This window comes from Cavia porcellus, unplaced genomic scaffold (genome assembly GCF_034190915.1).
Source record: "Cavia porcellus strain 051 isolate PalLab524CR breed Dunkin Hartley unplaced genomic scaffold, mCavPor4.1 scaffold_15, whole genome shotgun sequence".
Taxonomy (NCBI): Eukaryota; Metazoa; Chordata; class Mammalia; order Rodentia; family Caviidae; genus Cavia; species Cavia porcellus.
The window spans coordinates 22,915,259-23,059,437 of NW_026947498.1; the positions used below are offsets into that span (position 1 = coordinate 22,915,259).

The 144,179-nt window shown below is 35.4% G+C and overlaps 1 protein-coding gene across 3 annotated transcripts; it reads left to right on the plus strand.

Annotated features, from left to right (window-relative positions):
* Positions 1-25,105: 25,105 nt before the first annotated feature.
* Positions 25,106-102,367, plus strand: Nrip1 (nuclear receptor interacting protein 1). 3 transcript variants are annotated; one of them, XM_005003428.4, is made up of 5 exons: positions 25,106-25,480; positions 42,872-42,952; positions 58,547-58,654; positions 91,027-91,143; positions 95,171-102,367. In XM_005003428.4, exon 5 carries the CDS (start codon positions 95,513-95,515, stop codon positions 98,984-98,986), a length of 3,474 nt encoding a protein of 1,157 aa, XP_005003485.1. In that variant the 5' UTR covers positions 25,106-25,480; positions 42,872-42,952; positions 58,547-58,654; positions 91,027-91,143; positions 95,171-95,512; the 3' UTR covers positions 98,987-102,367. The 3 variants fall into 3 exon arrangements, with proteins under 3 accessions (XP_005003485.1, XP_003469373.1, XP_063080800.1); XM_003469325.5 differs by lacking the exon at positions 91,027-91,143; XM_063224730.1 differs by lacking the exons at positions 25,106-25,480; positions 42,872-42,952 and adding an exon at positions 55,694-56,903.
* Positions 102,368-144,179: the final 41,812 nt, after the last annotated feature.

Below are 144,179 nucleotides of genomic sequence, written 5' to 3' on the forward strand. Positions count from 1 at the left end.
CTCGCAAGAAGGATTTGGCTTGTTCTTCTCCCCTGCAGTCTGCGAATGGCACCGAATCACAGGAAAGGGCTGGCATCTGATTCCTCCCCTAGTGGCCTGTGCATGGTGCAAACTCACAGGGAGGGCTTTTTCTCCTCTGAAACATGTTTATTGTAGGACATTTATAAAATAGAAATGAATGAATATCAAATAAAAATCATAAACTAGAAACTTTTAAAATTAGTTTCTCCATATATATATATATATTTGCATTCATATTTTATAAAGTGGTATTAGTGTATTAGATATCTACTATATTATTTCCACTGTTTTCCTTGAATGAAAGCTATTGTGAATTTTTTTCATGCAAATAAATATGCTTCAATAATATTATTTTGATAGCTGCAAAGTATTCCATTTTTAATCATTGTGGGCTATTTCAATATATGGACGTAATGACAGTAATTTGTCCATCTCACTGTTGTACAGTTAGGCTGTTTGTAGTGGTCTACATTATGAATAAGACTGCTGTCAACAATTCCTTCATGTTTTGAAATCTTCTTTATGACAAGCAATCGCTAGAACAGGAAATACAGTGCTTTTAAAAGGCTCATGACGCTGGCAAATTTTCCAATTCATATTCTCCCAGCAGTGAGCAAAGTGCCTGTTTCCCCACCTTTGCCAACACTGTGTATAAGATTCTGTCAACAAACAGCTTTAATATGTGATATTTTGCTAACTTGGTGGAGTGGGGCATGTACCTAGAATATGTTTAGGATTAGGAATGCTAGACCCCAAGGAGATGAATTTTCCAGTCATATTGATACTAGATGCCCAGAGTCTTTCTATTTTCAGGTGATCTTAGGCATGAGGGCGAGGGTGGTATCCACCTGGCATGATTAGGTAGGAACCAAGAAAAACCTGTGCTAGTCATACCTTGCTTTTGACAAATTTAAGAGTGTGAGTCCTCTTTAATACTAAAAACATGCCCCCTCATCCCGTAGGAGGCAGTATCTGATGATCATCAATCAGCACCCCCAGAGCCATTACACACCATCACTAAATCTTATGTTACTCTCTCTGCTCTCCCTTTTACTCACCTCAAAACAAATATTTTGTCTATTTCCCTGACATTTTTCAGTACAATTTAAGCACATGTATTAAGATATTATGAAACATTAACACAGGTAACTACAGATATTAATACAAGAAATTATCCCTTAGCATCTGCAAGGGATTTGTTCTAAGAGCCCCATCCTACAAATATGATGCCTGTAATGAGCATCATTGAATATAATTGTCATCTTTGTACCTAACAGAGGCTGGAATTACTTACAGGAAAGATGCACCTTTAAATGAAATAGATATTATTAATCTCCAAAACAGTCAAACTACTCTACAGTCTCCTAAGTGCATGAAAATGTCCATCTTTCCAGATCTTCTCAGTTGTATAATTCAATAACTAATTAAACTCCAAGCCCAGTTCATGAGAAATTAAAAAACTAAATTTCTCTTTCCTCAAGGATACAATTCGTTTTTCTATAATGCAGAAAAAGACAAAAGTCACATATGTGTACTGTATCCCTATACTAAAATAGACTAAGCTATCATAGTCTTTGGCAAATGTTTTAACTTTTTAGATTAATACTACTAATTTTTTCCCTCTTAATAGCCAATCCAATTGCTTCTCACTCACACCAGAAGCAGATACAAGATTGATGACTCTTGAGATGGGCACTAAACAGAAAGGAACTTAATATTTAGAAAAGAAGAATTGCTTTTTTACTGACACATAAAATCAACAAAATGTAACGACAGTAGGAAAACCGCTCACTGATCCTCACCAAATTACTATGGTTAAGGAGACAGTAAAGCCATTAAATATAATAAATATGATGACCAATACATAACTACTTGATTAGAGTTATAGAATTAGCAGAAGTGAAAATCTGGAACACCCTTCAAAAATGAAATAAATTCTGAATACAAATTACAATGTTCAACAATAAAGCAATATGTAAATAAACTATGGTCAATACTATGATGACTTTAAATAGCCTATAAAATTGTTTTTCAAGATTATTTGATATAGATACATGCCTATCACACAATGTTTTAATGTTTTTTGGTTTTGTTTTGTTTTTGTTTTTGGTACCAGGGATCAAACTCATGACCTTGCACTTGCCAGGCAGGTGCTTATGCCACTGAGCTAAATCCCCAGCCCTTAATGTTTTAAAGGTATAAAAAAAGAATAATAAATTAAACATATAACATCCATTATATATACATATTCAAATTGATATAATTAAATAAATATGTAAGATATATAGATAAGATCCACTTTCTGTTTATGTATGCATACTTAATAACACCTACTTATACTTACATCTTAAAAAAGGTCTAAATTTTAAGAAATGAACTAAAATATTTATAGTTATTTGAATAATAGAATTACAATTGACTTTGTTATTTTATTTTCCCAAAATTTCTATCAACTTGTTTATATAATTATGTTAAATAATTTTAAGTGTGTATGTGTAGGTATGGGGGATTATAAAGAAGAAAATGAAGCTTTGGAGATAGGCTGACTGTTTCAGTGAAATTCCGTAGTAAAGGCAATTTTCCATTACCCTGGCAATTTGAAAGCAAACCAGCTCAAGGGAGATCTATAATCTGTGGTCTAAAATCATGAAAGCCAGAAAACTTCTGGTACATTTAAATAAAAGACTATGTTGTGAGTTTATATGAAGAAAGACTCGTGTATGTGAAAACAACTAATTTCCAGATTCCAATGGACTTTTCACTGAATTGTGTTGAAAAGGTTACCAACACGATCCTCTAAACACAAGTAAATGGCCAAGATTTAAAAAAAAGAAAAGAAAGAAAGAAAAACAAGGAAAAAAAGAGAGATTCAAGTAAAAGTCATTGATCTAGTGGCCACAAGTAGACATAGAATCAATTTACAGGATCAAGATAATGAGAACATCAAGGTAAATACTTATTTTGTGACACTTACTCAAATATGCTTGTGAATAGTAATAGATACTCTTGTTTTTCCTTATAGCAATTACTTTGATTATTTTAAACCATATATAGTTTTTGGTGGTAAATAATATGTTTTATACTTCTTACTTCAATAGGTTTTATGGTTTTACTTTACTTTCTTCAGTTTTGGATGGTTATTGAGTGTTATCATTTCGGCACATTCAGTGTTTCTCCTTTCTTTGCTCTCTCACCATATAATCAGCCTTCTCATTTCAATCGCTTCTCGTATGTTCAGATTAGGTAAATAAGGCAAAAAAAAAAAAAAAAAAAAAAGATGACCTGCTCAGGTTGTGGCTAATGATTCCTAAATCTCAATGTATTCTTTAAAACAAAGTGAAATTAAAACAGCAACAAAAACCCCAAAAGCTTGATGACCGTCATCCTTTCTGTTCAATTTGAATGCTAAATCCTAGGCAAGCAATGTCACGCAAATATCATCATATAAACCGCTATGACTTTAGAGGACAGACACCTCTCTGATAGCTTCTCCAGCTTGAGGACGCTCCTCTGGTTATCCGGTCCACACTGTAACTGACCAAGACAATTTAGTTTGGACAGCAGGTGAATCAGATGATGTATATTTTTTTAAAAAGACCACTTAAAATCCAATTGCTTTAGAAGGACTTCTTTAATATTGGAGTCCACCATAAAACTGGTGATTATTGTATGTCATTATAGGAGGCCAACTTTTATGTGAAAGATCTATTTTGTTGATTAAATGAAATTCTTTTTTGTGCCATTGGGTCACACATATGTTCAGTCAATTATTTTAGGAGTAGTTGAAGATTTCTCTTTTCACAGTAATAGTTTTTTTGGCAATCAGTGGAGATTTGAAGAACCATTTTTCTTAATAATGACCTAGATCCTTTTTATAGAATTTTTTTCCCTCCAAGATGGATAGAGCTAGGTCATGGGAAAGAGTGGTTAAACATACTTTATTGTGATTTTTCCAGAAAGATGGATCATTTTGCATTGTAATAGTATACAACAATAGTTTTTAACAACTTAGGATGACTAAAACTAAATGTGGGTTTGATTTGATAGAAGTCAAATGCAAATATTGATATTAAAAATTAACCATACATTTTCCAAGACATTTTATCTGTTTTATGTTACTAGATCAGTAAGACAAATTTAAGCTATACAGTAGTCAATAATCAAGCCAGGTAATACTCAGTGTTGGATATTTGATGGTTTAATTATAGGTCTAATTGTCATACAATAATATTTTATGAAACAATCTTTTTAATACCTTCACAAGTAAACTGTTTACTTTTAGCAATCGTTTGCATTTTATTAAAAAATAATTGTTTACTAAAAGAAATGTTTGCATTCATAGGTGGTTCTTTGCTTCCAGTTTATGCTCAAATTAAAATCAGGAAGTCTGTTGACTTATTTCTTAGTTCATACATACACATTACACAAAGTGCCATTTTCTCCTGAGAGGGTAGGAGGATTGGCACTGAATGGCCTAATTAGCACCCCTTGTTGACATAAACAATACGTAATCGGTGATTTGGTTAAGCATTTCTGCCAGTCTTGTTTGAGTATCATTACTTGCTCTGTGATCCAGTGAACCCTTCTGCCCTGTCCCTGTCCTTCTCATTCACCAAACAAGATACTTGAGATTTTAGTTAATCCTCATGCCTGGTACCTAGAGAATGTGGCAGTAACATACAAAATTTAAAAGGTCAAGATTGCTAACTACTCTCACTGCCTAGAATAAAAATGGGCAGACTAGGATAATGGACCTCTTTGTGTACACACACTTAACCCAAGACTCAGCTCACTGAAGAAGGGAGCAAGCCATGCCCTGTGTCATACCTGTCACACCCATGTAGTGAAGAGAGACCAATGCTCCATATCCCGGGGAGTTAAAGGTACCTGCAGCCATGTCCGGTTCTGATCCCTGATAGACTTACAGTCATCAGACAGTTATTTGGACAAACACTGACCAAGCAAACTAAGCAACAGTCCTAAAACAAATCTGTTCCCAGGCAATGACCTTGGAGATCCAAGTTGGGAAATACAGTAACACAAGCTAGGTATGAGGACGACTCTGTAGCTGTTGTTACTCTTCATACATCTGTGTCCTCAGCAAGTAGATTCATTTTCTACATATTTAAGGTTATATAGATACAGATTAATATAGAAAATTCACTAGGTCTTGTGGTACCACTTCTGCAAAAGAGCAGATATATCTGTTTTACATATTCCATATCTTACTGAGGTTCATTTTGGGGGATTTTATTTGCTAGTATCAACTTAAGGGTGTGCTGGTTGCATCACATGACATCATCCTATTCATGAGTCTGCAAACTAAGCCCCTGATCTCAGGGGATGGCAAATAGGTTACAATTTTCTGAATAGATGCACTATAATTCCGTTAAATGTTCTAATGACTCTGGAACAAACCATGTTGACATCTTGAAATACATTACTAAGCTCCTTTCCTAAATTTGGGATTATTGTAGGTATAATGTGAATGTACCATCTTGGCTCTAATACCAATAACAGCTATATTGAAGTATAGAGGTGGAATTCATAGAATGGCACAGGTCTCACCTAACCTGCAAACACTACAGCTGATACTACAAGAGCATCCTGGAAAAAGGAATCTCCATGCCCACATCCTAGAAACATACTTTTGTCTCAAACCAACACCTTTTATAAAATAGAAAATTCTAGCTATCAATACCAATCTATAATCAAGTCTTCAAGCAAGTGATGGCATGGCAACTAAACACTGTTGCTTTGAAAGGCCTAGTCAATCAGAACACTCCAGATAGCATAAATGAGCTCTGCCTCTTAAATTTTTTGTGTGTTCATACTGTCTCACTCTGAATAGTCAGCACAAAACCTTAGTGCACAGTAAAACAGATATCTCTCTAAACACCCTTCAGACCTGCGGACTTTTTGCCCAGGCAGGCCATAGTCCAACTGACCAAGACAATTCAGTTTAGACAGCATATAAATGCCTGGTCACATTAATACCTAACAGACATACTACCTGAAGTCCTCCCCAGACTTCACAGTATCCATATTATCTTAGAAAAGTGTCAGCATATCCCAGCAGAACCATTAACAATAGCTCCTTATTCTGGGCATGTCCTGGATTCCTGCCCAACCTCTGATCTATTGCTCTGCTCTTTGTCTCTACGGGTCCATTTTCTACTTTGGTATCTGTAACCCTTATCATTTGGCAGCTTTCCTTTTTTCATTTTGGGCTTTAGGTTCATTCCCATTGTAGAAAATCGAAGGAAAGAAACCAAAAGTGAAAATAATACCACTTTTCCTTAGAAATAATTATTGTAAGAATTTTAGGATATAATCTACTAGACTTAGGTCTGTTAGTAAACATGCACATACACATCATGCATATAAATTTGCTCATATATGTTAGTTAACATGCATATACATATCATGCATATAAATTTGCTCACTTATGAGATCACAAATTAAAGGTATGTATCACTGGCATATACTGGCATATTCTAGACATTCAGAAAGCATGGCCAATTACTATATTTCTATTTGTAACTCAGTAGCATCATTCAATAATGTATAGTGAATATGCTCCAAGTTGGTAAATACTTTTCTATGTCATAATTTTTAATGGTTACACATGATATACCATAATTTAATACTGTCTTATTAGACATAGGTTGTTTATACTACTTTACTTATTTAAACATGGCTACAATAAACATTATTCTAGTTAGATTGTTATTTTCTAAGATAAAGTCCTCACAATGAAATTGATGATTCAAAAAAAAAAAAAGAAATTTATGATTCAAATTGTGCAGAGCTAAGACCTTTGGTACATGAGTTATAAAGTCACTTTCAGACAATGATCTCATACCAGTTTGTATGCACCATATCCACCATGTCAGTTCATTTATTTATTCTTTAATTTCAGAATTATGAGAAGTGTTATAGATACTTTTGAGCAAATATACAATGCTCTCACTCTCTTTGGTATGCTTTTTGAAAGAGGAGAATAAACATTAAGAAATGATATAATTCAAAACATAACATGACAAGGGAAAACAAGGATGTGTAGTTTATATATTACTGCATAATGTTACTCAAACCATAGTAGTATAAAACAATAAAAATTATTATCTTAATATTGCTGGGGGGAGTGATTGTGGACTGGGAGGAGAAACAGAAAGTGCCCTTCCTGTGAGCCAGCCAGCACACAGGCTGGGAAACTAGAAGGGCAGAGCCTCAGCGCCTCACTCTACCTCCAATAAGCAACCGGCTAACTCAGAACACAGACTGAGTTAATATCAACTGAGGCACAAAAGCAACTTGATGCTTCTATTGTTAGATTTACTTTACAAGCCTAAAGCCAGTAGCTTAAGCATCTATTTAAAGTATAACAATATGCAATATAATAATTAGAGGGGATTTTCTTCTGTCTTGGTTTTGAAATCCAATGATGTTCTCACTGTTTGGGTTTGCTTCATTTTATTGTTTTTGTTTTATTCAATGCTTTGTTTTGATTGGTTTTATCCTGTTATGTTTATTCTGCTATGTTTGATTTGATTTTATTATGTCTGATGGTATGGGCAATAGTTTTGAACAAGAAGCATTATGGTAGCAATGGTTGATTTTCTATTATCCTGTTTTAAAGTCCTATGTCTTTCACTATTTTGTTTTGATTGGTTTTATTCTGTTTGGTTTTATTCTCTTTTATTTTATTCTCTTTAAAATAAAAAATATTGCTGGGGATCAGGAATATATGGAAAATTTAACCATTTCTTCTTGAAACAAAGCATATATATGTATATATACATATACATATATATATATAGATATATATATATATATATGGATGGATATATATTTATATGTATGGGTTTAACATAGTAAGCCTTATTGAGATACTGAAGCATTATTGAGATCAAGACTGAAATATGGATGAAAAGAAAGGAAATAAAAATGATTCTCAGATTTTGCCTTCAACAATTGATAATAAGTATTATAGGTTTTATGCTGCTATTTTATTGTTATTAGTATATTAGATATATCACATATTTGTTGATATTTGTTGGATTGATAAAAATGATTTTCTGTTTGGCTTTTAATTTGCATTTCTTTTCATATATTTATTGTCTAAGATGGTGATTTAGTTCAGTAATTTTATGACTGCAATCAGAAAAATTGTAGTACTATTTTTCCAAATGTTAGAATATATATTAGAAACTTGGTCATAAATACATTGTTGCTAATTTAACCATTATAAATTTTAACATATATTAATAATTTTAAAAGTTTGAGGAGCCGGGGATTTAACTCAGCAGTTTAAGCGCCTGCCTTGTAAGCGCACAGTCATGAGTTCAATCCCTGGTACCAAAAAAAAAGTATGAGATTATGCATGCATATCCTACATAACATGTGTGCTTGTAAATATTTGGGTTGTAGTAGGATATTTACTAAATAAGTACACTTTTTTCTAGAGAGAACTGGGTAGCTAAGGGGAAAAGGTTTACTTTCTCAGTATACACTATCTTTTGAATTGAAAACCATGAGCAGACATGAGTTTCAAAAATTTCATTCTACCCATGATGGGTATACATGATGGTATTGTGTAAATACATATATGACAGACCTCCCTATTCTTGTTGTCTGATGATATTTTACCCTGTGGGGGAAAAAATAAGCATTTTGAAAGATTTCCAAAAGTATCATTTTGGAACATACTATCTCAAAACATGCATTGTATTATTATCAAAACTAAATAAAAACATTATTGTTATATAGTAGTTGGTAACCCGAGATGATTAGTAACAATAATGTTTTGCTCTGTGTATCAGTGTCCTCTGTTTGTGTATTGAATGCACCCATGTATCAATTACTTAGCACTCATTATTGAGCTTGTGCATTATCTAGACTCTGATTCATGTCCTTAGCTCTTCTGCCACCTGCCACTTAATCATTTTTCCAGTTCATTAACAGGTCCAGTGGGCATAGTCATTAAGGGGAGACAAAACTCAAATAAATTTATTTGTTATTGTTAATTGCACATATAAAAAGGCTTTGTGAAAAAATAGTTATGTTGCAATTAAAATGAATTATTTTAATAAGTTTAATTTATTATTTTTCTTTCCATTCCTACCTCTTTCACATCAACGCACTTCATTTATTACTAAGCACTGGATTTTTTTCCCTTTGCTAACCTCCAAAGGTATTATTTGTATAAAGGACTATTCATACGCTTACTTGCTACTTATTCAGCTTTCTGAACTTAATGCTGAAATATGGGCAATAAAAAAGAGAAGAAACAAATAAAGTAGCAAGTATTGAACTGAAGTTTAGGATTCAGGATAGTAACCTAACAAAAGAACATCAAACTTAATACATAAAAAAAACACAAAGTAAAATGGTATGTGCATGACCCAACAGTAAATATAGAAAGGCCAGATGTAAGATGACTGCTCAGAACAGAGTAGCAAACATAACAGAGACCAATTGTTTAATGCACTCCTTAAAAGTACTGGAAAGAAAAAGAGATAATGCCCAAAAGATATGCATACATAAAATAGATACTTGAATTGGCACTATAGTGGACACCTATTATTCAGTAGGTGCTCAGAATTTGTTAGTCCTATTTTGATAACTGTTTCTAATTTATCTGTTTGAGGAATCTGTTCTTTTCTCAGATCCCGCTACTCACTGATGTTCGTAGAGAAAATGAAATCCTGACTGCAGAGGTGACACTCGATCTGCAACTAGACAGTTGGAACATCACGTTTTCCTGGTAAAAAGATTTGGCAGTGAGCTTATGGCACAGATAGATCACACTGACTTTAGAGAATTTTTATTTGCCACTTTAAGAATCAGATTTTTTTCTTTTCTGCCGGACTAGGAATTTGAACTCTGGATGAAGTTTCTGCCATCTTGTTTCTGTGAATAAGACTGAGAACGAAGGTAACATGACAAGGATAAAGATCTGGATTCAGCCCAGGGATTTAAAAGAAAGTAAAAACTTCAGGACACCACTAGAGCTCTCGCTCAAGCCATGCCCATCTAAAGCCTCCCTTACACTTGGAATTCTCAGTTACATAATCAACTCATCCCTGCAACCCCTCATACATCCATCCCTCCCACCCATTCAGATAAGGTTTTATTGTACACAGAAGAGTCCTAATTCATAGCTTTTACTCACAGAAGATGGTGCTCCCATTGTCTGACAAATCAGTAGCTAGAGACAGGGGCATCTTATTGGTATAACGTGCCAGATATTGTTTGTGAAGAACCAGCCTGCTCATATGAAACAACTTCTTTTCTATCTGACAATAAATGTTAGTGTTTTAATTTTTTTCAAATTTTTCAAAACTGGTACACTCTATTTCTTTGGAGTTTCTAAGAAAAATATCTGGCACAGGCTTATCTAAAATTTAATAATGAGAAAATAGAGACAAAAAATAGAATAGGTTTAAAATAATAAAAAGTTAAGTAGGGGATTGATACAAAGAGAGGTGGTAATAAAATTGAGAGAAAAGTTGTGAGAAATGCAAAATTAGCTCCATAATCATATAATTGAAATCTCTGTGAACCTGGAGTGTAACTGATGCCTGGGAAACATGGTAGATTCACTGAGACATTGAAATTTGCAGAGCCAAAACACTTTTTTTCCATCACATTTTGAAATCATCATCCCACACTTGAACTCTTGGGGAAAGCTGAACAAGATCAAAACCTCTGAGTCACTAGTATGATAGCTCAGTGCCATAACTGAATGCCAGCAAATGGTGACCTCATCAGAAAAATGGGACAGTGATATCAGTTTGGAATGGGTCACTGAATTATAGCTCAGGGTAACAAGTTTTTGTGTACTACCCTATAAGATGCTTCTTATATGACATACGAGACCTCTAATTGTAGTAATGTTATAAACAAACCGATGCAATTAGATGGATGACTGAAAGCAGAGATAAGCTAATAAGATTGTGCACCACCTTAAATAGAGCCCAAAGCCATATGATGACGTCATGAAGTTTCAGATAATAGAGCGGGCTTCTAGTGATAGTTTTGCAATTGAAAACAGGTTGCGATGGTGTTTTGTTTATTATTCTTTGCTGAAGTAGACATCATCTTAAGGTTCCTTTTATCTTGTAGATGTATTAAGTTTAAAAACAATATTAAGAAAATTTGATAGAGCATGCAATCTACAAGTAATTTCAAATAAAAAATAAGCAAAAGTCAGTTGCTATTTTATAAACAAATAGTTTATAAGGATATCCAGTGTCATAAGCCTTGCCTTAATCAGTTTTGTATTCTTAAAGCACTATTAACCTAAATAATGATTGTCTCAATGTGTAACTTTCAATCATTTGTTTGTGTGGTGTTTTTGGTATAGAAGGTTATAGAAATATGTATTAAGAGTTATGGCACAGGATATAGATTTCACTGGTTCAAATTCCAATTTTAACTCTTACAAGTTGTGCAACTTTTAGCAAGTTATTTCATTTCTCAAGTTTCAGTTTACTTAACCATAAATTAGGAATCTTAGTACTTACAATGAATTACTACAATATCTGTAAGGTATGTATAACATATATAAACCCCAAGTCAATATTATTCATTATTATTCACTCATTTAACAGATATTTATTGAAGCTTATTTGTGTAGTGGGCCCTGTGCTAATCCCTGAGAATACTTGACCAAGAAAATAGAAATAGTGTCTTAACAGTTAAGTGCTGGGTAGGGCTATTCTTTAACATGACATTAGTATCTCTATTAGATTAATGTTAATTAAACTTTGATGTTTTTGTTTGATACTAATATAGGAGCCTTTCTGATCCTTAATTAAGTAGATTCCCAGGAAATTATTTTCTTAGTATTAGTGGTAAACAGAGATTTATCCAGAGCAATAATGCTAAATGATAAATTTTAGTTAGCAATTCCTTTATAGCCTAAAAGTGTATTCTCAAGTTACATGATTGCGTGTTAATTTCAAAAAGTTAAACCTAGAAGTTGGTAATGAAATGAAAGGAGTCATGGTAACATGATCTAGCATGAGTCTGTTCCTTAGGAAACAACCTACCCCAGTCCTACTGACCAGTCCTCTGACACTGCTTCTCTTCATCTTCTCTGCTTATCCAACCCTTTCTGTGCTTGATGGCAGTGTTCCCTTTGCCACAGCCCTGCCACCCTGACATGTGTCATCTCATATCCTTTATAGCACCTTCAAAAGTTATCACCTCTGTAACTTTCCGTTGCTGTCTCCAGATCAAAGTGCCTGATTTTTAGTTCCTTACAGTATAAATGGACAAGGGGCATGTAGAAATGTGACCATATTTTAGCCTGGACAAAGTAAGTATTGATAAAAATGTAAGTAATACACTATGTAGAATGACAAATATTCTCCAGAGATTGTTATTTGAGCTGGCTCTCTAAGAAGAAAAGAAGACTTTCAGAGACCCAGAATAAAAGGAAGATCATCTCGGGCTATGATAATGGCATAATGACTAAAAGGGTCATAAGTCTGTTGTTCTTTTGATAGTACAAAACCCAAAAGCAATGAAGGCTTTGAAAAGGATGACACTGTTTCGAAGTGCACGTGTGTGAATAAAGCATGGTTTTACAGTGGCAGAGAAGCTGAAGGTACAGTCCTTTTGCTTTGTTTTATTTATATTCACTAGTCATTTGCCTAACTTATAGCAAGTGATAAATGTTAACAAAAGCACATCATATGTGTGAGTGTATACACATAAAGTATAGACAGTAGTATTCACATAAAATATAGACAGTAGCTTAGAAATGGGAACTGATGTGAATTCTAACACTATTAAATTTTTATGAAATAATAGCAGGTACATTGTGGTAAATGTGTTCTTTCTATTTTATACTGTTACTCTCTACAGGATTTATTTTGTTTCACATGCCAAAATAATTGTGTTTTCATAAGAACTACCATAAGACAGTTCAAAAAAGCATTGACAACATATTAGAACATTAATTAACAACTTTTTGAGACTTCATTAATATCACTGATCCTCCTTCCTCAAATACACTTAACTATAAGGTGTATGTGCCTTTGATCTAAAAGATATATAGAAATAAAATGATGAAATGAGACAGTGCAGACTCTCGGTACTTAGATGTCAGTGAAAAACCTTTAATGCCACCACAATAACATTTCTTATCTCTCTTCACCAGAGTAGAACACAACAGAGCATGAGAAATGCATATGCCCAGGTTTCAACAAAGAGCCTATTTCCATTTTAGACTTAGCTGTGCGCAGTTAACTCTGAAGGCTCAAAATATAAGCAAATGATCCACTGAGTGCACTTTATTGCCAAATGTTGTCCAAATTAAAGAGATTATTTTAGCAAATGCTTCATTAGTGTTTGACTTAACAGACAAACCACTATTTTCCCTGTGAGCATGTTTTCATCAAAATGGAGAAGGCACCAGATGCTGTTTGATTTTCAAACCTATATTAGAATTTCTCTCAGCATCAAATATATTTCAGGTTCCTTTAAAGGTGATATTAAGAATACTTATGTCCAAATTATATAGCTCAGTACACTTCAGAGCTTTTCTGCTACTTTATGTCAATTTCTTTTCACACATCATTCAAACGGGATTAAATTATACATGCTTTAAACATACAATGCATTGAAATAATGAGTCTGCCTGGCTTCCTGGAAAGATTAATTAAGTGCATCAACTCTTTCATGGGCAGAAAAAAAAAGCTGCAAATTTGGTTCTTTGATGCAGGATTGAGCTTCCCCCTCTAAAATGGGCTGGGAATAGTATTGATCACGGGTAGGACTGCCTTGAAATTAGAATGTCTTGCTCATATTATGTAATTGAAGACATTTTAAAAAATCTGGCTAGTAGGGCTGGGGATTTAGCTCAGTGGCATAAGCACCTGCCTTGCAAGCAGGCGGTCATGAGTTCAATCCCCGGTACCGAAAAAAAAAAAAAAAAAAAAAAATCTGGCTAGCAAAAAGAATAACAACTATTTTGTCTTGTGGAGTATCACAAATTCCCATTTCCAACTCATTCCCTGTGAGTTTTCTAAAGAGTCTTAGCAGTTTAACGATGGTTTATTAACAGGGATTATTATATTTGAATCATTGAAATATCTGTGAACCTAGAAGAGACTTAGGCTTCCCAAAGAAGGAATGAAATCAAGGATTATTATTTAAGGAAAAAAGACACTTGTAGCAAAGCTTTTTGCACAAAACTCTGAAATGTTAGTACAATACATTAAAACTGAGGCATTTATAAATCCGATACCATATGAAACAAGATTGTAAAATGAACAAATGGTAGAAAAATTAGGATTAAAGGAAAATACTAGAAAAATTTATTTAGAAAATGTTTATTTATTTAGAAAATTTATTTAGCTGATTTTTTTCCTGCAAATTAGGGAATAATTACCATTATGTCATTTTGAACAGCAAAAAATCTCTGCAGAAACAACACTTTTACAGCATAGTTTGTGAGCCATTGGATTAAACTTGCCAATAAATAGAAGTTGAGGATTATAGTGTAGATGAATGAACGAATAGGAAATATGATAAAAATATCATGAAGTAGTAGAAAAACACTTGAACTATGAATCAAATGTCCCATCAGTAGCAATGATACTTTCAACTCTATTAGTATTCTTTGTATTACTGACTCAAGATTTTTAATTTGGGGAAATACCCGATATTTCATCTGTAAAATAAGAATTGATGTCTACCTGAATTATCTTACATTATGATGATGATACTGAAGAGACACCATGTATGAAACAACACTTTGAAGTTATCAACTAATGTTAGATGTCCATGTTTGATTCTGTGCCATATGCTATTGATTCATCATCTGAATTTTGATTTCCCCCTGAAATGGGGGTGCAACTTGTCTGTGGTATCATGAGTCAAGATCAAAAGATGTCTACTGGAGGCCATCATCTAGAGGAAAAAATCCCAGAGACAGTAACAGAGTGATCTTGAGAAGCACTGCACCAGCAGCGGCACGTTTTGATGGCATAGATGATTAAATTATGTTTTAAAAAATAATATTGATGACTAAGTCAAAACTGACTCTCAGATGTACTCACTGTGAAAATGTTCAGGAATGCCTAAATGTATTTCAGTTACATTGTCCTTTTATGCACACATAAGTGTGACCTAAATTTTAAAAAATCTATATTATATGTTTAAAAGGATTTTTTTCAGTAAGTGCAAAACTAAATTCTATATTAAAAGAAAATGTTGTGCCATTGATAGACTAGTTGCAATCTTCTTTTTTAGGCCTCCATGAGACAATTGATAATGTATTAGAATCAAAGAAATTTTGTATATAAATGCAAAAAGTTACTGGGCACCTGCAAGGGTGTTACACTAAAAAGTGTTAGGGAAAAGACATGCATTATTATCAAAGGTAAGGTTGGTACCTTTTATAACTTTCTTTAAATCTAGCCTTGATACCAAGGAAGAGTTCATGGCAGTAATGACAACACTCTTGGTAAACACATTTAAACATTTCTGACATGCTTGTAGCTCATGAAGATTTTGTATTATAAAAATGAATTTTACCCAATGGGAAGAATCTGAATCTGCTTCTAACTGACAAAATTCCATTGTATAGCACCTGCTTGGCAAGGGCGAGATTGTGAGTTCAATTCCCAGTACCAAAAAATAAACATAAAATAAAATAAAAATTCCATTCTCACACTATTTATTGATACATTGAAGGGTAATAGCCCTGCAAAATATGACTGGATAACAGGAAATTGTAGTAAGTCCAAAGAAGTTAATCAGTTATGACCATAAGAAAAAAAGAGTGTTAGTAAATCCATCACCACAATCACAACAAAAAATATTTTGTCTAAGAAAAAATATCTTTCTTTGAATTACCAAAATATAAACCTATGCTTTTTTCTCTGCAAGATCCACTTTAACTCTTCTGTAAAACTGAACATATTTAACTAAATATTAGCTGTTTCCTCTTGTGGGGCCCACAAAAGAAGTAACCATGGAAGACCAACGTCAAGAGATTTTTCGATAGTGTACCCCAGATGCTTAGTAGGTAATTAGTAAATAACTGGTCAAAGAATAAATATGCTTAATGTATTTGAATATAAAATGACAGACATTAATTTTAGGTAGTTCATAAATAAGATTAATAATGCTGTTGTAACATTACAAGTCTTAATTTATGTGATGGAAAAGACAGTGACTATTAGAGACATTAGTTTATTGAGCTACCACACCCATCTTACCTTTCTAGTTTTACTAGCCCTATTCACAAGCTTGGGAATGTCAACTCTTTGTACTAAGTGAATTTTCCATAACCACCATTGGGTATGGGTAATGAGACCAGGATGGAACCTGTCTATAAAAGTAGTCGTCACTGGTTGACCAATAGTTCTATTTGGAGAACTGGACAAATGGGGTTTAAGAAATGAATCAAGGCATATTATTGGTGGAGAACTAGTATCAGAGGCTACAGTCTCCTCAGGACTCATGAAACAGCATTTCTGTGATTTCACAAATTTCTTACTTTAGAAATTTCTATTTTAAGTTAATTTGTATAAACATCTCTTCTTTGCAACCAAAGACATCCTATCAAAGAGTAAGCACATCTTTTCTCCAACAAGCTCAACATATAGTATACTCACTATCAGGCATTAGCCAATTTTCTCAGATCTAGAGTAAAATGAAATATAATTAATGTGAAATGTACCCAAGTTTAATGATCCTTGGATGAATTATTGTTCTTTTTATAATCTAATATATATCCTGTATTTCAGAAACCACAAGTCCTGCTTTTTTTTACCAGATACTTGACTTTGCATTCTCTCTTGATTTTTATCCATCTTTTAGATCCAGATGAAATACTTTTTCTCATTAAGAGACAGATCTAGGCTTCTGACATACATGCCATCTCAAAACAGTCCCACCTACCAGAACCACTGCGGCCCACACCATGTTCCACTTCTCTGTCTCCACTAGAGAGGGTAGGTATCTTTCTACACTAGAAAAATATAGGAATGAATTGAGCTATTATTGATTCCTCTGCAGAAAGGAATATACATCAAATAATTTTGGATTATTGTTAGTGGCTTTAAGCTAGAATGGTAGGCCAAACACGTTATAACAGTAGCAAAAACATACAAAAAGAACCCTAGAGAAAAAAAGTCAACCAAATTCATGCTTACTAATTTTATTACAAATACAGTCATTTTCTCAAATTTAATATATGAATATGGTTAAAACTCAGAAATAAACATGAGGCTACTGTGACAGATGCTGTGGAATGACACACTACAGAACAATATATTCTCTTCTTATGGTGTTTTCCTGGTTTTTAGTAATAGGAAAAGCGAATATTACACTCACTTCTCAGATTCAGGTGACACTAGGTTTTTGCATGGTGCCTGATTTCCATCTACCTGATGCACATACATAGCACATGGAAAGTGGATATGAACGTCATGAAGCAGAATCTACAGTACTGCTTGGCAGGTGAGGTGACTGCAGCATTTGGTTCTATGGTGCTGCAATGAAGACCTGTGTGTTTAGCTGTAATTCATTAGTGCTAAGTGAAAGATGGTTGGGTGGTGCTTCCAGTTGAATCATCCAAGCCTGGTTGGTGGGTCCCAGAAGAACTGTCTGTGATGTTACAATAAACTCATTTCTGCTTAAACTACTGAGCACGAAATAACTGGTAACAGAAATGGGATGCCGCATAGGATACATATCACTAATTTAGGGAAAGCAGTTGGGCTTTGTGGGATGAGGGTTTACTTTCAAATGATAAGTAGTAAACTGGTTAGAGTGCTATTTCCTTACTTTGGAAGCAGGCTATTTGACAACAGAAGCTACAATATTAAGGGGGAAAAATTCATTACGTAGGTAGTGGTTCATATTTTCTATTTGCAATAGACTTATGAGTTAGACGAACTCCACCTGACATCAAACACTTGTTTAAAAAGTTATTCTCTCTCTATGCCTGCTAAAAACTCTCATGGAAGGTCCAGTGATTTGGGACTAGCAGTGTTAAAAGTTATCTGCTATATCTCAAATTGAAGAAGTTTCAGACTGTGACCATGAAACTGCAGGTTTAGCAGGAGGTAAGACTCTTGCCTTGTCATAAAGCAGCAGTGATATTGCTAGCAAGAGGTGATAAATTGTATTGCCACCCTACCTAAGCCTATTATTTCAGATGATCTCAAGGTAGCCACCATTAATTTAAGGGCCAGGAGGATGGACAAAATACAGAGCCTACTAAATAAAAACTGAGACTGCAGGCTTGAAAACCATGTCTGGCAAGACTTTCAACTATGGTAGTTTGTATGTGAAATGGAATGGAAACAAATCAAGCTTGGTACGTGCTTGAAACAATTGACAAACCTGGCAACAGTTTGTGATTGTGGAAACGTAAAACAATCGTGTGTTGTAATATTTCAAAATCCATGGCATCTCTCAGAAGGTTATTCCAAGGGCGGAGACAGGAATGGCAGAAGGAAAGGAATAAGGGGAATGGGAAGAGGAGGTGGAGGGGAAGAGGAGGAGGGGACCCAAAGAAAGTGGGGGAAGAGGAGTGGGAGAGGAGAATGAATGTGAATGCGGTTGATTGACCAAGGAGCTTCCTATAGGTCTAGGGCAGGAAGTCATGGCTATTTCTGCCCAGTCTACTTTGATCATTGTTATTCAATGGTGATACATTCATTTTCCAGTGTACATATTCAGTGGAATTATTCTAATTCTTCTTCATGGTTAACATTTTAAATGCACAGGTGATTGAAAACATTTTACTTACTGGTCATCAGCCTACAAGGAGTCTGGATCTGGGCCTTTTGGAAAGGGCTGCACACCCCTCTGAAACCTTGGGCAGTGGAGCTGATGACAAGTTGAGATGAGACTTAGGTCTTTTTACTTTGTGTGTATGTGGTGAGGCTAAAAATAGCCTGTTCCATGCATTGAAGAACAGTGTATATGTTTGTTTGGGAAATGGAAGAGGCAGACCTTGGCAGAAAATGCTAGTCTACTAGGGTGTTTTTAAAACATCTCTACAAATTATTCTATACACCTCCCTTTCAGAGACCTTTCCCCTTAAGTGCAGAATGAGCCCAGTGATTCACTTCTAATTAGAATGAAATGGAAGTAATGGTGCATGAGTTAGAGACTGAGTCACAGAAGACATTGCTCTTTCTTGGATTGCTTCTGTTAGCAGAAGTTAGCTACTGCTGTATCACTGTGAGGTAGTTCAAGCAATCTGCGGAAAGCCTCATGCAGTGACATCTCCAGGCCTTCTGCAATAGTCACTGGAGGGAGGCTTCCTAAAATTTTGTCTTCCAGAGACCTAGGAAAGCCTTTATGTGTCCACAAGCCTTGCCAGCTTGCTTCAGGAACATCTGGCTAGGCTGATTCTGCAATTTTTATTCTCAGAATCTTTGAGGGAATAACTTTTTCTGGCTTTGAGTCCCTAAGTTTTGAGGTGACTTGTTAGCAGTGAAAAAGAATAACACAAATAATTTTTTTATGTCTTCCCCTTCACCTTTTCCCTACTTTTTTCCCTTCTTTCTCCTGCTCTACCTTTCCATTCCTCTTGAGCATAAAATAGTATTGCATTGTGTTAATAATTTGTATTTTCCTGATAACTAATTATATGGAACATCTTCTTATGTCTCTCACGGGTATCTTCTTTAAAGCAATCCTTATTCAGAAACATTGCTCATTTTTTAAAAAAGGCATTTGTTGTTGTATTATTGAGTGGTAAGAATTCATTCTAACTACAAATCCCTTTGTAGATATATCATTTACAAGTTTTTTCTCCTTTTTTGGGGGGTTGTCTTTTCATATTCTTGATGGTAATCTTTGAAGCCCAAAATAAATCCAGTATAACTATTTTTTTCTTTTGCTACTTGTTCTTTTGCTGTCATATCTTAGGAGGTTCTGCTTAACCAAGATCATGAAGTTTTACCGCTATGTTTTCTTTGAAGAGTTGTCTAGTTTAGTTCTTACATTTAGATGTCTGATCTGTTTAGAGTTAGTTTTGTATATGGTGTAAAAGATACCAATGTCATCCATTTCCATGTGTATATCTAATTATCGGACCATCATTTGTTGAAAATACTATTATTTCCCCACTGAATTGTGGCAGATCTTGAGGGTGCTGGTCTGGGGGGTGTATTAGGTTGTTTGCATGTATATTAGGTTGAAGATGCAGATCTTGAGGATTCTAGTCAGGGTGTATTAGGTTGTTTGCATGTGTATTAGGTTGAAGATAATTTTAGTTTGGCTTCTGAAAAAGATAAATCATACAATATTTTTATGCTTCTAAAACTAGAAATCTAAAGTAGATAATGTCTATATTTCTTTTGAGAATCAACTGCACAAATACTAGACATAGAATTGGTGGTCAAGTTAATGCCAGCTGGATTATATCAGCATGGCATTGAGGGAAGATGCTCCACCTGAGGAAAGTTGCCAGGATAAATAGGTGGAGAAGAAGGGAGGTGTTGAGGGTTAAGGAGGCATTGTGGGTTCTCCTATGAGTTGCTGTTTGAGCTGTTGGTTCTCCTGGAGACGCTCTGGTCCTCACTTGAGCATTGCTTCCTGGCTCCGGAGGGGAAGACATGTGCCACTTGGTCTCCAGGATGAACTCGTCAAGCTGCTTCCTGGCACATACCCGACTGTGCTTTTCGGAGGAGGAGCTGGGGCCTCCTTGTCGCTGAGGATGGCTGTGTTGCCTTTCTGGACAGCCTTGGTCTTGGTTGTGAGTGTGACTTCTGGGCTCCAGCGTAGAACCCTCATCCCACCAGCACAACTCCTTCACCCCGCTGGCATGGACTTTCTGGCTTCTACCACTGACCCTTGGGGCTTCCCAGCACAGATCTGTAAAAGAGACTGGCGTGAGTCCTTGTGGACTCTGGACCTCCAGTTGGACTCGTGGGAGGCATTGTCCTGAGCTCTGGGTTTTTATCTGGACTCATGTGGGACATTGCTGTGGGATTTAGGCTCTTGACTAAATAATCTATGTCTCTGGTGCTGCAGATAGATTAACTGCATTTTCCTGTGTTAACTCCCGGTGACTATTATAAAAATTATACATTCCATGTCCTAATCCTAATTTTTCTCTGTGTACAACCCCTAACTACAACACATATATCGTATTTTCGTTATAGTTTTCTTCCCTATAGAACTCTGAATAACTTGAAATACTGATGTGTTCATTGCTTTAGTTGAAGGCTGAGTAAATCTGCAAATACAGGGCCATCCATTCATAATACAGATGTGTTTTTTGTGGAAACCTGAACAGAAACTTTGGTACTCATTTCTGACAAAACTTTTTAATGGAATCTATTTACTCCATTCTACATAGGATAAAGTTTGTGTAATAGTCTCAATCATTAGACATATTCAACTGATACATTATCAAAACTGACAGATTGGCATCTCTTGGCTTTTTGGATCACTCTAGATATTTTCTTGTTTTGAGAAGGCATCATTCACATTTGCATTTCATTGAAGTATTTGCCTTTCTCTTTCATATTTTATCTCTGTGTACACAATCATTGTCAGACTTCTTTCTTCCTTTTTTGAGACTTAGTTTTCAAGATTCATTTTAGTGTAGAAATCGAATGCCCTCATTTTGCCAATCCTTGGCATGCAAGTCCTACCAAAAGTAAAAGGTCTCCAATCTCATTAGAAAAAAGACTGCACAGTAACCTGCAGACAGGGTGTCTAAATATCTTGAGTTTAGTTCCTTAGACCTTTGTCAGCACTTATGGAGCTGCCCTACATCTTTAATGCTGTAGCTTCAGATAGGTGACTCCCCCAAATCAAGGCTCCAGAGGCTTTATAGTCCTTAAATGGATGTGAAAAAAATTAAAAAGCAATTCCTTGGGCTTCCAACAGCTAGGAAGATGCTCGAATGTAACTAGCAGAGAGGTAGTTTCATGTTATAGGGAAATCTTTTGTCGAGTTAATCAACCCAAATTTATAGCATTTTATTTCTGCCATAAAGACAGTTTACATTTACAGTCCACCACTGGAGTTAATAGAAATAGGAGTAGTTGTAACTACAGTATGGTTAATGAAAACACAGTACATTAAATGTAAACTTTGCTGATTCTGTAATTGGTATGAAAGCCCAGACATATGAAAGTGAGCTTTACAACACAGCACAGTTGAACAGTGGTAAGTGATACAAATAAAATATTGGGGCCTGGGATATAACTCAGCAGCATAGCGCCTGCTTGGCAAGCCCAAAAGGTCCTGAGTTCAAATCCTGAAACAAACAAACACAAATCTTGGACTTAACAAGGTTTAGATTTCCATTTTCCTTTTTTTTTTTTTTTTTTTTGAACCAAGGATTGAACTGATGAACTTGTACTTGCTAGGCAGGTGCTTATGCCACAGAGCTAAATCCCTGGCAGGTTTCCATTTTAAGAAAATGTCCTTTATATCGTTAAAGATTTCATGCATTCTCTATAGTGTCTTGAGACAATGGTAGTCAGTAGTCACCTGTATTAATATTAGTCCAAATCAAGTTTTCAAGGGTATTGGATTAGTAGTCTTCAAAAGAATAAAATAATGTAAAATGTTGAACTAATTATTGTTTATGCCATACACACTGAAATATTTTGGCTATATTGGATTAAAATGCACTATTCAAATTAATATCTATTTCTTTGTACTTTTTAAATGTGGCTGTTCAACATTTTAAAGTTACACATATTGTTCACATTAGTGGCTCACTTTACATTTTTACTGCATCACTGTTCAAGAATCTAATAATACCATGACTGTACTGGATGCCTAAGAAAACAATCAGTTATATACATTTCCCCCCTTCAGATCATGGTTTGTTCTATGGTACATAATATAAATTCACTATTTCTTAATGCATTTTTGTTACATCTCATTGTTGTTTAATAGTCTGTTTCCTCTCCTGAGACCTCCTTTCCACTTGGTCCACTTGGAAAACTTTTTTCCCTTTGGTCAAATGGTCAGCTAAAGTATTACTTTCTCCATAAAGTATTCTCTGGACTCCTTTATCCTACATCTGCACCCCAAATGGAAATAAACACTCTATCCTCTGGGCTGGGACAGTATCTTGGCTGATGTCTGCTGAATACTTGCTGTCTGCTGAGCTCAGGCATAGGCAGTTGGAAGGAGCCACATGTGGACAAGAGTGATATGGACCTTGTGGCTGTACTGCTTGCATGCTAGAGTAGAATACCACCTAGTAAATGTGCAGTACAAAGTGACTTGGAAAATGCTGTACCGGAAAGATGTAGAGAAAACATCAAAAGCATAACTTTTCCAAACTACATCTTTGCAGCAGACAGGTACATTGAGCCGATATGATAGCATTTGACCCCACAGAACTTATATATCTACATACGTAAACTAAATGGTATCTTTTCACATCACAAATGGTTCAAGATACAAGTTACATATAAGCATTCTTATATTACATATATACCCCAGGATACTTGCAGTGACTCTCTTATCCTGGAAATTTGGGTATTGATTTTTTTTTTATTATTTAAAAAAAGAACAAAATAGCCTCTACAAAATTAGCGTGACACAAGAGGTGTACAATGAACACTATGGCACTCTGAGGAAGAGTTCAGGATTCTAATAATGTATTCCTATAGGGATGAGAAGATTAACAACAGCAAACAGTGTGCAGCTATAAGTTATCTAACACATGGCAGTGGATTTTTAAAATTAATGTTGGAAAGTAGGTCCAATACTTGGCTTGTTGAACAATCCCAAAGATCTAGAAAGTAGATAAGCAGGAAGAATGCTTTTGAAAGCAATATTTAAGTAGTCCAAATATCTGTCTGGAAGTCCATGCACTAAGGTGCCTGCGTCTCTCTCCTTGGTAAACAGATCTCTTGAGCATGGACCGTATTTCATTCTAGAGTTGTGTCAAATGAAGGTATCTGGATGAAACTAGAAAGTGCTCATCAGAGGTAGCAAAGCTGATAGAAGGACAGCACATAGTAGGTGAGAGAGGTGATACAAAGGCAGAGGTAATCACTAAGTCATAGCATTCTGGAGTCCTTCAGTGCAGCAACTGCTAGCTTATAAACCTTTGGGAACATTCCTAACCCCTAGGAAGAAGTTTGATATAGAATGTGAACTCAGAGTATTTCTTAAGTCCATTATTAACTTATTACAGTAATACTTTTAATGAATGGATAACGAGTTTTCAAGAAAGTGTCAAAGTCCAATAAACTCTTTAAGAAAATAGAAACACTTATAGTACACTTTAGATCTTTGTATAACAGTTGAAAAATGCAGAGTTAGATATAAAGAAATTTGACCCCATAGAAGGGCCAAGGTCCAGTTACGCAAACCATCATTTAACTGGAATAGTTTTGCCTTGTGTAGATCTTGTACAGATGATATACCATAGAAAAGCAGCCTTTACTAATTTGCCTTAAGCAGATTTTGAACTGTGGTATATGCAAATAACATACTATTATATGAGGTTTAAGCTATATTAGATAGCAACCGATTGCACAGCTGAATCTCTAAGATAATGTAAAATAAATGTTTTAAAATGTATCTTTATCAATTAAGCAGAATTCCTACCATGTGCCCAGCACTGTGCCATGAGCTGAGTTTACTAAGAATTAAAAAAGCTGCTTTCACTTTCAAGATTGAGAAGGTATTCCAAAGCTCATTCATGTTTTTAAAGGTGAAATTTAAAATGCACGACAGCAGCATTACATAACAAGCATAGAATACTGTTTTCTGATTTGGATATTTTTTAAAAAATGCATTACCAACTCTGTTTCCAAATTCTTAAGGATATGAAAACCTGCAAATGAGAATGTAGTGCTTCATTCGCTGGTAAGTGTTTTAACACAAGCATGCCATTTCAGGGTTTAGGGTGCAACTCAGCTGTACTTTAGCCTTTTTGTGTCAAGGGAAAATAATTTCAGCAACCATACTCATTTACCCCGGTAATTCCCCCCCCCCCCCCAGGGCGAGTTACCAAAAACCAGATGACAGAATCAAAAAGAAACCTGACATCTAGGGAGGTGTTGAGAGGGCGTTAATAGTTGTAGTGAGATGTTTGGTGAGCGTCGAAAATACGATTTTAACACAGCAAATAAAGGAGAAGGGGAAATTAGGGTTTTACGACTCTCCTCCCTCCACTTTCTCGCTGTACCAACTGAGCCCCCTCCAGTTCAGAGGCGGGTTCAGCGAGATTAGGCTGCAGGAAACCGAGCGGCTTCACGGAGCTGCCTCCCCGGCCTCGTGATGTAATTGTGATTTCTCATTCGGAGACCGACCGAGGGGAGCGGCTGGGGAAGTGGCAGCCCTGCTGTTCCTGCCCGGTCGGCGGGTCAGGTCCTTTCCGGGATGGTGTAGCTCCGCTGGAGACTTCGCAGTGACAAAGCAGCTGAAGAGAAGCCCGCTCCTGGGTCCTACGTCCGTCCAGGGAGCCGAGCGGGGCGCTCCTCAGGTCTCCTTCCTAGTTCTCCCCTCGCGTCCCCACACATTTATTCCTGGGTGCTGGGCGTGGGGTCAGAGTGACCTGGAGTTACGGTGCCCGTGCCCCCCGGCAGCGCAGCACACAGATTACCAGGCGGTGGGAACTGGGGGTGGGGGAAAGGGAGCCGTAGGAGCGTGCCCGGCGCGGACTCGGGGCGTGCAGGGCGCCGGGTCCCCCGCGCAGCCCGGGCCTCGGGACCCCGTGGGCGCCGGGGAGCTGTCCGTGTGGCTGCGCGGAGCCCGGAGCCCGGGGCGCGGCGCGGGGCGCGCGATCGCCAGCTCCCCTGGCCCGAAGCCCCGGCCCGGGCCTCCGGGGTGCCAGCGGGAAGGGGCGAAGAAAACAAACCCGCAGGCGCAGAGCGAGGGGCTGCAGACTCCCGCGACTCCCGGCCCCCGCGCGGCGCTGTCCGGCGCGGTGACAATGGGAGGGCGGGGGAAAAAAGGGTTAAGAAACTTGGCTGAAGAGCTGAATGGCGTGTGGCGGCGAGGGGAGGGACTGGGCCGCGGCGGACTCGGCGGAGGGAGGAGCGCGGGCGGGTGGCGAGCGCGGCGCCCCGAGTCGGCCTCGCAGACATTGCAGCAGAGCCCCGAACGCGGGAGGCGGCGGCGGCGGCGGCGGCGGAGGCGGAGGGACGACCCGGCCCGCGCCCGCCCGCCCTCCCGCCCGCGCGCACCCACCCGTGGCCTCGCGCCCGCGGCTGCGCTCGGCGGCGCTGCCGCTCTGAGGGAGGAAGAGCTCGCCGGCGCCGGCCCGGAGGACGCGGCGCGGGCGCCTTCGTGGAGCTGCCTGCCGGCGCGGAGGCTCGGAGCCGCGGCGGCCTCGGTGAGTGGCGACCCTGGCCGGGGGCTCGGAGAGCGCGCAGCCGCGGCGGCGAAAGCGTTGGCTGGCAGGGCCGCGGGGACGTCGGGGACGGCGCGGGCGGCGGGGTGGAGACGGCTCGGGGCGCCGAGGCGCTCGCCTCCCTGCGGGGCCGGCGCTCCCGGGACTCGGGCTGGGGGCCCCGCGGCGTCCCCGCCAAGTTGTGGAGTTGGCTCGGGCTCTCTGGCCCGCCGCTCCGTGCCACCCTGGGCCGGGGGAGGCGCGTGGGTGCTCTGCCCCGAGGACCGGGTCGCGGGGCCAGGGTCGCGCCCTGCTCGCTGCCCCCTCGGCCCGAGTCCCGGGCGGGCGCTTCTGGTCGCGCGGCTTTTGGTTCTGCTCCCCCTGTCCTTGCTGGCGCCTCTCGCCGTGATGCCTCCCTGCCCCGTGCTTGCCTGGTTCCCGGCCCGGAAAAGTGACCCGGGCCAGGGACAGCGCTGGCGGCCCCGGCCCCGGCCTGCCGGCACTTGCTTGTCGCCTCCCGAGGGCGAGGCTCTTGGATCGGAGGCCTCGACCGGGCTCGCGTTCAGAGTGAGCCCTGTGCAAGTAGTGCGGGGAGGCTGCTTTTCTCTCCGATCGGTGTCCTCCTTTCTATTAGCGAACGTTGTTTTAGAGTTTTCTGTGAATACAGCCTACAGATCATCTTCCCATCCTTTCCCAAGTAGTTTGCAAATTTAATCGGAGTTGGTGATCAGTTTCAAGGAACAAAGGAATCAACTGTGTTTTAGAGCCTGGGAGTCAGTGACACATGTTGATCTCAGAAGCATTCCAAGAGTTTCTACCTTCTGTCACGTTAGTAATATAATTGGATTCTCAAGGTAGTAAAAGAAGAGCAGAATGATAATACTTTTACGTTAAAATTTTTTAAATGTGTCATTTTATTTTTAGAAAAATCAAGATGTTGCTAGGTGTAAAAACTTCCAACTCAGTTGATGCGACTGAGTTGGAGTTTGTCTTTTGTAATGTAAATGAATGTGAGATAGGAAGGGAAATAAGGTTTTTAATAAAGATTTTAGAGGTTTTTAATAAAGATTTAGAATGTGTGTGCAAAGTAAAAAAAAATGATCGCCATACACATGCATATGCACATACACTTACTGTGTTTCTTGGGATAATTCATAAAGGAAGGAGGTGTACTAATTCTTTAAAGTTATGAATTGCATCGAACCTACTTATTAGAGAATCATAGGTTTGGCAAGTGGGTGGCATTGTCCAGATGCAATTATTCAATGTTTAATCAGCAGTTTGCGACCTTTCTTGAAGAGACAGTGAAGTAAGTAGATTATTTAAACAAATGGTGTTTCATCTGCCTGGCCTCTAAATGTGGGTTGCTGCCTGGAGTATGTTGAAATGTTTTTCAACTTCCAAGTAAGTTAAATTGCTCTGGTTTTGCCCTGTGGTTTGGTAATGTCAGTAGAGTTTAACTGGTTTAGGGGCAGTGGCTTTCTCACCACCAGTAACTTTCTCTGCTTGGGCTTAATTTCTAGAGACAATGAAGGGGAATCAATCAGTGAAGCAGCTTTTACCCTGCAGACTGTAGCATTGGTTTCACTAGGTGGTTTCATAGTGGAGAAAGTCTTCCTTCCAAACTCAACCCTTGAAAGTCTTCTTTCCAAACTGTGTGTGTGTGTGTATTTTAAAGAAGACTGTTGTTGCTTTTACAGAAATGAATTTTTTACAGTGCCTTGGAGTAGTTGAAAATCAGATTTAATACCTATGGGAAGACTTAACCAGAACCAGTTTTTACATGTGTCTTCAGACTGTTAAACTTAGATTTTTCTAATTTAAACATTCTAAAATATACGAGTTCCAAATAGAGAAATGTGTGTCGGAGAGGCTAAAGGCTTTTTCTGGCTCTTTGAGTCTTAACTGCAAAACATCATGGTAAAAAATAACCTATACCACCACCTAGAGTCTGTTTGTTAGTTTATTGCTCCTAAAGTTTGCATAAATTGGCATGTCTCTTGTGGTTCTGATATAGTCAAAATATGATTAAGAAGTGCAGGCTTTGGAAAGGCCATCCAGGAGAACAATTTTTAAGTCATAAATTGCAGGCACCAATTTAAATTATCTGTGCCACCTTTAGAAAAGAAAATTATGACATATCAAGTTGAGTGGGCTAGTCTCCAAAAGATATTAATTCAAAATAATTTAAAACAGGGATTTTCAGGTTGTGTTCCACTGTAGCTGTAACTGCTCCCAGATTTTCTGTTATTATTAAGGATTCAAGAAAACTTACAAATAAAGTGCAATTAGGACTTTTTGAAGTCCATGTAAAACAAAGCTATCCTAAATATATAGGGAAGCATTCATACTCTGGAAATTCTGAAAGTTCAAAGGCTACAGTCCAGAGAATTGAGAGTGAAATCAATTTGAAATAAGGTGGAGTCTGTTTTGGTGGTAGGTTACATGTACTAAAGCAGTCTGGGAAATGGGAGACCTTAAAGAGGCAGCTCTGTTGCCATTTGACTCATCACATTGTCCAAGGAAGTAATATTCCTCCTTTAAGTGCTGTAGCCTGATAGAAAGATGGCCTCTGTGATCTTTAATTAAATACCAGTTGAACAGAGAGAACTAGAGCACTGTATTAATTCTGTCAAACATCACTATTTTAGAACATTGAGGACAACTAAAAATGAATTAACTCATATCTGAAAGCAGAGTTTTATGAAAGGTGACAGATGAGGCAAAATATGTCAGTTTAATGGAACAAATAGGAAGATAGGGAGATACGCTATCCTTGGCTCTCTAGAAAGATGAAAGAGGAGCTTAATATTAATTGCAAAGATTCCGTTGGAGACTATCACTGGAGCACCAAGATGTAGACATAATTTTAACTCAGAGTGGTTTAGGACATACGAAGTTAAAAGAATCATCTTTTCGGTTTTAAAACCTGAAGATTATAAGCAACTTGTTTTAAGTGTTCTGGAAAGGCAGTAATAATTTTGTGTGTCAAAAGATAACTGTGGCCAGTATGGGTTTAGAGCATCTTATTCACTTGAAATTGTGATAGGATCAGTTCATTTTTGGCTTTTCAAATTTTAATTGACTGACAGTTTTTAAACTACAAGTTAATAGAGGGTTTAGCTTCTGTGTCCTCTTCCTCCTCCTCCTTCCCCTTTCATTCTTTCATCTCCTTTTTCTCTTCTTAACCTTCTTGCCCTGTCCCTATTCCTATTCTCTCTTCTCTAAAATAAACAGTTTCTATTTTTTGAATGTTCTCTTCTTTTCCATGTAAATTGCTTTAGTTTGTAGCTTGCATTTTTGTCTGTGGTGGAGTGAAATTTCTTTCCTCTTGTAGTTTCTCTACCTGCCCTTTAGGTGGTTGGTTGATAATCAAGAGTAAGTTTTGTGTCTTAAATGAATGGCTTAGGTTTACATGGATGGCCACTGAGGAAAAAGCATTTTCTGTTCTTAGATTTTCGTGTACCCTAGTTTCCCTACTTGAGAAATGTTTTTTATTAAAACCATTTTTTTGACTACTGTTGAAAAGATAAAGTTTTCAACAAAAATGGTAGGATGACTTTCAGGGTGTGTGTCTTTGAATCTTTGAATTAAATTCTTCAAGATTAATTTCCTTGCATTGTACTTTTTCAAGGGAGTGCAGATGGGTGATGAGCACACTCATTCAGTAGTGTTTAGGTAATGCAACAATCAGAAATACAACACCAGGATGGTCACTAGACTTGAGAAGGTAAAAACCAGGAGTGTCATATGATGAAGCAGGCCAATGGGATGGAGCTGAGGATTATGTCCAGAGGTTGGAATGAACAAAAAGTAAATGGAGGAGAGAGATCATGTTTCTGTATCCTGTTTGCATCTGATGCTGAAGCACAGACATGAATTGCTGATGGTAATGGATTCCCTTTTATGAGCCAGCAATATTATATAAACAGTGGTTGTTTGGGGGAGAGAAATGACAAGTTCCCCATTTACTCATAGGCGCATTTTATTTTTGAATGTTTCTTAAAGATACCTGAACTAGGGAACCAAAGTTGAGTACCACAAGGGAACCAGGAGTTACAGTTTGTTTGGAAAAAATGAAGGAATATTGGATTGATTTTCTTTAATCTGTTTAAAATCTGCTGTTTTCTGAATGACTAGGTCAACATGAAAGACAGTGGTTGAGTTCTGAAGTTTGGGTATTAAAGCGGAGAATACTTTTATAGGATTTTTGATAGAGATAACGATGTAAATAACTACATAAAAATGCTTTCTTTAAGCACATTGTGTTGTTCAAGGTAGGGGGAAAATTGAAACTAATGAAACTGTTTACTAGGCTTTCCTTGTCAGTTACTGTATCATTGCCCATGTATGTTTTTCTTTTCCTGAAATTTAATGTTTACCATAATGACTCTGAAACTGTAAGATTCTAGATAGGAATTTATTTAGATTAGAACTTTCATTTTGCTATAGGTGTGAAAGATAATTTTAAGTTTTCATTATGAATATAGTTTTGAGATGAATGGGAAGTTTTGCTAGTTTTTGTAACTATTATGAACTTGATATTCATATTGATCCGTACAATTTCTCCCATGTATTACAAACGAAGCATTATGAAATTTGTGGTATTACAAGTTATTAATAAACCTGAAACATAATTTTCCTTCATAAAACTGAGAACAAAAATAAATTTTTAAAAATACGATGTTTCATTTACATACATTTTATGTATGCTAGCGAATAAATATTTAGCCTAGAATTCTAGCAGTAATGTAGTGCAACACAGATTTAAAGAATTTAGAAGGCTGGAAACTCAGAAATGGAGAAGAAATTCGCCCTTGAAAAAAGTATCCCGAGTGTATTTATTTGATAATCTCAAGGTCCCCCCCAAAAAAACTATAATATCATTCTGATTTATCTGATTTCTTTTCAGTTGAAATAATTTCAACCATACCAGCATACATAAAAACTGTGACTAGAAAGGTGATTATGACATCTATCTATTCATCCATTCTTCCTCTGTTTTTCCCTCTTTTCTTTCTAATTCAGTTACAAGGACTGGGATAGAAAGGACTTTTTAAAGGAACTTGGAAATGTAATTGCTTTTCTGACATGGTTACAAGTTGTGTTTGAAATTATGGGCTATCATAATTTGCTCTCCCCAGAAAATTTTTAGCTTGTTACACCTGACAGAGTAAAAGCTTTATTTTAAAATCCATCTTACCTCTGTTTTGTTTAGCGCCAAAAAAAAAAAAAAAAAAAAAAAAAAAAAAAAATAGAGATCTTAAAGGATGAAAGAAAGATGTCTCTATTTGATTTAAATTCTGTGTGACTAAGTCCACAGTTACTATTCAAGAAATAGTAAAGTGGATGCCTGCTAGCAATTTGAGTCCATACATCCCTGGGACAGGACAGCACCCACTGATAGACCTGATGCTGGTGTTTATTAGGTGGAAAGAGTCTTTCACCCTTGGAGTTCCAAGTCAGAAAGTCAACCTAACCTGTTGTATGATAGTCAGGGCTACTTCTTGTTTCCAGACCTGTAATTTTCATTTCCTGAAAGGGTGAAGGATAGATCTAGAACTAAAGAGTTTGAAACTTGTGTTGTTGATATTCTGCTTTGATTGTTTATTTTATACTGCTTTTTAGCTCCTGAGGATAAAGCTCTAGTGACAGCTATAGATGAGGGAAAACCTTAAATCACGTATAAAGGCTACTTAACATATGAACATGTTAAATGCATTACTGCATTCAGACTCACGTGCTAATTTAGCATTAGAATAATAGGATGGGAAATTATATGTGTATACAATTTGAAAATTAAATCATAAAGTAGTGTAAAGTGTGGTATTTAATGACAGGTGGATAAAAACCTGGTATGTATCAGGGTGCAGTCAAGATTTAGAAGTTCATAATCAAGTTTAGTCAAGAATCAGAATTTCAAAATAAAACGTGACTTCTTTCTTGAGTGATTGCTGTAGAAACAGAGAGATAATATTTAAGGGGTGATAACTGGTTTGTAATATATACTTTTTAAAGTTTTTTTTTGATTCCTGAATTTATGAGTTTATCATAATCTATAATAGGGGGTAGATTTATACACTGGACAAGACCATCTGGGGGAAGAAAAGAGGACAGAAGGTGGAGGACATTAAGAAAAAATATTTGGAAATGTATAAACCACTTCAAATAGAAAATAAACATTCTCACAATGAATTAATCGCAGTTACTTTTTTTTCTAAAGGGACTGTTTGCACAGTAGTCAGGAAGGCTTAGTTTTGATTTAAAAAAAAAACATTAAAATAGTATTTCTGTGTTTTTATTCCTTGTTTACTTGTTTAGTTTAGGTTGTGCTAGTAAACCAATGTATGATATATGTGTAGATAAAAGAAAAGTGCTTTTATCTCCCTGGGCAACAACATTTGCTGAATGAGTGGATTAGATTTGATTTCTAGATCTGACATTCTGATTCTTCAAATCAAGATATGCTGTTGTTGACAGTAAAATGTAATGACATCAAGTCTGTGGTTTTTAAAAGCAAATATGATGGATCAAAAACTTGGAATGTAGCAGTTTGGTTATTTGCCTTTTCCTTTCTTTTTTCTTTTTTTATTTTTTATAGAGAGGAGAATCAGCAAAGGAAGAGAATTGATATTCCGAGGACAGCTGCTTTTTGCCAGGCATTGTGCTGGCTGTTAATATACACACAGTTTCACTTCTAACCCTTAAATTCCCTCTAAGACAAATACAGGTATCATTTTCTCTGTAGATTAAAAAAACCTTGTCTGAGAGATGGCATAGTAGCTTGCCTGCAGTCACACAGCTAACTTTATTGATAATTTGATTTTCAATGAGAACATACTGTCTTTCAAAAAGAAAACCAGTGACCATCCATCTGATTGAAGAAGTCATCAAAAACTTTGCCTCCCCATTTGGTATCTCCAAAACTTAGGCCTCTTATCCTAGCTTGCTTTCTCAAAAACCCATTTCACTGGGAAGGCACATTGTGGCCAGTTGATGCAGCAGTTTTTTTGTTTTTATTTTTAAAAAACAGAAACAACAACAACAAAAAAAGGATAGAAATGATACAGAATTTCAAAAAAGAAACAAAAAGTAGGGAATTAACACTAGATAATATATCACATATTGTAAATGATGCAGAACTTCAAAAAAAGGCAATTAACACTAATTAATATATTCCACATTGTTTTTGTTAGTTCTCAGGCGGGGTTTCCCTGCTGCCTGCTCTTTACCAGAGGAAAATCTAGCTGTCTGGAGTAGAGATACAGGCGCTTTTCCCTCCCGTGCTAGCTCTGGTGAGGTGTGCCACAGAATTACTGCAGTGTTCTTTGAGGCAGTGAAAGCAACTGTGTTTCTTGATATAATTCATTAAAATAGCTTGTCATGGTCTTAATCCGGGTGTTCCAAGGCTAATTATGTTTGTCCACTTCAAGGAGCAGTTGTAGCAGATTCATTGCCCTAGCCCTTCCTGGTTGAAAAGTTACAACTCTTGACTATTACTTTTCTTAACATGATTTTTTTTTATTGCCCTATCTTCACCCACAATAATTTATAAAGACTATGCCATGGTAATAAACTGGTCTTGATAATATAAGGAAAAATTGATAATGTATTTGTGATGGGTTGGAAGGAAGCAGAAGTAGAGAGCTAAGGAGGAGTTGCCCCTCCATTGGGGGTAGACTTTGGAGAAAAGGAGACGTTTGACTTAGGGAGGTTTGTAGCACATAGTATATTTTTACGTGCACACCAGGCATGTGCTTTTATTGTTGAGGCCCTGAGAAAAGGAGTTATAAACCTCTTTATCTCTCTTTACTTACCTCATTTAAAATTTATGGAATTTTGAACCCAAACACTCTAGATGAGTCGTTCCCTAAACACTGAAAGATATGAATTACAACTGTATTGGAGACAAGATGCGTACTAAGGTACATGTACATAATATTTACTAGTCTGGTTTAGATTTTGTATGCCAAGTAAATGTTGGAAAACAAAAGATTTGTGTGAAAGCTGTAAAGGAAATGTTTTGCATCTTTGTTTTATTAAGAGAATATATTGTATTTTTGCCAAATGACAAGACACTGTTGAAGTGAACAATCTGGGAAAAAACGTTGCACTTCAGATATATATTTATATGATTTCTCTAACCCATCTATGACATTTAAAAAATTATTTGAAATACACTGAATCTCTGTGGTGCCAACCATAAGGACTGAGATGAGAGTTTTTAATTTGCCATCTGTTTTTTCCCCAGCATTTAGATGTTTGATATTATTGAGAAAAAAATTCAAGGCAATGCATAGTTCCTTTGCTGGAAAACTGCTTTTACATACTCTGATAATTCTTAACTGACTGAAATTCAAAGCACGTTGTCTTCATTTTCTTTTTCTTTACATCTTGAATTTTCTTTTGCTTGTACTTTTAAATTGAAGTAATTTCATAGAATCTTAGATTTTTAGATTTTGTGAGAATTTGATAAAATCTCAGGATTCTGTCCATCTATGCACAATTGTCTTTAAGGCATTTTGCTTTTCTCCCCCTGTATCAAATAAGTTACTTTATAGTAGAATCTTGCTTGTGCTAAAATATAGAGTACAATCAAATAGTGATAAATACTTGGCCCTTATGCCAATTTTCTTCCTTTTTTTAAAATTCTTCCTCCTTTCTCTATTTTTGTTTCCTGTATCCTGGTTTCCCTTAATTTCACACTTTTTCACATGTCTCTTTTTGTTTCAGTTACTAAGGAAATCCATGTAATAGAGCTGAGTAAAAGATTACTTATTTTTTGATAGTTTTTGTTATTGTTGTTAATTTTAAATTTTCAAAAACATTATATACATTGTACAAAGGAAATTAAGCACCTAAGAATTTAAATACATTTTAAAAATCCTACCTTTAACAGGTTCCCAATTTATGAAGTCAAATCTTAATTTATTATATACTTTTTGTCTGTTTTTGGTGAGAGACAAACTCAGAGAGAAGGGTTTATGTACCAGTTAAGAAGTAATTAATAAGCTTTGGTGGTAGATCCAGAGGTAAAATCCAAGCTAAGGCCACTGCTCGTCTTTGAGAAGTGAAATGAGAATAGGCCAGCCCTGTTACCCTGATTCAAGCCCCCCTTTTTTTTCTTACGAGTTCTAGCATTCATTTGAAAATTTTAGGGTTTGGAATATGATTTCTAGGCTGTGTATTTTACAAAAGAGATGTTTCAGTGTACAGATGTTTGTATGTCATGAAGCTGCTTTATTTTTCATGTGATACAGATTTTGAGTTCTATTTAAAAATTTATAAGGGGACTTGCTACCTGTAGAGTCACAGAGCCAGGCACTTTTAGTTGACTGATACAACCAGAACACTCTCAATCAACTCATCATGAGGAGTAAGGTTCCAAACCTGTGCCCTTTGATTTAGTTGAGAACATAAAGCAGAGGTTCTGGACTCCACTCCTGCACTCTGTTGTGGACAGGTAATAAATGAGATGACATAGTGTAGACCAGTGGTGGTAGTGTGCCTGAACCATGTGCACTTGGGTCAAAATTCCTTGGAAGACAGACATTTAAAGAAAGAAAATCTGAGAGTGACCCGTTAGTGCGCCATAGAATGCTCCTGTGCTTGAGCTGGGTGAAGCACATTGGGAAGGGATATTCTTGCTCATGGGGCAGGGAGCAATAGATTTGAAACCTTCCTGCAGTCCTCCAGCTTCTAACAAGATCAGTTTTTATTCTCTCAGTTTTGTGTTCTTCCTAATTTAGCAGTTACACTTGTTTTATGTCTGCTTTTTTCAGTAGACAGTAAACTCTATGAGTAGGAGCTTGTGCATCAGTGTATTGTCAGTGTGTTAGTGCCTGGCACATACAAGCCTGTCTGTAAACAATGGTTGAATTGAACTGTACAAGCCCAATTACTGGTGAAAATCTAGTTCACATAGGTCAAACTTGCACTCTTTATTTATAATATATTTATATGTAAGTTACTAATATGTATAATTCATGAATAATACTGTTTTGAATTTTTTGTCTTTGAATTAGCACTTCTAAAAGGAATAATATTGTATCCTTAAAAATATATCATCTTTCTGTATTAATTATGAAACGTAAGTTCAAACTAACTGTTGGTGACATAATTAACACTTGAAACAATTTGCTTTATAATACAAAATTTCTTCAGGAATACACAAATTATGTTAGAAAATATGTTTAGCAGAATCTTTGGGGATGTTTAAATTATTTTTTGGTAAGAAAATGAGGCAAAATGTTTCTCATCCTTTAAAGCAGTTTCTCTAGTTTTACTTCTAGTAGTTACATTAATTAATTAACTGGATTGGATTTTACTACTTAAGAGGGTGGAGGTGTCTTCAAATTTCATGCCTACGTGCCTAGGGTTAATTTTTGGTGTTCAGTAACCTTAAATGTTAAAGGATATTAAGAATCACTGATAATTCAAACCATGGTAAGTTGTAAGGATGAAGAGTGACAGAAAACCCTTTTATTGTATTTAGAAAATTAGGATTTGTTCTTTCCTAGATGTGAATTCCTAAGATTATTAGATTATTGTCGTGTTCAGCTCCATTAATACAGCAGAAAATAAGAATTATATTGAAATGGTACTGAGAACTTTCTAAATGAGAGATTTATTTTCATATGTTAAAATATATAAACTATATGGATATTTATGGCACTGATTTTAACAAATGCTCTTAAAATAACTTTAACCTAGTTTCCTGCTTTGTGAAGACAGAGTTTTTCACCACATATAACTTTCTGAGTGCTTGGCAGTGGATGTTTTTTGTAGTAGGAAAAACCTCTCCTCTTGTGGATCACACACATTTCTATGTATTCACATGCTTATGAATTATAGCTAATGCTTAAGAAGAAGTTAATGAACTAATGCTTAAAGTAAAGGGTAGAAAAGTGAGCACATTACTCTTATGGTATTTTCTACTTTGTGCTTTCACCAGCTGTTGTTTCGAGTACTGAGTTTTCTTTCTTTTCATTGTTCATTAGTGTCAGCCAGTGTGTTAGAGTCCATGACTTTCTCTATGGTAGTGCAGCTTTTCTATGGTTAGATTCCCCAGCAGACACCAGACTTATTTGTGTGGGATAAACTAAAATTTGTAGCTAAGGGATGTTGTCTTACTTAGATGTACATTCTTTGCAGTGAAAAAGGTGAATCGGACTAAGTGTACTGTTCGTTGCCCTGCCACAAGTGTTTGTTTACCTTTGGCCAATTATCAATCCAATTATTATACATTCTATGTACCTGTCTATATTCCTCCTGGGAGTACTGACCTATGAAGGTGTCATTCTAATAACCAGACACTTTTTAAAAAATTTGAAACCCTATAACACAGTATCTCACCTGTCCCCCAAAGCAATATATTCTTTCATTGGGATTATTCATTTTTTAATCACATTTCTGAATAATCTTGCTTTTGCAATGTTATGTACTGTTTAATGGAGGTTACTTTAAACCCATAAGGCTCAGGGTTGATAAAAGCAAAATCTAACAACATTGGTTATATTGAAAATAGATAAAAATGGGCTCCTGTCAACCATAGATATAAAATTAAAATTGTATTTTAAATGTTTGAAAATCTAATTTTAATATTCATTTCCTTATAGTAGCCATAGAATTTATAAGTTTTATGTTGCTTCTTGTGTTACAATGAGAGTGGTAAAAAGGTTTATTTTTTTCTAGTTGTATGAAATAAGTAGAAGGATAAATAATAGTTTATATTATTATGTGATAAAACTAAAAAACATTTGTGATGATAGCATATTTGTACTACATTTGACTTTATAGTATACGGTTTTTTTCACTTTTTAAAAATAATTAATTATGGTCAATATAAACAGTAATCCATATACCTATAGGTATTAAAAAAGGCTTATCTTGCAAGGTCTGCAGCTGAGAAGTTTTCTAATGAAGATAAGTAACAAGTTGTGATTGCTGTCCTTCTCCTATGTCATTGGCTGTAGTGTGAGTGATTCAATGAAGCACCAGAAAAGAAAAAAAATGCATATTGCCTTCTGAGTTTTGTAGGGTTTAGTAATTCTCAATGATTACTTTTAAAAAGGGAAAAGAAGTAGTTGAGGGGATAGGAAGTTTTGGTGTGTGAGAGGAGAAAAGAAAAATTACCTCTAAACTATATTGAAGTCACTATTTGTTTTGCTTTAGGCCTGTTTGTGTAACAATATTCTAAGGATGCTGAAAGGTGGTAATTTGTGGTGAAAGCCTTAGTGTCCTTAATGCAGTGCTGGGTGGTGTAACTATTAATCAGGGACACTGTGGAGAATAAAGAATTAGAGCGAGGGATTAAATAGGTTTTAGCATGTCTTTACTGTGGAAAAGCAATGAAATGGACAAGTCATTTAATGTTTTGGGATCTCAGTTTCTTTTGTAAAATAAGGAGGTTGGTCCTGAATGACAGTTTGGTTTTTCTCACCTGTGTAAGAATCAGCATTACTTTGAAAGCGAGGTTTTATTTTTAAATGTGTTGAATATCAGTATGCATACAGCTTAAGGCTGGGACGACATTCCATATGATTTTTTGAGCTTGGCATTTAATATTTTACAGCAAAGTTTTTAGTTTAACATAATTGAACTTGTACTAGATAGGGTTAATAGGCTAGAACAAAAGGTCAAAGCATAAGGCATTAGGCTTAATTAAGGGGGGAGCAGGAGTGGCAGGAGTGTGTGACAGTTAAATGGGTTTCCCACAGACTAATGTCGGTTACAGTGCAACCATGCCTCAACTTAAGTGGGTTATTTTGTGCAAAGGGCAGCAGTGATTAGCAGTTTGACATGCCAGACACTTCTGGCCAATCCCATCTGTTTTAGAGGTTAAAAAAGCACACCTTTATGAGCTGATGGATTGATTTGTGTGCCCGTCTGGTAAAGATTAGAAGTCCAAGGCCAATGCAGTAAATGTCAGTTATGGAATATTGTACTTTCTCGGTTGGCTCATTGTTTTAACCGTCAACTGTTTTATAATGTGGGATAACTGCTGTTTATGGAATTGCATGCAAGATGGGTGAGGGAAACAGGTGAGGGAGGAAGCAAAATATTTCCCAGATAAAGTCGTGGATTAACATATTTTGCAGCAGGTGTTTCAAATTTTATGGAGTTTTTTTTTTTTTCAGTTGTTTCTTACAGTTTGAGTTGCCTTATTCTTTTATGTTACATGAACAGTATTGTCAGTCCACAATTTAATTATGCTGTCAGAATTGCAGTGTTTCTTTAGGCATCTCTTTTATAAGAAATGGATATGTTATCTTTTAAAAGTGTTATATTTGTACTTTGGCCTCTTGGGGAAGGGAGAAGGGAAAAGAAAAGGGAAATGGAGAGAGGTGCACACACACAGACACACACACACAGACACGTGCATGCACACACACGGTTCTGTGTTCTTCTGTGGTTAGTCAGGTGCAGTCAAGAGCAGAGACGGGTCTCACTGGTCCTAGGAGGCGTGGCTTGCCATGCAGGGCCATGTGGGAAAACACCAGCACTGTACAGGTGACACTTAGGCTGTGGCTTTTATTGAATTTCCAAGGAAGGGCAATGTATGGCAGGGTGATTATAATAAGGGTTAGCTAGTTTGAGTAAAGAACAGATATATAATAACAATGAATGTGTGGCAGAAATGATAGCTTTAAGTAAGCTCTAATATGGAGGGATGGTGCCTAATTTGCTTGGTACTTGGCCGGTGGTTGATCTGAAGGTAGAGGAATATGGCCTCATCCCACACTACATTGCCGGATGGATGAATTATGGTTTGGACTGATTAGTGTGCATGTATCAAGGCAGCTGGGGCAGAGCCCTTTGCCCTATCTCGGAAGAATTGGCTAGTCTCCAAAGGTGCCCCCAGCCATCATAATATTTTTGAAAATATGAAACTTAGAATATATAAACTTAAAGGTATAGGCAATAAAACATAATGGATACTTGCTTTGTGGTGGAATTTACTATGATCACCTGAGATTGAAATATTTCTGAACCTGAACTTGGATTTATTTCTTCATTGAAAAAAATGATGTAATATCTAGTTTGTATAAAGTTGCATTAACTGAAGGTTAAGTATTTTCTGAAGTTAACTTGTTCTTGTGTTTCTTGATATATTCTGAGGGAGGTTTTGAGGAACACATGTTGTCCCCTGTAATAAGGTAATGTCTGTTAATATATTGTATGTCCTTTTACTAATGTGGTAGTATTGGATTTGGGACATTGCAAGCATGTTTCTTTAAGCAAGTTAGTTGAACTACACTTGTTTAGATTATAAAAAATAAGAGCAGAAGCTCTTAATATGCTTAAAATATCCCAGTTGTAATAGTTTTCATAAAATATAGCTCAATTTTTATGAAACAATGAAGAAATAATAACCCTATTCTGTGTTTTGATTTTACATGCTATTCAGATATAGAATTATTTTTAAAATCGTAAATGGGCATATTGATTTAATAAGAAAACCACAGTGCATGAGGAACTTATGTAAATATGTATTCTTAATAGTATATATATATATATTTATAAATTTAATGTGTCTGTATGTATGTGATATATTTGAAGTAGGGCTGTGTGCACCTGTTGATTGCATGAGGCATTTGGCGTCTCTTGACGAGGAGTAGAGAAGGTGCTTCCACAGTTTTAAGTGGATCACTTCTCCTGAGTAAATTGCTTACATTCTACTTTTTTGTGTTCTGTGACCTTGCAGTCAGTGACTTCAGCCCAGAATAGTTTCAAAGTCATGTAAATGAATGCAATTAAGGTATTACTTATCATCTTACATAGTTCAGATGGAACCTTATTGGATGGAGAGGTTTGTTTGCTTTATGAGGAAGGTCAAACTAAGGTTAAATTTTATTACATAAAATGATTCGGTAATGTTTTTATTTAGCTGCTGAAAAGTAATGTCCTAATCGGAATGATAATGCTTTTTTCCCCTCAATCACTTGGAGGTCTCTTCAGGGTTTTTGTTTGTTTTGCTTTTTCTTTTTTTGTTTAGTTTGCTTTGTCTTTTCTCTACCTATAAACTGTATTCTAAAGAGATACATTCTGTCCATTTCTAAGGTCTTGGGGACATTCTGCTTTTAGTTATGAATGCAAAATGTCTTTGGTTAATACATGTGTTTGATAGGATTGGTGTGACATTACTGATGTCTGTATTTAGAGGGTTCCTGTTAGGGTCCAGTTACCATTTCAGTTGGAGCAGGAACTCTGAGAGTGAGGAGAACTTGAGTCCCTAATCACCTGAGCATCAGGGAGACCTGCCATGGCATTGATGATCTATAGAAGTTGAGCACTGACATAGATACTAGGAGTCTTCCTAATGAAAAACTGAGAGGGAGTTGTGATGTGGATGTGTAGGTAACCGGTAATTGAAAGACATTTCAATTTCAGTACTTTCAAAAGAAAGTATTTTTCACTATGCTTGGTTCATATAACTCCAGTCTTTCACCTTAAAGTATTTATTTTTACTTTAATATGTTAATTGAATGTAATAGGGACTTACTGAGCATCACCCATATGCTGTGCACCATGGTGTGGGGTATTAGGAGATTCAAAGAAAGATGGGGGGTTAGCAATAAGCAAGATACAGAGAAAGCGGCCTAGTAGCGTAGTGGTTGAAGAATGCGCTTAACTAGGATATTGGAAAACCACCAGATTTATGAAATATGGTACCTGGAGAAATATAGTAAAATTAATGGCAATGAAAAATAGTTACTTTATTTTGTGAGGTGACAATTCAGGTTTATGGGTTTGTTTTAGTCAAAAGTATAATCTTTGAGAACTGATCATAGGTTATGGTTTAGGAATTAAGGGTTCTAGCCGGGTAAGTCAGATATAAGTGCAGTGACTGATACAAATGGACTGCTGGCTTAATGGAATCAGCGAGTTTGTATCTTTCTGTGTCCCTGGCTACCTTGTCTGTTTGTTGGCCTATTGATCAACATAAAGTGTCTTTAATCATTGTAGAATCAGAGTGTCTTAGTTTACCAAAATCTCTTTCCCTAAGTGGAGAGTTTCACTTGTGTCTAGGTGGGCTCTCATTCTTAGTTTAAAGATTTCTGTTCCTATTTGTCTGAGAAAATGAGGTATTTCAAACCATGCAGTGATATCAAGTAATTCTAATACTCTTTCTCCTAGAGACCTTGATGGAAATTCCTCTTTGCCTTTGACATTAGCTTTTCATATCCTCAAGAATACGTGACAGGGCTGGGCATAAAGCTCAGTGGCATAAGTGCCTACCTGGCAAGTGTGAGGTCATGAGTTTGATCCCTGGTACCAATGGAAAAAAAAAAACTGGTAGTTTTATATTAGTGTAACCCTAAATTATATTTTTATAACTCTTTAATATCAGTTGTTTCATCTGATGTAACCAATAGGTATGTTGAAGGAAAGCTTGTATAGTAATACTTTTTATCTTGCAATACATCTTTTTCGTTGTTTTCTGAGACATCTTATTTTAGTAGTTTGAAAATTCTTTTTAAACATGTGCAATTATTTGAGTTATACACTTGAAGTAACATATATTTCCTTAATTTCCAGGGAGTATTTGGATCGTGAGATATTCAGAACTTGATTCTCAGGACTCATTATTTTAACGCTGGGGAGACAGACATCCAGAAGGTATTATATTTTGTTTCATTGCTCTATTTAAAAAAAAATGTAGTTAAGTCTTTTCAGTGATAGGAAAATAAGAATTTTGTATTATATTAATAATTTTTCTTTAACGGTTAGGTATTGATAAACTAGTTTGACATTTGTCACAGAGAAGGGAAATATATTTTAGTTTTGATAAATCTGAATTTTATGTAAGCAAGTAAAAATTCTGATTTAGATCCCAGACTAGTTTTATAGATTCTGATCAAAGAAGTTATTTATATTTTACTTATTGAAAAAGTCTGGGACTGTTTTGAAGAATACCTTCATTTGAAAATGAGATATTTAAAATTTTTGTTTATTTAAGGCAGCATAAATTATATGAAACATTCAAACATTCTTAAAATTGTTCCTACCCATGAAAACTCTAACTTACAACACAGAAATCAGCTATCTGTAGTTCTGTAGGCCTGTTTTCAGATTCACAGACATATTTAACCAGGCACCTAGCTCTGCCTGAACATTTATCTTCTGAGTTCTCTTTGAATTATCACTGTGCTTAGATTGGTATAGTCTTACAATTGAGCTGCTTGTAGACCTTGTAATATGCGACATGGTTAGTAGGAAGGAAGGATGTGATGAGAACCATTAGTTGGTAAACTTACCTACTATGTGCTTTTGAATTTGTGCCTTGAGTTATCCTGTGTGGGTAGCTATAACCACATCCTATAGATTGGCTTTGAACAACAGGGCTGGGACGTCTAGGCCGAGAGGCAGAAGACTCAGTTCTGGTGAGGGCCTTCTTGCGCAAAGGCAGCCATATTCTAACTGGAGCCTTACATAGCAGAAGGGGTCAGGGAGCTCCTATGGCCTATTTTATAGGACTTCAATCCTATTTCTGAGGACATGGCACTCATGATCTAATCCCCAAAGGTCCACCTTTATACATGGTAACACTGGGGTTTAAGTTTCAATATATGAAACTTTGGTAGTATGCAAATTTAGGCATAACATATTCCAAAGACTTCTTGATAAGAGTTTGTTTCTTAATGTAAAACTTTATACGTTCCCTGTGTCTTTTTCCTTTTTAAAAACTTCTGCTAGCTGCCTACTGTCTTACTTGAAATAGAAACATGAAAGGATATATAAATACATCAATAAAAATATTTTTAAAAGATGTAATGAGTAGCTCAAGTTCCTTAAATACATATTTAGTTTATTAATGAATATTCATAAGGTATAACACAAATCTTACGGTTTTCTTGCTTCTTTTTTTTTTTTTTTTTTTTGTAAGGGGGATTGAACTCACGACTTCGTGAGGTCATGCCAGGCAGGCACTTTAACTGCTGAGCTAAATCCCCAGCCCTTAGAGTTTTCTTAAACACTTTCAAGCAGTTTGAATTTCCAGAATTGGGTGAATGCAGCTTTTTTTTGTTCTGTAGCATATTGTACTGAACTTTTAAAACACAAATTCTTTCTTTTCAGGGTTATTCACTATTGGCAAAGGAACATTTTCTTTTCCTCTTTTAAGTTATAGGGAAAAATAATAGGGAATAAAGAATTTAAATAAGCAAATGAGAACTATAAAGGAACTTGTAAAGGAAAACTAAATACTAATTTTTACTATACTTAATAAAAGAAATGATTAAAATCTACATTTTTGTAGAACTTATTTTAAGTTGAAGATAAGAGTTAAGTGTTACAGTTAAATATTTAAAGAAGAAACTTGCAGCTTAGTTATGAAGAGGAGGTCACTGTGAGTTACCCTTAATGAAAATTCATCATATAATTTCAGAATTGAGAGGTTGGTTATTATTATTCAAAAGAACCTACAAAGAAAGTAGTTGAAGAATTAAGTAGACACATTCCTTTGTAAATTCAGAACAGCAATTGATTTAATTCTTTTGAAAATGTATAGTAATGTACAGAGCCCTTTAATTTTTTAAAAATATTTTTATTGAAATATGACTTTAGTAGTCAAACACTTTTACTTGTGAGCTCAGTGAATTTTTTGTGCAAGTGTACAGTACGGTAGTTCCATCTGCTGACCCAATTCTCCACTTGTCATACTCATTTACTAAACTATGGTTTTTGCTTTTTTTAGTTTTACAAAGGTCTGGACTAGTATAGGGTTAAGAACTGTAGTTCCTGAGTTTGTTTGCTCTATAGAACAAAGCAGTCCTTCAGAGTCAGTAAGAATATTCATGTTCTTTCTCCCATGGAAAATAGTTTTTAGAGAAAATAATTAGTATAGTTCCACATAGCCTTGATTTTCCTCTCCTCATAGGATAGTTATAGGGTATAGCAATTCTTGCCAACATATCCAGATTTAAAAAAGAAAACTTCAGTGTAGACTGAGTGTGGAAGTGACTCACCATATATAGAAATACTTCAAAAATGCCTGCCCTTAACTACTGTTTGAATTTTTATAGGTTTGTAGTTTTGCTGACTGCAAGAAAATAAAAGGCCCTGTGCCAGTTTTTACTGGGTCAAGATTTATTTTAAAGTATTGACATTTCCTCAGCTGTTTGATACTTAAAAAGTCCTGGATATTTTCCTGCAAAAAAATTGTAGCAGGCTTCATTCCAATAAGAAAAATCCAGGGTGTTTATATCCTGATGGTAACAGAAGCAATATATTTGGTGAGTTTGCCAATAGAAATTGCCAGAGGCTAGATTACTCTAGAAATACCTTCTTACTCAGAAAGTCTAGTGTGATTGGCAAGGACTTGTAATTATATTTGTGTCTTTAGCATAGCACAGAATTCATATTTTACCAATGAATTATAAATGGATTGTCCATCTTTCATGAATCAAGCAGTCTTGTTAAGCAAGGCAGTTATAACACGGTAGAGGCTTTATTGGGGAGTATTTGTGGAGTGCACTACAGAAACTGACCTGATTTTGAATTCCAGATCATTTACTTCCTGCTTCCAAGTTACTCACCTTCTGTGAACCTAGTCTGTAATTTGGATATCTAATTGATAAATTATTTATTGAGACAGTGTTTAACTTGGCTCTGTCATCAATAACCGGTACTTCTGTCTGCTATATAAAAGCTAATCATAGCAATTAGAAGCAACCCATTTGTTTTAAAACTTATATTCTGTGTTGAGAGTGATCAGTAGAACATAGCAGTGTGTTTGGGGCTCAAGTCTTTAGGATAGCATACTTTGAATCAAAAGTTTACAGCTAAATGAATTAAAGTTGACACTGAAATACTGCGGTGTGGTGGTTCTGATCGATGCTAGATAATCTTGTGTATATCCTGTCACTTACTTTCTGGGGGTTGATTTTGGACAAACTACCATATCCCTCTAGTAATTGATTTTTTAATTTATAAAATAGGAATAACTTTTTAAGATTGTTTTGAGAAATGTAGGAATTAAATGCTGGCATTTAATACTATGCCTATTATATAGTATTCAGTGCATTTTAACTCTTTTCTGCTAAAGGTTGAAATGTTTTGAATTTTTGCATGGAATTCATATACATTATCTAGATTCAAAGAAAAGCATTTGAAGAGAACATACTATATTGTTATGGAGATTCCAAAAATGGATCATTGGGCATTGAAAGGTTAATCCCTTTTGAGAATTAACTTTTGAACTTATGCAATTATGAACTTTGATGCAATTATTAATGTTAGATTTGGGGATTAAGTATCTTTTGAGTAGCGTTTATACAATTGACTTTCCTTTGGTAAAGTGTTGCAGGATGACAGTTTTAATTTTCAACTTTCCATACGGATCATTGTTTATAGGAGCCTGATAGAATTGTGGTGGTGGCTGAAAAGATAAGAAGTATGAAATATAAATGACTTTTATTTTAAGAATGCGGGGGGGAGGGGGCTGGGGATTTAGCTCAGCGGCATAAGCGCCTGCCTTGCAAACAGGCAGTTGTGAGTTCGATCCCTGGTACTGATAAAAACAAAAAAGACAAAAAAAAAAAAAAAAAAAAAAAAAAGAATGCGGGGAGAGACCCTGCCCCATCCCCTGGGGTGCAGCATTTCCTGGGATAGGGGATGTCTCCATGGGACACGTGGAGTGGAGGCCTACTTGTAGCTTAGGTTTGGGGTGGAGCCTGAGGGGCATTAGGGATGCACAGGTAGCCAATTGGTATTGTTTGGCACCAGAGGTAAATTCCTAGGGGTGGGGAAGATAGAGCCACAGGTAAATCCCTAGGGGTGGGGGAGATAGAGCCATAGGTAAATTCCTAGTGGTGGGGAAGATAGAGCCACAGGTAAATTCCTAGGGGTGGGGAAGATGGAGCTCCTTGGTTCTGCCTCCAATGCTTTACCAGCTACAGGGTCCTGTCTGGGCCAAAACTCTTTCAGAACCATGTTTTGAATCTCTGAGTAGTCAAAGACTTACGTTTTTTAAAAACAGGTTATTGCATCACATACCTTTTCTACTGCCTATGGCTTACCTCTTCTAATACAGCCTTAATTAATGGATCTACTGTCTCTCCCATATGTGTAGTACCATGAGGAAGAGGCAGAGGAGAGCAGCAGGAGTAAAGATTGTACTGAAATTGATATATAGTCAACCTTATCAAATATCTTTGCTAGATTACAGTTTTTAGTAAAACTGATTCACAGACTGTGAGTGAGCAAAAGAAGTTTTGTCAGCAAAATAAGTTTTATTCTTTTTGTTTACTGCTGAGATTCTTTTGTTTACTGCTGAGATTCTTGAGAGAAGTCTCTACTTTTTTCACTGGTTTAACATAATTTTTAGTCATAATTCATCCAAATAATTTTTCAAATTGACAACTGATTAAATTATAGTTGCCATGTATGTTTTAGACATTAAGTATAGAGTTAAGTTTGTCTGTTAATTTTTAGAAATAGCTTCTGTGAGAGCCAGGTGTGGTGGAGCACGCTTGTAATCCCAGCATTTGGGAGGCTGAAGCAGGAAAATCCCCTTGAGTTTGAGGCTAGTCTCGGCCAAATAGTGAATCCAGGCCAGCCTGAACTATATAACCAGACCTTGTCCTCCCCAACCACCCCCGAGTCTTCTGTGTTGGTTCCATTGTATCCCAATTTTTTGATGACATCAGCACTTGATATTTGATGACATGAGCACTTGATAAACTTAAAAGAATTTTCAGATTTATAAGACATGATAAGCATTGTGTGTACTAGGCACTTGCAGTGAGAATTTGAACTGTTCTAGTTTTAAATAGATATAATTTTGGCCTTCTTAATAACTAATCACTTTGAATTAAAAATCAAACCCCTTTGACTTAAACCATCACTGACTACCTGGAATCTAGTGTTACTTTCAGAGATGGACAGGAACATACTGAATAAATAATAATGTCCCCCAGCTGCATTCTCACATCTGTACACATACCAGGGAAATATATAGCTTGTTTAACTTTAATTCATCGTCTCCTGAGTTTATTTGGCCTTGGGGACCTCGCTTGTTTCTGCTTTCCATCCTGTTTTCTCCTTCCTCTTTTTCTTTTATTTGGCTGGGAACTTACAGTACTTTTAAGATGATTGTTAGGTTTTTAGAGCATGATTTTTCTATTTTAAACTACTTTAAATCTCTATAGTTGGACCACATTTGCTTTGAATAAATATTTATTTTCAGTTCATTATTAAGAACCACCACACTATTTATATCATTATCCCTGAGAGAAAATATGAATTATTTTGTTTTATTGCCGTATGACATGACGTATTCCCTAGGCAAAGCATCATTTTAAAAAGGGAAAACTACCTGATTTCCATCAGGTGAATGAATGTATCTTCATTTTAGTTTGATTTAATATAAGAGGAAGCTAAATTAATTGAAAAATTTTCTGTTAATTAAAATTGCTTCACTTTGCCTGAATATTTCATGTTAGATAATTTTGGCAAAGTGATTATGTACTCATAAGACAGTTCAGAAATTTGCAGTAGGTTAGTAAATATTTACACTAGTTTTGAGACCAAACAGATGATAATCAGTTAGCCTCATCCTTTGATTGGAGAAGCTGTACATTTTTATCTATGGTTTTTTTTTTGAAAGAGCTTATATTCCTTTATATATACTTTTGTTTGTGTTTCTCAAAAAAGGAGAATGAGGAAAATCCATTGTCTAGCAGTTAGTATACATTCATGGGTAAAAATTGCTGAGATGCTTTCCCAAACAAGATTCTTGTGAAAGTATGATTTGTCACCTAGTAGGTACTTGTTTTTTACAAGTGATACTCGATGCAACAAGAATTACACTTGATAATTCTTATCCAAAGTGCTTGGGGTATAAGTGTTTCACATTTTAAAGATTTTGAGTTTTGGGTTATTTGTGCAGCATCCTTAATCCAAAAATCCAGAATCAGAAACGTTCTAGCGTCATGTTGGTGCTCAAAACGTTTCAGATTTTGAAACAATTTCAAATTTTTAAGTTAATGATGCTCAACCAGTGCTGAATTATGAGGCAGAATGTTAAAGTGTTCTCCAAGGAATCTGCCCCGTAACACAGAACCAGGACTGGAGGAGGCTGCATCCCTGTTAGCTTCTGTGAGATTGCATCTCTGTCTTGGCTCCTGCTCCACCCCCGAATCTCATCACTTTCTTTCATTAGCATTGTGTACTTGCTTTTTCTGTGGATACTTAAATAATATGTTGTTTAGTTTTATGCTTTGTTTTAGCTTGTGTTGGCATTCTATATTCTCCTCAGACTTGCTTTTTTCCATTTATCATTTTTAAAAAATTTATTCATAGTGTTTATGTAGTTAGAGCTCATTTCTTTTCATTGTTAGCTATTATTTCACTGTATGACTTTATGTTTTTCTCCTATGACTGGATAGGTGGGATTTTGTTGGGTACTTTTGTTTGCTTGTTTTGTTTGTGTATGTCTGTGCTATAGTCTTAACCATACACACGTATATGTTATGCACTGGTACATAATATATATTGTACAATAAAACCTTGGTTTGCAAGCATAATGCATTCCAGAAACATTCTTATAATCCAAAATATTTTCATATTAAAGTGAATGTTCTCATAAGAAATAATGGAAATCAGATGTTTCATTCTACAGCTCCAAAATGTTTACATAAAAATGAATCCAGTGCTGTAACATAATGTGAAATAATAAGGAAAACATAGGTGCAAAGAAAAATAAATAAATTAACTAATCTGCTCATACCTTTGAAAATGTTCCTGCCTGGTGTAAGAGAGGTAAGAAGAGGGTTATTGTGTAGGACAACTTTTGCAAAAGGAATCACTGCTTTTGGATCAAAGTTTTTTTCTTTCTTTCAACTTTACCAAGGAACCTATCCAGTGGCACTTGCTTTTGCCTCCTTTTGAGGATTTTGAGAAAATAGGACACTGCATTGTTGTTAAACAGATTAATCACTCACACTGCTATAGCCTTATCTCCTTCAGATTGGCCTTTGTAAAAACTTTAGCAGTTTCCCACATCTCACACATCTCTCTAATCTCATCTGAAGTGAGGACTTCTTACCTTTCCTCCTTTTCTGGAGGAGTGAACTCCTGTGATAACCTGTTGCCTTTGGGAGATGATCACCCACTATCCTAGAGAGAAAGAAAAACGGAAAGGAGAAAAGGGGGAGAGAGGAGGAAAAGGAGACAGACAGACAGAGATATAAGAGGAAGAACCATTGGTTCAGTTGTGATCTTGTGATGTTCACCATCAAGTACTACTAATGTTGTACAGTGTCGCTCATTTATGAAGTTAAAATGCATTAGATATATTTTCTCTCCTATCTTGTAGAACACTCACATAACAAGTTTACAATCGAGGTTTTAGTGTGTGTACATATGTGTAAAGCTGTTATAAGCATTGCTGTTTTCGACATTATTTTATTTATATTCTGATGCCCATGTGTAAGACCCTAGGATGTATATTCAAGAATAAAAGTGTAGAGTATGTTTGGTTATATGAGATGTGCTAGATTGTTTTCTAGGATCCTTAGACCAGTGTATGTTCTACTAGTGATGTATCAGAAGTTTCCATTTGGTCATATGCTTGTTAAACCTTGGAATTGTCTGGTTTCTTAATTTTGTTCAATTTAGTAGATGCAAGTGGCATCCTGTTTTCACTTTAATGTGCTTTTCTGTGATTGCTAATGAGATCAAACATCCTTTCATGGGATTTTTCACTACTAGTATATTTTATTATGAAATGATTATGTGGGTGTTATAGCCATTGTAGACTTAAAGCTGTGTATACAGTACTGCACAGCCAAATCTAAAATGTGTTTTATAATTTAAAAATAATAAGCTACAGAAAAGTGCAATGCAGAATTAAATCTTGGGCTCCACTTCTTTGTATACACCCATTTCTTTCATCTCCCTGTGGACACCCATCTCATCCTCGTTGAGCTCTGATGCATGTCATTTGGGTTATCCTCTCGCATTTTCAAATAAAATGTTATAGGAAAAACACATACATATTCTAGATAGCAAAAAATTTGACTCCCTTTTTTGTGGGGGTACAGTGCAACATGGTACTTGCCTGTATAAAATTCTGAGCATTTTTAAATCTTAGGGCAGTTGAATCTATTAGCCTTTTATGTCATAAGAACACCTTCCCCAGAGTTCTTAAACATATTTTCTTATTTGAAATGTTAAAAACTTGAGTTTCTATTTAAAATTTTAATTTCTCTGAAGGTTGTTTTTTATTTGTTGCACAGTTGATGCACTGTGTCCATTTGAGAAGTTTAGAAGTTTAAGTGACTCAGCGGGGGTCTGCCATGCTCAATTTTCAAGCATTCTGAGGCCCTGTAAGAGCAGGGGAAGGAGATGAGGTGGGCAGGTGACTGTTTCTAAGCTAGGGAGGAGAGAGGCTTGCTCCCTTCTTTATCGCTCTTGCTGCTCTGCTGTCTTCTGCCACCATAAACTGTTTTCCTCTGCATGTACCACTCTATCTCGGAGCCAGCTGATTATGAACTGAAAACTACAAACTGAGCTAAATAAACCTTTCTTTCCTTCAATTTGGGCATTGGGTATTTTGTCTCAGCAACAAGAGAAAAGTAACACAGATAGTAAAGATCCATTTACTTTTCCCTCTCAAATAGATTATGAATTGAATATGTGAAGATAGCAGTCAGTTTATTAGTCTCCTTTCCAGGTGTACACTAATGTAATTTTTAGAGCTTAAAAATAAGTCTTGGTATCTGTTAAGGCAAGTCTTTTATTATATTCCTCTTGTGGTTTGAAGGTATTTTGGTGATGGGCTTTTGCTACTCCATTAAGTTTTACAATAACAAAGCTTTTGAATCTTAATTGGATTTACATTACATGAATGTGTTCAATTTAAGAATTCTCATTTTAATTCTTTCTGTCATGAGTATGGTATGTCATTCCATCTGTTTAGATTTTAGGTTCTATATTTCAAAGCATTTTTCTCTATATAGTATGTGCTGAATTTATGTTACTTTCATTGCTTAGATGTGTCTTGTTCTTGAGTTTTTAAATGTTATTTTCTGTTTGTAAATGGAATGTAAACATGTAATTACTTTATTAGTACATGTTTGTGGTTTACATTCCTTGTGGAAAATTGGTGCACGTACATAATAGATTTTAAGTCCTTTTATTATTTCATTTCTCTTGCCTCCCTCTCCCTCCCTGCATCTCTTGATCCCCAACCTTTTCTTATTTAGCTTATTATCAATAAATTGTTGAGATTCATATTAAGCAAGCTTAAAACAAACAATAAAATTAAAGCTCCAAGTTTTCAGTCTGAAATTACTTTTGATGTTTTAGTAAATACAAATTATTATAAGTTCATCAAGATGTAATGTACATACCATAACATTTACACATTTGAAACGTTCAGTTCGTTAATTTTGATTTTTACTTTTATATAGGAATGCACCCAATACTATGTAGTTTTTAAGTTTCACAACCCTAAAATTGAGTACTGTACCAATAAATAGTCACTCATCATTCTTGTCTTTCTCCATCCCCAGCTGTAGGCAACCATTAATCATTGTATCTCTATTAATTTGCTTATTTGGAACATTCTGCATACATGGGATCATACAATACATGAGTTTTGATTCTTTCACTCAGCATAATAAGGTTTATTTGGCTGGCTTCTTTCACTAGGTATAATAAGGTTTATTTGTGTTACTGGAGCATGTATTAGTGCTTCATTCCTTCTTACAGCTAAATAATTTTCTGTTATATGGACTTACCATTTTATTTACTCATCAGTTTATGGATGCATAGGGTGTTTCTGACTTTTAGCTATTATGACTAATACCATGAGCACACCGGTTTTTGTGGCTATACCTTTTCATTTCTCATCTGTATACAGTAGTGAAGTATGTAATTTTCTTAAGGAATTATTTAACTGTTTTTCACAACAGCTATAACATATATTAACTACTAGCAGTGTATAAAACAGGTGAATTTTCTACCATTATGTCTACTTTTGCATTCTTCAAAGAATAATTGTGATTCATTAGGTTTATCTTAACTTTTACATTAGATTCATTTTAAAGCAGTTTGTCACCATGTAAAAGTGAATCTTTTTCAAGTTTTTTTGCAGCTTGGATTATAATTAACATAGCATGCAATTCACCCACTTTGAATGCTCATTTTGATGATTTTATATCACTTTATTCAGTTATGCAAACATTACCATACTGCAGTTTTAGAACGTTTGATTACCCCAGTGAGAGTCCTTCATTCTCATTATTATGTTCTTCTCGCCTTAAAAATTATCTGCTTTCTTTACCTATAATTTAGTTTTTCTAGAGATTTCATATGCAAATCAAATTATACAGTACTTGTGTCTAGGTTCTTCTACTAAGTGTTGTTTCTGAGATTCATCCTTTCCCATGAATTATTAGTCCATTCTATTTTTGTTGTTGTTACCATTCTATGCTTATCTTTTCACCGTTGATGTATATTTGATTTGCTTACAATCTTGGCTATTATGGGTTGGTACAGATATCATTTGCATACAACTTTGGGCATGTTTTCATTTCTCTTAATTATGCATGTGTGCGACTTTAATTCTTTATCCATTTAAAGATTATTTTATCTTTTTAGTCTTGAGTTATAAAGATTGTAATACATGCTGCTTATCATTTCTTTATTATGTATGAGTTGCATATATTTTCTTCCATCCTGGGACTTAATTTTATCTAACTGATGTCATTTGAAGATTTTCATGTTCAACTTTTCATTTTACAAACTGGATTGTGTTTCTGTTTTAATATTGAGAAATCTTTACCTAACTTAAATTCACAAGATTTTCTCTTCAAGCTTTACTATTTTAGTTCTTAAAATTCAGACTGTGATCCAACTTGAATTACTGTTTTTATATACTGTGAAAGAAAGTTTTCTAGTCTTTACATTTGATTATCCAGTTGTTCCAACACTATTTATTAGAAAGATTATTCTTTCTCCATTGAATTGATGTGGCACATTTCTCAAAAAATCATGACCCTGAATGTGAGAGTTATTCTGGATCTTGTATGCTCTTCTGTTATCTATACTTTTGTCATTGTGTTTTTGCTACTTTATAGACTTATAGCTAAATTTTTGACACTAGGAAATTTAAGACTACAACTTTAATCTTTCTTAAAATTACTTTTGATATTTTTGGTCCTTTATACCTCTATATAGATGTTAGGACCAATTCTAAAGAAAAACATGATATGATTTTGATAGATCAGTTTGGAGAGGTTTGATAAATTAAGGATATCTAATTTTAAAATCAGTTGAATCTTTGTTCCAATAATAAAAAGGACATGGGCTGTATATTTATTTAGATTTTCTTTAATTTCATTCAATAGTCTTACAGTTTTAAATGCATAAGTTTTATACTTTTAAAAGTTTATTCTACTTCATATTGTTTTTGTTACTATTGTAAGTGAATTACATCCATTTTTAGAATCCATTTATGTAGCTAGCATAAAAATGAAAGCAGTTGATTTTTTTGGATTTTAATAGATTTTTTGATAAGTTCCTTAGGATTATAAACACACAAATTCATGTTATTTTTCATGCAAGCATAATTTTTTTCTTCATCTATTTGTTTTCATATTTCTTGGTTTATTGCCCTGTTAGATTTCAGACATCAATGCCTTTTCCACCATCTTGGAGGGAAAGCATTTGGCTTTTCACCAGCAGTGTGGTATTAGTTGTGGCCATTAGCTCCAGAAAGGAAAGGTTATTATAACATTGAAGCAGTTACTATAATACTCATTAGTGGGATAAAGGACAAAAACCACAAGTTATCTCAAGAGATAGCAAGTCTAGCATGTTCATGCTTAAAATGAACAAAATGAAAAAGTAGAAATAGGAGGAAAACATACATGTAGTAGCATAACTAATAGTAAAAGACAAACTTAACACTTGAGAGTCTGGGTACAAAGCAAGAATGGTCTGCTCTCACCACTTCAATTTAGTACTGGACAGGAAGTTCTGATTGTTTTTTCTTCCCATAGTATTTATACATCTTACTTTGGAGAATGTGATTATACTAAGACCAAAAATTAAATTTTTTCTCATAAACTAGAATTATCACTGTTAAGTTTGTGACTTTTTTCCTTTCAGTATTGTGTATGTGTTCAGTAATGTGTAACAAGAAAAACCCCAATTTTTAGTTTATATTAAGATCCTTCTTCCTTCCTATTGCCCACTGTAGTCACCTTTCAGCTCTTGCAACAAGCAAGTCCTTTTTTTGCTTCAGGGGTATACTATTAAAAGTTAAAAGTATACATAGTATACTTTAGCGTATACTATTCCTTTTTTTGGAAATTCTCTCTCTCTCTCTCTCTCTCTCTCTAACTAGGACTTCACGTTCCTTGAATCATAAATTTAATTTCCTGTAAGAAGCTTTTCCTTATCATTTTATGTAAAATAGTTTCCTCTTTTTTGTTTGTTTTATGCCTCATTTATTCTATTTATTTATTTTTTGTTTGTTTTCTGGTTTTGTCTGAATCTCATGGGGACTGTAGTTATCTTGTTCATGTTTTAATCTCAGCCTTCTCACTTGTTTCAAAGTTCATGTGATTCAAATGCATAGCATTTTCCTTTCTTAGCTTATTTCAGTTTTTTTACCCTGTCTAACATTCTTCAACAACATGTATTTTAATGATTGTGTATACTTCTCAATATAATTATGGTAAAGTTAGTTAGCATTCTATTCATATTGTCATGATCAAAACACAGCAGATAGATTTAGTTTTACTGATTTCTATATAAGACTAATTCTTCCATTTATTAATATAAAAAATCTTATAAATATACCATGATGTAGTTGAGTTACATTATCTTTTGTTAATTTTTATTATCTCAGAGTAGGTATAATACTGTAGTAGAGGTCAACCATTAAATCATTTTAGAATATAGCAAAATTAACAGATGTATTTTTAACCCTTTTCCAAGGGAAATACAGACTCCTGAAACAATGTGAATTGAGACTGTTATAGATGATAGTACTAGATAAAAGTCAGTGTTTCATGTTTCAAGTAACTGCTGAGGCTCTGAGTTTTGGTTTGGCTTAGGTAAAGCATTGCCAGGGTTTGAGTTCCAGATCAGCCTCTTATTTTAGGTTTTTGATTTAGGATAATCAAGAAAACATTATTTTGTACTCTCCTGAAAATTCCATTATAATTTACAGACTTGATCAGTGTCTGGTTTCTCCTCTGTAAGATGGGATAATCCCTTGTCTGTTCATTTCACTGACTTACGAAGCTCCAATTAGATCCGGTCCATGAAAGTGCTTTGAACCTGGTAAAGCGAGTAGCTTACTTCCTGCTTGCTCCCATTTGTCCTGTTCATCCTGCCTATTACTCTTAGAGATGGCGTGATAGATCAGAACTGCGTCTGTAGTGTATAGGACCTCCAAGAAGTGTTTATTTTATCCTTACACGTGTGCTAGGATGTAGACAGTTGTAAATTGTTGCTATTTATTTTTGTTAGAAAAACAGTATGTTTTTATTATAGAAAAGTTAAGAGGAAGGAGGAGATTGTTCAGCCACACCTGCCTGGAAAGCTCAAGGTACTGAGTTCAATTCCTGGTACCAAAAAAAGAAAAATAGAAAAAAGAAAAGTTAGAACACAGAACGTGTTTATTGTACAGAAATTAGGAAATGTAAATCAGAAGAAAGCAAAATTGATTACTTTTAATTGCAAAGATAATTGTTATATTTATTTTTGTATAATTGTGAACAAAAATTCAATTCTATTGAATGTTAGATTGCTGTATTTCACTTAATATATATCTTTCCATGTAACTTAGTTTTTTATATAATGTTTCAATGGCCACATAAATGTAATATTCCATAATTAATTTTTAAAATTATGTTTTAAGAATTTCATTTTTATTTTGATATTTAATGATTGTTTCTAATTTTCTGCTATTAGAAATAATGTACATAATGAATCACCCCATACTAAATACTTCTATATGGCTTCCTTCTTTTCCCCTATTAGGGTAAATCCCAGTCTGGCAATTGCATCAAAGGACATAAAACATTTTAAGGAATTTGATTTTTTTTACAACTTTATTGGATATAATTGGTGTATAATAAACTGTTCATATTTATGGTGTGCCGGTTGATAAATTTTGACATGAGCGTATACCCACAAAACTGTCACCCCAATTTCAGATAACTTCCATTTGTAATTCTTTCCTTTCTATATCATCTTTCCTTAGGCAATTCCTCTTACCTTTTTTTCCTCACAGTAGAATAATTTTCTGGACTTTTAGGCAAATAGAATAATAAGATATTTCTTTTTTTCTTTTTTTTTTTTTTTTTGAAATCAGGAAAATTATTTTGAGGTTCATTCATCTTTTTATTGTTATTTTAGCAATATTTCATTGTTACAAGGTATTAAAATTACATTGTATGGATATATCATAATGTATTCACTATTGATAAGAGTTTGAATTGTTTCCAGTTTTTTACTATTGAAATAAATCTGGTTTGCATTGTCTGAGTCTTTGTGTAGATATGACGCATTTGATATTTATTATCAATTTGGCATTTCTGGAAAAGTTGTATGCTGATATTTTCAAACTGAAACTGGTTAATATGACAAATTATAGTGGTTTTATTTTCCATTTCTTTTTTTTTTTTTTCCTGTTTTGGAAATATATATTTAGAGGGTTTTAGACTTTTTGGATATAACATAATTGAATGAGTTTGACAAAACACTCAAATTTGAAAGTACAAAGGTTTGTAAGGTCATCTTAGCAACTATAATCTTTTTTAGCTTGTTGTGTGGAAGCACCTACTTTTTGTCAGTAAGCACGTAGAAAGCAAGAATCTTTTGCTTGGACTTCTGGGGATGAAGGGATCTGGAGATGTGTGTGTCGGGGGGGCTAAGTGCTGAGGGGCAGGTAAAGAGGGGAAGGGGAAATAAAAATGATTAAGATGTGACGTACATATATCAGTTACCCAAGATGAATGTAATTATGTATCACAAACATACACTATTATAAACATGAAAAGAAAAAAATCAAGGGTCATTTGCTTTGATTTAATAAACTACTGATAATAAGCAGTACCTTGTCAAGTGACTCCTTCTGCATTGAACTGAACAAAAAAAGATACTGGGATAAGTCTACTTAACAGTATAAAAAAATTCCTGCATCTGATTGGGAATAGTTACCAAACTGTCTTTTTCCTCTTCTTCAAGATGCTGCACAGTTGACTGAAGGACTCTAGATGACATCAGGGCTGCTTGACAATATCCTTCTCAGTTTCCTTTCTCAGAAAACAGGAATTCAAACATTGAAGACAGACGGTGAGAATATTTTTCCTGAGTTCTTTGAGCTTCATCTTTGTCATTTTAATAAATTCCAGACAATTTTTCATCAGTTGTAAGTTAGTTTAACATCAAAAAATATATGTTCTATGCATTATCTGTGTGAATTATTCCATTAGGCAATGTGGTTTAAAAAATGAATGAGATGAAAATCTTACTTTTAAGGAACTTAGAAGAGAAGAATAAATGCAAATAAATAAATAAATATAATCAAACTGAAGTCGTTGAATGCTACAAAAATCACTGAAATTCTTTGTACTCTGAGTAGATTATTTCTGAAGAGAGGGATTGGAAGACTTGAAAGAAGAAATAGTATTTGTGTTAATGATATAAAATTTGTTTTTTACCAAAACCTACAGAAAATAGATAGATTTTAATGTAAAATCTAAAATAGCTACCTGAATTCAGATAAAAAGTTAATTATTGTTTTGAGGAGAAATATATGCATTTGATTATTGTGGACTTAATATATGTAGTACATGTCAGTTATTACTTTTGAAATTAGGTAAGATGGGTATTTTTTTTTTTTTTTTTTTTTTTTTTGTCTTTTTTCCTTTTTATCGGTACCAGGGATCAAACTCATGACTGCCTGCTTGCAAGGCAGGCACTTATGCTGCTGAGCTAAACCTCCAGCCCCCAAGATGGGTACTTCTTATAAGACATTTCTGAGAAATAATAAAATAGTTTAAATTAATGCAAGAAGGTAAACAGTGGACAATACAGTTGAGGGAATGTTTAATTCTATTTAAATTAGCACTCATATTTTCTAGTAAAGCCACAACCATAATGAATTTGTCATCTATTCAGCTCTTGGACTTGATGCTATTTTTTTCTGGGCAGAAGCAATCCATGTAAAGTGTTGGAAAAGCTGACTGAAAATTCTTCTGTGAACAGAGATAGCAGATAGAGCATTCTAAAATTTATTGTTTAAATTGACCATGATATTTTCAGAAGGCAATGGTAACTCTGAACCAAAGCTTTTCTTTACCTGTAGGCATGATGTGGTTGTCTTGTGATAACGTTGACCCCTTTTTTCTTTACTGTTCTGGTAGTGTTCAAAGGCCTAGTGATGGAATTATTTTAATCACTCCCCTGATTCTTACATTCTCTTGTAATTTCATCAACAAAATCTTTAAAACATATTTTAAAAGACTGCATAAACTTATTTTGTTCCTAGTCATTTTTTCACATTTTCATGTACTTTTTTGACTCTATATTGAAATTTAAATCAACTAGGCTTTTATTTATAAACACTAAAATTCATTCATTCTGATATAGTTGTTTTAATGACCGGTTGGTAGTCTGAAACCTGCTTATTTGATGAAACAAAGTTGATATTGAAACTTCTCCCAAATTTTAATTTCATTAAAATAAACATTATAACAATGTGTACAGTGGTACCATCGTTCACAAACACTTTTGTTTGCCCTCAGTTTGGTTTCACAAACAAAGTGTTTGGCAAAATTTTGTTTTTGTTTGAAAACTCTGTGACAAATGTGATGAGCACAAACGTGGCCATCTTTTTGAAAATTGTAGAACAAAATAAGTTCATGAATCGCAGTCTCTATGATATAATTAATTCGTTACTGGTAATTTAGCAACATCATTGTTTTACCAATTACCAAGAATGATAGGTGAAAACTATTTGACAGTTCAGTAAATAGAGCATAGGTAGTCATCAGTCATCAGATATGAATTTTTAGAACATGATCAAATATAGATCTTCCTTTTAGGTAAAAAAAGCTTTAGATAGTGAACAGCACCAAAAACATTTAAAAAATTCTTTGACAGTGACTTTTATATATTATTTTTATGTTTTTAAGCTGTTCTTCAAGATTTTAAAGATAAGTATGTCAAGTATGTTTTCTACAGTGTATCTTATTAAGCAGTTCTTTCATTTTGAATGAGGTATATATGATCAAATAAGTTCACTTGGGAAACACTGGGTCAAATTATGTGTCTTTTCAGTAAACTTTCTATTAATCAGTGAACTATGGTTCGCAAAGGATAATATGGTAGATCAGTATTTGATAAGTTGAAAACTTTGGATTAATGTATTTCATGAGGTTTAACCATAGTTCGTCATATAACAGAGCTCCAAAAAGATTCATGTTACGTTTTTAGAATAGCAATGTTTGGGCTGGGGATTTAGCTCAGTGTCATAAGCGCCTGCCTTGCAAGAGCGTGATCATGAGTTCGATCCCTGGTACTGATTAAAAAAAAAATAGCAATGTTCCATTGAAGGAGATCTCAAAGAGATTAAGAAAGAATTTCACTATTGAATATTGTGAACCATATAAAATAAATGTTATAAAGTGTTAAAGGGCTTCAGTGTCTTAGATCTGATTTTCCTTCCTCGCTTTTTAGCTCCCCGTATGAAAAAGAGATACAGTATTATCTCATATGACACCTAAAAAACTACGTTTTACACTTTATTGTGTAATAGGACTCCATACCTGTACTCTACTCATTTTAGTATGTAGTATTAGTTAATTTTGATATAAGCTGATTTCTTAAAAGCAGTGAATATCTTAGGTAAAATTAGATAATTGACTATTAATCAATTTGATTTAAATACTTGGACATACTAATTTGCCCACCAAAAGGAATTTTTAATGTAACATGTCATAATTTTTCACCGAAAAATATTCTTTATTGTACTTTTCCTGCCTTGTTTATTTAAATGATTTTGATGACTAGTTAAGCAGATGTCATGAGTGGTAAAGTGTGTCAAACACTGAGGCATTTATATGATGCTATCAAGATGGTCTGTGATTCAGCTGATTCTACCTAGCTGTTGCCAGGTCAGTCAAGTTGCCTAAATTGAAATTCCTTCCCCAAACTGCATAAAATCTTCAGAGAGCAAGAGTCCTCTTTATCATGGGTAAATAAGCTAAGACATGTAGTAGATGTCTGAAATCATGCATAGTATAGAATCCCGTACATCTACTATACATGTACCTATTCCTATGCTGTACTTTTCCCTTTATACATGATAAAGTTCAGTTTGTAAATTTAGCACAATAAGAGATTGACAAAAACTAAAAGAATAAGACAATTGTAGTAGAATTCTACAATTAAAACTTTTATGTCTTTCTCTTAATAACTTATTGTACTGCACCAACCAGAATTGAGTGAAGGTAATTGTAGAAAAGCAAAAGCACAAATATGCTTTGTGTTTACTAACACTTGGTGAAATGTAATCAGACTTCCATACTGTTTCCAGAGGAACATGGTAGTGGTGAAACCAAGGTCAGTCCATAATCAAATCATCTTAATTGAAATTAATTGCAAATCAACTTTGTGTTGTCATTGGTCCTCTTTGGCTTCATGGACAACCCTGGTAAGGAAATCTGGATGTTTGGCTCAAATGAATAGTTTAAATGATAGTTAAACTATCATTTGTTTAAAATGATAGTTTTAAACATTGTTTTCCCTGCTTATTTCCTATATCGTAGCCAACCATCTTATTTCAGCTACTAGAACTTCCTAAAACTCCAATGTATTTGTGTTATTTCTGATCAAATACAATTTAGTAATTCTTTAGTAATACAAAAATAACAGACCTTCTCGTCAATCCTAACTGATGGGGAGAATTAATATAAATTAACATTTTTTCTGAATTGGTACCTTGGAAGAGTTGACTTTCCTTAAGACTTTTACTTAATATTTGACTGGTATAACATTATTTTGGGAGGGAAATCCCTACTATAGTAAACCTCTGTATCAACTCAGTTTTTTTTGCCTTGTATGTTTCAAATGAAGTAACTAAGATAATTACAAATTGTCTTGATCGAATTGGCATTTCCCATTCTTTTCTTACATAAACCTTGGTCCTTTTTTACATGAATCAACTACTGTAAACCTGATTTTCTTGATTCCCTGCACATTTGCCCTTTAACCATGTTAGTCTGTGATTTGCACATCTGCATTTGGTGTGATTCTAGCAGCATTTTATGTAGATAACTCAGATTTTCTTTTCTGTATTAGAGGGAAATTAGCAAATTTCAGACCCCATCATTTTGTTTTACTTTGCATTTACTGTTAGAAGAGCTCTTTATAGTACAGGCTGTGATAGCTTCGCACTTGGACGTATGATTCCTGATATTGCTAGCTCTTCCTGTACTCTGCCCACCATATAGCGGACTGTCTCCTAAGTTAGTGTTTCTCAAAATACCTGTAGTGAGGGATCAATTTTTGTTTGTGTTTTCATTTCTTAGTGGCTCATTTTAACTATTCCTTTAAAGACCTGCCTGCGACAGATCAGTGATTAACCAAAATACATACAGGCTGTAAGTCCAGATATTTCATCATTAAATTCAGTGGGCATCAAATTACTTTGTCATGTTCTATAAAAGTTTCTAAATAATGCAGTTTTTAATCTTTGAAGAGAATACTTCAAATTTTTAGAACATCCTGTATGCTGCTGTGCTTCATTGTTTGGGCTGGTGCTCCTCTGCCCTAATTGTGCTAAGCTTCTTTTCAAGGTGGCAAAGCTTTATTGTCCCTAAGGTCAACTCACATGCCACCTTTGAAGAGTTGCCTCCATTAAAAGCAAATTCCTGATGGTCTGAGGCTGTCTGGGCAACTTAGTGAGACCCTGACTCAAAAGAAAATCAACAAGCTATAGGTGTATCTCTGGTAGAGTGCTTGCCTAGCACGTGCAAGACCTCGGCTCATTACCCAGAAACCCCCTCCCCACCAAAAAAATCCACCCTTTCAAGTATTCACTTTGTTTTTGATTATATTTTTTCTCACAAGATTCTGAACTCAATAAAGGCTAGTTTATTATTCAGTTATTTTTGTAGTCTTAATACATAGCTGATAATGAACATTTTTGTGTTACTTCTCGTATGGTAAATATAGAATCATAGCAACTACAAAGTTGAAAGATATTTCAAATCTTCCTTAGTCTACTAATCTTTTTAAAGAGATCATTCTTTTCTTTCCCCATCTGGGTCTTGGGACATGTCTGCATAGAGACCTTTCTGTATCTGGCATAGTTATAGTGGAAATTCTTGAAAGTGGAAAATACATATTTTGTTTGAAGATAGCTTTCTTGACTTTTACTTCAGTAGACTAACAACAGTACTCTTTATATTAATTATTGCAGAGTCAAGAACATTTTTGTTTATGAGAGTCATATTACTTGATGTTTATTGTATGAGCAACTTAAACAGAAAAACATTTAAAATGTAAGAATGCACTGAATTAGTCATCAGAGTAATTACACATGTGTAGCCTCTGCTAACCATATTTACACTCTGCAGAAAAAGGCCCCAAAAAACAGGTAGTGTTTCAGCACTATGAACGTAGTCTTGACCTGTGCCTCCTGAAGGAGCCATGTGGACTACTGCTGTCTTGATAGGAATTCATTTCTACTTGCCAACAAAATATTCTATATTCTATTTAAAAAATGTGACCTAAGTTTTGTGTTTGTAGATTAGTTTTTTTAAAAAAAAACATCTTGCAGGCTTATATTACCTACCCTTCTATTAATGTCTAGACATAGAATATGCTTGACAGTCATAAGACAGAGATGTTTACTCAAGGAGAAGTCATTTTATTTGTGGATACTCCTAAGGTCATTCCTAGTTGTGCCCTGTCAGTAACCCTGGCTTTTAAGTGCTGACCCTTTGGATACCTTGCGGGCCTTCCACCGCCGCTTCTCTTACGAGGATTCTCCTTTTGCAGAGATTTTGGAGGTGTGATCATTGTCTTAGTGATTTAACGGAATAAATTTGATGTCTTTTGAGGAAGAAGTGATAGGCTTCACTTCAAGTTTTTCTTTCTCTCCTTTGTATGACCTTTCCCTCCACTTGCCTTAACCTGATCCCTGAGAGTACAGTCTGCTCTCTGGCAGATATTTATTTGGCCATAGTGACTTCTGTTCTTTTTCACTGCCTACCCTCTTACCTTGGCTGATACTCTGTTAAATTCTTTCTGAGGTCTTAGCAGGACAGTCAGTCTCTAGAGTATTTAACGAGTCTTCAAATTACATGGGGTACTGGGTCTTCCCTGAGAGTTCCGGGAATGCGTCATGTACGTCTTTCAGCTGGATGGAAATACCACGATGGTTGTTAGTAAGACTCTTGATTTACTGACAGCCCATTTTACTCATACTCTTTATTAGATGATGATGTCATGGTGTGGGTTTGAATTTGGGGACTTAGTATCATTATGAGTGATAATCTAGAAGCACAAAGCCCAGAGGACTGGGAGTTTTTAATCTTTTAAGTCTGTGTCCTAAACATAGTAGACTGTCAGTAAATGTTTGTTGAGTAAATTTTTTTCTCATTAGTGTTGGATAAAACTTAGCTCTAGCAGCCACATTATAATGTAAGCCAAACATGTCTCAGTCATAGGAAACCCTGTTCAGAACAGGTCATGCTGTTACCTTCATTAGTACACCTCTCATCCTGTACCTAATAAAGATCCATATTTGAAATGTACAAAATTCAGATTTCAAACCATGTTTGATTCTGTTAAGTACCTTTAGAGAGATTACTTTTTTCTTGAAACGTTGAAGAAGTCTTTTTAGTAATTGCTTTAACTGTTTTCTTCTTTAACCATTATATCTTATAGTACTGCTTATACAGTACAGATTGCTTTCTAAATATTCAGACCAGCCTTTGTTGTTTTCAAAGGTGTTTCGGTTTATTTTTGGTTCCTGCCTTGTTTTTATTGTGATTTCTTCTCTGCCCCGTTCTAGTTCTATACTTTATTTTTCTCTCCAACATGTCAGCAACTCTGGAGCTTCTGTTCTTATTTTTTAATAAGCATTTGATTGTTTGTTGCCTTGTGCTGTTCTCCAGATAAAAGCCAGCTCCTGGCCATGGCCTTGACTCATAGTCCTTGCTCCTAGTAGTAGGTCCAGCATAATCTCTTGACACATTGAGTACCTTTCCTGTATCACATTCACCTCTTCCCTTCTTTGCAGTGCAGTTTCCTTAAACATCAGTCACCACTACCTTCAGGTACTATATTTCTAGAGCACTTTTTACATATTTCAGTCATAGCAGTTAGAACACTTCATACTTCTTGTCCTTTTGCACCATGACCAAAGAAGAATTTCACATGTACTCTGCTCTCTCGTGTATTTATATTTACTCTATCCTTTTCTTGTTACATTTGGAAAGAATGTCCTAAAGAATCCAAATGAGTGAAAGTATGCTTATTATTCAGTATAATCTTTAATTCTGTTTTTGAAGCAAGAAATAAATTTGTAACATACTGGACCTTTAGATTGGATCTTGATATACCTTATCTCTTGACGATGAACTAATACTATACATAGATTGGAACCACACTGATTTTAGGGTATCTCATTGTAACTATTGTAAGTGCATGTTTCACTAAACTATTTCTGAGAACTAGAACTGTTATTCTTGTATTAGAGTAAATGTTTAAGAACTTGCTTACTAAATTAAAATTTGAGGACAGTTCCAGGAAAGAATCAAACATCCTTGCTTTGGTCTCATTTCTGTTGTTATATTGAAACATGTCAGCACCCAGGATTTAATCTGCGGCCAAAACAAAACAGAACCAAAAAAAACCCTCAAAAAACTAAATACCAGCAAAAACACCAGAGACTGGGTAATTTACAAAGAATAGTGTTTATTTCCTCATGGTTTTAGAGACTAAGAAGTCCAAGATGCTGTCACTGATAGCTTATTCCTCTCAAATCTGGAGCATGGCAGTATGGCAGGGGGCATCTGTGGTGATGTTCCAGGTGCTCTTTTTCTTTTTATGAAGGTACTTAGGCCACCACAGAGGCTGGTGCTTATGTCTCATTTAATCCTAATCACAGCCCAAAGGCTCCACCTGCAAATATCATTAACATATGAATTGGGGGATTAACTTTTTAACACTTGTATTTGAATACACAAACCATAAATATCCACCACTAGTATTATCACTTCTCTTTTGGCCCTTGCATTGGAAGTTCTAGACCACAATAACAAAATGTGGCACCAAGACCGCATCACCCTTTTCTATGGGTGTCCACTTTAGATGGTCTGGTTTTTTTTTTCCCCCTCTTATCAGGGTAACATTACGTCTAGAGTAAGAAATCTAATGGTCATATAATTTTATTTACTCATAATCTTAGCTTTATGCAATATGCATAAAGTTTCAGATTTAGCTAGCTGAAGTCTTGTTTTTTAAAAAGATGAAAGTTTTACAGAGATTAATGATGGAAATATTTGCATAGTTTTAACCTGTCACTGTGCTTAGGCATCTAAAAGATACAAATAGAGCTTTAAGCTTCATATTCATTACTTTGAAAATACAGTCAAGAAAAAATCAGCTAGAATTGTTCAATAAGCATGATGAAATGGTTGTTTACTTTTGAGAATAGCTGCCTCATCCTTTGTGATTGCTTGCTTATCTAATTTGTTATGAAAGAGTGCTACTAGGTAAACCATGCATCCTGAATGCTTGTGATTTGTTCTATTCTGTTTAAGAAGGGTTAAGAGAAGACAGCATCCTGTCAAAGACCTTGTTTTTAATTTTGCTTCTCACACTGGCACAGATCCTGCAAGAGCAGCCCAGATTAGTTCAAAAAACCTTTGAAGAGATTTAAGATGTCCTTCAGCCAGTTTGAAGGTTTTTGTCTTGCAAATCCAGTACAAGGGCGCCTGCAGGCATCTCGACCCTTGCTGTGCTGCTGATGCCGCTCAAGGTCACACTAACCCGCCCTGTGACATTCAACAACAACAACAACAAAATTACGCAGTGAAAACCGCTTCAGCATTCTGCCAACCAACAACTTCCTTTAGTGAGGAACCAAGGAAGAAGTCTTTTTTTCCCTCATCCCTCTTTCTTTTTGGGGGGCTTTGTGAATTTTTGCTGTAGGAAATAATCCCGGATTTCTGGTGTGTGTGATGACAAGGTCATTTCTTAATTAGAACACATGTAAAGAACAAAGCTAAATGGCTTCAAAACAGCTTTGTAGTTGATGGAGAGGATTTAAATTATTTAAAGAGATAGTCACCCATGTATGATGGAAACTGAATTCCAAAGGCATTAACTCCTTCATTCCTGTCTACTCACCATTCCTTGGAATTTTTTTTGGCTGACTTCAGAAGGTTACAACTTAAGAGAAGTTTTATAAATGCCAAGTTTTATGAGGGTGAAACTTAATTTATAAATCAAATTCTTTGATAAACTTTAAATGGAGAAGTTTTTTCTTTGACATTTATCTCCGGAAATTTTATTAAATGGCTTGACTTAGAAACCGGGAATTGGAGGTACACTTTTCCTTCTGGCCACTTTGATTTATTTATAATGTATTCTGAAGGGGCTGAACAAAGTAATCTTTTATTGCCTGCCTTTTCTTCTTTCTTTTACTCATTTGTGCCTTAGGTGTCTACTTTAGTGGTTCAGCCCTGCTTCTTTAGAAATTATAGTGCTTATCATTCAAGTTTCTCAATTTTCAAAGAAATGCCATAGAAAGACAAACCTTTTGGTAAGGGAAAAATAATCTTAGCTAAAAATGGAGTTAAAGAAAGTTGTTGCTGAATATACATGACTTTTTTATGGTGTGATGAAGCCATGTCTATAAACACTAATAGCCATGGTGGAATCACTTTCTGATGTGGTGCTTGTTTCTCCCTGTTGTTCCTCTTTGGTTGCCTACTGATGCTGACTACCAAATACATTAGTTGGATGAGTCTAAGTGAGTTGGCTTTCTGTACCAGAGACTTAATGCACACCACCTCTGCAGAGCTGGAGCTAAATTACTGAAGAGTAGTTTTTTAGTTAACTTTATATGTATAAAATTTTTGTACATAAAATCACATTCTATAGAAAAATTTTACTTCAACATTAGCAGAACAACTTCCTTAGACTTGAAATCTAGTTATATTCTACCATGGATGTTTTTCTGTAAATATGATTAAAGTAGAAACAGGACACTACTTTGTAAAGATTGTATTATTTTGAGCAAGATTATTTGAATTAATATATTGGTTTTTGTGTGCCATACATAAAAATTTTAATTTTAAATTAAAGCTATAACATGATAAATTGTATAAAAATAGTTTATAGAGTTTACTAGATTTATTTTTTGGAGAGATTTTCCTCCTTCAAGGAACAGTTTCTTTGGGTCCATGAAAAAGAAAAAGAATCTATCCATCTATCTATCAATCTATATATATACTATATATCTGTATATATATATATATATATATATATACACACATACACATACATGTATGATATGTCATTTTGAAGGATTTCAGGTTTGTGAAAAGCAAATGTTGGAAAAGATGTGTATTTGCAAGGAAACAGTGTGATTCAGTGCATCTTGCCCTTGCCTGGAGTCTGGTATGCCCTAAATGTCATGTATGACCTAAAGTCACCTGCTAGTAATTTCTAATTTACTGTCCTAATTCATCGATTTGTTATCACTAATTGTTCTTCATTTACTTCTGTGTAGTTTCCAGTACCTAAAGGGTTGAAGGTTGCTGTAATTGGCACCCGCAGCTGCTCTTTCTTTTGACAGGGGATAATTTTGCAGCCTATGCTTTGTGTGACAGCTGCCTAATTGGGCATTCTCCCCTTGTAGCAAGCCTGCCTCCTCCAGCCTCCCTGCTGACAAATGGTGGTGGATTATAGATGAGGACACGCTGACCCATTCGACCTTGCTGAGGCAGCGGGGAGGGGCCTCCTGCTACTTGAGGGAAGCTTTAGGTCATTTAGAGGACAAGGTCATGAGCCAGGTGGAGAAATGACATGATATCACATGACAGTAGCCTGATGACACGTCAGTGTGTCAAGGACAAATACATCAGTATTGATTAAACATTATTGCAATACTTCATTGAATTCCCTACTATTTCCTAATTGTTTCTACTTTTTTAAGAAAACAGAAGAATGCACAGTAAGAGATTTATTTTAACAGTGGTAAAGCAATTGTTTGCATGAAAACAGTATTGGTTTGAGAAGCTTCCTAATAAGTTTTTTTTTTCCAGTTTAAAGTGTTTTTTCTTTATGCTTAGTTTGTAGCTCTTTGACTATTGGTCCTTTTCAAGAGTTATTTGAAATTCAAGAGTTATTTGAAAATTCTGGCCAGCAAACTAAAATGAGGTAATGTGTATTGTTAAAAAATATTTAACAACTTCTATCCTCACCCCACCCAGTGGTTGACATACCTTTTCCTCTTTTGAATAAAAGAAAAATAAGCCAAATGAAAATGCCTAATTGAAAGGAACCTTAAAACTTTAGATTGATAAGGTCACATATGCCACTGTATACCAATACTGTATTGCTAAAATGTTAACCATGACTTTTAAATAATTTTCCAGACATGAAAAAAATTTTTTAAATACTGTGGGATTATACTTAATGCAAAACTTAAAAGCAAATGAGCATCTCTGGATTATTTTTCATTATTAGTACTGCACATGCTTTTCTTGAGTAGACTTGAGCTAATGTAATACATGGTGAGTTTAAAATCACAAGAATCTGTGCTGAGTTGTATTAACCCTATGTTAATACTTGAAAGTGTAAGTCTAGAAGAATTGTACTGAATAGTGTGGTTTATAAAAATGTCCTGTTTTTAAAATAGCAGTTTAATGCAGAGTATGTGGATCATGAGCCTCATGTCTGGAAAAAGTTGTTTTAAGGAACTGTTGGGTGTAAGCTCTCAGTTCAACAGGAGGTGATTTTATGCTCCTGACATAAAAATGTCAAGTGGAAAAGTGTGATGAGTTCACTGACGTAGACATATTTGTATTTTCATGACACGTGTGTGTGTCTGTGTGTGTTCACCATGCTGTGCATTTTTTAGCTGCTCTCAAAAAAGGACTCATGCCTGGTGGAGGTTTAATCCTGTGCCCTTGTTCACATATAGTTGATTAGTAGTTGTGGTTATCTCAGCAGAAGACTTTGCCCTCCTCCTTGTATTGGTCGGGACCCGGGCATTGGGGAGTCAAGGCAGAGGAGAAGGGAAAAGAGATTTTGCATTAGTATTCTGTGAAAGCCTTACTGTCTGCAGAACAAATTGATTGCTCCGGTGTACCTGTGCTTGGCACTACTGCTGTGAAAGAAAGGTAGGGATGTAATCTATTTTATTATATTACATATTGTGACACTCTAGGAATATTTAACTGACACTCTTACTATGGCATGTGCCATCAGCCTAAGTAGAGAAAAAAAGAAAGAAATGAATGAAAAGTATATAAGAGCAGTAGACTACAGCTTTGTTTACTTCAGCCCAGGAGTTAATTTGAATAAGATAATTTTGCTGAAAACATTACTAGATACATAGCCTGATTGATAACAAAATCCTATAAAGTATTCTGAGGCACTAATCTGTTTTCCGCTTGAAGTGTGTCAGGCAGGATGAAATTCAAGCTAATATCGTAAGGTTTTTAACTATAAAATGGGAGAAGTCATAGAGGTGGTTGTGAGCATAGTTGAGAAAATTATTTTAGATTAATTTTCAGTACATCATATTAATAGTCCTGTAATGCAAAGGATAGGGAAGAGATTTTGATGGAGATAGTACTGTATTATATTAAACTATATTAAAAATTAAATATATTATTGACTTTATTCATTTGCTAGTTTGATTTGTGTAAACATGGTACTGTTTGCTTCCATTGTGATAAAAAGAAATTACAACTCTTTTCCTAGAAATTTCTGTTTTTCAGATAGGCTTGCAGTGCACAATTTGGGACTTATAAATTGAGTAAAGGTTTTAACATTTTACAACAGTATTAAAATGATCTGGTTAGAGGTGGAGCTTTTGATGCTTTTAGGCATTCTCGAGGTGTATGGTAGCAGCACCCTATAGGTTGCATATAAATCTGTACTGTGAGGGGGAGAGAAGACATTCTTTCTCGTCCAAGCCTCTTGCCACATGTGAACTGCGGATGCCCTTTGCCTCCTGTCCCCATCCTGATCCTTCCATAGTAGTCAGAGCACTTGATTTAAGGGAGGAAGCACAATAGCTCCTACTAATACATTGATGAAACAGAAGTTGTTTTCTGTTACTTACTTCTGTATTCTTGAAATTAATTCTTGAAGTTAAAAGCTTTACATTTGTTAGATTACATTTTATTTCCATTTAAATGTATGTCCGATTGTTCCTTTCATTTTAATTATAATGAAGCCATTTTGTTTATGAAGGCTAGGGACATTAATCTACCCTTGCTCTCCAGGTAGTTTTATGGAAAATGAGTACATGGAGAAGCCTTTAAGCATGGGTTAATAACACCGACATAAAACAGTGACTAAAATTAACTGTTTTGGGTTATGTATGTCATTTATAAAGGAAATGGGATGTTTTCAGATTGAATGCAACCATGAAACTCACTAGCACTGTTTTTATACACTTTTTTATAGGTTTCCTCGTACTGAAAAAAATGTATCAATAAATACAGAGGGAAAATAGAAATAATAGTTACGGTATTTTACTTTTCCAGAATAAAAAATGTTCTTAATCTTTTTCTAGTTTTATATTTAGTTTTTAATATTGTAGTCATCTTAAAATTTTGCCATATATATATATATATATATATATATATATATATATATGGCAAGAAAAGAAAGTGTGTGGGAGGTAGATTGCCAAATAGAAAACATGGATAATTACATTTTCTCTCCTTCCTCCTTCCCTTCCTTGGTGGAATAGAAAATTATTTTTAAAAGACAAGGACGGTATTTTACCAAAGAGTCTGCAGTGCTTAACACTTTACCTGGCACATAATAGCTGCTCAGTAAATATTTGTACAAATGAATATAGAATATTCATATCCTCCACACACTTTCTTCTTTCTTGTCTATTTATAGTTTTAGTTTGTGCCATGCTCATAGAATTGTATTTTTAGCATCTTCTGTCTTCTGAATGTGTTCTATGTGTTGAAGGAATAGAAATTCAGTTTTGCAACTAATCTAGAAAGTCTGTTTAGAGACTTATTTTCCTGAGTAGTTGAAGAGACTGGCTGAGCTTTTTATTGTTCTCCAAATCTGTGCTTGAGTCCTTCCACATTGCCCCCATTCTTTTTGCTCATATGCTGACCTACTGGAGTGTTGAATTTTTTTGAAATGTGAAATCTATTATAATTTTTTTTTGTAAATTAAGGTAAATTATGCTTATTAGCAGTATCAACAAGTTTTTCTAAACATCCAGGAAAATTATGATAATTTTAGTTTGAGAGATCCATGTAAATAAAGTAATGAAAAATACATACATTTGACATGCTGTTATAAATACTGATTTGAGCCATAAAATATAAGTCATAAGAACAACTTTACATGGATGACACTTCTCTAAATCCATTTAATAAGGATTTTTTTTTTAAATCCAACATTACCTATCTTAGACTAGAGTTCTTTGGTCAGTAGAAGCCTTAGAAATGAGTAGAAAAAAAATTCATTTTAACTGGTGAGAACATGTAGCTTTCTACAAGTTGCTACTTGTCCTCTTTTATAAAACTAAATACTTGAGCTAGGGCTAAAACATAAATTGCCTAGCTTTCTTAAAAAAGTGATTGCTCCCCCAAACAACTCTATTTAATTTTATACTTCTAAAGTAGTAAGTCATATTAATATTACCTATAATATTATACCTGTACACATTAGAATTTGTAACCACACAGACTGTAAATCAAAACAAACTCAATATTGTATATGCTGAGGAGTGTGTATGTGTGTACATGTATGTGTATAGTAATGCACATCTATGTGCCATACACTATAGTGGATTGTTTCTTATGGGTGTGAACCCAGTATTTTGTGTCATGAATGAATGACAAAATATTGGATATCACTAAGAAATATTTTTAAAAGTTTATATAGAATTATATCTACTATGAATTTGTGAATAGTATAATCCTAAATACATTTTAGTCTGCCTATATTTAATACATTGTTTTCTTCAGTCATATAGTTATGAGTTGGCTGAGGAAGGAAGCAGTAACTCATACTCTTGGATTGTGAATACCTCCAAGGGGGAATACTAACAGAGTGTGTGTGGTTTTCTGTGAATATAATTAATGCAGTATTGACAAAATCAAGAAATATTCCCATCCAGATGGCTTACAATGAAGACAGACTCCGTGGATAGCATGGGGGTTTGCAGGTCATATATCAGATACATATCCATGAAAATCTATCCAGAAAGCTCCTCCTCGATCAAAGCTAGTGTATAGTAACTATGAATGGAATAAGCCTTCATCACCCCGCTGGGGTTAGTGACTAGTTTTTTTTCCATAGGGGACAAATGAATAAACACCTGGGGTACTTAGAGAGCCAGGTTTACCAAAAACAGTAAAGATAGCTGAAAAACTAGTGAAACATGGAAACATGGTCTGTATGCTTGGCTTGATTCAAGGTCATAGTTGTTAGCTTACAAGTCAGGGATAGTAGTTAAACTCATTTTACCATACATTTACACTCCAGTAGTAAAAAAGAAAGCTCAAAACCTGCCTAAAGTTGGACAAAGTTTACAGGCAAATTACCTGTCTAAACTGGAGCCATTCATTCTGCAAAATAGTCTTTAGGTTTTTATGAGAACTTAATGAGCAAATCCATTGATAATACTTAGAACATTATATAAAAGGTGATTTTTTTGTGTGTAGATTCGTGTGTCTACATATAGGATAGCTATGCCCTCTTAACTGTGTTTTTCTTCCTAAATTAATACTAAGGAACTTGACTGGGCCACCATAATATAATGTAACAAAGTTGTTTGAGTTGCAAAATTACTGATACAATCTTCATCTCTTATTTATAGTATGGTGAAGCTGTGTTTAAACTCTTCTCTTTTTTACCTATTGTTTTATTCTCAAATTGTAGCCAGATTACAACATGTCTGTCTGTAAGCCCAACACTCAGTAGGCTGCAGTAGGAGATTGTTTCCAGTTTGAGGCCAGCTTGGGCTACATAGTTCAAGACCAGTTTGAAATACATCATAAGACTTTGTCTCGGAAATGAAAACAACAAAAAATTTTAATCCAAAAGATGTTCAGTAATTTAGTATGATTGTCTCTTCCAAAGTGTATACTCTTACCTTGATGAGTTATATGATTTTTATTATTATGGACTCAAATATATATCAAAACTATATATAACTTCCAATGTCCACCTTTCCACGTGAAAGTAAATTTTCTAAATTACCTATGGGCCTCACTTTAGAATATTAGCAGGTAATTTCATAAATACAGACCAGAGCAAAAAGGATAAAGTTTGATGTATTTAAAGTATAACTAAACTTTTGAGCTTTCTTCAAATCCCACTCATAATTTCCAGACTGTACCTTCACCTTTTAATTATAGAATTTCTCATCAATTATAACTTTTCTGGAGATCATTAGAAGTCTGGGTGATGTTACTTACTAAGAGTGAATGCCAAATGGAATAGCAATTAACATAATACTCTTCTGGAAAAGGTAAGAGGAATATTAGACATATTATAATTTGATTTGAGTTTAAATAATGCTTTACTTTTTCATTAGATAGTACTTAAACAATTTTAAATGAAATAACTTTTTTTGATCTTTATAAAAGTGGCTTTCTTGAATATAAAGAGGATTTCATTATATCTCATGAGCATGTTTATTTGGTTTATGTAATAATTTAACTAATTGTGCATTTTTTACTTTCATGTAAATTATGCTGCCAGTTCCTTTCCATAATTATGTGTATAAATGATCTGATGTAAACCATGCAGATAATTAGATATGCATGATTCAACAAAAAATTAGTATCTCAAGTGTGCCCATCCTAAACAGAATAAGAGTAATTACCACATGTGACTTTTCGCAGTAGATTCATGCTGTCAGTATAAATCACATGCCAACATGTAACAGAAAGAATCCAAAATATCTTGTGGATGATGAAATGTTTTTATAATGTTACTGTAGTTTGCTTAGTTGGGTTAAATAAAATATACTTTAATTTTACCTTCTTAAGCTTTTTAAAAGTTGCTACTGGAAAATAAAAAAACTACACTTATGCTGCTCTTTCCAGTTCTTTTGGACATTGTTTGTTGAGAGGTGTAGTCAGCAAAGGACTGACATGAGATAAGGTTGGTCAGAGGTATAGGAGCCTGTTAATGCTGTGTCTGCTAACCTTAGGTTAGAGAGCATTTCACACTTTATTCTGAGTGAAACAGGAAACTTTTTTACCAAAAGATTCACCTGTTATAAAGAGCATTGGCTACAATTTGCAGAATGTTTTGGAGAGGGCCAATTAGAAAACCAGTGTACACGCGTGCAAGCACACACACCGCACATACGTGCTAACCCAGTTATCGTAAAAGTAGTGGTTAGATAAAGTTGCTTTAAAAATAATCCTCCATAATCATCAACGAGTTTCTAAGCTTTGATAGAATTTCTTAGGATACAATGTTCGCATTGATTGAGATTTATTTGTGTAAAAATTATCTTTCTGTCATAATCACAGACTATTAAAAATATTGCAAAATTAAATCTCTGCAAACTTCTCAGAACACTGTAATTTATGAAAATAGCTATACTTTAAATTTAGTTGTAACTTGAAAGCTTTTTAAGAGTTTTGACAGATCTGAACTATTGTTTAACATTTGGGGGTCAGATAATTACTTGGTCATTTGAGGGAAGCTGTTTACATCACTCTTTCTCACAAGCCTATCCATGTATTGCTCAGGCTTTCACACCAAATTTAAGATTGTTACACAGTCCAGGCCCTAATTCTTCTAATTACTTTTCTGCAGTGTGGCTTGCTCCCCATTTTATGTTAAAAAACAAAACTAAAACAACCACCCCCTCCTCCAATTTAGGAAATTAATCAAGCTGCCATAATAATACTGGTGGCAGGTGATAGACTCTAAAGAACTCAAATCTTTTAGGTATATATTGGGATTTCTCCTTATCTAATTTCTCCTTTTATGTAGTATTTATACGTGTGTCTACCTGAATGTGAATTAAACTTACTTTTGTTTTAATTGAATCAAATATTAGTATGTATAGTACTACCATTTATTTTATATGAAATTGAAATGATTGGTGATTTGGGGGTTTTTGTTTTCATTTATACCTCTGTGATAACACAAGATTTGGATTACAATACTTCCTCTAATGCATGGTTTCACTTTCTGTGGTTTCAGTTATCCATAGTTAGCTATAATCAAAAACAGAAAATTCCAGAAATAAACAATTTGTATATTTTAAATTGTGTGCCATTCTGAGTAGCATAATGAAATGTTACACAATCCTGTTTCATCCCAACTGGAATATGAGTCATCTCTGCCCAGTATATATATATATATATATACTTTATACACTACCCATCTTTTAAAGATTTAGTCATTATCTTAGTTATCAGCCCAGCTGTTGTATCACAGTTCTTGTATTTGCAAAACACTTGTTTTACTTAATAAAAGCCACAGAACACAGGAGTAATGATGCTTACAGTTCAGATACGCCAGAGAGAAGCAATAAAATATTTGCTTTTAGTGAAAAGTAAAAGTTCTCTACTTGAAAAATATTTGTATACAGCAGTTGATTAGATCTTTAGTATGTTTTTGTCAACCTCTGACATACTTACAAATTAAACTTCACTATAGATATGTGTGTAAAAGACACTACCAAATGATAGTGAAATATTACATATATAATTCTACTTTAGATTGCAGATTTTATTAGACATTAGAAATACCATGTACTTGGTGTATGATGTGATTTAAAATACTTGAGTATAACATTTGCAATATAGTACTTTAGTTTTTATTCTGTTTGATTTTAGAAAGCGCTAGGTTTTGCTTACAATAAATTGTATTAAAATAGTTATATAAATTGAGGTTCTGTCAGTCATAAGTAGCACAAAATGGGAAACGTGAATGACTTTTGAGGCCTCTCTATCTAGATTGGATATTGTACATACATTTCTTAAATTTTCAGAAATACCCCATTAGATAAATTGTACACTTTAAAATGAGCTTCAAGAAAATTTTACAGAGGACTTCTTAGATTTAAAAGAAAAAAGTTTTTACTGACAACTGGTAGATTAGAGTGGTGCCTAGTGTTGTGAGTAACCATTATAGTGGCATAGTGTGTGAAATGTGTGTTTCCTCAGTTCTATCTTTATTTCTTACTATTCTTGATTTTAGGTGTTATTTCCTGTCTTTTGGCTCCAGATTTATCTCTGATAACACAAAGATATAAATACTTAATAATACGAAATATAAAGATTGTCCTTTGCAATTATAGAAACATTTTGATATCAATATTTTAGTAACTAAAAACTGATTATTAAACAGTTTTGAGTTTTGTGCTCCCCACCACACACACAGGGTCTCACTGTATAGTCCAGACTGGCTCAATTTACAAGTGCTGGAATTACATGCGTGTGCTACTCCACCTGGCTTTGAACAGAGATTTTAAGGAGCTTTAAACCATTTTTCTGTTTGTCATAATGTTACTAAAGTTTGACTACCATCTGTTGCCTATTTTTTTTTTTTTTTGTCTAGCTAAAAGCAGATATTCAAGGCAAATTCCTAACCCCATGCAGGTTTATCGGTATATCTGTATATGTATGTTTCAATCTCGTGATTTTTTTCTTGCTTCTTGAGAACCATGTAGAACTCCACTTAGCTTTTTCATTCCAAACAAATGTTCCAACAAATCCTACTTCAAAGTGTTTATACTCTTGGATGATGAATTTGGAAGAAAACCGTTGCCAAATTGAGGAAGTGTTTTGTAGTATACTGCACTACAGGGTATCAAAGGAGTGTTTTTTCCTCCCCTTTGCGCTTTGCTTCCTGCTGTGTACAAATTTTTTAACAGGGAAGAGTACCTTACATGATAAACTTATTTTTTTGAATTGTTTTAATGGCTACTCATGTTTACAGTTAGATTTGCATGGGGGGGGTTGATTTTGACTGTGAAAGCTTCAAAGATATTCTGTTATGTAAATGACAGGGTGAAATTTATTAACCATTTCTGTCATATGTAACACACTCATTAAAATGAATCTGTAATTTAAAGTTAAGCAAATATATGCCTGCTACTGACGTGTTTCTTTCTTTCTTTTTTTTTTTTTTTTAATAAAGTTTCTTCAGATTCTGTAAGGTATTCAATGTAAAGAAGAAAACTTTGGTCAACTTTGAAGAAAGTCTGGTACAGCATTAAATTATAATTGCAGCACCATGAGAAACAAAGGAGGGGTGATTAAAAGTACCAATCTAGCTGATGAAATTTAGAGACCTGTTTTAAAATAAAAAAAGATGTGTAAATGTAGTTTAGAGCAAAGACACTTTTGATAACCTGTAACCTGGAGGAGGGAGACTCTTTACAAAGAGTTTGTTGTTTTAAATCTTGGATGTGGTTTATAACCATCTTACATGTAAATGGATAACATTTTTAGTCAACTTTGAATTTCATACTAGGCATAATTTAGCACATTTTTGTTGTGTGCCTGGTCTCTGAGAATGGTATAGGGGTAGTAAATAGAATGGTGACTGCTTTGTATCCTCTTATTTCTTCCTTTCCATAGAAGAGTACATTCATTTAGTTATCCTGTTGACTCTTTTAAAACTTGCTATCATTTATGCAAATATTTTAATTTTCTGGTAATATCCAAGGCAGTTTTCTCTACATCTCAACTGTAGAGATTATGGTCTGACACTTGTAAAGATCTTCCTTTTGTTAGTAAGAAAGTGAAATACATATAGTCTTTCTGGAATATATACTTAGGGTTCCAAAGCATCTCCTAGGGTAGGCAAAGAAAGGAAGGCAGAGTGATTAGGGTTAGCTTAAGTAAAATCTTAAGAAGGTCTCTAAAATAAGGAGGTAAAATTACTAGAGCCGAGAGACCAGCAGTAAAATCATAATGAGTATCTTCTTGAACATTCTGCCTGGAAATGAGTAAAGGGAAGTGCAAAGAGAAAATAAGTTTTTTCTCCGCCGTTCTTCTTCAAAATCTCCCGTAGCCCTGGAGTTCCAAGAGTTCCATGGCCACATTCAGTCTTTCCTCTGTTGATCCTACCCAGTTGCTGTTAATAACCAAAGGCACGTTACAAGATACGAAGAAGATAATTGAGAAGTACTATAGTTTGTGAAATATGGTCATATATTGGTGCCTCTTTTTTTTTAATTATTCCACAATGGAATAATTTAACAGTTTCTCATTCTGTCCTTTAAGCAATTATTGTCAAAACATTTAGGGTCAGGACTGTAATCTAGGACCAGTAGCTGCCAAAGATTAAGATATGGAAATGTGGCAACTCACTAGTTTACAGCAGCTAAAGAAATAAGAGAAGTGTATAGAGTACTTAGTTACAGCTGGCCTTAGCTGACCCCGCATAACCTTTCTTCCCACTCAACCTCTCTGATGAACTTGACTTCAGGTACAGTGTGCTGGCTGAGCACTATTAGATTTGTGCTTATTTTCCATTAAAAATAGAGGTGTATTTTACTGAAAATCGAAGTTAGCTGGTTAGAACCCACTTATTGAATATTTTTCTGTCTAGCTTTTTCAGGAAGAACAATCTGGTCTTTCTTTTCTGGCCAACTTTAACATAGCCGTTCACCCACCCTTCATGTTAGATTTAACTTAGGAATGTGTTTTTCTACATCTGCTCATATATACAGCGTGAATACCACCATCTTCCTTAAAATTTAATCACTGCTTGCCTGATTCTTTTGCTTGCTGACATAGACCTATACCTGATTCTGATTCATAAACATAGTACTGAGATTGCAAATTGGATAAAGATAATCCCTCTCAGCCTACGCTTCTTTCCTTAAGTCTTTCCCAAGGCATCTGCAGCTTGTACAACCCTCATCTCATCTACATATTTCAGATACTGAATCCTTTGTAGTTCTGAATGGCAAGTGTTTTCATGAATAAGGTCGGTAGACTTAAAACTACCTAGAGTTACAAGATGGGAAAAAGAAGAACCATATAAGAGGAGAAGTGTGGAGGGAGGCTGGAAGCAAGAACTAATGGAAGAGAAGAGCTAAATGCCAGAGTGGCTTTTAGGCTATTGGCATTAACATGGTGATTTGATCCACTTGATGGATGTATCTGATTCTGAGGGATTAGGAATTAAATTTAGTAGTCTTGGTGTCTTGTCATCTAGCACAGTTACAGAAGTTACAGAAATGGTAAGGAGAATGAGCAAGGGAACAGGGTAGCTGTGCTCCTCTATGGCTCTACTTTTTCATAATTGATAGGAAGACCAATACGTTTTTTCAGTTTTTATGGAAAAAGAATTGAGTTTTTCTTACTTTCCTGTAGCCATAACCTGTATTGCCCTCTTTCGAATTTGAGAAAACTTTTTGAGACTCCTTATCTCCATCTACACACACATATAGACTCCATATACAGTGACTTCATAATATTACAGCCTAGCCAACATGGAAATAAAGGTTTATATACTTTAAACTTTAATAAATAGAGGAAATATAGTAAAATAATTTAAGCTATAAAGTTCTTCAACATCAGTAAATTAACACAGCTGTAGGGATAACTTGACAAAAGGAAATGTTTAGCCAGATGGTCTGTGCTGGCCTCTTTCCCATTCCTGCAAAAGATATGTTACTCACTCCCAGAGTAGCTCAGGGAAAGAGCTGATTATAGAATTAAAACAACCAGTGTCCAATTAACCCCTGTTTTGGTCAGTGTTACCCACACAGTTTGGATAATTGGCAAACTTGAGGTCCGTCAAGGGAAGCTGCTGGTTTATTGGATAGTGTAGGCTCTTGGGAATAAGAAATTTGAAGTTTGATTGTCAGCTCTGCCCCTAAAATCTCCAAGTATGATCTTGAACATCATATTTACCTCTTTGTGATTTAGCTTTTCTTATTTGGGAATCAGAAGCTATACATGAGATGAAGTTACTGTAGAAAAAGTGAGAAAAAAGACCCTCAGAGTTTGTAGAGTTCTTTTGGACCCTGGATGAAGGGTACAGTTTATCTTGCATATTATTAGTATGGTACAGTGTTTTAGCAGTGGTGTCATGGTAGGGATAGAAGTCCTCAGCCAAGTTCAGGAACAGGCTATTTCATAGGTGTGTACAGCAGGCTCTTCAGGAAAGCATTGATGATTGCTTTCCACTGTCATTCACCAGTTCTCTGCTACTCCCCTCTCTGCCATTTTGTCTTTCTCATCTGTACATCTATGTGTCTATTCTATCCTTCCCTCTCACTATAGTGACAGTGACTACTCTATATACTATCTGAAATGTGACCTATTTAAAGCCACCCTTGAAATCCTCTGACTTAGTGTAAATTCTGGATCCTAGGAGAGGAGATGATTGGTCTATTTACCTTGTCAGTATTGGTCCATTCCTCTGAGACTGTGGTGAGGGAAAAGTATAAGAGAAAGGTCTAGGAAGGGACATAATGAACACTTTGTTTTGTTTTGTTTTGTTTTGGAGACAGCATCTTATATGTACTCCTGCTCTTAAATTTGCTGTGTTGCCCATGCTGGCCTTGTACTTTCCATCTTCTGACTCAGCCTCCCAAGTGGTGAAATTGCAATAAAGCACCATCATGCACAACTATAGACATTTTTTGTATATGAAATTACTCTTTGGCTTAAGTAAATCCATCTTACATAATGAAAGGATTAGCCAAGTTAAATTATATTACGTAGCCAATTAAAAATATATATAATATTGCTAAAACTTAATTGGTAATTTTTAGTGTCTCTTCACTATCAGGCATGGTACTACGAAGACATAAGCACTCCTGCCCATCAAGGAGCTTTATAGGGAGTGACAAACATTTTTTTAAAAAAAAATTTGAGAAAAGTGTTCTGGTTTGGTGCTATGTCAACACATAACAGAATCATTATCATTCATTAAGTACATAGAAAATGCTAGATGTTATGCTAGGTCTTTCATTTAATGTAACAGCAATATGAGATACTATTATTCCTGTTTTACAACTGTAGAAACTAAGGCTCAGGTGGAAAAGGAAATTGACTAGTCACTCACTGCTGAATTGCAAAGTCAGGAATTCAGATACCTTTCTCATAACTGCTGTTCCCTGTCACCTTTTTTATAAAAACAAGAGAGTTAAAATAGCAGGGACAAGATTTTAGAGTAGACAAGCAACCCAGAATTTTCAGACTACCACAAAAGTGTTTGATTTACCTGATGTTTTCAAATGCTTAATTTTTGTCTATGACAATTCGATAGAATATTAAAGGCTAGAATTCAAAGACTTGGTTTGGTTTTAGATCAGCTACTTACTGGACAATCAACCAATCACTGATGTGTTCTGAGCTTGAGTGTCATTGCTTGGTAAGATTAACTACACTATGAGGAAAATCGAAGAAAACCTATCCAGGTGTTTCACTTAAGGCAGTGACACAGCTTACTGTACCTACGAAAAGGCAGAGCCTGCTCAGTGTATGGTGCACTTAGCAAACATCAGTCTGGGTCCGGAGAGTTCCCAGGAAGCTTGGCCAGTCAAGAATTTGAAATTTGCAGCACCCACCTTACTCTGGCACCCGGGAACATTTGTCTTCCTTTGTTTGTTCTCTGCTTAGCTCTTATCAACAGTGGATTTTAACTGTCTTATCTAGAACTTAAGGAAATGAGGAAGCTAATCCGTGGAACATGGCACCAATTTTTAATGTTGGAAAGATAACTAACTGAAGCATTAGCCTTTTCTGTGGCCCCCACAAGGACCAATGATCAGACCATAAAGAGACATGATAGCTCTGAGCAAAGAATAGATATATGCTGTTATAGTTGTACAAATATAGAACAGTTTCTCCGAACAAGGGATAACCCTCTTACGTCCTTTTCCTGTGTGAGCTTGGGCACACTCTTCACAGCAACTGTATAAAATGGGTATTAATCTTGTATGTTTGCAATTGATAAAAATTATTACGAGTGGCAGGCCTACCTAAGGTCAAACAGTTGATAAATAAAAGAACAAGAAATTAAACCTAGAGCCATTTAATTCCAAAAGATAGAAGCTTGGTAGACAGTTACTGGAGTTTTCAGAAAGAAACTAAGCTATCAGAGTTGCAGTAGGTTTTGCAGTGGCTTAAGTGTCAAATGGATTAGACAGATGACCTTTCAACTCTCTTGAAACCTTTAAATTGTGAGCTTCTGTTTTATGGTTAGATAATCGCTTTGTGTAATTGTACTGTTACAAAAATGTTAGCTGGTGATAGAATCAGAGGAAAATTACTGAAAAATTAGCTGTTCTTCCAGTTCTATAACAATTCTGTAAACCTGTATATCCAGTTGTGTGAAAGATAGGATGTTTATCTGATTAGCTTTAAAAAGGAGTCATTAATCCAAGTGAATAAAGAGTCTGCCAAAATATGCACCATTTTATAACACTAGTTAAGGAAATATGATTTGACAGTGAAATATCCTTAAAACAGGTGCCTAAATAGCTTTTGGAATACAAAGAGATATTTTTGTTATGTTTTTAAATGTATATTAAAGAGTGTAATCATAAGAATGTGAATAAATACAAAATTTCATTGTATGTAGATATTGTATTTGAAATCACAATAAAAACCAAGATAATAATATTGATATAAAAATTTAAGTAATTAATATTAAGAATGGAACAAACTACTAAGCAGTGATCAATAATAGTATAAATATGCTACTTTACACATCATCTTTCTATCTCAGAACACAAGCCCATCAATGCAGAAAAGTGTTGCAATTTCCATAAAGATAAAATTCTTTGGTATTAAAATGATTTAATTAAATGATGTGAATAGCAGATGTCAGTGATCTTTATTGTTGAAGTTCTAAAATACTTTTGGTTCAGTAAGTCAAGTCAGAAAAGCCCTGGCCTGTGCTAACTAGACTGCTGTGCAATCTGCTTTTGCTCCAGCTTTCTGAAGTCATTTTCTGAAGCCTCCTTTTTACCCCTTTCCCAGTCTGTCTTTACCTCCACGTGGCAGCATGGCAAGGCCCATAGGCCTACTGTCCATGCTTCAGGAACTGAACGTGCCTTAGGTCTGGATGGCAGCAAAAATTGAGTCTCAGATTAGCTGTTCCCTGGCAGCAGTTTCTGAGATTATTACTTGCAACACTTGGTTATGTGCACAGATAGGACAAAGGCAAACCAGGAAATTTATGCATGTACTTTTTTAAATGAATAGGAAGCCATTGGAAGTAAGTAGCCTATTGATGATGTGCCAGTTACCTCATCTTCCTAGTTGAATAACGTATTTTAGTTTTATCTGCTGATATTCAATGATATAGAACTACTCCAGGTAAATTGTGCTCTTTTCTTTTTTCTTTTTTTCATTAATCATCTGGTACTCTTTTCTTTTTTTCATTAATCATTTGGAATAGAGCCCTACATGATTTTGTTCTGTTTTGTTTTGAATTAAGAAAAAAATTATTTATAAGTTAGAGATATATATTCTACCACTGTTTATTCCCCAGCTGCCAAAATACTGTTGCTTTTTGTTGATCTAGAAAATTAGTATTTTGCTACCTTCCTCCCTCAGAGATTCCCAAGTCATGATAAATAATAACTCCACAAATGAAAAACAGCAACTTCTGGGAAACTGAATATTAGCCAAAGTTACATGGGATCACATGACAATTGAATAAAACTTGCTGTATTTATTCAAGGATATTGCAGATGATTTTATTTTACAATACCCTTTTATGAGAGCTGCCTCACTGGTCTTAGTGTGAGGAATGGTTTTGAATATTCTGATTCAGTTTAGGATTTATATTGCTCTCTGCAGAAGCAGTTGAGTAGCTGAAAACACACAGTGCTTTGTGACGAACATGAGCAAAGAGGCCCCTCCCTGCAGCACACAGTGCATGTAGTTATGTACTCTAATTCCTACCTTTGTCTGAAGCTTACTGTCCTCATTTTGGCTTCTGATACCCCATTTGACTTCTTCCCTTTATAGATATTATTGCTCTATCTATGAATTGTGTCTGTAGTGATACTTCACATCCTGGATGAAATGTTCAGTCTTAAAATCTTTGCGTACTGGCAAAAGGAGTATCCTGTAATATTTACTGTGTCTGAAACACCAAAATCCATGATCTGTTCACAGAAATCTTCGTAATACGCATGAAGATTGTATATGTATGTTGTATGTATACATGCATATGTCTGTATATGAAGAACATATGTATTGACAAATGATTTATCTAAGAAGACTTTAATAGTGTATTTAAAGAGTTCTATTTGTTTGTCAACTGGGTTTGTAATCAAAGTTTGATGTAAAAATTATCCATTAACTGTAATTTTCATATAATTTTATCTCCTAGCAAAGGAAGTTTCATTTTTAATGATATTTAATTAGATAATTTTATATGATTTTTTATTTTAAATAGTCCTTTTGTGTGAGAATCTGTACAAGTTTGTGTGTCATAAGTAATTTGCAGACTATGTAAAGCTGTAACAGATGGTATTTGATATGGTAAGGGAATCTGTCAAAGTAAGAACTTACCTTAGTAGTATTACTCATCCATAAAGTAGGTTCATAGAGTCAAGAAACTATCTCAGTGGTGGGTCACTAAGGCCTAATATTAAAGAAAAAGCAAAATCAGACTGCTTTAGTAAGAATATTCTCCACATAAAAATTGTCTTGTTTGAACAGAGAAACAAAAGACCTTGTTTTGTTAGATAATTGTACTCTTTAATAATATAATCACTTAAAACTCACGTACTGCTGTTAGCAACCAAATTTTCTATGTGTGTGATTTGGAAAGTATCATAGAAGATTATGGATACATCAAAAATTTTTCCTGTCTGAATCAACACTTACCAGTTAAATTTGTGTTAAATACACAAAAGAATAAAGTGGCTCCAGATGTTGTGAAACATACTGTTTATCTTAATCTGAGTGTCTACAGCTTATTTTCAGAATTAACACATAGCAAAGATCATCTGATATAACAAATATACATACATAATATATATATATATATATATATATATATATATATACACCAATAAAAATTCACATTTCCAGAACACTTAGTTTTCTTATCTGTGATCTAATACACTATTTTTTTAGAGCATGCTTAATAATAAGTATATGAAGATCTTGTCTTCAAGATGGGAGGAATGTTTTTAAAACAGAGTGTACTGTATGAGTAAATGCAGGATGTCTGCTAAATGTACTAAAACCCTAGGAGCTTTGATCACATGCCAGCTGTTACATCAGTTCTGTTGGTAATCTTTCTTGCCGATCTGTGACCTTAACCTTGGGCTTCTGTCTGTATGTCAAATCTATTTTAGGAATGGAGAAACCATAGCAGAGTTTAATAGGATTTATGCACCAATCTCAAAGGGTGTTCCTCTGTATATACTCTACACGCTCAACCAGTTCCAGGAGAAGAAAGGGCCATTTTCTAATATATTTCTTATTTTGGTAGAAATTATTGGAAAACACTGTACTTTTGGAAAGTGATAGAAAGCACAAGTTTCTTTAAAAAAAAAAATACTGGGCAAGGTCAGGAGAATCTGTACTCTGTTAGTTTTAGAATCCTTTTTACACTTATTGGCTGCCAGAATAATTTGTTGAATGATTACATTGCATTCTTTCAGAGAGAATTTCAGAGAAATTCTGTCTTTAAGAACAATAGAAAATAGTGTGTAGACACTAATGATAAATATCATCTGTACTCTCATGTAATAATTATTTTCTGAATTTTTAAGTATTGTAGTTACAATTAATTTTACTTCTATATTGTGTGTTTTGGAGACTGTGTATTGCATTTTTGAAGTTAGAATTATTTTGGCAATTTAGCTTTCTTTCTGTTTCCTTTGGTTTTTGGTTCTTTGATTTTTAATTTAAAATCTCTACTTTTTCCAGTCTTGCTTTTTTGCTCCCTCCCTCTATTTCTCCAACTTTTTTCTTTATCTTAAGATAAGCTATAGAGGCAGAAGAAATGAAGAGCAGGTTTACTGAAGTTGCTTCTTATGTATAAGCCTTCTGAATGTAACTCAAAACAAAGCCCATGTTTATTTCACTGGTCAGTTATAAGGGTATTTGTTTCTGTCACCAGGGCAATTATCTCAGTTTCTCTTGCTTTTATCTATCTGCTCAAAGATATGAAATCTTCATTGTGATTTTGCATATTACTTAGTATACAGCCATTGTGAGGTAAGCAGAAGTTCCAGTTTGAATGTAAGTTCTTATTTATCTTTTAAATAAAAATGTGTTTAGAATTTTGTGACCAAATTTGAAAAAAATGGAGACAGTAAACAACTTGAGGGATTGAGTGATTAGGTATGTGGCCACCTAAAAATCATTTTCTTACCTCTAGAATTCATTATTTGTCAGGTCTGTTTCCACAGGTTTATCTTTCTGGTTAAAATACTTGTCAGTTTTATTAACTATAATTGGAAAAATTACTTGGGATCATAGAAATAAAATTTTGAGTTGAAGAGCTCCTCATCTACTTATGTCTTGTGTTGAGTATTTGAGTTATTCGAGCAGTAGTGTCTCCCAGTGGGTCTTTCGTAGTAGGTAATGTGAGTGACACTGTTTTACTTGTGTGGAAACAGCTGAGAAGCAAGTTAAAGCTGACAGACCTGGAAGTGAGGAACACATTTGCCCTGGGGCAAAAATATGTAAGTCCCGCAGATTGCAGTAGGGAGCGGTGTGGACAGCTACTGTACTTGCTGTGTCGGTCAGTGGCCTCCTGGTTACCTGTCTTTGAAGGTTATTTATGGGTAAAATGTGAAGGCCTGAGAGAGAACCAGAAACTTCTAAGTCTAAGCTCAAATATTGAGACCTTTAATTGAGCAAAGTGTTTTTTTGGCACTCAGTAAAATACACAACAGCACATCTATATTTTGATAAAGACTAGGCTGTAAAGAAAGTAACTGTCTTGAAATTGCAGTCCTTTTGGAATACTACTTTGGAGTTATTTTGTGAGAAATTAGAAATCTATTGTAGTAAAGAAAATTTCAAGTTATTCTGTTATTATACTATTATTATTCCCTGCTTAAAATGGCAGCACTGAAATGTTTTACTCTTTCTTTCTAGTTTCTTTCAACTTTTAAAAGAAGATTCGCTATAGTTGTTACTTTTTAATCAAATTTTAGGACGTTTACCAAACATGTTACTTTTCCTTTCTTGTTCTGTAAAACTATGGATTGGATTGTGTGTCTTCTAATTTTTTCCATGCCCCTTGGTTTGGAAAGCTAATATTAACCATTTGAATAACATATTTAATGTTATACCTTGCGGTTAAATTGTTCTTGAGTCTCTGTTTCCCAGTCAACCTTTAAACTTCTTTTATAGTTTCATGTTGGTATATGCACAGAGTTCTCTATGTTGTTTATCTGGATATCTGTTGTTTAGATAAAAGATTTAAAATAAGTAGGACTTTGAATTTTCTTAGTGTGCAGATACATTTCCACTGTCATTTAATGAAACATTTGAGCTTTCTTATGCTTTAACATGAAAAGCACTCCTGAAATAATTCATGCTTGGTAATATTGTCCAATAAGAGTTATTATTGAATGGCCCAATGAAGTTACCTCTTGGTTACTCCTGCATTCTTAGGAACTGGAGCCAAAAATCCAAATACTCATCAAAGCTGCCTTGTAAATTTGGCCTATTAGTCTGTTTTTAATCTGTGTATATGATAATTAACTTTATAAGGTCTTATAAGACAAATAAATGAATCTCATGCTGGAAAAATAAAAGGGAGTGAAAGGAGGGCAAAAAGAAGGGAATGGAGATGAGAACATGTACCAGTTCCCTCCAGTGAGTACAGTCATTGTATACTGCACACATGCTAATAAAAGCAACACAAAAAAGCTGCATTGTAGAAAGTTCTTGTAATTCAGTACTTGACTGGATGTTACCTTGGTAATACAAAAAAAACTGTAGATTTCATGGAAATAATTGAAAGTCATGAGATACTCGTTAGACATAATTTAAATAGCACACTAAGTGACTTCATAGACATTTAATCATTTAAATGTTTTGATGTAAAATTTGATTGCAAGCAAGATACTAAATTAAAAAGCATCTGAAGAAAGACCTTCATTAGTATTTATCTGTTCTCAACCATAAGTAATCCCACATGTAGGAATCCAATTAGGTACATGCTCTTCATTTAAGTAAATTCTTACTACTCAGGTTCTAACATACTAAAATATGTAAAAGTTCAGAAAAGTTTTCCTTTGATAAACTGTTTCCACATGGAGAATATAAAACACATTATTGTGGAAATATGCATTACTTTAAAGACTCTATCGCATCCATTTGTTTACTGGTAATACACAAATTATTTACAATTTTTTTTGAAAAAACTCTAAAAAAAAGCCACACTTCAATCTAATTTCATATTTTTCAGGTACTTTTTTAAGAAACAAAATACACCTCCTTTTGAAAATACACTGTTGAAAGCATTTTGGGAAATACTTCATTACACTAATCTGTTGAAACTTATTTATGCTAAAGTCTATCCACACATATAGTCAAGATTCCAAGTGTTTTTTTATTTCATTTGATTGTGGTTAATAATTTTGTCTGGCCATACCACTGTCTTTACTTATTGTATATTAGTGGATCAGGAAAATCTGCTTTATAAAATGTACAAGGTATATATGCTGATAAACAATTTTAATTTAATAAAAAGATTTAGCTTGTGATCCTAATTCATTAGATATGGCTTTATTAAATTGTCATGAAGTGTATTGAATCCCTTTGAGTACTAACAAAGCTCCTTGGACATGCTTTTAGTTTTCAGTATATTTTTAAAAAGTATTTCTAGGGCCAGGCATTTAGCTCAGCAGCACAGTGCCTGCGTGGTAAGTGCAAGGTCCTGAGTTCGATTCCAGCCCCCCCCCCCAAAAAAAAAGAAAAGTATTTATAAAAAGTATTTCTAGGGGGCTGGGGATTTAGCTCAGCAGCATAAGCGCCTGCCTTGCAAGCAGACAGTCGTGAGTTCCATCCCTGCTATCGATAAAAAGGAAAAAGACAAAAAAAAAAAAAAAAGTATTTCTAACTAGTATGAAAGATCATATTATATAACATTATTTTTGAAGATGATATTGTGATTTTAATAGAGCAAAATATTGTATCATGTTATTACTTTGTTATGTCCATTAGAATTTTTTATAAATTGAAGATACATTATGGGATTTTAGTGACCTTTGTTTCCTTAAATCTTTAAGCAGTTTGCTATTTTATTGTCTTAGGAATTAATTCATCTTTTATTAATTGCTAAAAAACTAATATAATATGACCTAAATAAAATTATTAAAGCACCCAGAAGGATGATACAATAATGAATAAATCATATCATACCATCCTTTTTTTATTGTATAGCACATTATGTTACATCAGTTTTCAAGAATGTAAAAAAATCTGGGTACAATAGTCTTCAGTTTTACAAAACAATTGAGAATTCAGTATTCTTCATGTTTTATGCAGAATGTCAGAGCGAAAAAAGTTGACCTGGGAAGTTGTTTCAATTAGAGGAATCAGAAAATGGATGAAGAGAGAACGACAGCACTATGGACATAAATGATCACGGAGCTATTGATTTGTGTAAGCAGCATCTCTGGCTATTGTTTTCAGATGACAGTCTCTTAAAGGAATCTTCTCAAACTCCTCTAAGAATCAGTGAGTGAGCACTATAGCTCTAAGAACAAAAGGAAGTACAATGTTTTCACCCTGTTGGATACGCAGTAAGAATTCATCACTTGATGTTCTTTGCTCAGTATTTGGGAAAGCAAACTACTGCAGTTTTTCATCTTTCAAGTTTATTTGAAACTGTTCATTAAATGGGTATATACTGAAGCCTGGTACATGATGAAGAATATTGGAACAAAAGAGATAATATGAAAATGAAATAACCCATTGGACTGAGCACTATATAGTAGTTGTCATGAAGTATTTGGCAGTTATAAGCTGTAGATTGAATTATTGTTTGTTAAAGATAGCACGTTTTCAATATTATAAGTACTAAAAGAAAACCTCAGAAGTCCTAAAACCTTTTAAGTATATATTTGAAATCTAGACTCAGTATGTAGAAGGTTTCCTGATTTATACATTATAGTTGGTAAATTTTCAATTTCAAACCACCTTGCCCATTTCATGTTTATAATCTTTCAAAACCGTGAGGTAAAGAATTAAGAATTGGGATATCATGCTGTTTTTGAATTTCTGATAAAAATTCTAATAAAGTTATTTTGTATTACCTTTTTTCATTCTGTAAATTACTCATAAATTAATTTAAGTAGTAACTAAAGGTCTGTTGGACCTAGGTGACAAATTATGATGACTGTCTTCTTGGCATACTACAGATTAGAATTAATGCATTAAAATCATAAACAGCTGATGAAATTCTGTTCACTCAGAAAACTCGTAACAGGCATATGCCATGCAAAAGCTCTCTTGCTGAAGACTGTTGAGTATCATCAAATAGACAATACAGAAGATGTAGCAAAGTCATTGTTGTAAAGTTAGGGAAAGGACAAGTCAATGATCACAGTGTGTTAGAAACTACTCTTGTTTTAAAATGTATTGGTCCCAAATTTCCTAAAGAAACCCAGTGCAATACACATTTAGCTAAAATGTATATAGATCCAGGCACAAGAAGTATATACTGGTGCTTCAAGAATGTTATCTTTGTGCTGGGTGCCACCCAACACTGCAGAGGCTGAGACTCATGAGTCCAAACCCAGCCTGGGCTACAAAGTAAGACCTTGTTCACTTGCCCCAGCAAAAAAAAAAAAAAAAAAAAAAAAAAGATGTTAGCTTTTTGCTAAAATATATTGAGTCCAACTAATACTGAAAAATGCTAAATTACATTTTTAACTTTAAGACATCTATTAGGCAGTAATATCCATAGGTCTTAGTACACTGCTTTATATCCTAGTATTTTGCTGCATTCTTCCCCCAAATTTCACAATTAAATTCTGTACTATATAAGTGAGAAGGCAAGAACTAGGAAAGTGGGTAGGATTTTTAATTATTTCTCTCACTTTATTTATTAAAGGGATAAGAAAGGAAATTATCTCAAGAAATTTGGCTCACTTGCTCCCAAAGTGCTTCCAGTTGTTGAGTCTACATGCACTGAGCCTTTTAGCAGCCTCTGAATCTCTCCTTGCTTAGACTTTTCATGTTCTGATTGCACACTGGTGAATATTGCCTTTGACCATCACCTGAAGTAGCCTTTCTAGATAGCTGTAACCTTTGATTTTCAGATTAATTTCATTAAATTAATGAAATTAATGAAACTTCTTCCACAAGAAGTTCATTTTCCTGCTCAGCTTGGTGTGATTAGTGCTTTTTATAGGACTACTTTTCAAAGACATTCATGGAAAAATAACCACCTTGACTTAAATTATTTGGAAGGAATTGTTCATCTTTTCTTCAGAGCAATTCTAAATTGGTTTCTCACATACTTCTCCATATGGTATAATAACTAGTGTACATACAGTTGAGGTTATGTACATTATGGTAACCATGTTTCTAAACTAAAATTTATTCTCATTTAATAAACAGTTGTAAAAGACTTTTCAAGTCACGTTTACTTTTTAAATTTTTTACAGCAGTATAACAAGATCACTTGAAGTAGTTTTAGTAAGTAGGAAAGAATTTTATATTGGGAGTCATCTGAAAACTTAGGGATACAGGTTCACCTTGTCTAGTCTGCTGAATAGCCCTATCAACTTCTCTTTTTAAAAATGAATTTACCAACCCAAAAACATTTCTAAGCAGATTGATGGTTCAGTAAGAGTTTTGTATTGAATTGTATTGATTTAAAACAATGCATGCCTGCCATTTGCACATGTGTGTTTGAATACAAAAATGTTTTCCTTATCATTAGAACATTCAGTTATATAATAATGAGTGTGTTACACTGCACTAATTATACTTAAGTATAGGCCTCACTCCCCACAAGTTCAATGAAATTGTCTTATATGCTATTTTGTTTTCCTGAAATTGCTAAAAATTTTAATTTCTAATTTTTTATACGTATTTGCAGTAATGATTACATCCACCATGGCAAGTTGGTATATTTACATAGTACATCTTGATTCTTTTTAACTCCTGGTCCACTGCTCTTCCCTCAGCTCCATTTCTTGGTACACTCTTCCTTTTGCAAAAGATCTATTTAAGAAATGATTATTTTAAAGTGTCATCTTGTATTTCTGTTAACATAGGAAGTGAATGACAAGATAGGTAAATGAATGCCAAATCACAACATTGCAGCCCCTTTTCAAAGAAACTGCACTAATTCCTTTTAAAACTAGCTTCTGGAAGATCTACTTTGGAAATAAGAAATTTATGGATGCAGACTTCTTTATTTGTTTGTTCATTTCTGTGAGACAGGGTCTTCCTGCATAGTTCAGGTTGACCTAGATTTCACTGTGTAGCCCAGGCTGCATTTGAACTTGTGACAGTCTGATTGCCAGGATAAGAAAGGCTCTTCATCTGACTCGGATGGAATTTATTTGTTTAGTTTTGGTTTTGATTTTAAACAACAAATAATACTTTGCAGCTATAATAAAAGGTGGAGTAGAAATAACCCAAAGATGCTCTAATAACTATATTTCATTCTTCTGTTTCAGTAAAGCATTTGTTAAGCTCTATTTACATGTCAAATATCAAATTACCAATATGGTTTTGACTAAGTTCATTCTCAAGAACTAAAAGATTGACAGTGGTATAGTCAGGGAAAAAAATAAGTTTTGTAAGAGGTCCTTAAAAGCCTTAACTAGATGGATGTATTAACAGTTTTAAAGACAATTATGAAAGTTTCTCTGTTATGAGTTATAAAATGCAGGCTTATTTTTGTTCCACTAAGAAAGAAAAATATCCCCACTTCTGAAACATGTCATTAAAAATATGTACAAATGAAAAAAACAGTGTGTTTCTGTGATACCTCCCCATTACCTGAAAACAAGTCAAGGTTTGGGTAGTAGAGGGAAATAGGAGAAAGGAGATTAAGTGGCTTAGTATTTGTGAATATTAAGACTGGGACCCACAAATAATCTTAAACTTGTTAGGGCTTCCATTTCTTTGAAAATAGAAATTCTAAAAATTACTGACTGAGCGTGTGGTGTCAGGTAATGTCTGAAGTGAATGTTTCTGTTGACTTCAGTCCCACATTAGGCATATCAGATAAGTTGACATTATGTGTATCTGTTTTCCTATGGCAAAACAATTTATTTTTGTTTCTCCTTAAGTGTTCCATAATTAAGGATAATTAACTCTGAATCTCTTAAATGGAGCTATACAGTGACATGAGACTGTGCATTTTTACTATTTTGCAGAAAGATGCTTATGAAAATTCCAGATCTTAGGTTTTGGAAGAGAATTGTAACATTAAAATATATTTTCTTCTCTAAAATGATTTAATCATGATAACAGAATGGATTAATCCATTGGCTTTCCAATTTAATAAAGATGACACTAAATTACCAAAGATGTGACTGTAATGCATATAAATGTACATATTGTATTTGTATGGAATACATGGATACATTGTTTTGCTTTTGCATATTATAGCCTGAAGCTAGCATTATACTTCCTTAACTATCTTTATTTTTATTTTTTTTTTTAGTATACTGATATTTCCACTTAATGAAGGACAAAAGATGAAGAAAGAAAAGCAAAATGTTCACTGAGAATTGTATCTGCTTGCTACTCCGGACCTATGAGTATTAAGGAATACTTTGCTTCTACTTAGAAGTTGCTCATCTCTGTGGTCAAACTGTTTGGAGTTTTCTACCTTTTATCTTTTGTTTGGCAGAAGAAATCCTGGTCAGGATGTAACATCTTTATCTAGTTGCTATGGAAGGTGGTAAACTGTCACTGATTTATTGAAGTTACATATTACTCATCTAGAGAAAATCATTCTTCACAGTGAACAGAAAGCAAGCCCTTGTGAGCACTTCTATTGAACATGACTCATGGAGAAGAGCTTGGCTCTGATGTACATCAGGATTCTATTGTTTTAACTTACTTAGAAGGATTACTAATGCATCAAGCAGCAGGGGGATCAGGTACTGCCATTGACAAAAAGTCTGCTGGGCACAATGAAGAAGATCAGAACTTTAAAATTTCAGGCAGTACATTTCCCACCTGTCAAAGTAATGGGCCAGTTCTCAGTACACATACATACCAGGGATCTGGCATGCTGCATCTCAAAAAAGCCAGGCTGTTGCAGTCTTCTGAGGACTGGAATGCAGCAAAGCGAAAGAGGCTGTCGGATTCCATCGTAAACTTAAATGTAAAGAAGGAAGCTTTGCTGGCTGGCATGGTTGACAATGTGCCTAAAGGCAAACAGGATAGCACATTACTGGCCTCTTTGCTTCAGTCATTCAGCTCTAGGCTTCAGACTGTTGCTCTGTCACAGCAAATTAGGCAGAGCCTCAAGGAGCAAGGATATGCCCTCAGCCACGATTCTTTAAAGGTAGAGAAAGACTTAAGGTGCTATGGTGTTGCATCAAGTCACTTAAAAACTTTGTTGAAGAAAAATAAAGCTAAAGATCAAAAGCCTGATACAAGCCTTCCTGATGTAACTAAAAACCTCATTAGAGATAGGTTTGTAGAGTCACCTCAGTGTGTTGGACAAAGTGGAGCAAAAGTTATGAGTGAACCCTTGTCCTGTGCTGCAAGATTACAGGCTGTTGCAAGCATGGTGGAAAAAAGAGCTAGTCCTGCCACCTCACCTAAACCTAGTGTTGCTTGTAGCCAGTTAGCACTACTCCTTTCCAGTGAAGCCCATCTGCAGCAGTATTCTCGGGAACATGCTTTAAAGTCGCAAAATGCAAATCAAGCAGCGAGTGAAAGACTTGCTGCTATGGCCAGATTACAAGAAAATGGCCAGAAGGATGTGGGCAGTTTTCAGCTATCAAAAGGAATGTTGGGCCATCTTAATGGTCAGGCCAGAACATCATCAGGCAAAGTAATCAGTAGCAGAAATAGTGCTGCAGCATTTCAGAACCCAATGGGCATTGTTCCTTCTTCCCCCAAAAATTCAGCCTACAAGAACTCACTGGAAAGAAACAGTATAAAACAAGCTACTAGTAATAGTTTGCTTTTACACCTTCTTAAAAGCCAGACCACACCTAAGCCAATGAATGGGCATAATGAGAATGAGAGAGGAAGTATTTTTGAGGATAGTAGTACACCTACAACTATCGATGAATATTCAGATAACAATCCCAGTTTCACAGATGACAGCAGTGGTGATGAAAGTTCTTATTCCAACTGTGTTCCCATAGACTTGTCTTGCAAACACCGGACAGAGAAACCTGAATGTGACCAACCTGTTTCTCTTGATAACTTAACTCAGTCCTTGCTGAACACTTGGGATCCAAAAGTCCCAGATGTAGATATCAAAGAAGAGCAAGATACCTCAAAGAATTCTAAGCTAAATTCACATCAGAAAGTGACACTTCTTCAGTTGCTACTTGGCCATAAGAATGAAGAAAATGGAGAAAAAAACACCAGCCCTCAGGGAACGCACAGTGATGTGACAAAGTTCAATACACAGACTTATACAAGGACTTCTGTAATAGAAAGCCCCAGTACCAATAGGACTACTCCAGTCAGCACTCCACCATTACTTACATCGACCAAAGCAGAGTCTCCCATCAATCTTTCTCAGCATTCTATGGTCATCAAATGGAATTCCCCACCATATGCCTGTAGTACTCAATCTGAAAAGCTAACAAACCCTGCATCTAACCACTTGATGGACCTTACAAAACACAAAGAATTACAAGGAGAGAAAACAACCCAAAATGAAGGTGTACAAACTTCTACAACTTTTAGTGCCAGTAAACTGTTACAAAATTTGGCGCAATGTGGAATGCAGTCTTCAGTATCAGTGGAAGAGCAGAGACCTAGCAAGCAGTTGCTAAGTGTAAACACAGATAAACATATAGGTATGATTGATAGATTAAATAGTCCTCTGCTTACAAATAAAACAAATGCAGTTGAAGAAAATAAAGCATTCAGTGGTCAGCCAGCAGGTCCTGAACCAGAATTTTCTGGTTCTGAAATAGAAAATCTGCTAGAAAGACGCACGGTCCTCCAGTTGCTCCTGGGAAATTCCAACAAAGGCAAGAGTGAAAAGAGAGAAAAAATAACTTCAAGGGATGAAAGTACTCAGGAACATACAGAAAGACCATTAAGTGAACAAATACTGATGGTGAAAATAAAATCTGAGCCTTGTGATGACTTACATATTCACAATACAGATTTGCATCTGAGCCATGATGCCAAGAGCAGCCCGTTCTTTGGGATGGCTCCCTCCTTGCAGAGAAGCACGCCTGCCTTACCAGTGTCTGAAGACCTTAAATCAGAGCCCGCTTCACCTCAGGATTTTTCTTTCTCCAAGAATGGTCTGTTAAGTAGATTGCTGAGACAGAATCAAGAGGGTTATCTGACAGATGATCCAGATAAGAGTCACAGAAATAGTGAACTGACACCTCTAGAATCAAAGAATCTTTGTATGGTCCCTAAGAAAAGAAAGCTTTATACGGAATCATTAGAAAATTCCTTTAAAAAGATGAAAAGCAACATTGTTGAAGCTGCAAATAATCACAGTACTCCAGAAGTACTGTATGGGTCCTTGCTTAACCAGGAAGAGCTGAAATTTAGCAGAAATGATCTTGAGTTCAGGTATCCTGCTGGTCATGGTTCAGTCAGTGAAAGTGAACATAGAGGTTGGGCCAGAGAGAGCAAAAGCTTCAACGTTCTGAAACAGTTGCTTCTTTCAGAAAATTGTGTGCGAGATTTGTCCCCACACAAGAGTAATAACTCTGTTGTTGAAAATAAAAAGAAAGGACACAAGAATAATGTGACTAACAGTAAGCCTGACTTCACCATGTCTTCATTAAATGGACTAATGTATGGTTCCACACAGACAAACAGTTCCATGGATAATAGGACATTTTCATACCCAGGAGTGGTAAAGACTCCTGTGAGCCCACCTTTCCCTGAGCACATGGGCTGTTCTAGACCAGAACCTGGGCTATTGAATGGCTGTTCCATGCCCAGTGAGAAGGGACCCATCAAGTGGGTCATCACAGATGTGGATAAGAATGAATATGAAAAAGACTCCCCAAGACTGACCAAAACTAACCCGATACTGTATTACATGCTCCAGAAAGGAGGCAATGCTGTACCCAGTAAAGAATCACAGGACAAGGACATTTGGAGGGAGTCTTCATCTGCTGAAAGTGTCTCACAGGTCGCAGTCAAAGAAGAGTTACTTCCTGCTGCAGAAACTAAAGCTTCTTTCTTTAATTTAAGAAGCCCTTACAATAGCCATATGGGAAATAATACTTCTTGCCCACACCGTGCAAATGGAGAAGCTTATGGACCTATGGGGAACGTGCTAACGATTAAAAAAGAATCAGAATAAAATGTACCTGCCATCCAGCTTTTACTCTTTTTAAAACTAATTAGTATGAACTTGAGATCTGTATAAATAAGAGCATGATTTGAGAAAAGCATGATATAATTGAAACTTTTCATTTTGAAAATATTGGTTACTGGTGATGTTTAAATATGCATACTAATTTTTGCTTAACATTAGATGTCATGAGGAAGCTCTTGAAATAGCAATTGGTTGTTTAACACTGCTGTATGCATCATATAACAACTATGAGTAGCCTATGAATGAAATTCTTTTATGATCATAAATAAGAGGCATACATTAAAATATAAAACTCCATCCACAGTGGATTAATGCATTTTGCCACCTTTATTAGAGTACTTTCTTTTGCATTTCAGAAGTTAGCCCTCATTAACATGTTTTTAAAGTTCAAACTATTAACTCCATAAAAAATTATCAAATTAAAAAATACATCTCATCCAATTAAAAATAAGTTAGTAAAAACATTTTTCACTTTTGCTAAAAATGAATATTTATTTTTAACTATTGGAAGGGGTTTTGTGGTTCCCCATGTTTCTGCCCCACCCCAGGCCTTTTCAATATACATTTCTTTAAACCTTGTACTTTTTAGTAAAACTTGATTATAATCAAGGGAAGTTTGATAGATCTTTAAAAAAAAGGGCAGATTTCAATTTTTGTATTTTAACTACTTTACTAAATACCCCTCCTTTTACAGAATTAGGAAAGTTAACACATCTTCAGGTGGTTTCCTGAATAGTTGACTATTTAAGAAATTGTTTTTAATATAAACAAAATGGCTTTTCTTTGGACAGTTTTTCACCATCTCTTTGTAAAATTAATTCTCACCATTCCTGTGGTACCTGTGAGTCTTATGACCAGAATTTCTTAAAGCTGGACTCAGACCACCTGCATTAGAATCATCTGGAACACTTATTTTAAAATGCAGATTTCTAGGCAGCATCTCAGATCTACAGAACAAGGATCTCTGCTAAGTGGACCTGGGAATCTTCCGTCTGCATCTTAACATGTTTCTTAGGTGTTTCTTCTGCACACTGATGTTTGAGAACCATTGCTGGTGACTTTCTCAGATCATGGACTGTCAAGAGAATGTTTGATGTCTATATTTTCCCCAGTACAGCCACACATCAACTAAAATTTGCAATACGGTAGTTCCTTATATTGCCGTTATGTTTTTGGAAATCAGGTTCAGAATACTTTTTATGACTAAAAATTGGGTGGAGGGGACAACTTTCATATCTGGCTCAACATCTCAGGAAAATCTGTGATTATTTGTTCTAATAAGTAACATCTACTTAATTAGCCTTAGAGCTGGAATAACAGGGCCACTTACCAAACTCAGGTGATTCCAGGATGGTTTGGAAACTTCTCCTGAATACATCCTTATCGTCTATTGAAACCATTGTCCTAAGAACAATGCTAACAGATTAAAACATTTAGTTCAAACTGAAGAAAGGGACTGAACTCAGATTGACTAAAGAAAAGTGTACAGAGGCACGTATCCATGAGGGAATGTACACAACTCCATTGGATTAATTCTTTTCAAATAATGCTTAAAAGTAAACATCAATAGGGTCTTGGAAAAACTTCATATGTTAATACCAGATGGCATTTAAACAAGTCTATTTTTAAATTCAGTTTTTACAGTCCACAATTCACTCACCAGATTATTTTTGTTTTCAGTTGTAAGCCAGGTTAACAACTGATCTATCAAAAAATTATTGTGTAATAAACTTAATTAGAAGGCAATTAATTTGAAGTTGCTCTACTTGAAGTTGTTTCTAAGGTTTTTATATTAAAAATTGACATTGTTTACTAATATGTAAAACCCTAAATGTTTATTTTTTTTCTCAAAATGATTTGTAAATAGTTACTGGATATATTATATAATTACAAGAGCAAATATGCTACAATACAAGGAGGTGAAGGCTCATGCTTCTTCTGACATGAAAATTCCATTGGCCAGTGAATATCCTGTACTCTGTGTCCATAGTGTGACAATCTTATTGTCTACATTATATAAATAAGCATTCACAGGTCCTTTTTCTTGATCATTGTAAAAGACCTAGAGCCTTAGAAAGAAAGAAATGTTGTTCTTCTCCCTTGTTCAAGGGGACACTATGTTTACCAGGGAGTGACATTTTGGTTAGGGAAGAGAACATCCAGAGCCAGCACTGTTATTGTTTGGGTATTACTTTTTTATTTTTTTGGTTGTTTTTTGTTTGTTTGTTTTTGTTGTTAAAAAATGAATGGAAATCAATGATAGATAAATGAATTTGACCACAAAGAATGCTGTTCTTTAGAGAATGTCCCCAGGTTTGAGTTTAGCGTGATTTTAAGGAAGGGCAGTGAGAAGGGGCATACATCCACAAATTCACTTTCTTTATGCATCTGTAGATACAAGGGTACACGTATACACATTCTCAAGGACTATTTTAGCTATCTAGACAATTTCTTTCTAATCATTTGTGAAAGGGTACTACAGCTCTCATTGACATCTGTAAGGTAATATTACCTGTTTATTCTCTGTCGCATCTTACAGGAGAGTAAACTGGTGAGAGTATATATTTTATATATATATATATATGATATGTATATATATATATAGACTTGTTACATGAAGATGTTAAAACTGGTTTTTAAAGGTGATGTAAATAGTGATTTCCTTAATGAAAAATACATATTTTGTATTGTTCTACTGCAACAGAAAAGCCTTTTAATCTCTTTGGTTCCTGTATATTCCATGTATAAGTGTAAATATAATCAGACAGGTTTAAAAATTGTGCATGTATGTATACAGTTGCAAGTCTGGACAAATGTGTAGAATAAACCTTTTATTTAAGTTGTGATTACTTGCTGCATGAAAAGTGCATGGGGGACCCTGTGCATCTGTGCATTTGGCAAAATGTCTTAACAAGTCAGATCTGATGTTCATCCCAACATGACAGTATTCCATTTCTGGACATGACTTCTGTGGCTTAAGCTTTGTTAAAGAATGTGCTTTAAATCCAAGGGTCTTAATTTTTTAATCTAATCAATTACTTTTCAACATAGAAGAGTTCACACAAGTACTTTCATGAATTTTTAAATCCCACTGGCAACATAACATAATTCACCATGAGTATTCCTGTATTAGCAAATACTGGAATACAGACTCATTACCTTTCAAGGTAAGAATTCAGAGGTTTACACAACCAGTTTTGATGCAATCTACTCAATAATATACTTTGTCATTTTTGTTAGAAATTTAATTTCTTCATGTGATGTCATGAAACTGTACATACTACAGTGTGAGTTTTTTTGTTTTTTTTTTTTAATCTTTTAGTGTTTTCTTCCTGCAGTGAATTTGAATAAATGAGAAGAAATGCATTGTCTCTGATATGATATGAGTGTTATTTTGTGGGCTTTCTCTCGTTTTTAGGGTTTCCATAAACTTAAAAGTCCTAGTTTATGAAAATGGCAATAGGATTTCAAAGGTGTTTTGCCCTTCTCAAAAAATAAAAAAGTGGTTAGCTTGTTGTTGCATTTATAAACAAGGTAATTAAAAGCATAGCCTCAAAAGACAGTCAACCCACAGTTTCCATTCCATTATTTAGTGTGTAACTTAATAGTCACTCTTGGTGTTATAAACTAGAAAATACTATTTTAACTGGAAAAGAATTTGTACACCAAACTAAAAATAAAGTTGATCATATATATAATATATGTGATTTTGTTAGAGAAGTTGTCCAGTGTTTACTGAATTATTAAACATGAGAAAGTCATCTAATCATTTTCTAAAAGTGAATATATGTGTGTCTGAACACACATACGTATGTGGGAAACATTATATATAGGTTGTCAGTTAAAAATAAGTAGTATGCCTATATAACAATAGGGAATAAAAAGACTGCATACCTCTGATCTGATGACTTGGAAGTTTATATATATTTGTAGACATACTAATGATAATTTAAGAGGAATTTTTCTAAAGGTGAATTCCACTTCCTGGAAAACTTAAAACAGATCTACTGTAATTATGCAGTTTGTCTTTAACAGAGTCAAGTCTAAAAAACATCCAAGTAGGTTGGGAGAATAGTCACAAGGGCTTGGGTTCCATCGCTAGCACAGTCAGTTAATCAATATTCAGAACAACACCCCTCCTTTGTATATCACTGAGTGATTACTCCTTATAGTATACATAAATACTACCAGCTGAATGAGAGGTAAATGACTCAAGTATATGGTGAAAAAGCATGGCAAGGCTGTTAAGTAATAAATTGCTGGAGGATTTTTCACAGTGGCACCAGTTCGCAATTGTTGATTAAGAAGCAGTGACTTCAATACGGAATGTTTTGAGTATCCAGTACAATTATAACTACTCGTGCTACACAAATTTCTGTTTAATCTTGCTAATAGAGTATCACCAACAAAAATGATCCTAAAATTTCCTGCTACTGGAAACACTAAACTGGGATCTATTTGGTTACAGAAAATAGGGCTTAAATATTCATCATTAAGTCTGCAGTGTTTTTTGTTTATTTCATAAAGTTTAAAGATAAATACTACTTCGCCTTGTAAGGGTTGGTTCAGGAATCTATTTGCATCATTTAGCATTAGTACCCTAGTTCTCTTAAGTGGCTGGTATAGTAATCAAAATGTTTCAAGATATCATCTTCATAGGTAAGTTTAAGACCTCTGCTCTAGAAACTAAAGTTTATGCCCCGTTCAGTTTGTAGCAAAATAATTTGAGATAAAATCTGATAAATTCTCCCAGTTTTCATGCCCTTTTATGCATGTCTATAAGTAAATACATAAAACTTTCTGGTAATATCCAAAACAGTACACACTTAGAACAGAATTCTTAAGACATTCTAAATGGCCTTTCTGGTTTTTTATTGATACAGTGACCAAAATAGTCACGTATCAATAAAAAGGGGAATAACATCCATTAAAGGCATTTAGAGTGGCATGATTTAAATACAGATAAAAACAGGCTTCAGTCCAGTCATCAGATGACTATTTTCCCTGTATGCTGTAAACTTCATTAGCATATGTACCAAATTGGACAAAAACCTACGGTGCTTTTGAACTCTTTCTCTCGTGTTCCTGGGATTGAAGTACCTTTGCATGCAGCTACATCCCCTTCTGCTTTTTAAAGCAGCAGCATGGTAAGTTTCTTAGACTGAGTGTAAACTTGTAATCCTCCTGCCTCAGCCTCCCAGAGTTCTGGGAGTACAGGTATGTGCCTCTTTGTTCTGTTCTGATCATTTTTGCTTACTTACGATAATCAGGTGTGTTAAAATGTAACATTTTACAACCATCTGGACATGTATTTTTGGAAACGTGAACAGCACTACAAAGTCTAGCCACAGTATGGGTACATTGCTTGAGATGACATTTTCCCTTACCTAGTTGATATGGCAGTTCAAGGATAACAGTGGAGAGCTTTTCTTAGAGTTAGAAAATTGTATTTCTCTAGAGGCTGAACAGTTGCCTCTGGCAGCCATCGTAGGAGCTCTTTCCATAAGCAAACTGAATTTCTTCTAAGAGTTTAGCACCCCATGGAGTGCACCAGCCATGCTTGCTATATATTGTGGTTATGTTCTACCTCCCAATTTTGTCCCTAGCCTGGTCTTATGAATCATGTTTTTGTTTTCTGCTTAGAGCTGCACCTTTGAGTATGTAGAACTATTTAGGTGGCTTTCCCCTTCATAACAGTAAAAATAAATTCTAGTGCTAACTTCAACCATTTTCTCAAGTTCTAAACTGCTTTCGCCCTTCAGTTAGCATTCTTTGGGGGAAGAGGAATAACATCCATTGAAGGAATTTAGAGTGATTTAAATACAGATAAAAACAGGCTTCAGTTCAGTCATCAGATAACTAAAGGGGTAACACCAATGGGATAAATAAAGTAACACTGTGATCAGTAAGTCACAGATTTTTAAGGCCTTCATCCCTTTTTCCTAATTGCTTTCCTATTAAACATTTTTGCCTTTGGATTTGCCATCTGCTCTGATAACATCACATTCCACTTCTTATCAACTGTGCCTTTTTTTTTTTTTTTTCTCATTGTCTTGTGTTGAACCCAGGAACTTGTGCATTCTAGGAGAGTGATGTATCACCTCCAGCCCTTAAAATGCTTCTTTAAAATTATGAGTAGTTGTTAGGGACATTTGCTCTTTTCTTGCTTTTCTAAAGGTAGTTAGGAACAATACGGAAAATTTCTATTCCTCCCACTCCAAAAACATACTTGGTTTTTATCTCCTGAGTCTGAAATAAAGACTTGCTAAAATCTATGGATAGTCTGATAAGTGTGTAGACAATTTTGGAGTTTAATGTACTCAAAATTATCTGCCCTTACACAAAATTTCACCTCCATAATCAAATCCACTAATATCTCACTTTTCTTAGTTCTATGCTAATAAATATAACCATGATAATCTTTCTAACATGAAATACATAGTGGGGGCCCTTCATCCCTTTGGGACTGACAACAGGAATATTTGTGTCCTTTCACGAAGTGAGGTCCACTTGCCAAAGAATAGACAATCTTGAAGAAGAAACTCCCTGCTATAATTTGCTCTAGAAATGGCTGTTTAAGGAAAACAGTGATGCTTAAGAGTAAGTTCTGACTCTATATAGTGTTCTGCTGGAAGATCTATAACAAGAACATTACAATCTAGAAATAAAAGACCTCCTGCATTGACAACTAGTAGACCCGAGTCAGAAACAAAGCAAGCCCTAATACTACTACTGTCTACACTAGGCAAGGTACTGAAACTTGAACTCTGCTTTTCACAACCCAGTTCTTCCAGTCCTTTTCACAATGCTAATTTTGTGTCTCATAACATGTTCTTTTGCCTATAACTCTGTGCTCTGCCTTTAACTCCCTCTTGTTTCTGAAAATGTCTTTGGTAATACAATTTCTGTGTTCACATGACTCCATCCTTTATTTCACAATTATTCTGATTAGCCAATTGCCCTATTTACCCATTGTTTTCTACCACGTGTGAGCTACCTTACCAACCTGTTAATATTTGAATTTCAAATTGTATCAGTCTTGAATTCAATATGCTATATATTCTTTTTTCTTCAATTTGGTCCTCCTCCCAGATGTGAAATCCAATTCATTTCTAAAAAGGTTGGTACTCAACAGATTTCCCTATGGTAGCCATGGCTGTATATTCATTGAAGATTTTCTTAATTTGTAGCTTGCAGCCAATCCCCTGCATCTTTACTGAGAACTTTACTATGTCTCCTCTCTATCACTGTTCCAATATCAACCTGACCCGCCTTCTTCCTATGTCTCTCCTTAAGCAGTTGTAATAGTTATTGGTGCCAGAGTAAGAATTCTAAAATACAAACCTGTCAAGTCCGCCTAAAGTGCTCTGGTGACCTTTTAATGCACATTCAAATATCTTTAGGACCTAGCAGAGTAACAGAATATATAAAACTTTCTGTGGAAAACAGTAGAAATGGTCAATCTACCTTTAATAGAAGGGCTAGGATATTCTAACCAATTTAAAAAGAGAAAAGAAAAACCACTGTGCTGGGGAAAAAAAAAAAAAAAAAAAACTAATGAAGACTACAGGTGTCTAGTGTGAGTCCAGGTGGTTAATTTCATGTTCTCCAAAGTCTTCTGACTCTGCCTCCATTTTCACATTTTCAAGTCATCCTCACACCTTGTAATCCCTCTAACAAGCTTCTGCCCATGATGCCAGAAACACTGAAATAAGAACCTTTGCAAACGCAATGTTCCTGAGCATATCTGCCTATTTGGCATTGGTGCCTACAGTCACACTACATTATCTTTTCATTCCTGTCTCCATTCTTAGCCTAATAAATTTCTATTCACTGTTAAGATATAGAAGATACCGTCTTTTCTAAGACACATCCGAAAATGAAGGAATTTGTGATATCTTCTTAAAAATCAAAAGGCTGAGTCTGGAAAGGAAGCAAGATAACTTATAAGGTAAGGACCCATTCATTTCCTGGAGGCAATGTCAAACCTTGGCTGACACTTGTAGTTTAGGGCTTCTGATCTATCTGGGCCAGCCAGATGGTTTCTCTTTTCCTTCTCGAATCTGCAGAAATGCATATCTCTGCAAATTTTGATAAGAGAAGCTGGTTCTTAAAAGAGTAGGAACTTTGAAAATGTTGCTGATAAAGATCAGTTACCTGCTACACCACACCTTGCTACAAAACAACAAAAACTTCTTAAAAGCTGTCAGCCCTATCATCACCATTGTGAGATAAATCTGTTACCAGAATTTGTGATCTTCTGAAGATTTATCTTGACTATGCCTTATTCCATACAGCTATATTCTCTCATGCTATTAACAGTCAAAAATGCCCACAGTATACTGTATTCTCCTAGTGATCATGGTACAACACTTGATGCTACGACACTCACAAGCATACAAGCTGAAATTAGCATTAGACTGCCTTAGATGCCCAAAGCAATAAATCTGGATTGCTGTTGGTGTGGAAATGCAAGAAACCAGTGCCATACACTAATTGACCTGTGTGAGTGTGCATTCATAGGGGACTTTGAAGATAGTAGCTTATCTATTATGATCAAATTCTCATATTTTTGTGACTCAGTACATTTTAATAAAGGCTTATTGATGTAAAAGTAGAATCTCAGGTTGACAATTTCTTTTTATTCTAATATAAAATTAATATGCTAAATATTTTTTAGATATTTTATCTTCCCTTGTGAAAGAAATGTGTTAGCTATGCCTAATCTTCAAGTGAAGAAATAAGGTCTTAATTGATATTGCCTTTGTTGTATTCTAAATATTTCCAAATGTCACTGATAAATGTAGAACATATTCAAGATGCAGAGCAGTTCACAAGAGGGATGTAATATAGTCTGCTTTCCCTGTTTAAGTAATATAAATAAACTCAACTTATGATTTCTACCCAATATAATGCTGTGGGGAAAGAAGAGTTGGGTGTCTGTAGCTTCAAGGCTGACATTCTCAAATAAAACAGACATTTATTTTCAAGTGAACATTTATGTAATTAAGAGGGCTTGTAAAGACAGGTAGGTATATTTGGAAGGAAGATAGACAAGTTCATAGCGTTCCTAACTTTAGTAAGGATGCTGGGGCCCTCTCTAAATTGTAACTTTCCTATAAGCTCTTTTCTTGCTTGAGGCACCCCACTTTTTTCTGATCTTATCGGTACAATCATACTCTTGATTCTTACATCCAAGATAATGACTTTACTATGAGCATGCATATTTAAAATCAAACTTCCTTACAATGTATCTTCATCATTGGACAGCGGTAGGGACTTCCAGAGTTATGCTATGAAACCATGGACATGGCAGCAGAAAGCCCTCAGTGTTATGGTTTGATCTGTAATATACCCAAAGACAACTGTGACCTTTTTGGCATTCTCACGACTTGTTGAAAGCTTCAATAGATGGGGCCTGGTGGAAGGTCTTCAAATCATTAAAACTGTGCCCTCGAATGGGATATTAGGACCCTGGGTCTTTCCCTTTTCTCTTTCCAGCCATGAAGTGAACAGTTTGCTCTGCCACATACTCACTCCATGATTTGCCACCATCAGGTCAAACTGAAATCTCTGAAACCGTGAGCCAAATTAACTGTTTACTCTTTATAAGTTGGTTGTCTTTGATGTTTTTTATAGTGATAGAGAGCTGACTGTATTTGTCACTTCTTACTCCCTACTGTGTTATCTTTCTGTCACTGTGACGAAATAATTGAGCTGAATCAACCTAAATGAGCAAAGGCATAATTTGGCTCACAGTTTCAGAAGTCTCAGTCCATCGTTGATGCAGTCATTCTTAGGTCCGTGATGAGACAGAAAATCACAGTAGTAAGAAGGTAGCAGCAGAAACTACTTACTCAGGACTGTTAGTAAGAAAAGAATGCACTTTTATAACAATCCCCTTCCCTCAAATTCATTAAACTATGAATTCATAAATAAATTAACACACTGATGGTGTAATGCATAAGGTCTGAATACAGCTGCACTGTAGATCAAGCCTTAGACACATGAGCTCTTGTGAGGCTTTTGAGAAATGATATTATCATCTAAAACACTTGGCAGTAATACATCTCCCTACACCAAACAGCAACCCCAAAATAACGTCAACAAAGTATCTTATATTTTACACAAGTTTAATTATTTGCAAATTATTTTGTTCTCAGAGCCTATCTCAAGATTTCTGAGCCAGTGCTCTAGAGCTGGGGACATAGTGTCTTGCTTCACTGAGGGACACTGTAACTTTATATAAAAAAGGGACTAGGTAGAGAAACTAGCATTTTGTTTTTTCAGCATCCTCAGTGGGGATACCTCACCCTCCGAGTGAGCTGGAGTTAAGACAGTGTGATCCAAGTCCTCCTCCTGCCTGTCATACCTAGAGTAGACTGTCAGTCCTCAGAGTGAGGCTGGGTAGAAAAGAAGCCCTCAATGGAACTCTCAGTGGAACTCACTTGGAATTTAGCTTCTGTAAAATGCAGCTTCCTGGGGAAGAAAGATGTTGGTAGCCTACACATTACAAGGAGATGTTGTTACCCTTAATTAGAGCTGGGGAGAGAGCCTTATCTTGGCTACAGCCAACCTGAATGAAGCTCCATTATACTAATCTGATTAGGAGGAGGAGGAGGAACAGGTCATGGCACCAATGCCAGTGGCTGTTACTCCTCTTACCATGATTTAATAATTCTTATGTTTCTTTACTTGCTCTATACATTTAGGAAAATTTTCAGTTTTCTTCCTTTCCACTGCCATTCCAGAAGTGAATCTCTCCTACTTCTCCTATGTCTAATCTCCAGATAACCTGCCTAAGCAACATTGTGATGTGGCATTTCTATCCTACGATGGCATACTATTGCCTTGAGGACTAAATCACACTTTACTTTTAAAGAGCATTCTTTCTCCACTCTATTAGCTATAAGTTATCTAATGTTTCTGTTTCTTCCATCCAAGAATTTCATTTCAAGCTCTTAACTCTGTATGCCCGTCCAATTCACCAAATCAACTCTCATAGCAATAACTTGCCACCATCTACACATTCACTTGATAGTAAATGGCTGTTAGCAATTAGCTGAATGAAAATACCCTCTAGGCATTTTTTTAAAGTTACACAGAAAAAATAAGCAGTAAGTATCCCTCCAATGAATCCTCCAGTTTGCTATATATTAACATCTCAATTAGTGTGATACATTTATTAGAATTAATGAAAATATTAATATATTATTAGCTAAAGCCCACATTTTACATTGGGATACACTCTTTGTCTTATGTATTCTATCAATTTTCATGAATTATGATATGTAGTAACCATTATATGAGTATATAGAGTTACTTTACTTATCTAAAAGTCCCCAGTGCTCCACCCATCCCCCATTTTTTTCTCATCAGAAGCCCATCCAAACACTGGTCCCTGTGCAGGCACCATGGTTTTGCATTTTCCAGAATGTCCTAGTGTTGGGATCCATCAGTATGTAGCTTTTTCAGTGTTTCTCTTTCTCTTAGTGCTGTTAAGATGCTCCATGTCTTTTGTGGCTTGATAGCACTGTTCTTTAAAGTGGTGAATAACAATCCATCTATGAGATATATCACAATTTAGTTATCCATTAGCTTATGGAAAGACATCTTGGTTGCTTGCAAGTTTTGGCAATTATGAATAAAGTGTCCATAAACGTTAGCATGCAGATTTTTGTGTGTGAATATAGTCCCCCTTTAATTTGTATTTTGATATTTTTTTCAGAGATCAGAGACTTAACTTCTGATAACATAAATTTCTCAACACATCAGAATACCATATAAGCACGTGTTCATGTCATAGGTTTGCTTAGTCATGATTTCAAGCTCATCAATTTCTTTGGATGTGATAATCAGGATAGGCTATATTATTTTTCAATATCACATAATCCCAAGGACTGAGAACACACAAATTTATTTCATATTTTAATACCTGTTCATCTTGATTTGGCAGGGACTCTATTCCTCTTCATCTTCACTCTGGGTCCGAGAAAGTGAAGCCTCCACTTTGAAAATGTCACTGATTATCAGGGCAGAGGGAAAAGAATATGGGGAATTGAGAACTGACTTGTGAAAGACTATTTTCCCAGTGTGCTAATCTATGCAACAGTCTGCATCACTTATAGGGAATGGGAAGTGTGATTGTATGCATAATCTAGAAGAAAAAGAATCAGAAATATTGATGAGCATCCACAAGTATTATCTTCTTTTAATATTTGACATTCTAGAACATGATACAATGGTTTTTAATCAGTAATTTAATTTGATTCTATTTTAATGCTTCCTTTGCTTATTCAGACTATATAGAATAGGCTAGAAATTATAATTATCAAACTTTAAGGACTCAAACAATGTTAAGTAATTCAAAGTAAAAAGGTTTCTTTACAAGATAAGCTGTATAGTCCTACTGAAAGGAAGATGAGAAGGAAGCAGAGAGAGTCCCTGGCTAACCCTGTAGGACTCGAAATGACCAAGGTGGAGTTCCTTTCATCTCATTCTGTATAAGAACTGTACTTCTGGTGCAGTATGGCTCTATAGCCATGTGTATGTTTATCGATTTTCCTTTTCAGTTTGCTTGATTAATATATTTCTTTATAAAATTGGATATTCCACTAGAAACTAAACACATCCTACAACAAATTTCAACTCAGATGGTAATTTTGGTTGAAGTTACTTTAATTCATTTAACTGCTATTAAATTATTAAGTGATAAGACTTTTCTTCAAGATTTTCTCTTTTAATGTATCTTTTTAAATTCTCTGTAAACTTTATAAGCAATATACATAGTATGGTTGAATATCATATCTTACAAAAAATCCTTTATGTATAAATACCTCCTACAAGTAGGTACTCCTTTATTAGCCCATCTCAAGAAGCATCTTCTCTGATGACCTTGGGAACATCATCCTTGATTCCATTTTTTTTTCAAAAATCTTATTATTACATCTTTCTTCTAATAATTATATATTTTTGTTTAACACTGTCAGGATTGTTTTCTATTTATAGCTTAAATCCTTATGTAACACATTTTCAACTAATTTCTTGCAGCACACAATAGTTCTTGCATCAGAACCTTGTCTCTCCGGAAAAGGCAGGATCTTATTTTTCCTTCCACATATAAAACAGCCAGATTGTGTGACTGCCTTCCCGATAGAATGTGGGGAAACTGATTTTGCATGTCTCCTCATTCTGGATTATAAAAAGTAATGTGACTTCTTTCTGCACGGTTGTCATTCTTAGAAGACTGGCCCTCGGATCACTGCCACCATGTTTAGGTCAGGTCACACTGAACACCTGTGTGTCCATTAGTGGACAGAACACATGTCTGACCAATAGTGTTAGTACTGAACCCATGAACGAGCAAGCCCTCAGATGATTCTAGCCTCTATACTGTTCTTGTTGATCCAAAATGGAATGGAAAGTGGCATCCCTACCAAGCTCTACTAAAATTATAGTTGTATGAGCAGAACAATATTATCACTGTTTCATTTAAATATTGCCTGCACATTTTCTCATATTTTTAGCTATTTTATATCAACTTAATAAAATGAAATGTCATTTATATATCAGTGAACCTATTATGTTACATGTTTAAGTTCCTCCAATCACTTTTGTGCTATGGTACATAATATTACTAAAAATATTTTTGCACACACATTTTGAATTTTGACATTTCTGATTATTTTTATAGAATAGCTTCTTAGAAGACAAATTCTGACATTTCTGATTATTTCTATAGAATTATTCTTATAAAAAATTCAGACATTACTATAGAATAAATTCTTAGAAGACAAATTTCTATACCTCATATTATTTTTATGTCATATTAATATTGTATTAATTATTCTGTAATTCATGAGAATAAAATTTGCTTAAACATTGTTTTTATAAAAAAGAGACCTAGGGCCCAAGCTTTAAACAACCAACTCATGAATATAGAAAAATAATCTTTTCCAAAACTCAGGAGCTTTCTTCCTTTTAAATTTCTGAATCGAAGAAATTTTTGTTGATGTTTCTCAAGGGGTATTTATTTCTATTGTGGTTTGTATCTTTCATCTTTAATTTAATTTAGATTGCTTGTAACCTGGAAGAATTTTTAAAAATATAGTAATACTTTCAACACCTTTAGTAGGCTGAATATGGACTCAACTCATGAATTCCCTAATCTCCAGGGCTGTGGATGTTTCCTCAGGAAAATATAATTTGTAGATGTAATTACACTTAAAATTTTCAGGTGAGGAGATAATTGAGACAGTTACTAAGTGCCATCATAGTGTTCATAAGCAGTGAGGAGCTATAGCACAAAGACTAGAGAAGTCAGTGTGATTACAGAGGAGAGACTATGGTTTGGGTTTACAACCAAGATACATCAGGAGCCAAGCAGGAACTAAAGAGGTAAGGAGTGTTAGCACCTACATTTGGGCTCAGATGAACTAATTTTGGATGTCTGATCTTCAGAAAAGTATTATGACTTACATTTGAATGTTACCCAACAGCCCCATGTGCTCACAGCCAGGGATTTTGTGAAGTGATTATTTTATGGAGGCATATTGCTGACTTGAAGTTAGAAAGCATAGTGTGGTTGGAAGAGGTAGGTTGCCCGCAATGGATGGGGCGGGAAGGAGTTCTCTCTCCCCCCACCTCTTCCCTTCACTGTCTTTGCCTTCTGACTACAATGAAGCAAGCAGCTTTCCTCTACTGAGACACTTCCACCATGTTCTTCTGCTTTTGAGCCAGCCCTCTGTACGCTGAAACCTCCAAAAACTAAGAGCCAGTATAAACCTCTCCTCTCTTAAATTGTGCATATCAGGTTTTGGATCTCAGTGATTATAAAGTAACTAAGAGAGGTTTTCTTTGTTAGGGATTAAGATCATAGCTGTGAATATACCTGGCCACCTGGTCACAAATCTTTATAAGTAGTTTGTGAGAAGAATTTGGAAAAGTTTAGAAATGCTATCAAGAGAAGTCACCTTAGAACACAATAAGTTGAACCAGGTATGTGATACAGGTTAGAATCCAGACCAGAAGCCTCATAGAAATGCAGACCATGTAGATCAGGTGTGGGTTCTGTTTGAGAAGAAAAAGCTCATTGGCAGTTGGACTCCATGGTACATGCATTATATTCTGGTGATAATTGATCTACATTTTGCTCCTATCCTGAAACTTTATGGGACACTTAGATTAAAGCAGCAGACTAATTAATCTGATGCTGGTAAACTGAAGTTTCCTCCTTGGAAGTCTGAAGACTCTGCTCCAAGCCAAAGGAACTGGAGATGAATGTCCAAAGACAATGGCAAAGATCACAGCTCCTTTAAAGAAGTAAAGGGGAAGACTTCTCTTCTCTCTCTCTCTTTTTATTACATCTAGGTCACACGTTTAGTTTTTGGTGTCCTGTATGTCTGAGGTAGGTCTTCCTTTGCAGCTCTCCTGTCAGTCATCTGTAGACATACCCCAAACCGCATTCCACTAACCTGCTAGGCATTGCTTAATCCATTCAAATTGACATTCCAATTAACCATCACACCATGTACGAATAAATTTCTCTTGTATTTTTAAAGCACAATAAATTTCTGTTTTGTGATGATTTGTTACATAAGCACTACAAATCTAGTACATTGCTTTCAGTTACGTAGGAAATAAATAGGAGGTCATTTTAATGTTCCTAATTTTATTTTTCAACAGACTCTAGCAAACGTATAAAACACATTGCTGTTTTTTGTTCTTTTTATGTATGTGCAATATCTTAAGTAACAAGATACAGGACAAGTAGCAAGTCCTATAAAGAATAGTAAAGAATTCTTTTGTTTCAGAAACTTCTATTCTAGATTTGGATACACACACATTTATGTAAATAGCAACTGTGGAGTACAGAGCCCTGCATTTCCTCAAGGTCCTGTTTGAGGTATACATTTTGAAATATATAGGAATTCTGAGCACATAAACAAACGTGTAATTTGACACTTTCCCCTTTGGAGACTTGCAGTCACAGAATGGAAAATAACAAAGAGTCACAGATTATTACAGAGTTCCAAAGATCCTAAAGAAATAGGTTAATCTTATTGTGAGTCCTAGCATGTCATAAAATATCAGTGTACACTAGCTTCTTTTTCCCTTCCTTGGTTAAAAGAGTCTCTTTATTGTCACGGTCTAAAAAAAGACAAGACGTAACAAATGAATCTTCAGTGATGTTTGAAAAATATGCTCTGACACATTTGGAACATACCCACTGTTCAAAATCTGCCAGCTAAGAGAAGCTGATTAGAACCCCTGATAGCCCATGGGGAGCCCCGTCCAGGTGCCTGTTACCTGCTGCTGTCAGCTCTGCCTTGGGCCAGCATGGAGTCAGCGTCGCCAGTTGCTTCTCATCTTTATGTAACCATCAGAGTGGGAGGCAACTGCTGCTGTTGATATAAACATGAAGGGAAAACTGTGCTGGCTACACAATATGTCAAGAACCCTTTGTTTCTTTCTCGACCTCAGTGTTAGACAATTGGGCCTTTGCAGCTATGAAAGCATCATTACCTCTTTTATGAAGAGCCTTGACTTCGGTAGCTTTTGTTCATCCCTTTACTGTATCCTCTCTGCATCTCTTGCCTGAAGCTCAGAGTCAGGAGACACTTGAAATGATCTTCTGTTTTGGTGTGTGGATTTAAAATTGAAAAGTCCATTTCTAAGACTGGCCAAAAGTCCTATATTCCATCATTGCATGGTAGATTTTAAAGGTATTTTTATTCACTATTTCCTTCCTGGGAGTGGAAAAATTTTTTTGCCAGGTTTTATTTAGAATATATCTTTTTTATACTACAATGTATTCTGAAATAAATCATCAATGTGATTATAAGTAATAAGGCACACAAAAGTTTTCTAGAAATGAAATAAGTCAAAAGAAACAAGTGATATTGTTGAGCTGCAGAAAAAGTGGCCATGGTCTATGGTGTACAGAAACTCTAGTTAGAGGAAAAGCAATCTGAGGTGATGAACTTTGCAGAAAAAAGTAGTATTTCCTTGGAAATGAGAAGTCAAAAATCAAATAAACAATTGTTTGGAAGCAAGAGAGAACCTGAAACAGCAAAATAGCTAAAATAAAACTAACTATAATAGTATCTCATTGGTTGAGATTATAAAAGTAAAAAGAGACCTCTTGATATCTATCTTATAGATGAAATCATAGGAGTTATTAAAGGGCAGTAGGCAAATCAGTGATGTGATCCAATTTCCTCCTTCAGGAAAACAGCTATCGGAGCTACTGACATAAGTGGAGGTGGTGTCCTAAGTAATGGTAGTAACAGTAAAGGTGCACATTAAGTGGACAGGAGAGGAATATTAGAATACAATGGAAAACACAGAAGAAATGGATTCCTAGATACATACCAATTACCAAAGCTGAATCAAGAAGATAGAAAAATTCTAAATAAGCCAATATTAGTCAATGAAGTTGAAGAAGTAATTTTTTAAAAAGTACCAGTAAAGAATCCTGACAGATTCATTGCTGAATTTTGCAAGAATTTTAGAGCTCTAATGCTGCCACTTCTCAAACACTTATGAACTTGAAAGGGCAACCATACTCCCAGTCATTCCTGGAAGCGAATATTACCATCCAAAAAACAGAACTGCAGGACAATCTTCTTAATGAACATAGAAAGTTAGATAAACACATCATTTCAGATGAGAGATTTTTGGCACAGTTGTTGATCTGGGAATTAATGAGATGCAGTTACAGAATCATTAAAGCCATGGAGCCAAAGAGACTGAGCAGGAACCTTGGAGTTTAAAAAGAGATGATCACCTAGATTTTGAGGGATAGAAGTCTACAAAAAAAATGGTTAGCTAGGAGAAAAAAAATGGTAAAATGTGGGCTACAGAAACCCAAAGAAGGTTTTCAAAAAAAAGGTGGAGTGCTCATTTGTTGAATGTCACTTTGATTAATGGTGAACCTAGTGTGCTTCACCCATGGAGTGAATTCTGTCTGCTACGTGATATTATTTTTTTTAGTAAGCATCATGGATGAATCAGTAGTCATCTTTATTTTCTGAGTTTTTTTTCTTTAATTTAAAAATGAGTGCAATTTTAAAGAATGAATTTTGATTTTAAAGATTTTATTTAAGTCTGGTAAATTATTTCAATATGAATTAAAGATTATACTTACCAACCAGGTCAATAAACATCTCACAGAACGAATTTTTTCCTGTTTTTAATTTTAAATACAAATAAAAACTAGTGGTTATAGGAAATGACAGAAGTAAGATAGTTTCTGTTTTTTTTTTTGTCTTTACAATTTCTGTGCTGTCATGGTTTATTTTGAGTCTCTGGACTGAAATTAGGATGCTTACTACAGGGTTGTCTATCACAGGATTGGAGTAAACTGTAACATAGCCAGTTTGAGCAATTCTTTATTAAGTTACTTTTGAAGTAAACATTATTGCTGAGTCCATGACATCTGAGGTAGACTGTATTACTGAAAATTGCTGAAATTAATCTTCAGATATATATTATGTTAACTAAAGGATTAATAATAAAGGGGCTTATTTGAAGTTTGCATATATGCATGTTGAATGACATTATAACATACACATATAGAAATAATATAGCATTAAAATTCAATAGCCAACACAGGAATTGCTTAGAATATTGACCAAAAGAAGAATTTATAGAAAGAGTGCTTTTATACTAACATTGTTCAGAATTGCATTGTGATCATAAAAATCTGACCAGCATTCTCCAGTTTTTGTTATTGTATTTGAGATCTTTACAGACACCAGATCCACTAATTGCCTGTATCTCACAGGGACCACTCTTACTGCCCAATCTTTGGCACAGTGATGGCCTAGGTAATAAATAGAATGAAGTTTGAAAATGACCTATGTACTCATTATAATACGGTCACCAGTCACTTGGACAAGGAAAGATTTTCAGGAATGGTGGGGGTGAAGCCATCTCACCAGGGTTGAGAAAGTGGTAGGTGAAGAGGCAGTCTGGGCAGTGACTTCATTCGAAGCAGTTCCTGCACCTTCCTGGATGCTCTTCATCCATTCCCCTCCATATCTGCCTGGACATCCTCCTGTCCAGACATACTGAACTCCCTCATGCTCCTCAGAGCTTCACCAAGACTGTTCCATTTATGTGCCTTCGTAACTACCATTACTCCTACTTGAAACTCTTCTCCTGATTAGTTCTTGTCTTTCTACCACTTCCCAGTGTTAGAGATACAGCATAGCTTTTCCTATTGTTCTGGGCAATGTCACAATGAATCCAGTGTGTCCCATAATCTCTATATTTATATGTGGCAAGGCAGGTGCAAGGTTGTATTCTCCAGGTCTCCAGCAATTAGCACTACACCTGCCTGTCATACTCATGGAAGTTTGTTGGAGAATAAATAGGGAAAGAAGTGCAACAGGTCAAGTTAGCAAATACATGATAAGGAATACAACTAAAATGAACTTAAAACCTTTCGTTCTATGCCTGCAACCACAGGAAGTGTAAGTGGGTTGATGGCCATTATGATGATGAACCTCGGTCACAGGCACAGTTGCTTATTGGTAAACGGTTAGCTAAATCTGAAAAGTATCCTAATAACATAAATGATACTAATCAACATGTGATACTAACTGTGACTTTTCAGATCTGGGTGCTTCATCTCTACTGGGAGTTCTCTGACTCTCCAATTGGATTTCTTTCAAAATTGGGTGGGATATTTTTATTCTTAGGTGAAATGAAGCAAGGACAGGTTTCTGCAAGGGCACTTTTGTCAGCTTAATCTAGAAAATCAGTTGAGCAAAGCAAGAGTTATTGTTGCCTTAATCTGTTTTACTTGCCCAAGAAGGACTTTGTTGGGTTTTCAAAATGAATGATGCCGATGCATCTAAGTATTTACATTTGCTTGGAAAAGATTGAGATTTCAGGATGTAATTCGATACATACTTTTTCTCCTTATACTGCAACCTCTTTTTCCTTTGTGCTTTGTTACCTGTTCAATCACCTATAACCTAGTGGCACTTGACAATAAATAGCTCTGAGCAGATGATTGTTGGCTCCAAAGTCAAACATTTGCCTAAAGTTAGGAAAGAAAACTGGGTTTTGACTTCATTTCCTCATGTGTCAGAGTCAGGATTTTTCTCCTGCTTCTGCTCAAAACACATTCTTTGTTCACAAGTTACTTTATCTATTAAATTTAAAATGAGACATCCATAGTTCTCAAGTGCAGCCAATATAAACTTAGAGTCTTGATAATAGAACTGATTGAAGCTGGTGTCCTGCGTGTAAAATTGGTTTCTTTACTCTGAATATTTGCAGACCACCATTGGAGCTCCAAGCCTATTTAGGCTAATTCACTCTGACCCCACAAGAGCCATTTAAATATTTGCATTGCACTTCTCTTCAGTGAGTTCAACTGAATGAATAGTTGAATAAATAGTGAGGGATCAATTTCTGTTGAAGAACAGTAACACTCAATAATCTTAAATATAGCACATTTTATGACTTCAAATGTTAAGAAATCTGTACAATTGATGTACAGTTAATGAGTGAATATACCCTTTTGTAACTGAATATTTTTCTGGGAATCAAAACCCATTATTTAGCAGCTGTCCTACCCACAGTGAAAGACATACTCAGTTGTGTAGACACTGATTTTTATTAATCTAGTTGCTCCTAGGCATTTGTTGATACCTATTAAAGCACTCTTGTTTACTATGTCTAAGTCAAGCCTTGAATGTATTTGGGTTACTTGTCAACAACTCAGAATTGCACACAGTAAGATCAGAATGAGAATAAGAGCATCTTGTTATTTGGTGATGAATGTTTTGCAAAGGAGGATATCTATGCTAAAATGAAACAACAAATGTATTGATTTAAAAGAACGATCTTGACTGCAGCCTTGGCTTACCCATTAAAGCTGCCAAATGACTTTAGAGAAATCACTTAAATTTCAGCCTTAGCTTCCTCATTATTATAATGGAAATATAGGATTAAATCAATGCTGTTCAAATGTGTAACTAAAAGTTGCAATCTTTCAGGAAGTTTTAGGCGACATGGTTTGTCTTTGATATATTTCTTCTGCAGCTTGTTTCCTTAAGGGCAGTATAAAACTTCATAATAATTTTACTTTACTTCATAACTGATCAATTTGTATTTTATCTGTATTTGTGATGAACAGATGACCTGTGTTTTCTCCCATCCCATCTCAGCTTTATGTCTGTCTGATTTGGCTTTTTCTACCTAAGGACAAACTGAAGAACCACATTTTATGATACCCCTTGCAACTGCCTAACTTATACAAATCACTTCTAATAAAATAAAATTTCCCTTCCCCTTTTATATTGTTTTATTTTTTTCCTGCATTATTCTTGACTCTAGAAAAAATTGCAAACTTTCAGGAGACATGAGTGTGGCAGCCTTTTATCTGCTCCATATATTTCCCAAGGTGCAATGTAATGGACTCACTGGTCATGTTTTCAACTGAAGTTCACGGTGTATGAGTTATCTGTCATGGAAATCCTACTGCCTTTTTGCAGGCTCTCCACAGCTGAGGTTGATGGAAAGATGCAATTCTAGTCACTGAAACTTAAGTCTGTGGGGGAGGATAAAAGAAACTTTTTATTCTCTTGGAAAAAAAATTTTTTTCTTTCTTATTCTTTTTACTTTGACTATAGCAAAGATGTCTTGAACAGCAGCAGCCACATTGCAGCTATGAGACAACCAAAATGAAGGAAACGATGAGGGACTCACAAAGACACAGGGCTCTGAGTTTGTTAAATTACAAAACCACTGAAATCAACTTACCTCTAGAGCTCTGTTTTGTAGGAAAATTTTATTTAAAATTTCAACATGTAGCCATTATTTCATTCATGAACAAATACTTGCAATGCCCTTACAGCGTCTCAGGGACAGTACAAGGAATACATTAGAAAAATAAAACATAAGAAGTTGCTATCCTCACAGAGGTTACACACATAGGGTAGTAGATGAAATAGAAATTTAACAATAGCTGTAATGGATAAGTAAATTACAAGTAATAGGAAGAATGAGCAGGTTATAGAGGCTAGAAAGTTCAAGTGTAGGGGTCAAGTGGAGTTGCAAACAGGACAGTGAAACCTGAGACAGTCAAATGTCAAAGACACTCAAAACTCAGTAAGATATTTACTCAAGTGTTATCCAGGGAAGAAAAATTCAGGCACTGGATATGACCAATGCAAATACCTAATCTGGCATGGGCCTGATCTGCTTGAAGAACAGCAGGGTAATTGAATGAAACAATCAGATGTGTGTGGATGTGTGCACGCTTGCATATGTGTGTGATTGTGTGATAGAAAGAGACACATGGGGGATAATGCAGAAGAACCCTGAGGTATGGTAAACTGGTTGAATTTTCTTCCAGGATGGAATGGTCATTAGAATTCTTTGGCAGAATTCTAAGATGGCCAGACAATGTTTAACAAAAAAACTAACCTACTTTGTTGAAAGTAGATGTAAGAAAAAACAAATGGAGAAGCAGAAAGAAGTGTACGCAGTCACTGAGGTAATACAGTGGAGAAATGATTGTTGCTTGAGTTAGGATAGCAGCAGTGTAACTGGGAGAGTTTGTCTTCTTGTTTAAGGGTAAAGATTTCTAAGTATACTTGAAAAGAGGTAATCAAGTCCAATATTTTATTTTATTTTATTGGTCTAGGGTATCGAACTAACAACCTCATGCTTGCCAGGCGGGTGCTTATGCTGCTGAGCTAAATCCCTGCCCTAGCCCAATAATTTTAGGATAATAAATATACATTGAATTAAATACATTAAATATAAATTTACATTGAATTTTACATTAAATTCAAATACATTGTATTACACATTAAATACAAGTTTCTGGTTTTTATTTTTTCTTTTATTTTAAAAAGCAAAACAGAAAAAATACAGAATAATACAGAATTAAATAAACAGAAATAATACAGAATTAAAACAGTAAGAAATCAATACTAGTTAATGTATTGTATATTGTTACCTTAGAAGTAGTTGCTCAGGTTACAAGATCTAGGCATAAAATATCCAAAATGTACAATGAATTTCTGTTTTTTAAGAGAAGTCAATTGCATGCAACTTTAAGATTTAGATGTTGCAAAGCATTTCTTCTAGTTATTTTGAATTCTTAACGTTATGATACAATTAAATGTGTAAAATGACTAAAACCTAGTCTTAATTATTGTCTACTACGTAGGGGGATAAATTATATAGATAAACTGTTTCTGTCATTTTATAATCTTGCCAAGAAGCAGTTCAGCACACTCAGAGATACTAGAGTAAGATAGCAGGCATGCATAGAGACCCTGGAGGCTACCTGCTGACTTTAAAGTTCAGAATTTGAATAAGTAATTTATTCTCTCTAAGCTTTAGCTTTATTACATTAAAACTGGATCATAATAGGATCCTTGTGACAACTGTAATGATGTACCAAATGACTAAAAATAGCAACTGGTGTATCACTGGATGCAAATAATTGCTATTTTTTGAGGAATCACTAGAATTTTGCAGCATAGATTTGAGTTGCAGATGTTAATAAAGCATCACTGCATTTATGTGTGTATATCTTTGTGTCTCTGTCTCTGTGCACAAATCACTCCACTGGGTTTGAGACAAAAAATCTGTGAAAAATAGATCCTCTACTGTATTAATATTTTCTTCACCTTAAACCTCTTGTCCATCATAGAGTTTTTAAAAAGCACACACTTACTATGCACAATTGGCCCAATCTCACAAATTAGTGCTCTCAGCTTTCTCTTAGTGAGTTTGATGAGTTTCAGGTTCCCATTTTTTTACACAGAATAAAGTATCAGCATCTGGTGTTGGCTGTGAATACGTCTGGATCTCCCAGTCTCCAGGGTTGTCAAAGCAGAAGTGCACATCCTGGTCCCCACGTCACCCATTATATTCAGTGGTACCACCACTTATATGCCCTGTTCTCTGATGAAATTCTGTTTTTCTGAAAGCAAATGTCTTGGTAGAGGAGGAGTATCTTTTTGGAGAGATCAGTAACTCTGTTTCTGATCTTTCCCTCTTCAAAGTCTGGATTCAATTCAGGAAAGATTTCTAATACAGGGGTTTCAGTGTACTGCTTGATAAAACTGAGTATTTGCTCATTCAGGCAAACTCTGTATTCTCTACTTTGAAATTTAAGCAATGTAAAACTCTTCCAGGAGAGAAATATCTAGAAATGAGTGTCAGGTCAATTTCATAAATATTCCTAACAAGACAGCACTGATTTCTTAGATTGAAGTCACTGAGTTTTGTTTTGATTATTTTTTTACTCCATATGAGTTTTATGATAAATCATGCAAATTATAAAAACATCAGAAGAAAATAATCTGACCATTCATATTGTAGATATCAGTGATACCTTTATTTGGTTAGTTGATAGTCAAATTTATTAAAATTTCAATAATGGTCTGAAATAACTTCAAAACCATACATTTGTGAATTAGCTAATTTTATAGCAGGCCACATACAGTTTTAAAGGTTAAATCAAATTAATATGTAAAAAATTAAATGGACCTTGGATCTGACCCACTTTCATTTTGAGAACTTGTTTTGATGGTGCAACCGAGCATAAATAATGCGGCTCCTGATCAGATATGTCTTATTATTGCAGAATTGTTCTCCTTACCCTCTCTAAGAGGTAAGGTAAAAATTGCTGCTATGATCCAGAAATGACTAAAACACAATCTTTAGTATTGTCTACTACTTAGAAGAATAAAGCTTTTAAAATCTTTAACTTATGTCACTGAGCAAAAACCATCTACAGAGAAAATGTGCTTAAATTAATAATATGTCTGGGTATTCCACGGATCTAATTTTGGCTTTCAAGTCCACCTAGTCCTAGAACTCTTCTAATGATAAGTTAGTTTTGTAAATGGTTGCATATTATGATATGTGAGTGATATTACTTGTTATTTTCTTTTTCTGAACTGTGTGCATGTGAGTCTAAATGGACTCAAGAGAAAACCAGTTTCTGTATCATGAGACACATTCCTCATCTAGAGGAATAAGAAATTCAGTCTGGAGAGAGCACCATAATATACAGATCAAAGATTTGCAAAATTTGGATGACCAGGTTAAGGCTCAAAACTTTAGTAATGACGAGGCTGGGGGATTTTCAGTTTTTTCAGTGTCTTGCAGTGGAGTCACTGATTAAAATTAACTCAAGACATATGACAGTCTAGAGAGGGTAAATCTAACAGTCTCCTGTAGGTTCAGAGAATTATAAGTTGTCAGGAAATTCTTGGCATTGGAGGAGGATGCAGTATATATTGTATAATAATATTCTAATACACAAATAATCTGAAAATGTTTCAGCAAAAGTAGGTACATTCTTGGCAGAAAATGACTGCATTTGGCACCAATCTCCTAGGCATAAGAGAAAGAATGAAAGCATAATCATTTCAAATTCTCATATGTCTATAAAACCCATTTTTTAAACATCAGTTTAGAAAATATAGAGCCTGTTTTTCTAATACTTTAAAAAATTTGTCACACTTTAGAATGTATAATGTTCTAATGAGATTTAGGCTTAATATCTGTATCTACTTCTTAAGGAGGTATGAATTTGCTCCTGTTTTCAATTCTTCTTCACCAAAGTTATCATCTCTCTTTGTCAATTGAGTTGGATTTACTGTTCCTACTATTTTATTGTGCCTTGTTTTTGTATTGCATATAAACAGCTACACTGCTTTTTCCATATCTATAAATTCAACCAACTTATTTGGAAAAAAGCCACCTTTTGTCATTATTTCTTAAAAAGAAACAGGATGAACTTATTTGCATTTTATTAGGTATTATAAGTAATCAAGAGATGATTTAAAGTATACAGGAGGATTGCATAGTTTATGTGCAAACACTGTACCATGTTGTCTATGACTTGAATAATGTGCAGATTTAGCAACAGTGGCCCTGGTACCAATTGCAAGTGGATTCTAAGAGGTGAATGTATTTCAAAAGTTAGATTTTACTATAAATTTGCTTGCCTCTCTTTTGTACATTTAATACTATGTAGTGCCCTTTTTTTTGGACTTATCTTATATTGTTTGGTGTTTATCCTCGAGAAAGTCTTTCAGGGATTGCTTCGGTTGGCAAACACTGAAGTTTTGCTTGCCTGTATATGTAATTACATTCTTTTTTACTCAAATGACAGTTTGACTGAGCATAGGAATACAGCTTTAAAATTCCCTTCCTTTTAATTTGAAAGATATGAATTACTTACCTTCCAGTATTGAGTTTGTTCATAAATTATGCTGATGGGAGTTCGATTTTTTGGGTTGGTTTGTTTGCTTGCTTAGAATGTTTGTTTTCCTCTGCAATCCTTTAGAATGCTATTTTATCCTTTACGTGCTAAAAATTCACAATGATGCATGTAACTTTACCTCTTTTAAAGTGGCTTAGTGCTTTATTTGAAGAGCCATACTTTCTTCAGATTTCATGATGTTTTCTTGGTATTTGTCTAATTATATGCCTTCTCAATTTTTCTCTTTTCTCCCATTCTGAATGCCTATAATCCAGACTTTGGTGTTTCTTCATGTATCCCTCACATCACTGAGATCTATACTTATATTTTTCTTGCCAATCCATGTGTTTTTTTATGTGAGATCATTTCAGCTGAATCTTTCAACCCCTGACTTACTATATAGCACATATTACTGCTATTATTGCTCAATTGTTGATGTTTTCACAACTTTTGTTTTAATTTCAAGAGCTCTGGTAGTTTCTTTATATAGACTGTTCCTTTCTATATTTATTGCAAGTTGTTTTGTTAACTTTACCAACTCGTTCCTTGGGAGAGGTTCATTTTTTTGTTAGTATTTCACTTCTCTATTAGTGACTTTCTTAATATGTTGAGTTTCTTACTGCTTACATCTTTGTATTTGAGAATTATCATTCATGTTTCCTTTGTATTACCGGAACATGCTTAATTGTCTTTCCCAATTATGAGTGTTCTCATTACTTCTGGAAGTGGGCATTAGTCTTCTGATATTCTTTGGTTGCCTGCTGTTAAAACCTACATAACACAAATGATGAAAAAAGGGGAGAAAAAGGGCTAGGCTGCTTTTCTTAAGGGGACCTTCCAAATAATTCCTTTCTAGATGTTTCAGAGGTTTTGCTTAATTCTTGGAATTTTTGACATTGGCTTAGAAACTTTCAAATCTACCTTGACAACAGGCTTTCCCTACATGAATTCCAGCCTATAATTTCAACCACTTTATTTTGCTCAAGAGTTCGTAGGAGGTGCTCTCCATTTCTCTAAGATTCCTCAAAATCTGTGATTCAATGAGTCTACTTTTATTGGCCTCCAAAAATAGTTTGCTATTTTGTGTGATATGGAGTGAGGGGGAGGATATAAATATATGCCCAGCCTACCCTATTTCAAACATCATCCTTCTGAGAATCTAAAGAAGTGAAACTTATTTCCTCCAAGTTCACAAAAGACACTTTAAGTGTATACCTATCTTTCAGTGCAAGGTTTTACAAATATGGGCAAATGGTAGCCCTCAAGACATCTAGGACCATAAATATTTTCTTATGCCTTATTACAAAACAATGAGATGAAGAAAAGGTGTCTTCAGTTCTTTTTTGACCTTGTACCCTGCTATATTGGGATATTTGTTCCTAGCAATGTTCTCATTATAGTGAAGTTTTACCACAATAAAAGTGAAATCTCCTTCCAGTTTATTGTAATTGGTTGAGATATTAATTTTTAATGGAGTTCTTGTGAGGACAAGGATACATCCTTTGGGATCATGTGGTGGTTTTATCGTTAGAAAATATGAAGTCATTTTGAATATAGAACATCCCTTCACATGTCTAATGGGATCATTGACCAATAACTCTCCATTGATGACCTGACTTGACTTCAATGCTAAGTTGCCTGAAATATATGGAACATTGTGACATTTTCCCTTACTTCACTGTTGCAAGAAATAGCATCAACATGTTAGCTCCTGGATCATGTACTTTTGGAAGTGGATATGGCATAATTTCAACAATGCAAACTTCTTTTTTTTAGTTATTATTCTATTTATAATATTTCCATCCAACTTTTTCTTAGTTTTTATTACTCTGCTGGAATTACCTGTCTTATAATGCATACTGTCTAGATTTTTTTTTAATTTATAGTCACATAGAGAGCACAGAAATTTTGTCTTACTCTATGTGGCTACATAGAGTGTGTGACCACTGCAGATGATTGATAGAGTAATGCTATTAACTGCACGATATTCATTTTTCCTTTCTACCTTTCAGGTAGGCTATACTGCAGAGCTTGTGAATTTACCCGCTGCCTGTCTTTCAGCAACCTTTTGCATTAAAATATCACAATTTTAATGATTCTGGAGGCCACTAGAAAGTTGCAAACTATAAAATAATTTCAGAAATTAGTATAGTTTAATTAGGTGCTACCACTATCCTTTCTAATTTTATTTAAAGAAAGACTAAACAAAACAGAAAAATGGGTAGACATAATACATAGAAAAAATAAACAGTAAGAAAGCACTAGTTAATGTTTATATACTGTCCTTTTACAAATAGTTGTTCAAGATACAAAAGTGGAACATATAAAGTGGGAATTCAAACAGTGAGACTGCAAACAGTTCTATTCAACTATCCAACAAAAACTTAGTAATATGGTTGTCAATCCTATACACTTAAACATACTTGCAGTTATCCATATCTTCATTTATGTTGAGATTAAACAAACTAAAGCAGGCTAAAGTCATTCAGAACAAAGAATAATAGTATTGCTGGATTTCATATCATGACACTCTGAGATCAGCACTGGGTACTGTAGTGTCTTTTAAAAATTTTATTTAAAGAAAGACTAAACAAAACAGAAAACAGGTAGAAATAGTACATACTTTCAAAGAAAAAAAATAAACAGTAAGAAATCACTAGCTGATGTTTACATATTGTCCTCTTACAAATAGTTTTTCAAGATACTAAAGTGGAGCATACAAAGTGGGGATTCAAACAGTGAGACTGCAACTAGTTCTATTCAACTATCCAACAAAAACTTAGAACTATGGTTGTCAATCCTATACACTTAAACACACATACAGTTATCCATCTCTTCAATTATGTTGAGACTGAACAAACCCAACCAGGCTAATATCATGCTGAACAAAGAATAATACTATTGCTGGGTTTCACATTATGACACTCCAGAATCAGAGCACTGGGTACTTTAGTGTCTCTTTTTCTTCACAGTATCTGTTCATTTCATCGTGTCTCATAAGATCAGTTCTCATAAACTATTTATAGGTTCTACACATTCCTGAGTTTTAACATGTATTTCTATCCTTTCTATATTAGAGGGAGAAACAAAGCAAAGCAAGACAAAACAAAACATATTCCTATAAACACATGAAATGAAAAAGACATATAAGACCTTTGTACAAGGAGTTTTATCATAGTTCCTGTGTGGTCTCGTTATCTTCAATAGAATTAGACATAGTATAATTAGAATAATAGAATCAGACATAGTATAATTGAATATATCAATACATAACAGTATTAATAAAAACACAACTTTGTATATAGTATAAAACTTTAAAAACAGGCAGTAGTCAAACCAGAATGTGTATCATAGTGAATCTTGTCACCTTGAGTGTAGTTGCCTATACTCTTAGACTTGATACTATTAATCATATCAGTTTTGAATAAAGTCTAGCGATACCAAACAGCAATCAAACAAACCAGATTTAACTAAGATCAGTCATGATAAAACAGTATAAGTCATACAGGGGTCCAGATTAAGATAACAGGAAATTAAAGATGATTACTGTGCTATATCCTGATGTTTTTGGGATAGCTGTCTGTGCCCTCAAATCTAATGCAAGTAGACAAACCGGGACAGAATAAAATCTATCTAAGCAGAGTGGTGTGAGTACAATAGATTTTAAATTCTGATACATGATTAACAATAATTTCTGCCATCTTTTTTTTTAAAGACTCTCCCTCCCTTTCACTTCCCCAGGGTACACTGTGCATTTTTAGGTCTGCCTAAGACCCCTGGTTTTAAACTGGGGGGGGGGACCTGCTATTACCTAAAGTGGTTCCGAACCTTCTCTCTCCTGGCCTTGATCTCTAATTGTATTCCTTTACCTATTAAAGCCTGTCTTTCCAATTATCCACAAATACAGGTCTAGTTGCCCCTATTACTCTGTGGTTCTCTGTCACATAGATCATTGTTTTCTCATATTTTATTTTCAGTCCATGTACTATTTTTCATTTTAATTATATTTCCTATAAATAGCATCTCAGTGGACCATGCCTCCATATGTGGTTCTTTTTTTTTAATTTAGTGTATCAAGGCCATCTGTATTAGTGATTATAACCAAACTTCTCTGCCTCATTTCTGTTATGCTTTTTTTTTTTTTTTTTTTTGCCATCAGTTGTCTGCTTATCTTCTTCATTCTGCTTTCTGCTCCATTTATTGAGGACTCTCTGCCACTGTTCCTGGAATCCTAGTACTTTTCTTTCTCTCTAGAATGCCCTGCAGTATTCTCTGCAGAGTTGGATTGGTGGTTGCGAATTTCCCAAGTTCCTCTTTGTCTTGGAAGCATCTTGTTTCTCCATTAATTTCTAGAGACAGTTTATCAGGGCATATCAATCTGGACTGGAGGTTATTTTCTTCCAGAGCTTGGAATATTTTGCTCCAGGCTCTTCTTAACTTGATGGTTTGTGTTGAGAAGTCTGCTGTTATTCTGATGGGCCTTTCTTTATAGATTATCTGTTTCTTGTCTCTAACAGCTTTTAATATTCTGTTCTTATATTGAATTTCTGGGATCTTGATTATTATATGCCTGGGTGTAGGTCTGTTTTGGTTGTAGGTGGCTGGAGTTCTGTATGCCTCATATATCAGAATATCATTTCCTTTTCCTATGTTTGGGAAGTTTTCCTTAATTATTTCTGTGAATAGCCTTTGTAGTCCCTTTGTTTGTACCCTTGCTTCTTTATTCACGTTCTTTGTTGTCAAGTTATAGATCCTCTTGTCATCTTCTAGCCTTTATATTGTTACTGCTTGTTTCCTTGTTATTTTAAAAAAGTTTTTCCTTTCATAATCCCACATTGCAAAACTGTCCTCCAGTTTGGATAATCTATCCTTAGTTTCTTTCAAGCAGATGTGCCATCTTTCCATAGAGGTTTTAATTTTCTGGTAATCTCTTTGAATCTGCTTTATATATTCTATATTTTCTTTATATTCTTCATCAAATGACTCTCTCCTTTGAGTTCCTCTCTTCTTTAATCTGTGTCTGCTTGAGGTGTGCTTAGCATCTCTTTTATTAATCTTCTTATATCTTGCTTTACTTGGTTAAATATTTCCCTTTTGAACTCGTCTATGAGGTTCCGAAGATATCTCTTTATGCCCACTGGTGCCGTTTCTCACATTGCATGTTTGCTGTTCTCATTCTCCTTTGTATTTACCTCTCCTGGGTCAATGTTCTCAGGGTTGGGGCCTGGGGACTTTTTGTTGTTGCTTCCTCTTCCCATCTTTTTTGTTTCCCTCAGGAGGCCCCAGTTTATTTCTTTGTTGGTTACAATTCTTCTGAAGCATGCTGGTGAGGTGACCCTTCCCACTGCAATGTGCTAGTGAGTTGCAAACAGGGGCAGTGTATGCTGGCCCCTCCCCTCCGGATCAGTCAAGCTGCTGAGGCCTTCACTGTATTACTGGTGCCACCTCTCTTCCAGGTCAGTCAAACTTCTGAGGCCTCACTGCATTAGTGTGCACCACCACCTTAGGGAATTAATTTTGGGTAACCTATTGGGTCTCAGCCAGGTCATGTGACCCAGGGCTAGCTCACTCCACCAATCCCATTTGGGAAGGAAACAACTGACTGTTGCCCCTTGTATTTGCCAGTCCTGCCTGGTCCTAGAATGTTGTCCGCCAGAGCCCCTCTTTCTGGAATGATGCAGGCTCCCCACCAGCTCAGCTCTCCATTCAGCTGCCGGATCCCTGACCTCAGTGTGAGGGCACCTCCTGTGAGTCAAAGCAGTAGGACCTCGGATGGCCTGATAAGTCACCCGCTGAGGTGGGAGCACTGAACTTTTAGCTGTCCCAATAATAGCACCGGGACTATATGTTTGATTGGTAATTCTCACCTTAGTTTCTTCTTGGGATGAGAGAATTCATCTCCCTCTGTTTGGGGCTCCCCATGCTGCATTATGTTGAATTTTAAGTTGACTATCTTAGGGAGCCTCTGTAGCCAGGTGTTATCTATCTGCTATCTTTGCTCTGCCCACCTCTAACCTTTCTAATAAATAAAACGAACAATGCTTTCTTATAGGAACATAGAGCTACAGTATAGAAATGTAAATATTGCTTATTTAGCAATTCATTCAACAATATTGGGTTAAAGTGAGTGATAGAGAACAAGAAATAATACATGATTCCCTAAAGCAAATTAGACTTTGATTTTCATTCCAGTTCAAACAGAAGACATGTTCTTCTCCTATACACACTGATTTTTTAATGTTAGGTTATTTCATAATCCATAGGAGTAGTATTATTACCCTATTTCAATAAAAAGGTTGAAATCTCAGGGAGCTCACTCAAATCATATAGTCACTGTTGGTTAAAAAGTGGTTAAACGTTAAACCTCAAATCTGGCAGAAATGTGGACAACTCCAAAATGGCCCCAAAATTTAGTGAAATGTCTATAAAATTAAAACAAGCAAGCAAGGAAAGCAAAGCAAAGCAAAGAGAGATTGTTGTAGTTTATACCTGAAGTGTTCCCCCAAAGACTTGGGAGCTTGACATGCGACGCAGCAGTGCTCAGTGGTGAGTCCTAGAGAGATGGCAGGATAATGAAGACACTAAATGTACCAAGGCATTGATCCATTGATTATTCCTGAGCTAAATGTGTTATAAGGTCCATTTGGAGGAAGTGGTTCACTACGGGCATAATTTGGTAGTGTAGGTCTTGTTCCCTGCTCTACCTCTCTGCGTCTTCTGTTCATCACGAAGTGAGACACTGTTCTACCACATGCTCCCTGTTCTGATTTTCAGCTTCACCCAGGCTTGGAAGCAATGGAACCAAATGATAATGGACTGAAATCCCTGAGACTCTGAGCCAAGATAAACCCTTCCTCTGTTAGGTTGTTTTTCTGGTTTTTTCTGTCACAGCAATGCAAAGCTGATTAACACAGAAATGTCCCATGATTCAGAAATATGGAGGCTGCATTAAAATAAAAAAGGAATCTCCAGGGTGCCACCGGTGTTAAAATTCCAAAGCACAATTAAAGAGAAATTTCTAATCTCTTTCTCACATAATTTGAAGCCAGTGATTTACTGAATTTAACCAAGCCTGGAAAAAAAAAAAAAAAAAAAGTCCAAACAAGGAGCAAAAACAATAATACTGAAACAAAGTATCCAAACAAAACTTGGTTTCAAATTAGATTGATTCAGCTCATCAAATTTGAAATTCTACAGAAGAAAGCTAATGATTTTTCCAGAATATTAAGATTGTATTTACTTCAGTCACTAATGTTCCTTTTACAATGCTACTATATGTGATAAAAAAATACAACCCATGTTTTTAAAAAAAGGATATAGTGAACAGAAATAAATGCAGAGATTTTCCAACTGTTAGAGTTATAAAATGTAATGTTGTCAGTGTATGTAAAAAGCAGATTATACCTGTAAGTGCATGAAGAATTTTATTAGAGACACGAACATTTTAGAAAATTCATACGGAAATGCTATAAGTGAAATATATGGTATGTAAAATGAATTCATTCCATGTATTTACTAACTATAGAGAAAAAGATAGGCAAATTTAAAGATTGTTCAAGAGAAATTATCCAAAATGAAACAGAGAGAAGCACAACAAACAAAACAGAATATAGTGTAAAGGTATATTGGACAAAAATCAAATGATCTAATATGTGCATAGCTGGTGTCCCAAGAAAGGAGAGAAAGAATGAGGTAGAAGAAATAGTCAAAGAGATGATGAGTAAAAAATTTTCCAAAATTAGTGAAAGATACTGAAGAAGTTAAACTAATCTTCTTTCAGTGGAGTCTAGAAAAGACAATTTCTACATAGATACATCCTGGCCTGACTATTATAAACCAAAAATAAAATGAAAATCTTAAAAATAGACAAAAACAATAAGAAAGAAAAAGAAAAAATTACATCCAGGGGAACACTGATAAAAATAATGGCTGTTTTCTTATCAGAGATAATTAAATCAAAAAGAAGAGCATAAAATCTTTAAAATGCTAAAAGAAAAATTGTCAGTCCATAATTTTATATCTCATAAACATAACCTTCAAAAATGAAGAAGAAAGTGTTTCAAAGAAAAGAAAACAAATTGAAAAATTTATCTTTAGCAGATCTGTATAAAAATTATTGAAAAAAAATTTTGGACTAAAGAAACATTTTGCCACATGGGAGTCAGAATCTAAGGGAAAGAAGAAAAAAGCACCATAATGGGACAATATATAGATAAATATTTAAAGACCGTTGTCTCATTTATTCAGCATTGTCATGGAATTATTTTAAATGAAATAAGGCTAGAAAAAAATAAATTCATGCAGATTATAAAGAAAAAAGTATCATTATTCATAGATGGCATATTTGTGCAGAAAAGTTCCATGTAATGCAGACACATCAATACATAGTAGATTAATAAGTATGCATAGCAATCTCAGGATACAAGATTAATATTTTAAAATCAACTCTACTTTTGATTATAAATTTTGAACAATTAAAACATGCAATTATTATAATAATACTTAGAGAGTCGGGGGCATTCAGTGTTAGAACACTTGTCTGTCATGCATGAAGCTCTGAGCACATTTCCCATTTCTGCAAATATAATTGAATAGATAAAATTGTACAATAATAGCAAATAATCAAGAATCCATGAAAACATAAACAAGCTATAAAAAATACTGAGAAGAATTTTAAAATATCTAAACAAATACCACATTCACAGAAACTCTCTTATTGTCTCTAAAATTATTTATAGTTTTCATACAATTGTAATAAAAATCTCGGCAGAATTTTTAAAATGTGTCCAAAATACCTCGTATCTAAAATAATTAAAACAACATTGATAAGAAATAAAATTAATGGGTTTACACAACTTGCTTTCAAGACTGAATAAATACCACAATGATCTAGTCAGTATATTATTGGTTAATAAAAAAAAATTGATGAAACAATAGAAAACTCAGAAATAGGCATGTATATACCTATGACTGATATATACATAAAAGGATATATGTGTACCTGAACACAGTGGCAAATCAATTTATTAGGTGAGAAAGATTCTTTTTAAACAATTGATACAAACCCCCCCTGGATATACATTAGAAAAGAAAGTGAACCTAACAGTATTTCATTCAATGAACAAACATTATTGGGAGATAGATTATGAACTTAAATGTAAGAAAGATAATCATAAAGATTTGGATGAAAACGTAAGACTGTCTGAGATTCTGTGGTATGCAAAGATTTATTAGACTGAATTCAAGATATTACCCATAAAAGAATACTTGTATTTCACCAAAATTATGAATTTCTTCTCATTAAATGGAAGTGAGTAGGTAAACCACAGATTATAAAAATACTCTTATCACTTATACTCCATTAATAACTAACATTCCAGAGACACAAAAACGTTTAAAATTTAACAATGAAAAAAAGGTAAACAGCCAAATTTGTAAAATGAGCAAAAGATTCTTCAACAGCCACTGCAAAAGAGACAAGACAGCTTGTGAGAATAAGGCTGATTATCACACTGAAAGATACTCAACATCATCAACCACTAGGGAGATGCATTGAATCTCCCTGGAAGGGTTAAAAGAATAACAATACCAAATATTGACCAGAATGTCCAGTGAGATAAATTCTGACTCACTGTTTAGTAATATAAAGTATTAAAGTTATTTTGGAGAATGCCAGTTTCTTACAATTTGAAGATATAAGTCATATATTAAATCCTAGATGTTTATCTAAGTGGTATGAAAACATTTCTGCACAGAGCTTTTATAAGAATATTCAAAGAAAATCTGCAAACAACCTTAAATCCAGATCTTGGAAAGTGGATAAGCAAATTGTGGTATGTTCACATAATTAAATGTTGCTCTGCATTGAAAAGGAATGGAAAGAAATGCATGCAACCTCATGACTGAATCTCAAAAATATATTTTGAACAGAGGAAGAATACATCCAAAATGTTACCATATTTTGAAGAATAGGCAAAAGTAGCCTACAGCACAGAAATCAGTGCAGTGAGCTTTCACAGAGGAAGATCAGGACAATCTCTGGAGTTTTTGAAATGTTTTGTGATTTATTTTTGGATGGTATTACGTGGTGTATACAATTGTCAGCATTCATATAGTGAACATTTAGAAAGTGCATATCTTTTTGTAATTTTAAAAATCATACGATATTTGAAAGGACAAAGGTATGAAAAAGTGTAACTATGATTTCAGTCATCTTGACTTTTTATGAAACATTACGAATGCTCGGATCCATCTAAGTGTATTTTAGAGCACAGGGATGGTGATGAGTAGAGGATTTGCTGGGGCTGTGGCAGAAAGAAAGGGTTAGGTCAGCACCACCTGTTTCTGGCATACTTCTGACGAGACACCAGATTGCCTCGTGGCTCATTCCAGCTTTTTTGAGCACGAGGAAAGTGGTAACAATACCAGGGAGCCGTATGTCGACAAGATGGGCACCATATGTCCCGCTCTCGTTTCGTAGATGTACTCATCTGTCTCTTTCCTTTGTCCTTTTAGCATCTGAAGTCTGGTGACCCCAAGAAACCTAATGCAAGAAGATAGCATGAATGAAAAGTTAATATTTTTTATTGGACACAAAAGGCAGACTCAAGAGTTCTTATTCTCACTAGTTGTCCAACAGCTGTTACTTATCAAATTGTCATTAAACTTTCAAGTTGTGTCCTAGAATAAATATCTCTGCTTAATAAGGAAATGTTTGAAACCTGATTGAGTACAGCACATATTGTTTAAAGATTCCATTTACACGATGGTCATTATTAGCACAATATATTAAATGTCTGAAAAAAGCAAGGTGTGGCCGAATTTTTGAGAAAGACACAAATTAGTACTTAAGACACTTAAATCGGGAAAAGATATTTTTAAGGTAGGATTGTGGTGAAGCATCGAGCTATGTCTTTTGCTCCTTATAATGACCAGAGCAGGATTTAGATAAGAAATAATTCATATGTAACTTGAAATTGTGCAACATGAGATTATAAAGACCTTTGCTGCTGAATATGAAATGTGTATCTCTACTTTCTTTTTGTTCCATTTGTGTGATTTCAGGCAAATTGATCAGCAAAACTTTGTGCTTTTGGCCACAGGCATGTGTTTACAGTGTCCTATCCTGGAGATATTTGAAGTACTTAGAGGAAGCGGGTAGCAAAGTTTCTGTGTGAAAGGTAGTATTAGTAAGGACAGATCGAGGAGTGCAAAGTTTGAAAACTGGGCTTGTGGGTTGGGCTGGGCTGAACCGTTTTTGGGAATTTTATTTTAAGCTCAGGGCAACATCAGTCGATTAAATTTTTTTTTTTTCAAATTCCTTAAAACTGCTCCTTTTTGTGACGTTAGTATCTATTAAGTTACTAAAAATTATTGCTTATCTGTAGAACTATTTATTGTAGGGATAAGAAAATATAATTTACCTATGAGAAACAGAAAGTGTATGTAGCTTTGACACCATTAACATCTCATTCTTTCAGAAGCTTCTAGAAAGTAAAGAATAATCTGTATCAATTTTCTTTTCTATTGCAACATTCAGTGTGGGAAATTCAACTCCTCCAAAAACCTTAGGAAATAGCTTCTGTCTCCTACCTTATACATAAAAATTACTTCTTTCCCTGTTATTTTATCATTTTATCCAATCTCCTACTCTGTCTAACTCCTACTTTTTTTCAGCCCACACTAACTTTCAACTTTTTGATGTGTGTGATTGTAACTATTTATAACGTTCAGCTTTGAATCAGTGTGTTCTTTGGTGGTTACAAAACATGCTGCACCCAAGAATAATTAGTGAAAAATGGTAATGCTTCATGAAATAAATATTGTTTGGAAAAGAAGTAATTAGGCCTTTGAGGAAAGGTTTTCAGGTCTTAGTTGCAAATAAGATTTGATTGTGATTCAAATAAAAGAGAGTAAACAAATTAAGCACTTGGGAAAGACATGGATATATGACATCTGAACGTTGTACCATATTGCTCTATTTTTAATCTTTAATAAACAGTATTCTTTCGTTCCTGTATTCACTAAAAGCGTGAGGTTCTGCCAGGGGTGCCAAATACAGAAGACTCTGGTGATGTTCAACTTGTTTCCTGCTCCGAGGCCTTGCAAACTTTCACACAGTTCACCCTGGCCTTTTGTGGAAAGTTGTGCTTGTGAAAATGTTGGGAGTCGAATAACTGGTTTTGTCCTTACACAGTTGGAGTGAGTTTATTCATACTTTGTCACTCAACCTGATAATCATCTTTTATTTATTACCCATGAACCTCATGTGTGTGTACGTGAGTTTTAAAATCATTGGCTACTTATCTGGTTGCCAAGGAAATCTGAAGTCAACTAGTCTCTTCTATTCATTTTCTGTCAAAGTTTGTTTATTATTAAGGCTTTCTTCCTCGAGTTACTTTTGTATTTCCTAAAGTTTGATAGTTCTCAGAGTTTTGTTGCTTACTTATGAAATCTTATGAAAGTAAGAATGGCAAAGTCTGCTAGCCCTGAATTTAGTCAGGCTTGTTCTCCACGTACTTGAGGTCTTGTTGGATGTTCACTGTGTTCACGCCTACTTGTAATTCTTGCTACTTCCTTTTAACTGATGATACTTAAGCTACCAGGAAGGAATGTCTTCCAAATCCAAGAGATTGTTTCTTGCTTTGGTTCGACTTCTAATAATCCAGAAGTATTTTGAATGCTACTTTTCTGATGATAATTTTGACCCACTTTTTCTACATCAACTTTTGTTGCTGTGAAATTTTGCAAATATACTTTGCGATGCACTTTGTAAAGTCAATGTATGCTATATTTAGCCATATTTAGTTTTTGTTTTCTGTAATCAGTACACTTTTTTTCTTATGAATCAGGCATCTGTAGAAATACATTTTAAAGAGAATATAGGAACATAGTGCATAACATAGTGATATACATAGATTATGATATATTCCCTTGACGCTAAACTTTTTGTAAAACACTAAATTGACATGACTAATAAATGACCGGAGCCGCGGGAGACAGGAGACCAAACTCGAGCAGGATCAGCTCTCAAACTTTATTACGTACAGCGAACCGGACCTAACAAGGTCCGCCACCCTCAACGTTGGTCCCTCTTCTGCCCGTTGGGGGCAGGAACAACCTCTTATAAGGGGAAGCAGTATCCAATCACAGAGAAGCGCGCCTAACAAGCTGATAGGCTAGCGTCACGGGTAACTGGGCAGATATGACAATTTGGCGGGCTTGTTCAGGCCGGGAAGAACCCGGAAGCAGGAAATGGGCGCCATTCATAGGCGGCTTCCCACATCTCCCCCTTTTTTATTTATTAAAATACGATGGTCTGTGGGTCCCTCCAAGGTGTCTATGACCTTGTTGCTGTTAGACACCTAGGAGTGGGCCTACCTTGTAGGCCGAGGCATGAGAGAATGTAGAGGTCTATACCCTGCTGTGCATCACCCTGTTTTGTGCATATCCTTGCGCCAGGACCATGCTCAAGGTGAGTGGTTCATTTTTTCGCAGGGCCAGGCTTTTGTGAACCGAACCTGGATGCATATAGACATTCATTCCTGCCTTCCCCCCAACCTTTGAGGCGGATGGCACTGCAGTACCCTTGGTCTCGCATCTCAATGCCAATAATTTGGCTCCAGGAGGGACCCCTGGCCTTATAGGCCATGTATATCTGAGTGGAGCCTGTCTTAGGTTGACCGGGAGGGCTTTTCCCGTCTTACCCGTCATTGGCTTGCCCACTCAGCTCTTATAGCTGATGTTCTGCAATGTGAAGGAGATATGCGGCGGCCTGCTGGCTGATGGGCCACCTGCTGCCATTTGCATGGCTGTCATAGCCGTGACCTTGACCTGTTGCTGGGTTTGCATCGGAGTTAAGCGGGTGGGTCATATTGGCTGCGGAGGATGTATTTTTCAGTGTCTGATTAAGTGTCATAAAGGGGCGGAGGTCTAAGCAAGCACCCAGCGCATTGCAAAGTTGATGCTGCACGAAGAGGGAGGAAGTATGTTTAAGGGGATCAGGTTGAGGTTCATTACAATATCCCGTGGCCCCCCAAGCGGCCCCCACTGAACAATTCCGAAGGGTGATCAATAGGAACCCACAGAATAGAAAAAACTCCAAACCAGACATTTTAGTTTGTAGATGGTCTCGGGCGCTGAGCGTCGGTCCCAGAAGGGTCGAGTTGACTTGTGTCCGCGGGCTTATCCTCCTGTGCTTTATCAGGAACTGGTGGGGAGTTTACTGCTCGCGTCAATCTTTCCGGGACCCACAGCGGTTCGCGACCTGGTTCCTGTGGGAAAACACAAACCGCACCTCGGGTCCAGCTAATCACTGGATCCGGGCCCATCCATTGTCCTGTAAGGACATCTTTCCATCTCACCAGCCCTTTGTCGGCCGGGGACGGGTTATTGTGCTCCATGGCAGGGGAATGATTATTATGATTAAGGTTTAAAAAATTTATGGTAAAGAGTGCCAATGATATTCTTCCTTTGGGCGTTAGGCCGTGGCCACCCAATTCACGGCACAGGCGTGTCCACTCTTCTAAGGACCTATTTTTGTTAGTTCTTAGGACATCACGGCACTCCTTAGTGCACTGTTCAAAAATCAATTGTTTTATGAGAGGGTGAGCCGCCTCAGCATCTGGAAAAATCCTGTTAGCGGCCTCAAGCATGCGGGCCACAAAGTCTGAAAATGGCTCTCCCTGCCCTTGTATAATTTTTGTAAGGTGACCCGTATGTTCTCCCTTTCCAGCCAGCCGTCTCCAGGCCTGGAGGCCACAGTGGCTAATTTGTTCATAAACCTGGCGAGGGTATTGAGTTTGATCTTCCTCAAAGGCTCCTCGCCCTAATAGCATATCCCTGTTCCACTCTCTCTGGTTATTTTCCCTGTTGGCTGCCGCCTGCTCTACACAGAATTCCTCATTCCAGGACTTCCAATCTAAATATTGTCCGGGGGAGAGGCAGGCGCGTGCCAGCTGGGTCCAATCTCCAGGAGTTAAAAGCAGACCTGCCAATGCCTCTAAAAGCGCCATGGTAAATGGCGCATTGGGCCCATAAGCTGAAACTGCGTCCTTGATAGTTTTAAGTTGTTTAATTTCTAAGGGCTCATAATATCCTCCTCCTCCCCTGCCTCCTACTTGTACCGGGAATGCATGGAGACCGGGACACTCAAAGGGAAGCCGCGACCATACCCTCTGGTGGAAGGAACGTGAACTTGCCAAAGGGCGGAAGGGCTTAAGCTCCTCCCGTAAGGCGGAGTAGCTCGAGCAGGGTGGTGTTTGGTTCCCCTTTTTATCTTCCCGAGCCCTAAATTCCTCTTTAAGCTGTGCAGGAGGGTCCTGTTTAGCGAAGACAACCTCCTCTTCTGAACCTTCCGAATCAGAATCAGAATTAGAGCCCTAAGGGTCCTCCGGAGACCCACAATCGGCAGTGGCTCCGGGCTCCTCTGAGCATTCCGATCGAGCTCTATCAAAAGCCTGTCGGGCTGTATTAGCGAAGCGAAAGCAAAACAGATGCAAAGGGAAAAGAAAAGAAAAAAAAACCCAGCGTCCACTCGTGTGGCGCTCAAAATCTGTTAGGTGCGTCCACCCAACCCAGGTGACCCAGTACTCACCTGTCCCGGGAACCGCTGTATCTCACGTAGCTGATCAGGGTGAAGAGAAGAGGCGCTCGCGGCCTTCTGTTGTTATTGGGCCAGGTCCTCCGTCGTACCGCAGGCGACAGCAATCGCACCTCCCGGCCGAAGAGGCACGTCGCTGAGTCTTTTATTCCCCGTACGGGCCACCAGATGACCGGAGCCGCGGGAGACAGGAGACCAAACTCGAGCAGGATCAGCTCTCAAACTTTATTACGTACAGCGAACCGGACCTAACAAGGTCCGCCACCCTCAACGTTGGTCCCTCTTCTGCCCGTTGGGGGCAGGAACAACCTCTTATAAGGGGAAGCAGTATCCAATCACAGAGAAGCGCGCCTAACAAGCTGATAGGCTAGCGTCACGGGTAACTGGGCAGATATGACAATTTGGCGGGCTTGTTCAGGCCGGGAAGAACCCGGAAGCAGGAAATGGGCGCCATTCATAGGCGGCTTCCCACAAATAAATAATGAGGATGTAAATCCTTTTCATTAACTGATATCACTATTAGAAGCTTTTCAAAAATATTGACATAGTTGTATTACAGCATTAGTTCTTAAAAAGAACCAAAAGTAAGAAGGGACAGTTTTATCCCTGGGGTGCTGACAATGTTTTTGTTGTCACAATTGGGAGGAGAGAAGCTGATGGTATCAAGTGGGCAAAGATCAGAGATGAGATGCTGCTAGACACCTTATACTAAGCATAATGGCTTCTCTAGACTTTAGCAATCTGTGATTACATTCAACCTCATAATGTCCCAGTGAATAATTATTTTAGGAGTTACAAAACCGCTGAGCCAGAAGGCCTTCTCACAGTGATAGAAGACATTGTGAATAAGTAATATTGCATGCTTCTATATAATTGCAGAGGGATAGTTTTACATCCTATTCAGTATGAAAAGTTAAAGAAAAACTTTGTTTTATCGCATTTTCTAGCAAAAATGTCCTTTATGGTGGTGGTGTAGCGCAGTGGTAGAATACTTGCCCATCATGTGTAAGCCTTGGGTTTGATGTTGAATACATACTAACAAATATACCTCTGAAGAAGCCACTGCACCGATCAGTGCATTATTTTACTGAGTTAAACATCTACATATGCTGTGAGAGGCAGGAGTGAAAAGTGGGTGTGTCTCTGGAGAGCACACCTCTTTCTAGGACATTGCCTGCTGTGATCCTTCCTGGCTGCTTTGGTGTGAGCAGCTTTGTCCACTAATGTACTCTTCCACCATGATATTTCTGCCCTAAGACCAGCTGCCCCTAAAGAAAAATGAAATTTAGCCTCTCCTTTTTAAAGCTGTGGATAGCAGATATTTTGTCTCATGGAATAGCTGGCTAACATACCTATCAGAGGAAAAAATGTACAGATACTAACAACAGCAATAGAACAGCATAAGAGAAGTTATAAAAAATATTTTCAAAGACAGAAACCTATAGTAAAAAATTTAATACTGTGAAGGTTAAAAAATTCTTGCCAAAGTGAACCATTACACAAAATGTGAAAAGAACTAGCTAAAAGAAATCTCTTATTTTGATATATCTTTTAAGTCTATGTTGCGTTAATTGTATGTCGGTTATATAATTATTCACTACTAGGTTAAATTATATCTGAGCAACGTATTTCTTCTTGCTGTATGCAAATGACTGATTGCTGTATAATCTTTGCTTTCACTCTGTGATGAAATATACACAAATACACAAACACATATGTGGTGACATCACCTGTTTTTTCTGCCTGAAATAGAATTCAGCATGTTACTACTTTTGAAAATGAAAACAACAAAATTATCCTAAAGTCAGGAAAGTATTCTTTATAACAAAGTTAGCAGCTCCCAAAATGTGAATATATCTAAGTAAAGCTTTTGCAGTGTCTATTTTACTTCTTTATGAGATTTAGTTGTTTTTTGTTCTCAAAATTTACATCTCACTTACTTTTGATTATCTCTAAATCAGGTTTATACTCAATTGGTGAAGACACATTCTATATTAAAAAGATATGCCACAGGAAATCAAGATTACCTTCAAAATGGACTCTAAAAAATGTTTTGAAGAAGGCCAGTCTTCCTAGAACAAATGCACAGGCTTCCTATAAAATACTTTAAAAACAGCAATAATACTCTTTTGGATATGTGACTTGAAAGGGTTGCTGGCCCAGGCCGGATACTGTAGCCGGTAAAGCCAGGAAGCTCCTAGCTCCCCCACCCTTGGGAATTACCTCTGGCACCAAACTAAGACCCATGGGCTACCTGTGCATCCCTAATGCCCCTTAGGTTCCACCCCAGGCCAAGGCTACTTATGTGCCTCCCTCCACGTGTTCCACGGAAAGATCGCTGGCCCGGGGTAGAGATGCCACACCCCAGGGGGTCGGGGGTATCTCTCCCCACATTCCCAAAATAAAGGTTATTTATATTTCATACTTTTTATCTTTTCAACCGCCAGTCCTCCTCCTTCTCCCCCTCCGCCACAGTTCTATCATGAGTTATGATATTTTTAAAAATCATGTACATGCATGCCTTATAATATTGTTGTGCAGTGTTTCATCTTGGAAATGCTAATAGGCCAAAGGCTGCTTTGTACTCCACCCAAAATCCTACTTGCATACTTAACACACACACACACACACACACACACACACACACACACACGGCGTTTAGAAAGGGCACTTGTAACTAGACCAACATGTCGTGCCTTGGAAATGTCCTTAGATATTGATTCCAAAAAAGAATATGGCTCTGGTTCAGGTCCTTGGAAGCAGTAGAGGGAGTCTGTGTTGAAGATCTTAATGTAGCTATTCAACTGAGCAAAATCATATGACTGAAAAGAATGTCCACATTTCATATCCGTAGCATGATGGAAAATGGAGTAAAGTCAGGAGATTTCAATGTACAACTAGAAATTTGTCTCTGATTTTAAAGTAGTGTTCTAAATAGTCTCTACTTACATTTGTTAAAAATATTTCCCTTTGCAATAATAGTTGAAGATTAATAGAGCAAACCTATGTTCTAAAATAATTTTCTCTTTCTGGAAACAGAGGTATCAATTTTCAATATATATTCTCTTGCCCTATTTATTTCTCTTTTACAGCCATTGTGATCTTTCATGCAAGCATCTATTTCCCTCTCTTTTTTGTCTTAACTGTAGAAGGGAAAAGGAAGTCTTCATGTGGGCACTTCTTGTCTTGAGTCCCCCCAGAGTCATTTCTTTTTGGTAGCATATCTGGAATCAATGGGCCAACTCAACTTGTCCATATGAAAACTCAGTTTTTCCACTTTGAATACTTTTTGCACGGTATATGTCACACATACCAGATGACAT

Bases quoted from the DNA above. Each gene is read 5' to 3' on its own strand.
- Nrip1 (XM_005003428.4), top strand. From the start codon at position 95,513: ATGACTCATGGAGAAGAGCTTGGCTCTGATGTACATCAGGATTCTATT.